This window comes from Odontesthes bonariensis, chromosome 2 (genome assembly GCF_027942865.1).
Source record: "Odontesthes bonariensis isolate fOdoBon6 chromosome 2, fOdoBon6.hap1, whole genome shotgun sequence".
Lineage (NCBI taxonomy): Eukaryota > Metazoa > Chordata > Actinopteri > Atheriniformes > Atherinopsidae > Odontesthes > Odontesthes bonariensis.
In genome coordinates this window covers 46,663,172-46,807,350 of record NC_134507.1, presented here as the reverse complement: position 1 = coordinate 46,807,350, position 144,179 = coordinate 46,663,172, and the positions used below count along the sequence as shown (strand labels likewise).

Below are 144,179 nucleotides of genomic sequence, written 5' to 3'. Positions count from 1 at the left end.
TGAACAGTCTGGTTGGGATTGGGTCTAAAACACAAGTTGATGGTTTAGAAGAGACTATTGCTGTTGTTAGCTCAGAGAGATCAACTGGGCAGAAGCTGTCTAAATACAAATCAGGTTCTAAAGATACTTCTAAAGCTGCTGTACTTGATGATACATCACTGATAATAGTGGGAAGGACTCCATCAATCTTCTCTCTGATAGAAACAATTTTATTAATAAAGAAGCTCATGAAATCATCACTGCTGAGAGTTAAAGGAATAACTGGCTCAGCAGAGCTCGGACTCTTAGTCATACTGGCTACAGCGCTGAAGAGAAACCTGGGATTATTCTTATTCTCTTCTATCAATGATGAGTAATAAGCAGTTCTAGCTTTACGAAGGGCTTTCTTATACATTGTTAAACTATCTTTCCAGACTAACTGAGACTCTTCTAAATTAGAGGAACGCCACTGTCTCTCCAGCTTTCTTGCAGTCTGCTTTAAAGCACGCAGCTGTGAATTATACCAAGGAGCCAACCTCTTCTGACTGATTACCTTCGTTTTCAGAGGGGCAACATTGTCCAGTGCTGTACGCATTGAAACTATAGTGCTGTCAACAAGAGAGTCAAGTGCTGCTGGAGTAAAGTTTAGGTAGTCGTCCTCTGTCATATCTGCACATGGCAGTGAAGAAAAGGATGATGGAATTAATTCTTTAAATCTGGTTACAGCATCCTCTGATAGACACCTTCTATATGTAAATTGCTTCTCAGAAACTGTATAGTCAAGCAATGTAAACTCAAAGGTTATCAGAAAATGGTCAGATAAGACAGGGTTATGAGGGAACACTGTTAACTGTTCACTCTCAATGCCATAAGTCAGCACAAGATCAAGGGTGTGATTAAGGCAGTGAGTCGGTCTGTGAACACTCTGAGAAAATCCAATAGAGTCTAATATAGAATTAAAGTTCATATTCAGGCTGTCATTTTCAACATCTACATGAATATTAAAGTCACCCACTACAATGACTTTATCTGTACTCAGCACTAACTGGGATAAAAACTCTGAGAATTCAGACAGAAACTCAGAATAAGGGCCAGGTGGACGATACACAACAACAAACACAAGAGGTTTCTGGGATTTCCACTTTGCGTGGGAAAAACTGAGAATCAGAGATTCAAAAGAGCTCAAACCAATCTTGGGTCTGGGACTGATTAGTAACCCTGATCTGAAGATAGCTGCCACTCCTCCTCCTCTGCCTTGTTTGCCTACGTTGTTTGCTGGACACCATCTAGACAACCAGCGATTGTAGGACGACATGCGGCTATACATGTCATCACTGGTCAGATTTGGCAGGGGTCCAGAGAAAACTACGGAGTCCCACATTGTTTTGGCAAAATTACACACCGGTGCAACATTAATTTTAGTGACCTCCGATTGGCGTAACTGGGTGTCATTAACGCCGACGTGAATAACTATTTTACCGTATTTACGTTTATCCTTAGCCAGCAGTTTTAAATAGGATTCTATGTCGCCCGCTCTGGCCCCTGGAATGCATTTGACTATGGCCGCTGGTGCCTCTAATGCCACGTTTCTGACTATAGAGCTGCCAGTTACCAGGGTTTTGTCCTCAGCGGGTGTGTCGCTGAGTGGGGAAAATCTGTTAGAAGCGTGGACAGGTCGATGGTGAACAACGGGCTTGACTTTAGAGCTATGCCTCTTCCTGACAGTCACCCAGCCATGTTGTAATCCTGGCTGCTCAGGTTCTGCTAGGGGGCGGCTAATTGAGCAAGCTACGCTAAGTGGCTCCACACTGGCTAAAGGGACCTGGCTCGCTATCGGTTGATTTTCAACAGTGCAGAGCCGAGCTTCCAATTCAGATAACCTCGCCTCCAAAACTACAAAAAGACTACATTTGTTACATGTACCATTATCACTAAAGGAGGCAGAGGAGTAACTAAACATCTGACACACGGAGCAGGTGAAAGCAGGAGAAGGAGGAAGAGAACCGGTAGCCATGCTACGCTAGAGAAGCAGACACACCGCTAAAAAGTGAGAATAAAGATTAAAGATCTGTAGGAGTGTGTTAGAACAGAACGGTAAGCTATAGAGTTTAACTATGCAAAATTGTGTAAGTTATAGAAATAAAGTGATTATCAGAAGTCCAAGAGGAGCAAGAAATTCCACAGTACACAAGCAAGGTAACAGGAAGTGATGCAATACGTCTTACCGCAAAGCAAAGCGTCACCTACTACAAGCAGCAGCAATTTGCATGCATTTATTTCCCATAAATAAGGATCTCACAGAATGCATTTATTTCCCATAAATAAGGATCTCACCGAATTCGGTGGAAGCTGCATCTCGCTCGTGAAGTTGGGCATCATCCCGCTGATTTACTGCGCTGCACAAACCTTTTACCTGAAATATGCTGCTGGGGCGATATTTTCAACCCCCCACAAGACCATAAAATTCTGCTACACTGATTGGCCAAATATTTATTAATTTGCCCTGGCAACAGTACACGATTGGCTGTTTGGCTGCACTGCTGGGGCGCTCTGAGCTGTATTTACTCTGTAGCTCTGAAGAGTCTGTCTGTGGAAATTCACTGGTGAATGAATGTCAGTAGGTGGGGATTAATATAGTGTATATCTTTGCATGTAGGCACACACTAATTTGGGCCCCTGCTTCCTGCTTCTGAAGAGTGCAGACGTGTCTCTGCTTCCTCCTGCTGCTTATTGCTTTATTTGCTTTTAAATCATTTTACTTCTTTCCACAAGTCTTGGATATAATTTTATTCTTTTTCTTTTAAGTGAACCAAGACTTTTTAAATAATTTTTATCACAAAGTCATCTGGAAACTTTCGTGTGGAAATTCCGTTGCAGCTTCCTGCTTTTGGAGGAGCTCAGCTAACTGAAGCTAATTAGCAGCAAGATGCCTCCCTTTTCCACTGACGATTACCACAAGCTACTCCAGAAGATAGCAATACTGGAAACAAAAATGAATCGGCTTGAAGTGAACGTGGAGATAAATGGACAATATGGGAATGAAACTACTCTGCCAGTATCCCAAAACACTGAAAGGGAGCAGGCTAACAGGAAGCTAACTGGCACCACCGAGACACGGCAGGAGCCTGGTGTAAATGGAAAATATTCAACCAGTCCTCCCTGGAACTCCCTTGGTGCTAAGCCAAAACACTACAAATCGCCTCCCTCAGATGTGGGAAGACGGTTATCAGGCAGAACCCAACACCTGGAGACCCACAATGACTCCGAGTGGCCTGCACTATCACACAGGAATGTCTCTACCCTGATACCAAAGAAAAAGCAACGATGGACCGAGACCACCACCAAAACCAGGAGCAAATTGCCACAAGACACAGGAATTCTGCTAGAGAACAGATTTGCTCCACTTTCTCAAAATCCTGACTCTCCAAAAGAACGCTCATCTCCCAAGACCAGAGAAAGGTATGAGGCTAAATTATATGCTAAAAGGCCACGGAAAGAGCTAACCACTGGGCCTCAAACTCTGATAGTGGGTGACGGAGCTGTGAATGAGATAAAACGTTTTTGCAGCAAGAAAAAGACCAAAATACTCTGTTTTAGTAACGACATGGTGTCTGATATCTCAAAGAAGATCCTGGACATTGTTGCTGAGCATCCGACACTGAAATCTCTCATCATACACACAGGAGCCCTTGATGTTGTGAAGCAACAATCGGAGGTATTAAAACAAGACTTTATGGACCTGGTAAACAAAGTTCGATGCACAAGTACAGAGGTGTTTTTCAGTGGACCTCTACCAACAGTTTGGAAAGGAGATGAGAGATTCAGCAGACTGATGATGCTAAACAGATGGCTCAAAGACATGTGTGCTGCTCATTCAATGAACTTTATTGACAATTTCAACATCTTTTGGGGACGCAGGCACCTCTTTAAGGCAGATGGATTTCACCTTAACAAGTCAGGAGTTCAGTTGCTAAGCTCCAACATTTTTTACTCTCTGCGTCACACACCAGCAGCCCCTATCAAGGACGAGACAGGACAAAATGATCCAAAACGACAGATAGGACAATGCTCTGGTGAGGGCGCTGAGACAAGGACTAACCATGGAGGACAGCAGATCCAGAAAGAACCTGCAACGTTATCATCCTCACCCCAAGATAAGGAGTCTGCAACGTCATCAGCCTCACCCCAAGATAAGGAGTCTTCACCAGCCCCGGCAGTCCAACAGGCGGAGTCTCCCCCAGCCCCAGTGGGAAACCCCCAGCCTTCGCCCCCCCGGACCCCACCCAGCCCCCAGATCTCTCCACTCAGTCTGGACTCCTCACTTCTGGATTTCCCGGACAGGATGAAGAGCTTTCTCAATATTGGAATACAATTGACACCACGCCAAAATCCCATATTCTTCCCCCCTAACATCCCACCTCATCCAGCCCCTCCCATTCCACCACGTCCATCACGTTGGAAACAACTCTCAAACAAAAGTCACCATCATTTATAGACCACCAAGATACCCAGGAACTTTCTTTGATGAGTTTGCTGAACTGCTGTCAGTTATCTGCACTGACTATAACTTTTTTATCATAACTGGGGATTTTAACACTCACATGGACAATAACATGGACACTAATGCCAAAGAACTCTGCTCTCTACTTGACACTTTTGGCCTCCTTCAACATGTGAATGGACCCACACATACTCGAGGCCACACACTGGATCTGGTTATCTCTAAAGGTGTTGACATTTCTTCTGTTGATATCAAGGACTTGGCGCTCTCTGATCATTTCTGTGTGTTCTCTGACTTACAGTTAACTCCAAACATTCAGTTAACCCGTGTGTCTGTTAGAAAAAGGTACATAAATGAGAATACCAGTGCTAAGTTTATGGAAGTTATAGCTATGTCATCAACTGCGAGTGCAGAGACAGTTGATGAACTCTTAGATAACTTTAACTTGAAAATCTCAAATGTCATGGATACTGTTGCACCTGTTAAAAATAAGATGATCTTGAGCAGAAAGCGAACACCATGGAGGAACACTATGATGGTAAAGGCCTTAAACAGAATGCAGGAAAGCAGAGCGTAAATGGCAAAAAACTAAACTTCAAATTCACCATGACCTCTACAAACAAAGTCTTTGTAATTTTAACCACGGGTTACTCCGGGCTAGACAGCAACACTTATCTGAAATGATTAATAAGAACATCAACAACACTCGTGCTCTGTTTGCTATGGTTGATAAGCTGACAACCCTCCCAAAACAGATAGTTTCAGAACTCTGTTCCACAGAAAAATGCAATGAATTTGCTTGTTTTTTCAATGAAAAAATCTAATCTATAAGGCTAAATATCAACATAAATGAGGAAAATAATAAAATGACGCAATCCTTAAAACCACCTAGGAATCAATCAACTATGATGTCAGAATTCAATACAGTTGACCAAAAAACCATAGAAGAAACAGTCCAGCATCTTAAACCATCGACATCCTGTCTTGACACAATGCCATCTGACTTCTTTAAAACTATTGTAAGCTCTGTCCAAACAGATTTGCAGCAAATAATAAACTGCTCACTTCAATCAGGCACGTTTCCTAAACCCTTAAAAGTAGCTGCCATCAAGCCACTCCTAAAAACATTGGATGCTTCCATTTAAACCAACTACAGACCCATCTCAAATCTTCCTTTTATAGCCAAGATTGTTGAGAAAGTGGTTTTTAATCAACTCAGTAACTTCTTGAACTCCAGTGGACTCCTTGACAAATTTCAGTCAGGCTTCCGACCTCACCACAGTACAGAAACGGCTCTTATTAGAGTGTTAAATGACATAAGGTTGAACACTGACTCAGGCAAGGTGTCAGTTCTGGTCCTGTTGGATCTCAGTGCTGCATTTGACACTGTGGATCACAGTATACTGCTGAACAGGTTGGAAACCTGGGCAGGACTCAGCGGGACAGTCCTAGAATGGTTCAGGTCCTACTTGGAGGAGCGGAGTTATTTTGTGACTATTGGAAGTAATCAATCTGATCGAGTGGCTATGACGTGGAGTTCCTCAGGGGTCAGTTCTTGGACCCCTTCTGTTCACTCTATACATGCTGCCTCTGGGTCAAATTCTGAAGAACTCTAAAGTCAACTACCACAGCTATGCAGATGACACACAGATATATCTGGCACTGTCTCCAGATGACTGCAGTCCTATAGAGTCATTGTGCGACTGCTTAGAGCAGGGGTATTCAATTAAAAGTCACTGAGGTCCAGTTATTAAATTTTGTCTAAGTAGAAGGTCCGAAGCGAAGTCCAGCTTGTGTCTTATAGCCTTCCCCTATGTCCACATTTTCATATGGTTTCAACAATATCTATGGTTAATTTCCAATGCAGGAAATTAACTGAGTGCACAACTATCTCTTTTACCATAAATAAAAGTGGTCCCAATCAAATAAATGCAAGGCCTTTATTTCAGATTAAAGAAAAAATATATAAAAAAGTGCAAACCAAGTGGAATAACTCATTTTTCTCTTAAATTAAAGAGGTCCCAACCTGAGGAATCAGAGGTCTACAATTCAAGTAAAAAAGTCAACTCAGAAAAAAACTAAAAAGTGCAAACAGAGCATTGACTTAACATTTTCTCTTCTTTGTTCTTAAAATAAGGAGGTAATGAGGGCATACTTTTCAAGAAAAAAAGTCCACATCTTCAGAAAACAAGTGGAAACAGAACATATTTCTTTGAACTTTTTTCTTTTAATTCTTCTTCTTTTACTTTTCTTAATGAGAAAAATGGGCATGTGGCTGACTTGCCAGTAATTTAAATCTTGGTTGGAATGGAGTCAGTGCCATTCTCATGCAGATATGTAGGTGTTCATTGTTGAGCCTAGAACGGTACTTGTTTTTGACAATGTTCATAGTGGAAAAAGCTGACTCACAGCTGTAAGTCGATTCAAACATAGTCAAGGTGTGCATTGCCACTTTGGTTAGACCAGGGAACACACTCTCAGAAACAGTCTGTAACCAGAAAGTAGCAGGGTTAGTTGCCTCAAAATGCTCTCTTAATGCAGCATTTCCTTTCAGATCAATGAGCTCAAGCTGTAGAGATCCTGCATGTGCCCACTCAGGCCCGCTGCTCCGCATACGCAGAGTACGCAGAGCGCGTAGAGCGCGTAGGGCCCCAAGGACCTGGCAGGGGGCCCCCAAAATTAAGGTTGTTAAAAAAATTTCATGATAGTTATTATATTATTACATTAAATAAATTATATAAATTAGTTATGAACAGGCCCAGCGTTGTTTTTCTTAATTGTGTGCCCTATTACTCGATTCGGGCAAATTAGATGTCTTTACCATATCTATACCCCCCCCCCCCCCCTTCCTGAAATGGTACAATGGTTCCTGAATGGTACAGTCTTCAAAGTTACCGCATCGGAGGTGGTGGAGCATCCTCCTACCTGACGTTTTCCGAGTTAAGTGAAGAAGATTTAGAATGTCAAGTAAAAGGCCACATGATTCTGGCGCTGACAAAAGAAAGAAAAGAAAACGGAGAGATGACGCTCGTGCATCCCTTGCTGGTAAGTTTGTGTTTTTGGTGTAATTGTTTTGCTAACCTAACGTTCAGTGATATTGCTGCCAGCTAACGTCAGCAACCTAGGCTTGGTTAGCGATTGGATTTGACGAAAAGTTTGGAGTTACGAACAAAATCTACGAATGCTGGCGACCATGTGTAGAGTTTGTGTAAAGTACAGCACTGTCACACGTTGAGTGGCGTAGCAGGCCGCCAACAGGTGTGACGGGAATGATTGACATCTACCCATCATTCCCCTAAAAAGCGAGAAAAGTTAACAAGACAAACGCAGTAATGGCATCGTAAAGAAGTTATATTTGTGGTGCGGAAAAATGGAGGAAGAAAAACGGCCTGAGGACAAAGGTAAGGCATGTGTTGGGTGATGTGGGCTGGATAGCTGGAGGTGGGACGTTTTTTGTGTTTATTTGTCCTGCGAGCTAGCCTCGGATAAATGTTATGTAGCTGGCTGGGATTTGTTCGTTATAAACTCGCCTTCAGTGTTTGTCTCATGAAAGTTTGCTTATATAAGATGAGTATGTCACACGTGAATGAACAGTCAGTCCTGCCACGGGAATGACTGACTGACTGCAGACCCGTTTATTCAGATTCTAGCAGGGAGGGAGGCATGTTGTTGTCCTGCTCTGTCATTGCTCAGTGGAAGTTGTCTCTCAGGTATTTGACACGATTTTGGCATTACTTAGGATTCAATTACTAAGTTTGGTGTGTTATTTATAGGCCTCTAATTAGAAGTGTTCTACTGTTAGTTTTTTAAGTGATATACAAATATTAGGCATCCTGTTGATTATTTTAGAATATTGTGGCAGTGCATCATTTTTCTTAGTTTTATTACTTTAACTAGTACAATGTGTAGATGAATGCAGAAACTTCTTAAAAGTGACAACTTCAAAAACTCTTTTGTTCCTCTGGCCATCAGGATGTACAACAGCTTTAAGTGATGGCGCTTCTGTATTTCACTGGTCACTTTATATTTCACTTTGGTCTTATTTCACTGGTCACTTTAGATTTTTAAACCGTTTTTTAAATAGTTTTTTAAATTCTTAGATTGTTTTTAAAGTGTTTATAATTGTATAAACATTTTTTATTGCTTTATGTCTTGCTACTGGATGCTTGAATTTCCTTCGGGATCAATAAAGTATCTATCTATTGTGGGAGAAGGATGTCATGACATGCTCATGACTTCTGGCCTAGTTACATCGTGTGCCTTGCTGACTGGTTCAGAATATTGTTGATAGTTAGAATGAGTTGTTTAACATTAGGCACCTCCAGAGAGTGCCACGTACGCTTGTTTTGATAAGGACCAGCATAAAGAGAGATCACAGAAGGAAGACGGTGGACATTTTGTACATTCTGTATGCATATTTGCTGTGACAGTTTGTTCAATAAACTCCCCAATGGACGGCTGACCAACGCGGGATTCGACTCTAATTTCTCCACAACATAATGGTGACCCCGAATTCGTGAGATTTTGCATCTGGATCCCGGCGGAGCGTGTCCTCCGTGCCCCGACAACCGACATCAGCTGTAACAAGCCGGCAGGTTGGATGTTTTTCCTACCATTACGCAGCTGATCTCTGTTAGTGGAGCACAGCTGACGGCTTCTTCCGGCTTCCCCAAATTTAAAAGAACACAGGAGAGAGTACGGATTCTGCATTCGGTAAGCACTTCCATTGTTTTCCTCTGCGCAGGGGGAGCTGCTGAATTTGTTTTGGGAAATTTTGGGCCAAGAGGTGCCGAATGTTTGAATTGAGATAAAAATTGGGTAAACAGCAGCTGATGTGAGTTGTAAAGCAGACAGCTGTGAGCAGTTGGTCTGGCTTGTGTTGTTGGATTTATTTTTTTGTGGTGATTAAGGAAGACTAGTCGCTCATGCTCGGGCAGGAAATAAATCGATGAGTTTAAACTGGAATAGTGGATACGCTTTTAGAGCGGGCAGGGTGGAAATCACCCGTTCATAGTGATGTCATAGAGCCAACGGCCGACCTTTAATGCATTGGGGGTAGGAATACCGTGGGACTATGGTTCGCATTAGTCATTAATATATGTGGAGATTATTCTCACTAGTCAAGGAGTAGACGAATGCTGGTAATTGATTGACTTGCGAACATAAAGGTTTGAAGGTGGAATCAAAAGGGCAGTTCAAGAAAACTCCGAAAAAGTCAATTCCAGTTCTATACGAGCACATTTTAAATATATATGTTTATATCATTTTATATCTGCTTAGAACTCGTTGGAGTTATCCGAGACCTCAGTATAAAGACATTTTGAGAAGAAAATTCAAGTTCGTTTATAAATTGGCCACAGGAGATTATTATAAGAGGTCATAGGGAAGCTGATAAGTACACGTCAGCATCTGTTGCTTTGGTCAAGAAACCATATCACAAGGCTTGTAGAGAAAACACATTTTGTATTCCATATATTGCCGACGCCAACATCTCCTGAAAATTAAAAGTCTAAATGAAAGAAATTGAGAATTTAAAACTGTGAAGATTCGAACGGTGACTGACACAAAAACTTTGATCGACTGACTTGGTGTGAGTGTGGGTGACCGGTCTTCGTTTGTCTGTCAATGTGTGTGAAATCTGATGTTTTATGTGAATCTAAAAAGAAGAAAAAGTTATTTTGTATGATGAATCAAGATTCTAACTCATCTCATCCCTTGACTTTTGAGTATTTTAGTCATTTTGAGTTAACACATAGAGTTAACACAACGTCTTACATATAATCTTAAGCTAAATAAAAAATTAAGTGAGTGCAGGGACACTCAGATTTGCTTCATTGTTATAATTGCCGCATTGATAGTTTGTTGAAATAAGGTGTTGTTACAGTGAAGAGCTGTGATTTTTAAACGCTGTGTGTTTATTTCTTTAAGATTCTGTATTTTCGTTGAGTGCATCTTGTTACTATTGAATTATTGAATACTGCTGTGATTGGTGTTAAGTTTCTAAAGTTCTATTTTCAACAGGCGAGTGAAGGCGTTTGGCTTTCAGGGGGACAGAGAGTGCTGCGCGTTCACGCGGCTGGTGTGAAGGCGCGTGGTTTGTCCTTGGCATTTTTTCTACTGCTGCAAATGTTCGTGTGTGACAGCATTTTCTTTCCTTGTCTCCCAGGGCAATTTATGGTTGAACTGTAATAATTATTAGTTTTCTTTAGGTAATGTGCTAATTGCGGAGTTGTTATCAGTCGAGTAATGAGGGTTTCACAAATCTTAGAGAAGAGTTTCTGTCTCTAAGGCATTGTTGACATTCCTGATAAAGAGAGTTTTCGCTTATGCATTGTTTCTGTATCTTTTGATCTGTAGTTTCCCTGTCCACAGTGTGTTAAATTGTATTTCTTTCTCTTTCTTAACAAACGCCATTTTGAGGTGAAGAATAGTGCAATTGTTATTTCTGTATTTTTTTGGTTGTATTTCTTCCTGTCCACGGCTGGACAGATTGTATTTCTTCCTCTTTCTTAACTTGTTACAAAAGTGTGACAAACGCCATTTTGAGTTGGGGTGTGGTTCAATTGTTATGTTTGGGAGGAGTTAATAACAGCCTGGGAAGTGGACTAAGTGGTGTGTTCATATTTGATTTGTTAGAATTCACGTGGTTCGTTGGAGGCGGGCTTAAAGGTGTGTTCATATTTTATTGGTTAGAAGTTACGTGTCTCAGACGTGTTTCATTGGAGATAGATTTAGAGGTGTGTTCAGATTTCATTGGTCAAAAAATATTTTCATGTCATTGGTCGGAATTGACGTAGCTGTGACGTGCATTGTATCATCTGGATTGGTGGAGGACATTGTGTGTGGATTGGATCGGAAACATCCGGATGTGAGCAAAGGTTGGGGCAACGCCTTTAGCCTGAGTCACTTCAAACAGAGGAAGCATTAACTGAGCTTTCGATTAGCAATAAATTAACATTGGGTAGCATTAGCAATAATTAGCATTGTTTAGCAGTGATTAGCATTGGTTAACAAGAAAGTTAGTATTGATTAGCAATAACTAGCATTGATTAGCATTGGTTAGCAATCACTAGCATTGATTAGCGATAATTAGCATTGAATAACATAATTAGCATTCGATTAGCATTGGTCAACAAGGAAGCTAGTATTGGTTAGCAATAAGTAACATTGATTAGCAATATATAGCATTTGTTAGCATTTCGTTAGCCATAAGTAGCATTGATCAGGAACACAATTAGCATTGATTAGCAATAGCAATAATGCAAATATTGGTATAAATCTTAATTAGCAATAAGTTAGCATTTATTAGCAACGGCTAGGAAGCTAACATCAATTGGCATTGGTTAGCGAACATTAGCATTAGCAATAAGCTAATAGTAACCTAACTCCAAACTAGAAGTCAAAATAGCAACAAGCTAAATTAGCCTAACATTGAATTAACATTGGTTTAATTTTAAAAAACCAACCTAGAGCATAAGCTTTCAAAGCTAACATAGGCTAACCTTAACATTAGCATTGACAATATCCAATCCAATAATTAGCAGCATCTAAGCTAAATTTAGCCGAGCATTAAATTAGCATTGATTAGAGTTAGTTCAATTTAAATTGACTTTCAAGAGTTGTTTAAAAAAAAAAAAAAAAGGGGGGGAATAATAATAATAATAGGAAAATTAGGGACAATAAATAAGTAAATAAAAAGAAAAAGTCAAAAGAAGGGAACTAACTAGGTGAAACAATGGATGTAACACCAACAATAATCATCAGCGCCAAACATCCTGAACATTCCAAAGATATTAAAAAGATATCTCTAAAATGGGAAAAACGAACAAAAAATAATGTCTCACCCTGGCCAAAAGGTGGCACTTTCAATGTAACGGCCTGTAAGATTATGGAACAAAGGAGCAGTAAACATACAAGGAGACTCGGAAATAAAAGATCACAAAATATCTCATGAACGTCCAGAACCACAAATAGCTACATCAAGCAGTCATGGAGCTCCTGAGCCAGACGCCGTCTGTAACTCAGATCAGGCAGGGGGACAGCTCCCACAATATCAAAAATCACCAGAACTGGCACCACCAGTTCAAAAGGCATCTTCTGAAGAACATAAGAGTCCATTAGCGTCAGCACCGAGTTTGATAGAAATGACGCAGGGACAGTATGTGTCGTGGCAGACGCTCGTCCTAGGGGGGGCTGGTTGCCAGACTGCCGGACATTCACACAGGTGCAAGTAGATGGATAAGAGCTTTTGAACAAGAAACTGTGCATAAACTGTTGTCTGTGGGACACATTAAGGCAGTGTGGGCACTGTGTTTTGGAACTTCTACCATGGAGGGCATTTTGAGACACAGTGAGAATGACTGGATGTTAAGCCACCGAGCTGATGGAACTGACTTTAATGCATATCGAGCTGCACTCTGGAGAGCGTTACGAGCTGAGTTTCCTGTGGGAGTGGACCTCGAAGCATTAAAGGGGGAGCCACTGTCAGAAACGGAGAGTTCAGCTGTGTACATTGCACAACAATTGAAGAAATGGAGACAAGAGTCTGAGGGAGAAATCGAGAAGAGCCCAGCTTGGGTGACATTGTTCAGAGTTTCCATCAAAGAGGCTCTGCCTGCCCCAGCTCAGGGGAGGCTGGAGGATGTGGTGGGGTTGAATTCAATGTCACATGGACAATTCCGCGACCACGTGGTGCATGCAGTAAACAAATACAGAAAAGAACTGAAACGGAAGGAGCAGGAGAAGGATATGCAAAGGGAACTTGTACGGTTGCAGTTAGAAGAACTGCAAGCGAAGCAAGAAGTACGAAATGAGGCCATAACAGCGGGGGCCGCTGAACAGCCATCACAGGGGCAAGTCCATCGTCGACCCTGTCGGAGGTCAAGAAGAGGTGCACCTGGAGGACGAAGGTCCTCGGGGGCATGTTGGGCCTGTGGTGAGAGGGGACACTTTGTTTACAGCTGTCCGAGAGCACCGAGAAACCCGAGTGTTCGGCAGGACCGTGGCCAGTCCCTGCGGGGCGGAGCAAGTGGCCCGGCAGGTCCAAGGCGTTCCTCTGGCAGAGGAATCCCAGTATTGGTTTACATTGACATAGAGAGGTAAGAAGTACACTTACATCAGACGTACTCAAAAGGGTTTAAAAACCGCCCTCAGGTGTGTCATTATTACAAAACAAAACAAATTTTTCTAAATTTAAAATATTTGTAAAATTTAAATGGAACAAAGTTTCTAATTTAAATTTTAGCATTGATACCCTAAATTAGAGTATCTATTTATCCCATAGGGAATTACTGATATCTCTCTGTAGTGATTAAAACAGGTTGAGTTTCCATATTTCCTTTGGTTCCATTATTCTTTAAACTTTTCCCATTTTGTTCACTTCCTTGACTGCAGAGAATGCAATGAACTTGACGCGTGAAAGGACGAGGATACAGTATTGTTTTTCCTTAATGATGAGTGGTTGGTTTAATAAACAAAAAGGGTAACATAAACTTGTAAATGTAAACTTGTAAATGTAACAAACAAAAAGCAGAGTTCAGTTCCATGCAATGGGGGTTGGCTTGGCTTGATGCAACCGGCCGCGTTCAGGCTGGCACAGTCGCGCGCGCACAGGCTCGTCCACGCTCACGGTCAATGACTGTTTGGCCTTGCACCCCTGCAGCCCCTGGGCCGCGTCACCACACCATCTTAAGTAGCAGTCCAGCTGCCACCTACAGGGAATAATTATGACACCACACTAACAAGGTGCAATTAGTGTCCAGCTTGAAACACAAAATTTGGTCCAACTTCAAATATAAATCTTAATCTAAATCTTAACATAAACATTTTCAGGAGCTCTTATATGAAAACAATAAATCAAAAGAATGGCTCTTACACACCGGCCCCTAATTGTGTCTACATCAATTACCAACAGAAATACTGAATACAGAGCCATGTTTACTTAAATATTTTACATCTACGTATACATTAAACAAAGTAGATGAGTGCTGCTAAATGTACACTTATCTTATTCCTTCAGCATACAGCTAAGAAGACCAGTCTTCAATCAACGTCCTCTGTTGCCTCAAGGAGGAGGCACAGCTTCGTCACTGGTCTGGTCAAAACTCCAGACTTGGTCTTCAGGGTCACGGCTCTCACAAGGCCCTTTGAGTCAGGATGGACCTTTTGAATTCTTCCAAGTGGCCAGGATCCACGTGGCGCTGTGTTGTCGACAACCATTACGACGTCACCTCTCTGGAATCCTCTTTTCTCTATGTGCCACTTTTGTCTTTCCTGCAGTAAGGGTAAATACTCGTGTCCATCTTTTCCAAAACAGGTCTGCTAGGTACTGAACCTGCTTCCAACGTCTTCTAATGTACAAGTCGGTTTTCTGAAACAGTCCTGGTGGGTATGCAGGATGAGCTTTCAGGAGGAGGATGTGGTTCGGAGTCAGCGCTTCCAGGTCTCTTTCATCCTCTGTCACAGTGGTGATGGGGCGGCTGTTCAAGATGGCTTCTACTTCACACAGCAATGTTTGTAGACCTTCATCGTCAAGATGTTGTTCTTTTAGGATGGAATAAAGAACCTGCCGTACCATGCGGATAAGACGCTCCCACACTCCACCATGATGTGAAGCGGCTGGCGGATTGAAACTCCACTGTACTCCTCTCTGTAGCATTTCCTTTTCAATCTTGCTGTGATTCCATTCAGACAGGGCCTTTTCCAGTTCCTTTTTAGCTCCTACCAGGTTTGTGCCATTGTCTGATCGGATGCGTCTGATCTGTCCTCTTCTGCACACGAACCTTCGCAGGGCATTTAGGCAGGAGTCGGTGTCCAATGAGTGAGCCATCTCTAGATGCAGAGCCCTGCTTGTCATACAGGTAAATATGACTCCATATCTTTTGACAAGACTCCTTCCTCTCTTCACTTCGAAGGGCCCGAAGTAGTCCACGCCAACATTACTGAATGGTGGCAGGTCTGCCTCGACTCTCTCCTTGGGGAGATCTGCCATTTTCTGCTCCCCCATCTTGCCTCTTGTGCGTTTGCACACAGTACACTTGGAAAGAATCTTGCGTGCAGCAGAGTTGGCATTGACTATCCAGTACCTTTTTCGCAGAGTGGAGAGGATGTGATTTCTCCCAGCATGCCCCAGATGTTCGTGGATGTGACGAAGCAGAAGAGTAGAGATGTGGTGGTCTTTTGGCAGAATTATCGGCCGCTTTGCTTCCTCTGGCATTGCTGATCTGCTTAGTCTCCCTCCGACTCGCAGAACTCCATCATCGAGCACTGGGTCAAGTTTGTAGATGTTGCTTTGCCTGCCTACTGCCTTTCTACTTCCAGATGTCTTTTCCAGTTGTGCCACCTCATCTGGATATCTTTGTCTCTGGCAGAACACAATGATGGCTTTTTCTGCTCTAGACAGATCATCCAGACTGAGGGAACAGGTAGGCTTTTTTGTCTTCACATCTTTAGTTTGTGTTTTTCTTTTTGCTCTAAGTATGTCTTTCAATTTGAGGTACCATGCTACTGCTCTTCTCAACTTGTGCCAACTTGAGAAATGCTCCAATAGCTGCTCAGTTGGGTTTTCCTCTTCCTTCTTGGTGATGACACTGAACACAGTGGTGTTTCTTTTCACCTCTGGATCATCTTCAGAGAGTGAGAGTGGTTCCATGGGGGTTTGAGGCCATTCCTCTTCCATCTTCCATAGAAAGTCTGGTCCCTGGATCCATTCTTTGCACTTGACGAATGTGCTTGCACTCACTCCTCTTGACGCCATGTCAGCTGGATTCAGCTTCGTTCTAATGTGCCTCCATTGTGACACATTTGTGTTGTCCCTAATGACAGCTATCCTATTTGCTACAAAAGTGTGAAACCTTGTCTGCTCATTAGCTATATACTTAAGAACTGACTGACTATCAGTCCAAAAGGTTGACTGTGACAGCTTCCACTCCATCTCCCTTTGCAGCATCTTGTCCACTTTAACTGCCAGCACTGCGGCTGCCAGTTCCAGGCGTGGGATGGTCATCTGTTTCATCGGCGCGACTCTTGCCTTACCATTCAGGAAGGAGACGTGTTTGTCACCATTGTCAGCAGTCATTCTGAGGTAACTCACAGTGCTGTATCCATGCTCGCTGGCATCAGCGAAGTGATGTAACTCAGCTTGTCTGACTGTTTCAAATCCATGTGGTTTCATGCAACGAGCCACTTCAAAACCCTCCAGCACACTCAGGTCTTCAATCCATCTTCTCCACTTTTCAGATGCAGCTTGAGGTATTCTGCCATCCCAGTCATGGTTGCTTCTGCATAGAGCCTGTAACAACAACTTTGCAGGTAGAGTGAGAGGGCATAGAAACCCGAGTGGGTCATAAATTGAGCTCACAATGGATAGCATGTTTCTTCGTGTGTGAGGCTTGTCCTTCACAATGATGTTGAACTTAAACATGTCATCTTCAACACTCCACAGCAAACCCAAGGCTCTTTCAATTGGCAAATTATCTCTGTCCAAGTCCAGTTCTCTGACCTCAGAGGCTCGGTCCTGTTTTGGGATGTGTCCCAGGACGGTCCGGCTGTTGCTCATCCATTTAGTCAGTCGGAATCCTCCCTTTTGACAGAGAGATGTTAGTTCTTTGACCAGCTGCACTGCTTCCTGTTCAGAGGGGAGACTTTTAAGACAATCATCGACATAAAAGTTATTGTCAACTGTGCTGATTATGTTTGGCTGGAACATGGTCTTGTTGTCCTTGGCAGTTTGTCTAAGTGCAAAATTAGCACAACTTGGGGACGACACTGCACCAAAAAGGTGCACTAACATGCGGTGTTCAACTGGAGGCTGACTAGTGTCACCATCAGGCCACCAGAGGAATCTGAGGTAGTCAATGTGCTCTTTTGACACTTGGACCTGGTGAAACATTGTCTGAATGTCAGTCATAACGGCAGCAGGCTCTTGTCGGAACCTAGTGAGAACACCAAAGAGAGAGCTTGTTAGGTCTGGACCCTGCAACAGTTCTGCATTCAAAGACGTGCCACGGAATGTAGCACCACAATCAAAGACCACCCTAATGGTGCCCTTCTTTGGGTGGTATACCCCGTGATGTGGGATGTAGGAAATTCGACCATCAGTTCTTTTCAGTTCATCTTGTGGAACAATTTCTGCATGTCCTTTGCTGATGACATCTGTGAGAAAGTTGGTATACTCAGTTTTGAACTGTTCATTCTTTTGGAACTTTTTCTTTAGACTGGCCAGACGCTGCTCTGCCACCTGGTGGTTATTTGGCATGACTACATTTTTCTTTCTGAAAGGTAAGTCCATTGTGTAATGTCCATTCCTGAGACAGACAGATGCCTCCATTATTTCCATGAATTTTTTGTCTTCCACAGACATTTCTGGTTTGTCTTCCTTGCTTTCGTTAAAGTCATGATTGTATTGTTGTATTAATGTGTCATTCAATTTTTTCACAGATATTCTATTTGCTGTTGCACTGAGAGTGCTAGAGCTGCCACTGTCATTAAGAGGGCCATTAATGATCCATCCAAGTTTGGTTCTGACTGCGTAAGGCCCATCTGCTTGGCTGTTGACCACTTCCCATGGCTCTAGTGCTTTTGGAACATTGCTGCCAATCAGCAGTTCTACATCAGCTTTGATTTTGGGAATGCTCACTTTACTGAGGTAAGTATATTTAGATAGGTCATCACTGTTGGGAATGTTATTTGTGTCAACTGGCATTCTGCTTTGACTGTACACATCTGGCAAGGTGATGAAGTGGGATTTATCAACTGCAGACACCTCCAGGCCTGTGATGATGTCTGCGCTCACTGACTTTTCCTGTGACATGGTTCGGAGCAGGATGTTGGTTTTTCTCCCTGTTAAGTTCAGCTTGTTGGCTAGACTTTTTGTACAGAAGGTTGAAGAGCTGCCAGGATCAAGAAAAGCGTAAGTATTTATCACCTCACTTCCTTTGCAGTGCTTCACCTTCACTGGAACAATAGACAGCATACATTCTCTACTGCCCTCTCTGTCACCGGCCCCAGAATGCTCTCCAGCTCTGAGTGACACCTGCCCACTGCTGATGGTAGGCTTCACTGAAGACTGATCTGTCCTAATGTGCAGCACACTTGGGTGTTTTTTCTTGCATACAGAGCAGCTTAGACGCACTGTGCAGTCTTTGCTTACATGCCCTGCTTTCACTAAACATCCAAAACAGACACCATTTTGTCTCAGAAATGTGATCTTATCTTTGTGCACTTTTTTCTCCAATTCATCACATGATTTCAGTTCATGGTCACCTTTACAGAACAGACATGGGCTATCTGGGCTTTTCTGTGCTTGATTTGGTTTCACATTCACATTAGTTGCAAAGCTTCCTTTTGGTTTGGGTTTTGACAGTGATTTGTTCTTTGTTTGGTCGTGGCTTTTGTCCTGTATATTGCCAAATATAGGATCTGACATGATTTTGGCTTGTTCTTCAACATAAGAAACTAGATTGGCCATTTTGACTCTGCCTTTGCGTTGCAGATCACATGCCTTTGCACGCCACTTCTCTCTCAACTTATATGGGAGTTTCTGAACAACACTCCTCATATTAGCGAATGTATCCAATTCAGTCATTAAGTCAATGACTTTGCTACGGACTTCGTTGTGGAATACTGGAGCACTTTGAAGAGGATTGTGAATCATGAAGGAAAAGGAAGGCCGACGCGCCAAACAATTCAAACAAAGGAAAGCCTGCGGAGGTATGTGCTTCTGAAACTCATTACTGGAATGAAACGCGGACTTTTGTGCATGTTATTGGACTGAGAAAAATAAGAACACTTCATGAACTTTATTTTAAATGAATGCATGCATTGATAGAAGAAAGAAAATTGATGAAAGGAACATTGAAGTTGTGCGCGTTTAAAGGAACACAGACGTCGCCAAATTAACCTGAAAAAGGACAACATAAATGTAGGCTACTGCAATGCTTTACGCCACATGCTGGAAATAATTTGTCAAAGTCAATGACTGTTTGGCCTTGCACCCCTGCAGCCCCTGGGCCGCGTCACCACACCATCTTAAGTAGCAGTCCAGCTGCCACCTACAGGGAATAATTATGACACCACACTAACAAGGTGCAATTAGTGTCCAGCTTGAAACACAAAATTTGGTCCAACTTCAAATATAAATCTTAATCTAAATCTTAACATAAACATTTTCAGGAGCTCTTATATGAAAACAATAAATCAAAAGAATGGCTCTTACACTCTCCATCCCACTTGGAGGGAGTAAGAAAAGCGCCATGTCCAAAATAAATAAATAAATAACAAATGAATAAATAAATAAAATTAAAATAAAACAAGTATGATCTTCTTTTGGGAAGATTGTGCAATAAAATTAGCTTCCTCTGAAAGGAATCATGAAGAATCCACAGTTCAAAGGTTGAAAGTACAACTGGAGAGGACAAACTTTGAAAGTTTGAAACAAAATTAGCAAAAGTCATCCAAAACGGGCAACATTAGTCTATGAGAAGCCATTTTTCTTATCTGTCTCCAATAGACACCATAAGATTTCAGAACTAATAAATCAGAGTAGGTATGTTGTGACTCAGGTAGGATGTTTGCAGGTTGTGCATCTTTTGACACGTCCAGATGTGAGAATACAGAAGTGTACTACATCGGGACCTGCAGATGTCATTCCACGTGAGTTTGAAGGAGAACCACATGAGCGTGTGTCAGAAGCTGTGAGATACATTAAACTGAGACCTGACTTAGAAGCAACTCCACTTGTGCAGGCTGACGTCACTTATGTTGTGTATGGATCATGTGTTGAGATCATTTGGGTAATCATGCAGGTTTTGCAGTTGTGAAACAGGAAGGTGGAAAACTTTGTGACGGTGGAAGCTGAGAAGGGTGAACAGCCATGTTCGGCAGAGTCGGCTGAACTGAAGGCATTAACGGAAGCATGTTGATTGGTGAAAGGTAAGGTTACGAATGTGTACACAGATTCTGCATATGCTCATGATATTTGCTATTTGTTTGAAGCAGTTTTGAAGCAGAGAGGGTTCAGGAGGTCAGACGGAAGTCCAGTGCGACAGGAGGTCCAAATGAAGGAGCGGATTGCAGTCATGAAAATTGAAAATTGGCAGTGATAAAGTGTCATATAATCGTAAAGGTAACAAAGTGGTCGGTAAAGGTAATAACGCGGCTGATGAAGCAGCGAAAGTAGCATCAAAGTGCCAGCTTGCTGTTTTGGCACCAATGGTGTTACTGGAGCCAGAGGTCGCGCCACCACAAGGATATTGGTCATACATATTGGATAAATAGTCGTAAATTTTTTTCGTAAGAGAATTGATTCATCTGTTTGTCATTCCATCAGAGATTAGCTCAAATAATGGTTGAGAGGTTGTTTAGAAAAGTGCAAGAGGCATTCTGCAGCAGCTGCGAGTCAAGCAGCGCTGTGGAGCCGTTTATCATCCACAGAGTCAAGGGATGGTTGAGAGGATCAATGGAACCTGGAAAGTGAAATTGAATTGAATCTGTGCTTCGACTAAACTAAACTAAATGCTTTGCCACTTGCACTAATGAGCTTTCGTATGCAGACTCATAGAGTCACGCACTAACACCGCATAAAATGCTAACGGGTCGACCCATGCCGGCACCTCAGTTGAGAGGTCCCTTTAAAGGGCCCTCACTTGAGCAGTTGCGAACACAGTGGACAGTCTATATGAAGCAATTAACTGCAATCCACAGAACAATCTATGTACAGGAGGAGTCCAGAGACTCAGGTCTCGTACAGCTGGTTGAGAGGCCAGTGGTGCCAGGCGATCAGGTGCACATCAAAGTGTTCCGGAGGAAGTGGCACGAGCCAAGACGAGAGGGACCGTACGCAGTGGTGCGAGCAACGTCAACAGCAGTTCGAATGGAAGGTAGCAACACATGGTACCATTTGAATCACTGCACTGAGGTTCGGTCTAAAGACACATTCGGAGTTGAGTCCGAGGCAAAGGATGAACAAAAGGAAGAGGTTGAGATTTCTGACACTTATGAGCATCCAGGTGTGGGGGTTGGCCGACAGCATGGGCTCAGGAGAACGAGGCCTGGAGATGTTGGACGGGATCCCGCAAACAGGAGAGGCTGGAAGGGTCCCGTGATGAAGCCACCCCGCAGGGAAGTAGCCAGCCTGGGTCAGATGAGTATGATGCAACAGTACACACCCACTCAGACCATGCCACGCCACAAACTTTGCCAGCAATACACACTAGAGCTAGTCGTGAAGAGGTATCTGTTAAGCTTGAATGTAAGTACGTAGGAATAAAGGTTGGTGGAAGTGTGAGGAAGTGTGAGGAAGTGTGGATCACGACAAGGGGCAATCTGGTAAGATCATGTCAGATCGGGTCAGAAGAAGTTGTTCACAATGGTTGTAAGAATAGAAAGATTTCTCGTGGAAGTCTAGGGGGATTTGATACCATTAGCACTACGGGACAGAATAATCATGTTAATCCAAGAACAGACGGAGTGTACATGCAGAGGTAGAGTCAGGGAAACAGTGTAACTGTGGAAGATGGGTTAAGGCAGCAGGGATATGTGGTATAGATGGGCATGGGACACTACGAGGGAACTGACAGCGACGGAGTGTCTCATATGTGCAGACGCTCCAGGAGCGTTGCCTGTTGTTGTTCCAGAGCCACACACCTTCAGGGACGGTGCAGTGGTCCGGCAGCGGGAATGCAGAGCAGGTAGGTTCACATCGGAAGAGGATAAATGGTTATTGTTTCCTATGTGTGGTATTAAGTGCAGATTGATGTTTGGGCCAAATAAATTACATAATTGTTTTCAAAATAAGGAAGGGCCACAAATTGGAGTCTTCTTGTGTTGAATTTAATCTTAGTACATCACAGGATGGGCCGCCGACTGATTATAGAGCAGATTACGATGGTGAGTTTGAGTGCTTTTGGAACTCACGTAGGTAATACTACTGTTAAATGCAATGTCGCATGGGTTTTATCTTGGTTTCCACACGCAAATATGAAACCAATATTTATTAGGATTTATTTATTTGGATCAGTTATGTGAAAATATAGAAATGATCATTTTAACTCTATATCTTTTTGGGGATCAGACACACCCAGTAGCTGAGAGTTACTGGATGTGTGGAGATGATGTTTTGTTAAATGTGCTACCCAACAGGTGGATAGGTCTTTGGGCACTGGTGAGAAGGAAGACATTGGTTGTGTTAATGTATGACAAGGTAAACGAGATGTGAGGTTTGGATGTGGAAAAAGGGAGAGTTAAAAGTTCTAGTGATGACTACATCAGGGATAAGCACGTTTACTTGGATGCAATAGGGCAGCCGGGAGGGATTCCTTTTGAGTTCAAAGCACGCAGTGAGATCGCAGCTGGATTTGAGTCTATTTTGCCGTGGATCACAATTAACAAAATGGGGAGTGGATTAATTACATATACTACAACCAACAGAGAATTCTTAACTACACGAGTGAAGGGTTTGCAGGCTTTGGAGAACAACTACATGAGACGAGTATGATGGCTTGGTAGAACAGGCAAGGTTTAGAATGGATATTAGAAGGGAAAATGGTGTGTGCCAGATGGTTGGGGAAAATGTTGTACATTTATACCCGGGAACACTGCAGCTGGTGGGACGTTTACAACGGCCGTGAAGAAGATCAGAGAACGGAGAGAGGAGCTGACGTGTGATGCTGGTGGAGGTGAACGGTGGTGGACTGGTCTGTTTGGGAGTTTGGGAGAAGGGGGAGCGATGACAGTTAAAGCGGGATTGTTGATAGTGAGGATGGTTTCCCTATTGGTGTGTTGCATTATACCCATTCTGAGAAGGTGTTTGCTGCAAGTGATGTTCAAACGAACAGTGGAACAAACCAGGAGGCAGATGACCATGTGAGACCGGGTCTGAGGACCAGCGCATGGGAGAGCGGGTCAACGAATGAAGGTTATCAACGGACGGTTCACAAGATTCTTTCCTCGAGGGTGGAACCAAGTATAGTCTGACAGGGAGAAGAGATGCTGAAGATCTCTTTGATTGGGAGTGACGTACTGGCGACCTCTCCTCCCAGAGTTAGCTTAGCAGTTCCAGACCCAGCCGGACGGATGTTCGGCCAGAAGCAGACGACATCAGAGTACGGGAGATGGGACGGGACTGGAAGAGCTGCATTACATTGCATTTTATTACTATTTGTTGTGTGATAATCCATAATTTTGTGTATTGGACTTGGTACAAAACGGTGACTAACTGATTTGATGGTGGTGTATTCAGTCTATGTGTATTATCAATCAGAACTGATCACTAAAGTGTCCATTGCCAGTTGTGTAAGTCAACTGTTCGGAGTGCGACCTTGGTAAAGTGGTCGGTCGCCAAGTGGGGTGGGGCCGTAGGTGAGTTTTCCCAAGATAAGAACATGAGTTACGAAAGTAGCAGCCGGTGGGTTTTTCGCACCTATGCACTGCGAACAGTGGACAGGTGTGATGGCAATGTTAAAATTTGTATTGTTGTTGAATTCAATATCGTTTAATTTAATTTAATCATAATGATTGATATTGTAGAATTATTAGAATAATTTGGTGTTGATTATGTAAATTAATTCTTAATTAACTATGTGGGATGATTTTCTTTCATTTTAGATTATTTCTTTGTTAAATCACTGATAAGTGATTTCAGGGGGGACTATGTGGGAGAAGGATGTCATGACATCCTCATGACTTCTGGCCTAGTTACATCGTGTGCCTTGCTGACTGGTTCAGAATATTGTTGATAGTTAGAATGAGTTGTTTAACATTAGGCACCTCCAGAGAGTGCCACGTACGCTTGTTTTGATAAGGACCAGCATAAAGAGAGTTCACAGAAGGAAGACGGCGGACATTTTGTACATTCTGTATGCATATTTGCTGTGACAGTTTGTTCAATAAACTCCCCAATGGACGGCTGACCGACGCGTGATTCGACTCTATTTTCTCCACAACACTATCAATCTACTTTGTAATTGGGTACAATCTTTAAAGGGACGCTGTACATTACAGTTTAATATTTAAAAAAAACTCAAAATCTTTTATTTATTATTATATATTCTTATTAGTTTAACTTGCCTGAGTGGTTCAACTTAAGATGTTTAATTTAAACTCCAGCCTGTTTTGCTCATAAAGTGTAATAGATCTTAGTGTTCCATCTAAATGGTTAGGAATCTCTTCATTGTAGTTTGACAAACTAGGGGGCCCCCAAACGGCATCTTGCTTAGGGCCCCCACAAAGCTAGAAATGGCCCTGTGCCCACTTGTATGTCTGAGTCGCCTCCTTGGAAAATCCTCTGACTTCTCTGATGAGGAAAGGATTCTGAATAAGCAGGAGGAGCTGCTGCCCAAGGTAGAAGCTGTTGTACCTGTTACTGAAATTTCTAATCAGCTTGTTAATGAAGTCAACATAGGGAGAAACATCTCACCCTGAATCTGTTCCTGTAGTTTTGGGAAGTGTTCACACTCTCCTTCAAGATCTTCTTTGAAAATGTCCAGCTTCCTCTGGAAAGGGCGAACAGCTGTCATCAAATCAGCAACTGAATTGTTTTGGCCCTGTAGCTTTAAATTGAGCTCATTAAGATGCGATGTAATGTCAACCAAAAAGGCCACCATCTCCATCTTGTGCTCATCTTGCAGAAAAATCCAAAACTGTGTTGCTCTCTGACTCTTGACCTGCTCTAAGAAAGCTGCTATTTCTTTTCGAACAGACCAGAAACGTCCCAGTGCATTGCCTTTACTCAGCCACCTCACATTGTTGTGCAGTAGCAGGTCATTAGCCTTTGACTCAACATCTTCCAGGAATTCTCTCAGGAGGCGATGCTGAAGGGATGAGGATGCCCTCAGGAAGTTGATGAGTTTCATCACCGTGTTCATTATTTCAGCAAATTGTTCTGATAGAGTGGCACACAGAACAGTCTGATGGATGAGACAGTGATAAGCAATAAGATCTGGGTTGTCCTCTTTCATCCGGGGCACAGCCCCCTTCTCTTTTCCACCATCTGTGGTGACCGAGACAACCCGCTTCATATCGATGCCCCTCTTTCTCAGCATCTCTTTTATTGCTGCATATATGTCCTCTCCTCTTGTGTGTTTCAAGGGGCATTAGACCCAGCAGGTCCTCACAGAGCTCCTTCTTATCTTTGTGAAAAAATCTCACATACACCAAAAGCTGGGCATTGTCAGTAACATCTGTAGACTCATCAATGGCCAAAGACAGGCATGGTGCACTCTGAATAGCTGCATCAAGCTGTGCCAGTACATCATCTGCTAATATTTTTGACTTTCTGGTTGCTGTTGTAGCTGACATCGGGATTTGTTTGATTTTTTCACACATCTCGTCTTTTTGTTTTCCCTCAAATAATGTCTCAGCAACGCCGTTTAAGCACTCTTTCACAATGGTCCCATCACTAAATGTTTTTTTATGTTGCCACGCTACTTTTAAGGAACTTTCGTTTGCACGTTGCTGGGCTGTAAATGTATGTGTGATGAGTCGGGTAGACCTGTCATACTGGGCTTGCAGTTCGGTTATTTTGCGTGCCCTCAGCTCGGACTTCAGGGGATAACTTTGCTCAAAAGAGCTGTGCTTTGTTTGGTAGTGGTGCTTCACGTTGCCGCTTTTAATTAATGCCACATTTTCGGAGCATATGAGGCACACTGGTTTTGAACTGTTCGCCGGAAGAACGAACATAAATTTCTCCGTCCAGTCATCTTTAAATCAACGATTTTCTTCGTCTACTTTCCGCCTTTTGGAGCAAGTCATGTTCAGACATCCCAAGTTCCAAAAACTCATTTCAGGGAGATTCTTATCGAACCCCCCCCCCCCCGCGCCTATTTAATTTTGGGGGTCTCTAATTTTGCCTATTTATCAACATATTAAATTGGGGATTTTTTAAAAGGCTTAGACAGGCTGGATTTAGATAGTTAGATACTGTAGCTGGCTAGTTAGATATAGGCCTACACAATTTAGTAACTAAATGTGTATTGATACTTTAAATAAGTATTTGATACGTTTTGCTTTATTTTATAACATTTTATAACATATATAGCATTTAACCTACAGTAATAAAATGCAGATGATGGCGCGTTCACTTACCTCCACATGTTTTACAGTCATTAAGTCCGCCGTGGGCAATACTGAAGTCACTGCTGCATACAGTGCACCCCGCCACGGTGTCATCATTCTTCACCTTCTCTACACATGGGTATACTTTAGTATATTCTGCTGTAAAATGAGTCTTATATTTTCGTTTTTTACTCGAGGATTCACCCTCTGCCATTTGGCAGGATGCACAGTTTTGAGTGGTAACTTAGGTGACTGTCAGAGAGTAAATCGAAGCCCTCCCACACTGAACGTTATTGGCTTATTTTGCTGACTAAACCAATCAGCGCGCCCTCTGACAAGCAGTCGCCCTGAGCGCTCGTTGAACAGAGCACCGCTTTGGACACATACGCACAGGTTTCACACCTCTCCCCACACCCCTCTCTCTCGTGCCTGCGCAGTCGAAACGCGCATGGTGCACGAGTTATTGTGTTGCCTGCATGCTCTCACTCGCATTGAAAAAAAAAAAAAAAAAAAAACTCCCTCGAATAGTCTAAAATCCGGGATATTTTATCCGACTCGCGGGCATCCGTGATTAACTATCAATATCAGGGAGACTCCCGGAGCTTCCGGGAGACTTGGGATGTCTGCATGTTACCTCGGTAGTGTCTCTTAACGTAACTCTTCTTCTCTGCTTCTTGTTCTACTGTGATGCACTGGTTAAACTGACGATTTTATTGGCTCAACTGAATGAAGCTATTGTCGTATTAACTGGAGTAGCAGCGCCCGCTGTCAATTAGCCACGACCGTCCAAAATAATGCGTCATGAAAATGACTTAATCTCGTGAATTTACCATTGGTCACGGGTCCGGACAGAACCATTACTCGGTCCGGATCCGGACCGCGGTCCGCCATTTGGTGATGCCTGGCTTAGAGCAAGTCAAAAAGTGGATGAACCAAAATTTCCTTCAATTACATCAAGAAAAAACTGAGGTCATTGTGTTTGGCAACAAAGAGAAGAGGTTTGCTGTCAGTAAACATCTTGAGTCACTGTCTCTAGAAACTAAAGACCAAGTCCGGAACCTCGGCGTGCTGATAGACTCAGATCTGACCTTCAACAATCATATCAAATCAGTCACCAAATCAGCCTTTTATCAACTTAAGGACATATCCAAAATAAAGGGTTTCATGTCCCAAACAGATCAGGAGAAGCTGATTCATGCTTTCATCTCCAGCAGACTTGACTACTGTAACGGTCTTCTGACTGGACTCCCCCAAAAGAGTCTCAAACAGCTGCAGCTCATTCAGAACGCTGCAGCCCGAGTTTTAACCAGAACAAAGAGATCACATCACATCACCCCAGTTCTCAAGTCTTTACATTGGCTCCCGGTCAGATACAGAATAGATTTTAAAGCTCTGCTACTCGTCTACAAATCACAGAATGGTTTAGGTCCAGAATACATGAATGACATGCTGGTAGAGTATAAACCCAGCAGAGCTCTGAGATCTGCTGACTCAGGTCAGATAGTGGAGCCCAGAGTTCAGACTGGACCCGGTGAAGCAGCTTTTAGCTGTTATGCTGCACACAACTGGAACAAACTACCAGCAGACCTGAAATCAGCCCCAACTGGAAGCACTTTTAAATCCAGGTTAAAAACATTTCTCTTTCGGTGTGCGTATGGTTGAGTTTATATCTTTCTTTTTCCCCTCTTCTTTGATTGCTTTTAACTGTGTTTTTCATTTTTATTTCTCTTTAAATTGCTGCATTATGCTGTTCTTTTAAATGTCTTGTCTTTATGTAAAGCACATTGAGTTGCCTGTGGTATGAAATGCGCTATATAAATAAAGATGCCTTGCCTTGCCTAATGTGTAAACCGACATTTTTAACTGAATTTGTAAAAATAATTTTTACTTTTCCCCTCCTCTTATCAGGGAGGGCGGTGCCCCAGCGCCGGTGTTATGGGTTAGGGTTATGGTGGGTTAGGGTTAGGTGTTATGGGTTAGGGTTATGGTGGGTTAGGGTTAGGTGTTATGGGTTAGGGTTATGGTGGGTTAGGGTTAGGTGTTATGCCGAGAGGTGAATCCCCATTCACTGGAGCGCGCGTAAACCGGTTCACGTGTGGATTATTGCATTTATCCGATAAAGTTACAGTGATAATATTGAGCTGACAATGTTATTTCACTGGTTCATCTTTTTTCTCATTTTTGTTCATGTAGATGAATAACACATGTACACTTATGATAATCCAACAATTGTACAGATTAGAGCATCTCTTTCACCTATTATTATATTATTGTACAAATATTTCAAAGTAAGGGCCGTGACTCACACTTTTCTAGTAAGACGGTTGGAGACATTTTCTATGAATATGTTTACTCAGTATAGCCCAGATGAAATAATATAAAAATAAACCTAAAAATATGAAATCTGATTATTTTAATTTTAGAGACAATTTTGGACTTGTTTAAATTCACATCCTTTTAATTCAATCAGATCAACAAATTTATGATGTAGTTATATCATTCCATTCCAGACTCTTTAAAGCAGGACCAGCAGGGGATGCATATTTTGGCAAAGGTCAAAATATGCATCCCCTGCTGGTCCCACGAATGGGGATGCATATTTCGGGCTTCTTCATTCTTGTAAATGAAGAATCTTCCTCACACACCAGAGTAAGTCATGGAGTTCCTCAGGGTTCTGTGCTTGGACCGATTCTTTTCACTTTATACATGCTTCCATTAGGTAACATTATTAGACAGCATGGCATAAATTTCCATTGCTATGCTGATGATACTCAGCAGTACTTATCTATAAAACCAGATGAACCCAATAGGTTGGTCAGACTACAAGCATGTCTTAAAGACATAAAGACCTGGATGACTCAGAACTGTCTGCTTCTAAATTCAGACAAAACTGAAGTCGTTACCTCTGGACCTGAGCGTTTCAGGGAGAAATTATCTACCTATATAGTTACTCTAGATGGTATTTCCTTGGCTTCGAGTTCTACAGTGAGGAACCTTGGAGTTATTTCTGACCAGAATCTGTCCTCTGACTCACATATAAAACAGGTTTCTAGGACTGCCTTCTTTCATCTTCGTAATATTGTTAAAATCAGGAACATCTTGTCTCAGAGTGATGCAGAAAAACTGCTCCATGCATTTGTTACTTCAGGATTGGACTGCTGTAATTCTTTATTATTGGGCTGTCCCACATATTCTCTGAAAAGCCTTCAGCTGATCCAAAATGCTGCAGCCAGAGTTTTGATGAGAACTAACAGCAGAGATCATATTTCTCCAGTTTTAGCTTCTCTTCATTGGCTCCCTGTTAAATTCAGAATAGAATTTAAGATTCTTCTCCTCACATATAAAGCTCTTAATGACCTAGCTCCATCATATGGGAGGCAGAGCCTTCAGTTATCAGGCCCCTCTCTGTGGAACCAGCTGCCAGTTTGGCTTCAGGAAGCAGACACCCTTTCCACTTTTAAGACCAGGCTTAAAACTTTCCTTTCTGATAAAGCTTATAGTTAGGGATGGCTCAGGTGATCCTGAAACATCCCATAGTTAAGCTGCTATAGGCCTAGCCTGCTGGGGGGCCTCATCTGTCCCACCTTTCCTCACTTTATTCTCTTTTTCCCTGTTTCATTTCTCAAATGATATTATGTACATGTGACATTATTGTGGTCATTAACTCGTGTTTCCCTGTTCCAACAGGTATCCTTTGAATGGTGTTACAGTGTTTGTTGTCCCCTCTTTTCTGTCTTCTCAAACCCCAGCTTGTCATGGTTCTGCAACTCTCTCTCCCAACTGGTAATTTTCCACTCTATCAGGCTCACCTGCTGCCACTTAACGAGCATTACTCTGCTGCCTATTGTCTTTAATTGACCGTCGTTAACAATCTGTGGCTATCATTGGCTGGCTCTTGTCACCTGCTGCCTTTCTCTGTCCATATAAACCTCAGTTCCCCCCAGTGCCTCGCTGTCAGATCGTCTGCAAGTAACACTGTTTGCTGGCTACTTCTCATCTGGCTCCGAACCTGAACCCGTGCCTGAACCCGTGCCTGAACCCGTGCCCTCGACTCGTCTACCGTCCCAGAAAACCTGACCTGTCTTCTGTCTGAAACCCACCCTGATCTCCAGCCACGGTAATTCTGACCTGCCTTCTGCCTTGCGACTAAGAATTTGGATTTACCTGAACTGTGCTGCTGCCCTGCCTGATCTTTCCTGTTGTGTGTGTGTTCCCCCCAGGACCCAGAGGGCTCGGACCCTCCACCACCGGCGCCACAGTACTCTTCTCAGCCACTGGGGAACGCACACACACAGGCCCCGGATTCAACCTCCCAACTTCCTCTCCCCCTGAACCCTAAAATAAACTGTGATAAGTGACGCATCTGGGTCTCTCGTCTGTCTTTCTGACACAGCTGGTGGAGGCGGATGGCCACCCTTCCTGGTTCTGATGGCCACCCTTCCTGGTTCTGATGGCCACCCTTCCTGGTTCTGATGGCCACCCTTCCTGGTTCTGATGGCCACCCTTCCTGGTTCTGATGGCCACCCTTCCTGGTTCTGGTTCTGCCAGAGGTTTCTTCCTGTTCAAAGAGAGTCGTTTCTCTCCACAGTCGCCTCAGGCACGCTCAGGACGGGAGATTGGACTGAAGACAAGTTTCAGTGCAATCTGTTGGTTTCCTTAGCTAGGAAATTGTTTTTGAATTTGCTCTATATGAATAAATTGGATTGTTTTTAAATTAATTATGATTACAATGAATTTAATTCCAATTGGGTTTAATTGGACTTTACTATTTAAGTGCCTCGAGATGACATTTGTTGTAATTTGGCGCTATATAAATAAAACTGAATTGAATTGAAGTAGAAATGAGTTTTATAGGTAGTGAAACTGGAGGGTTTGTTAATCTGTTTACTGTAGCAAACAGGACATGAGTTGTTACTGCAGTTTTTGATTATTTCAGAAAAATAACTCTCCCTCGTTCTACGCAAAGTCTGGTTGAACAGACATAGCTTTTCTTTGTAAGTCTCATAATGAACCTGGAGCTTTGACCTGCGCCGTTTCCGTTCGGCTCTCCGGCACTCCCTTTTTTGTGCCCTGACCGACTCTTCTTTCCTCCATGGCGCCCTTTGCCTACTTTGAACCCTTCTAACCTTGACAGGAGCAATGGTATCCAAAACATTTAAGAGACTTGATGTGTAAGAGTTCAACAGATCATCAACATCAGAACACGGGGTGTTCTCAAACCTAATCATTTCTACAAACTGTGTCCCTGTTCTGTCATTTATGAGTCTTCCCCGAACAATTGCAGACCCAGCTGGTGTTTTGGGTATAACAGACAAAAAGCAGTGCACACAATTGAAAGGAGTTTAGTAAAATCATCAATAAAACTATTCTGTGGTGGTTTGTAAATGGTGATATAAAGTATGGAAGATTGTTGTATCTCCATTTTGAATGACACATACTCAAATGATGAAAAAAAAACATGACAGCTTGTGGATGGGTATATTGTCCCTGAACATGGCACAAACACCCCCACCCCTCTGGTTTTCTCGTGTTTCAGACACAACATTGAAGTGAGGTGGACTAGACTCAATCAGGACTGCATTTGCTGTGTTTTTGTCGAGCCATGTCTCAGTTAAAAACATAAAATCAAGATTATGAGAGGAAATAAAACTATTTATCAGGAATGATTTGTTACTTAAAGATCTGACATTGAGTACTGCGTGTTTGAGATTAGTTATAGTTAAACTGGACGCTGTGTTCTTGCAAGGGATATGGATAAGATTTCTCTGATTGGACAGTCTGATTGTCCCTCTCTTCACTCCATCCTTGGACCTCTGGTTGAGATGGTGTTTACCAACACAGAGGCCCTTAGCGTCCTAGACAACAGCATTGACCAAGCTGGGGGGGCTTTGGTCGGTGGAGTAGGCTGGGGAGGGAGAGGGGCTCGATGCTTCTTTCAGGATAGAATTCTTGATCTTGCCATGTTTGGCGTGAGAGGAACCTTTTTTATCCCCGATTTCACCAAGCTTTCAAGGTGATCAGGAAATCTCCTGGGTGACGGTGGAGAAGAGAACGATGGTGAAACATCTTTGGAGGGTGTAGATGCAGCAGGTGGGTCCCAGGCCTGTGGTAAGGGGCGTGGTGAAGGCCCTCACCACAGGCCTGAGAATGCAGACGTGTCTCTGCTTCATCCTGCTGCTTACTGCTTTATTCGCTTTTAAATTATTTTTCTTTTAAGTGAACCAAGACTTTTTGAATCATTTTTATTCTTTTTCCAACTTATCTGATGAGCCATCAAGTACAATCCTCTCAACATGCCCGAAGGAGTAATCCAAACAAAGTCTCCCAGTGAAAGCTGTCGGATATATCAACAAGAAATTTGTGTGCTGCAAGAAAGGATTTTTGCCTTAGAAACTGAAATGGGACTTCATGAAACACTCCCAATGGAATCCAGTGGCAAGAAGTCCACATTTACCTCCAAAGGAAAGGGTGAAAAAACTGCTACCTCCAACTTAAAGCTAAATGATACTGTGTCTTTTCCAAGACTCTGTAAAGACACTTATAATCAGTATTGGTCAAGTTACTTTTAAAAAGTAATTAGTTATAGTTACTAGTTACTGCTCCCAAAAAGTAATTGAGTTAGTAACTCAGTTACCACATTGTAAAAGTAATTAGTTACTCAGCAAAGTAACTGTGCCGTTATTTTTTGTGTTCTATAACGCTGTTACGTTCTATAACATCTTTAACATCAAATATGTTTATATTAACTGATTGAATTCATTCAAGGTAAACACAAGAAACTTGTGCTAAAGGAAAAAAAAATGGACTCAGTGAATATTTCCCTATACTCCCTATATAGAAGATATAAAAACACTATATACAGTAATTTAGAACATTCGGTATTTATTTGAACTCAATAGATTGCAGCCTGCCATATGATGCATAGAAATAAATTAATTAATAAATTCTGACCAGAAAAATCGAGTGTTGTTTGTTTTCGAGTGGCTCCGCCTCCTTCCCTGGGGCTCACGCTAGCTGCATTTGGGCTTGGGGTTGGGTTAGCAGCTGCAGAAGCAACAAGTGCTTCATATTCGCATGTGTTGATGTAAGGTGCTTTATTAGATTTGAGTTACTTGAGGTAGACGTGGATAAAGTTTTTTTACCTGGGCAAGGGCGTAACTTTGGGTCTACCATTGGGGGGGTTAAACTCGCAGCATATTTATTTATTTATTTAGTTAATCATTTTCTTGCTCGCTAATTTGCCATTCCTGTGTTAGAAATACATTGTGATACTTTTACTGATTTAGGCTACTTAACGTAAATGCAGCTGTTCACTTCACTATTTATGCCATAACGACACAGTAGTTAAATTCAGTGTTTAAGCACTAGCCAACATTGGCAGATGACAAGATTAATCAATTTCATCACTGTATTGGCACCTACATGCAGCAAATGTATTATGCACAATGCAACTCTCGATACATCACACAATACAGGGTGGCACACTGGAGTGCAGCTTGCACCTTTATTCGGAACTGATTTCACATATTGCCCACTTACTATCACATTAAGATTGCTATAAATTAATAATAATATTATTAAAGGAGTCAGACCTGTTACTGATGGTGAACTTGTCTTTAATGTCGGGTGTGTTTCCAGAGCCACTAAAAACAGCTGTAATCAAACCCCTGCTGAAAAAGGACAATCTTGACAAGACACAAATGAACAACTACAAGCCTATCTCAAATCTCCCATTTTTAAGTAAGATCATTGAAAAAACGGTTTTTCAACCACTTAATTACTTTTTAAAACAAAACAACTGCTATGACACCTTCCAGTCAACTTTCAGACAGCACCACAGCACTGAGACTGCTCTGACAAAGAGTTTAACAACATATGTCTGAATACAGACGGTGGGAAAATGTCAGTCTTAGTTCTACTAGATCTCAGTGCTGCATTTGATACAGTTGACCACAATATATTACTGAAACGACTGGAAAACTGGGCAGGTTGAACAAATTTCACGGAAAAACATATGTTTTGACTGTTAAGCCCGGTGAAGATTTAACACATTAGCAGTCATTCCAGTTGTCAACGCCGCTTAAAAAGGTGATTTTCTTCTCTTCTAGCATTATCCTGACAGGAGAACCATGCCAACTTTGGATGCAGTTATCTTAGCGATAGCAATAGCCTCAATATACATATCGTTGGAAAGCTTAGTTTATGGCCGTTCATGTGAGCACAATAACTTAGTTTTGTAAATTTTACCAAAGCAACTGGTTTCGCCTTGCAGGATCACATATAAGGAACACATGAGGTGAACGTCTTGGTATGTGCAAGACAACATTCAAGATTTTTGCACTAGCTTTGTGAACTTTCTGAGCAGCCGTCACAGCCCTTTTCCATCAATTTAACTCTCGTTAATCCACCTCTTAGCACAACAAACCCCAAAAAAGTGTGACTGTTTTGGAGCAAACAGCAACTTAAGATACAGTTCAGTGACATTGGTTCCACACAGTGATCCCTGGCACCCTCTGGCACCACTCACCAGGTCCAGCGGCTGCGCATAAACAAACTTTCGGTAGAGAAATTGGGTTGGGTAATACCAAGTAGTCGGTTTGGGGGGGGGGGTTACATTACAGATTATTTAAAACATGATACTATCTTGAAATGAAATGAATGAATAAAGAAAACAAACAAAAGTTATTCATTCAGAATTTTATGATATTTTTTGATGATTTGATTTGATGATATTCCGGGGGTTATATTAGCTGGATCTGATTTTTGAGGGGGTCATGACCCCCGTAACCCCCGTGCAAATTACGCGCATGTACCTGGGCATAGCGTACATGTTACATTCACATTCTTGGCTTTTATCTCCACGGGTGAGAAGTAGTGCCAGTAAATACCGGAGCCGTACGGCTCTGGAAATTTTTCTGTCATTTTTTTTGATGAACGTAAAGTTGTGTTCATTGTACTACAGTATACAATATTAAATATAATACAAAATCAAAAGGAGTAAACATAATCAATGTGCTTCATCCTGTCTTTGGGCTGGGTCAGGCCAGAGCACCTCATCAACATCACAAGCAATCTTTTCCCTCCTGAGACAACGAGGGAAGAAGCCTCTTGTGTGCCGTATCCAGCCCTGACATGGTTCCTCACCTATATCACCACAGGCTAAATCGCTTGCAGTAGATTTACTCTGGTGTAGGGTTGTGTGTGTGTGTGTGTGTGTGTGTGTGTGTGTGTGTGTGTGTGTATATATATATATATATATATATATAAAAAGTATACAGACCATTTACTCTGGTCTGTATACTTGTTTCATTCGCACCCTGTTACGCTGGAGGACACGGTCAATTGTGGAAATGCTCACACTGTTGATTCCCTGGAAGTTTGTGTTGTCTTCTATTACTCGTTCCTGGATTTCTCTGAGTCATATTAGATTGTTTTGAAGGACCATGCCAACTATAATTTCCTCTTGTTCACGAGTGAGTATAGCTCTCCTTCCACCTGCATGTGGCAGCCTTGCAATTCTACAAAAATAGATGTGCAGTTACAAAACATGTTCATGCAATACAATACATAGTGATTAACTTTATGTTTATTGAAACACCTGCATGTAGTGTAGTGCAGTAAATTTGCAATTACAAAAATACAGTAGTATACTGTACCTGTTCTGGTCTCTGAATGTCCTTACTATGGTGGACACAGAAAATCTGCTTAAATTGGGTTGCACTCTAAGTCCTGCTTCCCTCATCGTCAGACCATGGACAAGAACATGGTCAATTATTGTTGCACGAATTTCATCCGATATTTCCACTCTTTGTTTTCCTCTTCCTCTTTCTTGCCCTCCTCCTCTTCCTCCTCGTTGCCCACCTCGCATACGCACTTGTCCTCGTCCTCTCACATTGTTTCGTCTCTCCATTCTAAGACTTTCTCCTTCCCACCTTCAATAGCCTGTTTGCTCTCTGACCTGGCTTATATTGGTTGTGTCACATCATTTGAAACAAGTGAAATCAGTTTTGAGTGGTTGTGTTTAATGAATGACATGTGTTCTCTATTTGCATTTGAATGTTGCCACTTGTGTTTACCAGTATGGATGAAATGTACATTAGAGTGCAGAATGTGTTTTGAGAATGAGAATGTGTTTAGAGTTCTGATAAAAAGTGTAAATGAGATCTGCAAATTGTGTTTTACCATGTGAAATGGTTTAAGGTATTGACAACAGACTGCACAATTAGCTAAATGAGTTCAGGCAACTGTGAACTTTGTTCAGCCAGTGGCTTTTAGTGTTTTAGCAATTGAGAAAAACTGTAAGTCTGAGAAAGTCTCAGGCTAAGAAAGTATCATTGAGAGAGATCAAGTTTTCCTATATTTTGGTGGTAAAATGATTATGGCATTAGGTTAAAGACATTTCTTTCTGAAGAATTTTATACTGTCTCCACTCTGTCAGTTAATTGCTCCACTGTAGTTCTGAGCACTCTGTTCTACAGAGATCCATCATAAACTCAGAATCAAACTGAATTTAAGTCTGAATATTAGTCCAACGTCTTCTGATGGTGTATCTAGCTGAAGGTATATGGAGAAAGACAGATTTTCACACTGAATGTGTTTGAGGAGGGTTTGAACATACCTTCAATTAATTTCAATTACACAAAGATGAATATGTTTTCAATAATGATAGTTTTTTCAAAATAGTTTTAATAATGTCCAGAAAGAATCAAGTCCAAAAAACATAGAGACAGAGATATTTTGAATATAATAATAATAATAATAATAATAACAATGGTGATAAAAATAAAACAGAAAAACAGGATCAGCATTCACACAATCAATATTAACAAAGAATTGTATGAACTGGTCAGTGCAGTGAGTTCAGTCACTGTTCAGACACAAACACACTCCCTGTAGTACCCAGTGGGAGATGTGCACAGTGGTGAACAGGTCTGCCTCAAAAACCAGCCCCACACTCATTGCATTCCTCCGCAAGGAAGTGGTGTACACTGGTGTTCTCAGTGTATCCTAAGGTACAAAACACAAGAAAAAACAATTAGGGGAAAATATCTAAATAGCAGATTATAATAAAGTACAGAGGTGCTCAGTGGCTGTTGTCCACACCTGTAACCTAAGGCGGCGCGTCTCAATAGGGATCACTTTGAGAATGGGCAGTTCAACAACCAAGTTTTTTGGTTTACTCCTCACCAGGCAGCCCTTCTCAATGTCCCACTCTGCTCCCTCCAGATACAGGCCAGACACAAAGCAGCCTGCGGGCAATAAAAACAATAGTCCTCAAACCTACTCACCAAACATACTGCAGCATATTGATGAATGCCATTTCATCACCTTGTTTGGGTTTGTCACTGACTTCCTCCTCACTGCGATACTGAGTCACTTCTGTGTAGAGTGTAGACAGATCCAGAGGCCAGCCATTCTTCCTGCATGCAGCTTGAACCATAGCAGTGAGGTAAGACTCTGGGATGTGCAGACCTGATAGCCACATAACTTTTGGCTCTCCCTTCTCCACCTGGTCCAAAGCACATGAAATACATCAGACATGCAGTTATATTCTCAATCATTTTTTAACTCTGTAGGTGCTTACCCAATCTCTATACTGTTCATAACGCCTTTTGAAATGGCTCATCCAGTTGGCGAGGGACTTCAGGGTGTCAGGTGCCAACTTCTTCCAAATGCCAGGAATGTGACCATTAAATAGGGCCTGAGCCACTTCATCCAACTCACTGCTCATACCCACCTCACCAGCCAAGGCCTGTGAGACATTATAGAGTGTCAACAAATCTAAACTGAAGTGAAGCACAAGAAAACCAAAACAGCTGTACGTTTTTGCCAATATCTGTTTTTTTTCCCTCTGCCCACGCCCCACCTCACCCTCTGCAACTCAGCCAAAGACAGCTGCATGCGAACCATGAGGTTGTTGAAGCGCTCTAGCTCTTGCAGCAGAACCACAGAGGTTGGAGAGATGTCTGTGCCAAACGTCTTACGGATCACATCCATGTCGAATAACTCGGGCAGCTTGTTCTGAATGTCTTGTGCCACCTGGCTGATGTGCTCATCACGACTAATACTTCCACCAGATTCACCTGAAGCAAGGAGCCAAGGAGGAGAAAGCACTTGGCAGTATTAAGACGAGAGAGTAAAGCAGGTATTCTACAAAATAAGAGAGCAGCCTGTAATTCTAAAGAGCAGAGGATATTAATTCTAGAGAGGTTTTCTGACTCAGAATCCAAAGAGGAAGTCAGAAAACAACTAAATATATTATTCGGCTTCTATCAGTTACAATTATTACAGTTTAAAGATGCCAAATCATACCTGTTTGTGGCTGAAGGTCTATTAAGTGAGTCCACATCTCTTTTGTTTCTTGAGTATAGTATCCTATCTCAGCATTGGCATGAAGTCCAAGTACCTCTGGTGTGTTTGCCAGTGGCATGCTGTCAATTTCATCTGGAACACATGTGAGGGGAAAGCTGTCAGTAAAGATGGAATATGAACTATTTTCTTTAACATGTATATGAGAGCTTAAGTAGTGAAAGCATTAACTGACCAACATATACATTCTTTGGACCAGATGAAGGGATTTTGTAATCTACGTCTTTGCTGATGAAGAAGTGGAACTGCCGGAAGGTGTGGAAGAGGAAGTCTCCAAGGTACTCATCCATGTAGACAGTCAGGATCCTGCGGTCAAAGCTATCTATTGCTCGTCCACCGTACATCACCTGATGACACATCACAGAATATATACGAAATTAACAGTTTTATCTAACATGATAATATAGCATATACAACAATACAACAATCTACAATATACAACGATCGATGTGAACTAACCTCTCCAATAAGGTATTTAAGACTTCCCCAGGGGATATTCCTGTTTCCTTGGTTGTGAGCTTTTGTTAAGTAGGTGTTCAGGATCTCCATACACACCTGTTAAGCACAGTTGCTATGTCAACTACTGAAGAGTGAAATGTGTCTGTAATCTTATCACCTAAACAGAACTTAACCACGTACAAAGAAGTCTGACTCGCTAAAGTCGTAGGGGACATTCCAGCCGATCTTTCCATACTTGCGCCTCTCTTGCACAACAGCATGGAAAAAGGCCAGCACATAGACCAGGCTGCCGAATACAGGGTGAGGGCATGCAGTCAACGTCCCATCTGAGATTTTAGAGTATGTCGCTCTCATGTTCAGCTTGAGACCATTGGGAGGCTCTGTCACTACCTGCACACAGAAGCAAAGTTCATGTAAATTAAATTCATTTCATTCTCTCTCTTAAGCTTTAGAACAATTCTTTGTCTTACAGAATGGGAAAATGTCGACAAACTGGCACAAGATTTCCTCAGTTGTCTTCTGATTTCACAAATGAATATCCACATTAAAACAATGACGGATTCCAGGAGACAACTATGCTAGTTTCCTTTTTGAATTTTTTTAAAACTCTTTATTTATAGTACAAAACATTGAACAATTACACATTCAAGGTCCGGGGGTGGTCAGTATTTTTGAAAGACAGAATATCATACACAACGCGTTAAAACAGTCTCACTCATTGGCCAAATAAGCATGCCATTTCTGCCATCGTTTTTCACCCAGATCTTTTTGGAGTCGGATTGAGTAAGTCATTTGCTCTAGGACATACAGTTGTTTTACAATATTAAAAAAAGTATCTGTAGTGGGGGCATTTTTCTGGAGCCAACATTTTGTGATGGCCTTTTTACTTGCTGCCAGCAAGACCCTAAGAAGATAATTGTCAGCTTTACTCAATCCATCCGCAATATTTCCAAGATAGAGAGTTATGAATGATACATTAATATTGAAACATAGAACCTTTGAAATGATTTGCCACTTCCCTCCAGAAAATCTGGATGGGGGGGGGGGGGGGCAAGACCAAAAAACATGGGCCTGATCAGCGAAGACCTCTCCACAGTCTCTCCAGCAGGCCAGTTGTGTGCCAGTCTGTTTGGACGTCTGCTTGGGAGTTATAAAGAAACGAATTAAGCTTCTCCAACCGAAGTCTCTCCAAGTCCAGGAGTTGGTGGAGGATGACCATTTCCCAGGCTTTCAGCCACATGTCCTCTGTTATTACTACGTTCAACTCTTTTTCCATCGATGTTTCATAGTCTGTATTGTCCTTATTCAGTGAGGTGATGCCGTGGTATAACTTGCTTATATGTCCTTTAATATTCCCAGAGTTGTATGCCTCCATAAATATATGAATAACCGCTGGTGGCTCTGCTGGGTTACCACTTTTCAGCTTTTTACTAAAATAATCACGAAACTATAAGTACCTGTAAAAGTTCCTCAGTTTTTCCTCGAGATAGCGCCAAGGAGCCGGGCTGGGCCACAGGCTCTGCAGGTGTGTTTTCCTTCACACCTGCAAATCATCTACCCTCATCAGAGTGAGGATAAGAGGAGGTGTCGGCCAGCAGTTCGATGCCAGAGTGTTTTACCGTCGTGGTAACTCTAGCCCGCTGTACCTGAACAGTCTATGTTTAATCTTCTTACTGAAGACTTTACTCCGTGTTCTCGTTCCCCGTTTCAGGTTTTCTCCTGTCGATGGTCAGTACTCGGTTCCAGCTAGTGATGGCAAAATGAGGCTTTTTGAAGCATTGAATAATTTTGAACCATTGTGTCATAAAGTGGTTCACTACCCGAAGCTTCATTCAATTCCCTTGGGTGACATCTACTGGCAGTAAGGATTGTTGCACCATTTGAAGCCCTGCGAATGTGATGCATATAATAACATGTATGTATGTGTGTTGTACATATGGGTTTGTAGAACCTCATTAAAGATAGAGTAATTTAACAAAGAAATAATAATTTGCCCTCTCCGGGTCGGGAATGAGATCCTTCCCCAAGTGGAGGAGTTCAAGTATCTCGGGGTCTTGTTCACGAGTGAGGGACGAATGGAGCAGGAGATTGACAGGCGGATCGGTGCGGCGTCTGCAGTGATGCGGGCTCTGCACCGGCCCGTCGTGGTGAAGAAGGGGAGCTGAGCCAGAAGGCCAAGCTCTCGATTTACCGGTCAATCTATGTTCCTACCCTCACCTATGGTCACGAGCTGTGGGTAGGGACCGAAAGAACGAGATCGCGAATACAAGCGGCCGAAATGAGTTTCCTCCGCAGGGTGTCTGGGCTCTCCCTTAGAGATAGGGTGAGAAGCTCGGTCATCCGGGAGGGGCTCGGAGTAGAACCGATGCTCCTCTGCATGGAGAGGAGTCAGATGAGGTGGCTCGGGCATCTGGTTAGGATGCCTCCTGGACGCCTCCCTGGTGAGGTGTTCCGGGCCCGTCCCACTGGGAGGAGGCCCCGGGGAAGACCCAGGACACGTTGGAGAGACTATGTTTCTCGGCTGGCCTGGGAACGCCTCGGGGTCCCCCCAGAAGAGCTGGAGGAAGTGGCCGGGGACAGGGACGTCTGGGTTTCTCTGCTCAAGCTGCTGCCCCCGCGACCCGACCCCCAGAGAAGCGGAAGATGATGGATGGATGGATGGATGTATGGATGGAATAATAATTTAAAAACAATGTGAAAATGTTTGGTTTGTCATTCATATTTTCTTTGGGAGTGTGCTTGGTGTAATAAAGAAGGTGCTTGTGTTACTTCAGTTTTTATTTAAGAAAAGTAGTTTTTGCACAGTAGAAGGACTCAAACGATTTCTTTTTTTTTTGAGTCAATTTCTCCAGCTTTGGAAAATACTCTGTCACAGGGAACAGAGGCTGGTGTGACAAGGAACTTTTTGGCTCGAAATATTCCCACACTTGGGAACGCTTCCTTGATGGTTACTCCATGACAGAATAATCCAAAACTCCGAATATCAAAAAACGAGAGCTGTTCGTGACGTATAATACGTGTAGAACGGGGACATGAACTGGGGCTTCAGCCATCTTGAATACACTGAATCGCGGCAAATGTTCAAAGCTCCGCACATCAACTCGAAGCAGTCAGCTGACTCGGTCTGAATGAAGCAGTGAAGTGGTTCAAACGTCATCAGTGACGTCACATGAAGCAAGCTCCGGCCCACTGCTTCACCATAACTACCCTGTCAAGTTTGAAGCGTGCTTCGGAGCTTCGGTGTTGGAGGTAACATCACTAGTTCCAGCTCTCTGGAAACCCTTATCACTTACCAGACTCTCTGTCCTCCTGGATAACTTCAACCATTGCTAGCAAGACTGGACTCCTCATACCTCACATTCACCTACAGAATCAGATTCGAACCTGATCCGCCCTCCAACGAGCTCCTTGGCCAGACCATCCTCCGTGACCATTTTCCTGGACTCCTCCTGGTACAGTTCACTCTTCATTTTCAACCATTCAGATCTCTCTCACCTCCAGCTGGCGGACAACAATCAATCTTCAAGTAAGCATCCATTTCAGTCCCTGTAACTGTTCTCCGATTTCCACTCACCTTTCAGAGCCTCCTACGCATACGTATCAGCCCTGGACTCTTGCCCCAGAGGATCTTCATCATTTGCACATTTCTTTATTATTGTAAATAAACCCTTTTGGCCAATTCTGTTCTTCCTGGAGAGTTTTTCTGCATGTGGGCCAGACAACTGCTCAAAACCATGACATATTCTCCATTCCCGCACAACCTAGCAGGGATTGTATAGGTGCATCTGTTAAAGATGGCTCCATAGTTTTCCATTTAGCTACATAAGAAGAATTACACCAATATACTAGAGATCTCAATTGGGCTGCCAAATGGTAATCCCTTAAAGATGGGAGGGTCTTGCTGCCCCTCTCCTCTGGAAGCTAAAGGCTGGAAAATTTAACCCTTGGTCTCTGTTTATTCCAAATGAATCGTGAAATGTATATTTTTTTCCATTCTCTAAATTGAGGGATTTCCACTGGTAACGATAGAAACAAATACAATATCCTAGGGAGTATATTCATCTTTATTGATCTAATACTGCTACCAAAGTCAAGAGGCAGCAGGCTCCACCCATCAAGGTCATCATATATTTTTTTTGTGAATACAGTTCTAATTATTATTGAATAATTGTGACATGTCTTTAGGCAAACTCACTCCCAGTTATTTAATATAGGATGAGTTCCAATTAAAACTATACATTGCATTGAGTTCTTCTGTCGGGGTGTAATTAAATATCGTAAACTGCTTTTTATGTATATTTAGGGCATATCCTGAATATTCCCCATAAGTTTCCAGCATTTTCATTAAGAGAGACAGGCCTGAATTAGAATCTTTTATTGTAAACAATACGTCGTCCGTGTACAGACTTACGGCACTAATTTTGTCTTTGTTAATCCGTTCGATGGCATGGAGGGCTCTTTTTATATTGTCTTGTGTTTGTCTATTCTTTATGAATCCTGTTTGGTCCTCATCTATTAACAAGGGCATTATAGGTTCCATTCTTTTTGCTAAAATGGTGGCATATAGTTTATAGTCTGAGTTCAAAACACTAATGGGTCTGTACCCTTTACAGTCCACTCTGTCCTTTCCTTCTTTGGGGATCACTGATATGAAGGCGTCTCTCCAAGAGGGAGGGAGAGAGCCTCCTTTTAGGATATAGTTAAATCTGGACTCCAACAAGGGGAGCAGGTGATCTTTCATTGACTTATACCATTCTGAAGGGAAGCCATCCGTGCCAGGTGATTTGTTGGTGTTCAAACTTGAGATGGCTTTACTTATTTCCTCCTTTTGTATTGGTGAGATGAGTTTATCATTAGCTTCTTTACCTAATGTGGAGAGATCTAAGGAGCTCAGAAATTCAGCAGTAGAGTGATTATTAACCTGTTCTGATTGAGAGTATAAAGATTTATAGTATCTTTCAAATGCTTTTTCTATACTATCCAAATTATTTGTAATTTTATTTGTTGTAGGGTCTCTAATCTTGTGGATCGTATTTTCTGCCTGTTGTTTTCTGAGCCTCCAAGCCAACATTTTTGCCGCTTTTGGGCCAGCCTCGTAATATCTTTGTTTCATGAACCTTATATTTTTCTCCACCTCAACTAATATTTGTTGTATAATAGGTGTATAAAGGTTCTTTATTTATTATATGTGTTTGTTCCAAATCTCTCTGTTTTTCCTGTAAACTAGTTAATTTTTGAGTTGCTGTCTTGGCTATAATCTTCCCCCTGAGAACAGCTTTAGCTGCGTCCCATAATATACTGGGGTTTACTTCTCCGTTATTATTGTCCTGCATGTATAATGCTAAGTCCTTTTCCATTGAACTTCTAAAGGTATGGTCCTTCAGCAAACCAGTATTAAGTCACCACAAAGTTTTTTGCTGACTCCCTTCTAACACCTCATCCTGACTGAACGCGAGCGATTGATAAAAAGTGATCAGAATGCGTACTTTTCAATCAGCCTGTCCTGACATGCCGCGAGCGATGCCGCTCCGTCCAGCGATGATGCCGACCCCTTACAAAATCGCCCGCACTGTCTCTATTTGGACGTCATTTCGCAGCGGCGTCCCGTTCTTATTGGTTGAAATGAACACGCTGCTTCTTGTTGACAAGCTAGTTAGCAACAGGTCAGCAGCACTCAGGGAATAATGGACTAGGAGAAGTTGATCTTTACCTTGGAACAGCACCCAATGGTTTATGACCCCAAACACCCCTACCACAAAGATCTGAACCGAAGGGAGGCCGTATGGGCGGCAATCACCAGAGAACTCGGTGTTTCAAGTGAGTACTTTCTGAACCAATAGAATCACTACCGACATAATCATCAAGCTGCATATCAGTACACCCTCGTGAAATTTCGTCGTCGTATCGCGTCAGTTTCGCTCACTCGCTTTCAGTCAGGATGAGGTGTTAGTGTAAAGTTAGAAAAATCCCTGAGTGGTCTGAAAGATCCCTCTGACCTATTCTGCAGTATTTCAGCCTATGCAGATCTTTGTTATACATGAAAAAATAGTCATTCCTTGAGTGGGCTGAGTGTCTTGCAGAATAAAAGGTATATCCTGGGGCTGATCCATTCAAAGCCCGCCATACATCAATAAGTCCCAGGTCTTTAAGTACTCTGTTAAAATCAATTTTCATGTTTCAATCAAATTCTTCCTTCTTATTCTATTGGTTGTATCTAAAGAAGGGTTCAGAAGTATATAAAAATCTCCTGTAATCAGATTCATCATGATGTAATCAGTTCAAACATCTTTTTGAAAAACGTTATATTGCTCCCAGGGGGGGCATAACAAATTAAGTAATGTTAGCTCTTTTTGGTCCATTTTCCCCTTTACCAAAACAAATCTGCCCCCTCTGTCATTAATTTGAGAGATTAATTCGAATTTAACAGCATTTGAAATCAATATAGCTACTCCCCTTCTTTTTCCTTTCTTATATGATGAGAAAAAAGTATTTCTAAAACCCATCTTTTTAAGTTTTCCATGTTCAACATCTGAAAGGTGTGTCTCCTGCCAAAAAGCCACATTTATCTTTTCCCTTTTTATTTTAGCTATCATTTTGCTTCTTTTGACCAGGTTATTCAGCCCTTTTACATTCAAAGATAGTATGTTATAGTGTTGGTAATGCATCTGTCTTACACTTGAAACATTTTTCTTGTAACACCCCGGACCAATGGTAATAAACAAAACAGTATAGAACAGATGAACATGAGGAACTCTGTAGAACAGTGAACTGAACTTCCATCAGGAAAGCTGTCATGTTGCTTTAGACAGTGAGGGGGTTGGCCACAAGGTGGGGCCCTCAGTAGTGGAAAAAAGGAGTTTGGTGGCTCTGCCTTTTGCCCGTGGGCATCAGCCTGTATTTTTACTACACATAATTATTATAAGATGATGGGGGAATTAAATATCTCACTCATCCCTTGCTGTGGCTCCTGATTCTGTTCTGCGATAGTCCTTCAGCTTCTCTCGGATCTGCTCCTGGAATCGGTGCTTTTCTCCCCCGGGTCGGGCCTCAGTTGTCTCCCAGGGTAGAAGCCCACCGTGTATCCTCCCCGCCGCAGGTCTTCTGCTGCTTGTGTGGCGCTGTTATACATTACAGGGCCCGTTTCGAAAAGAGCACGCAATCTTGTCAGTGGGGTCTGGAAACGTACGCCATTATCCCGTAGTGTTTTCTTGATGGGTATATATTCCTTCCTTTTGTTCTGCACCTCTGTTGCATAATCATGATCACAATACACCCGTTTGTTCTGGACACGGAGCTCTTTTTTCCGGGCGGCGTGAGGGATCTTTTCTTTCACAGAGAACTGGAGGAATCGAACTACCATAGAGCGTGGCGGGGCGCTCGGCTGTGGTTTCGGTGCCATTGAGCGGTGTGCGCGCTCAATCCCCGGGCCAAGGTCGAGGTCGTTCACCAGCTCTGTCTTGATGAAGTCTTCAATAAAAGTCACTGCAGACGTGCCCTCGGCGTTCTCGGGGATGCCATAAATCCTGATATTATTACGTCTGGAGCGCCCTTCCAGATCGGTCACCTTTTCTTGTAGCGCCCGCTGTTTAGGGAGCAGCTGGGTGAGGGTATCTTTGACTCCGATGTGCCATCTTTCCATGTAGATCACGTTTTCCTCCATCTTTCCTATACGTTTCACTGCCCCTTCAATTTGACCTGTTACATCTCGTATTTTCCGGTCTACTTCTGATACAAATTCGTCCCTTTGTTTTTTAGTATCTTCCCTGAAGCACGTGCGGAAGTCTGAGAGATCTTTTTTCAGTTCAGCCTGGAGCGTTGCCATCCCCGTAGTCATAACTCCACTCATCACTGTGTGGATTGAGTCCAAAGTTTCGATGTGGCCTCCATCTTGTTTTGGGGTTTCGCTAGCTTCAGCCTCCCTCTCGGGTTCTCTTTCAGGGTTATTAAGTAGTCTGTATCCTCCTTTCTTGCCTTTGTCCCCATCCATCTTCGAAGCGAAATGTATTTGTTTGTTTGTGTATAGTATTGATGAGTAAAGATGATTGAATTTAAGGCTGAGCTTTAAGGAGCTCAGTTACTATGCTGCCATGCCGTGTAGCGCGCCACCAGAAGCCCTATGCTAGTTTCCTTAAAAATGTTTTAAATGCAGCAATTTCATAACGCATACAATGCAGAAGATGAAGAGAAAGTGTGTTTCACCTTTAGAGACTTTTGCAGAATGCCAATGGGAAAATCCTTAATGGGGTTAGTAGTGATCCACAAGCGGAAGTTGGGGTTGGGTTTGGTGATTCTCTCCAAGGACTTTTCCAATTCCTTTAGCCACTTCACAAGCAGGTGACAGTTCTGTAGCATCAACCACTGACCACGAGACACTGCCTTCTCCAACAACTCTAGTGCCACCTTTATCACAAGTAGAAAACCATTACCTAAACTTTTTCAATTTCTTTGCTATTTAGTGTGATTACTTATCAAAATCTATGATAATTACACATACACTTCATAGTTGCAAAGTGGAAAGAAGCCTTACATACCTTCTCTTGGCCTTGGCCCATTGCAAGGAACTTGAACTTGCTGCCTCCAAAGCCTGACGACTCAGCCAGTTTCTGGAGGTCACTGGCCGGGTCAGAGCCAGCGCTCAGGATGAAGACAATGGGGGAGAAAGGAGTGCTTTGTTCATGAATTGCAGCAAAGCTTATCACTGGGGGCTGTACATATCTGAGCAAAAAAACAGGGAAAAACATGAAAAACTCAAAGTTTAATTAATTTTTGTTTGAATAATTATACACGTGTACACTGGATAAAGTTGTTGTGTTTAAACAAGTTAACCTCATCACTCAAGGACAGTATATTCAGAACTGTGCAAAGGATTTAAGCTGTTAGATTCTTATCCTTCACACATCACCATCTGAGAAAGTGTCCAAGTTATAGTCAGTCGGCAGTCTGTTAGTAACCTCAAACATACAGCCAAAGTGTTAAAGAGCTATGCTAAGGAACATGTTCGGTTGTGCAAAACATTAATTTAGTTCTAGTTCCATCACTACGCATTAAAACATAAAAAACGATAATTTCAATAAATGAAGCTGTATCAAGCTAAAACTGAAAATCATATAGAGTGTGAACATAAACACTGAACTGAAAATTAAACACTATCTTAATCCCAATTTTCCTATGGCTCCATTCCCATTTGGCAACCAAACACTTAATTACCTTTCAGTGTCTAAGGTCACGCTCCAAACAGTTTGCTCACACCAAAGGCAATGGACATATGTATGATTTGCTATGATTGGTATCTGGTAAACTTAAAATGATTAAGCAAAAATATCAACTGAAAGAGGAACAAAAGGCATTTTGGAAAATAAAGACATAAACAATCGACAATAAACAACCGAACAATACTCAGAACATTGAGGTCACAAAATCCACAAATGGATTAGACCAAAATGTTTAGAAAATGTCTAGTTGAGAACAACAAACCAGCCAAGTAACATGTGCACAAAACATAGTGTTGTTTCAAAGGTTGAGGGTGGCCACATTTCTGATCAGATTTATGTGTTATTTCTGTTTTATCAGCAAATTTGTACTAATAAATATAAATTTCTCAAAGAGCCAGAAAACCAAACCAAACATTTTCCACAAAATGCTGTTAGCATCGTGTCCTGCCTCCTGTGTAATGTAAACAAAATTTCTGCACCCTCTCCCTTGACTTCCACCTGTGAGAGCACAAAATTCCTGGCTATATAGCAGCATTCCTGTATATAGCAGCACCAACAGCCAAAAAAGTCTGGACTAAACTTTTCTTTAAAAATGTGTTACGGTAAGAAATTGGCTTTAAAGAAGGCAAGGAACGCTGTTTTGAAAGATTGTTTGGCAGCGCATCACAGCACAACAAGTTGACTTGTATAAAAGAACACATTTAAACTGTCTCACTTCTCGCCCATGGTTACAGTGACATAGTCGGTCACAGCTCTGAAGACTCTGTCAACACGGAAACAGCGCAGCAACAGTAGCTTCTGAAAGGCTGACAGGTTCTCCTTATATTTCAAGGGAAATGGAACCTGTTCTGGTGCATCCAAGTCACACCACTGAGAGGGAAAAAGGAGAGTTAAACTCAGTTGATCTGGTAACAATCTTGCAGTGGTTTCTGTCTGCGTTTTCTGTCACTTACAAATTTCCAGTCCGTTAAATTTTTTTCAATGTCGTCAGGCAGAGAGCCAAACTGATCAGGAAAGAGCTCAGCGAGTTTCACTATATCCTCCCAGCCCTGGTCAGGAAGCCAGTCACAAGGCTTTTTGCGTTGGCTTTTTTCCAGAGATAGATCACCTATATACACGTGAGGTGGGAAAACATGAAAAGTTACTTTGAGCATTGTTTATGTTCATATGTTTGAGCCCGCCTGTGATTATCGTTATGAACATGGATCATTCAAATGAGGTGAACTTTAGATATCTCACCCTTGATAAAGAACTCCAACTCCTCCTGAGGCACCCTCCCCTCTGCTTGCTCAATCTTAATGGTCATGTTGAAGGAGAAGAGCAACTTGTTTCTCTCAAACAGCCCTAAGGATATGCATTCAGAGTGATCAAACCTATAATCAAATTACATGGATTGCATTAAATTCAATTGCTCTACCCAAATTATTTTACCTGTGCAGCCATAGTTATACACGCTGTATGTGAGAGTGTTTATGATGTTCTCGAGTCTTTGGTGAAGGTCTGTGTCAGGCAGAGATTTTTGCAGAGAAAAATTAAACACTTCCAGGTATGAGGCGAGCGAGTACTGGTACATGCTGCTAACCAGAGCCATGTCTGTCAGTACAAAGAACAGAATAGCACCACGCTTGGCTGCAGGTCGGTAGCCATCTCTGAGTTTATCAATGTCCATTGATGTCTTCTGAGCCAACTTTAGTTTCTCAAATACCTGATAATCCCAACATCAGACAGAAAGAAATTGGTTTAGTTACCGCAGTAAAACTGCTACTCTGACATGAGCTAATTAATACTAGACTCAGCCAAACTTACCTCACTGGCTTTTGACTTTGTTTCTTCCAGAGTGTCAACAAGCTCTGTGTTATCCAGCATATTGCCTTTAAATGTGGCCATCTCTCTGAGCAATGAGTCTCCAAGATTTTTCAGCAGCTTCTTATTGTCACTTGTCTCTTGGATTAAACGCTCACGCTGTTCCTCCAGCTCCTTCTTCTCAAAGCCCATTATAACACTGAGAAGCTGGTCTTCCAGGCCCTTCAGGGTCACTGAATGTAATACAGAACCAATACTTAGACACAGGCAAACCATTCAGTATCCGTTGTTCACAAAATACAGACATAATCTATGGTTGCTATGCTTCAGGTCTTACCGGTATAGTTAATGACCATGGCTTTTCCAAACACTGATGGAGAATATTTGGGGTTCGCCAATTTAGTGTTGAGGTAGAGCTTAAAGCTGGGATCATAGTCCACCTCCTTGTCACCAAGCATGATGACCTGTCTGCCCTCTGCTCCTTTTACATTTTTCTCCAGAACATTGTCAATAACAGGGTCAATGTATTCGTCCACATCTTGAAAAAGGAATGGATAACCACATTTAATGGCCATCTCGAGTTGTTTCAGGAAGTCTGGATCATTGAAAGATGAGACCTGAAGGAAAAATGGTGATTACTCTTCAAAGAAACGCTCTTAACTTTGGAAAAAATGTGTAAACGACGTGCGTAAATGATGAATGCTACCGTATTTAAGTGCACGTGCACTAGGATGGTAAATTTGCATACTCCACGCACAAAATAATACCATATAAGGCTACGCTTCAATTTCAATTCAATTCAATTCATTTTTATTTATATAGCGCCAAATACAACAAATGTCATCTCAAGGCACTTAGATAGTAAGTCCAATTCAAGCCAATTGGAATTCAATTAATTAATAATAATCATAATTCATAAAATAATCCAATTTGTTCATATAGAGCCAATTCAAAAACAATTTCCTAGCTAAGAAAACCAACAGATTGCACTGAAAACTTTTTGTTTTTCGGTCCAATCTCCCGGCCTGAGCGTGCCTGAGGCGACTGTGGAGAGAAACGACTCCCTTTTAACAGGAAGAAACCTCTGGCAGAACCAGACTCAGGAAGGGTGGCCATCCACCTCGACCAGCTGGGGTTTGAGAAGACAGAAAGGGGGGGACAACAAACACTGTAACACCATTCAAAGGATATCTGTTGGAACAGGGAAACACGAGTTAATGACCACAATAATATCACATATACATAAAGAGAGTAAAGTGAGGAAAGGTGTGACAGATGAGGCCCCCCAGCAGTCTAGGCCTATAGCAGCTTAACTATGGGATGTTTCAGGATTACCTGAGCCATCCCTATTCAAGGTAAACACAAGAAACTTGTGCTAAAAAATAAATAATAAAATAAAGGACCAGACTCAGTGAGTAATTCCCTATACTCCCTATATAGATCTGCTCCTCACACCACAACAATCATCTTTTTACAGCCACAAGCTACCTCAGCCTCTCACCAACTGCACACCAGTCACAGCGGGGTGGGGATGCAAACCCTGGTTCGGGTAGGGGGAGAAATAAGAGGTAAGATAAGCGGGAATGGGATTCAAACCCTGGTTCGGGTAGGGGGTAATGAAAGTATAGAGGGTGCCAGAGGTGGAGGCAGGACAAGACACACTAGCAGACACACTATCAGATTCAACAGACCTAACTATAAGCTTTATAAAAAAGGAAAGTTTTAAGCCTGGTCTTAAAAGTGGAAAGGGTGTCTGCTTCCCGGACATTTACTGGCAGCTTATTCCACAAGAGAGGGGCCTGATAACTGAAGGCTCTGCCTCCCATTCTACTTTTAGAAACTCTGGGAACCTCAAGTAAACCTGCAGTTTGGGAACGAAGTGCTCTGTTAGGAAAATATCTTACAATGAGATCTTTAAGATATGATGGAGCTCGGTCATTAAGAGCTTTATATGTAAGGAGAAGAATCTTAAATTCTATTCTGAATTTAACAGGGAGCCAATGAAGAGAAGCTAAAATTGGAGAAATATGATCTCTGCTGTTAGTTCTCATCAAAACTCTGGCTGCAGCATTTTGGATCAACTGAAGGCTTTTCAGAGAATATGTGGGACAGCCCAATAATAAAGAATTACAGTAGTCCAATCTTGAAGTAACAAATGCATGAATTAGTTTTTCTGCATCACTCTGAGACAAGATGTTCCTGATTTTAACAATATTACGAAGGTGAAAGAAGGCAGTCCTAGAAACCTGTTTTATATGCGAGTCAAATGATAAGTTCTGGTCAAAAATAACTCCAAGGTTCCTCACTGTAGAACTAGAAGCCAAGGAAATACCATCTAGAGTAACTATATAGCTAGACAATTTCTCCCTGAAACGCTCAGGTCCAAAGATAACGACTTCAGTTTTGTCTGAATTTAGAAGCAGACAGTTCTGAGTCGTCCAGGTCTTTATGTCTTTAAGACATGCTTGTAGTCTGACCAACCTATTGGGTTCATCTGGTTTTATAGATAAGTACAGCTGAGTATCATCAGCATAGCAATGGAAATTTATGCCATGCTGTCTAATAATGTTACCTAATGGAAGCATGTATAAAGTGAAAAGAATCGGTCCAAGCACAGAACCCTGAGGAACTCCATGACTTACTCTGGTGTGTGAGGAAGATTCTTCATTTACAAGAACAAACTGAAATCTATCAGATAAATATGACTTAAACCAGCCTAATGCAGTTCCTTTAATCCCAATAACATGTTCAAGTCTGTGTAATAAGATACTGTGATCGACCGTATCAAATGCAGCACTGAGATCCAACAGGACAAGCACAGACACAAGTCCGCTATCAGAGGCTAAGAGGAGATCATTGGTAACTTTCAGCAGTGCAGTTTCTGTGCTATGATGCACTCTGAATCCTGACTGAAACTCTTCAAACAGATTATTTCTGTGTAAGTGATCACAAAGCTGAGCTGCAACTATTTTTTCAAGAACTTTAGACATAAAAGGAAGATTGGATATAGGTCTATAATGAGCCAACACTTCTGAATCAAGAGTAGGTTTTTTAAGTAAAGGTTTAATTACAGCAACCTTAAAAGTCTGAGGTACATATCCTGTCAACAAAGACAGATTGATCAAATCCAATATGGAAGTGTCAATTAATGGGAAAACCTCCTTGAACAGTCTGGTTGGGATTGGGTCTAAAACACAAGTTGATGGTTTAGAAGAGACTATTGCTGTTGTTAGCTCAGAGAGATCAACTGGGCAGAAGCCGTCTAAATACAAATCAGGTTCTAAAGATACTTCTAAAGCTGCTGTACTTGATGATACATCACTGATAATAGTGGGAAGGACTCCATCAATCTTCTCTCTGATAGAAACAATTTTATTAATAAAAAAGCTCATGAAATCATCACTGCTGAGAGTTAAAGGAATAACTGGCTCAGCAGAGCTCGGACTCTTAGTCAGACTGGCTACAGTGCTGAAAAGAAACCTGGGATTATTCTTATTCTCTTCTATCAATGATGAATAATAAGCAGTTCTAGCTTTACGAAGGGCTTTCTTATACATTGTTAAACTATCTTTCCAGACTAACTGAGACTCTTCTAAATTAGAGGAACGCCACTGTCTCTCCAGCTTTCTTGCAGTCTGCTTTAAAGCACGCAGCTGTGAATTATACCAAGGAGCCAACCTCTTCTGACTGATTACCTTCGTTTTCAGAGGGGCAACATTGTCCAGTGCTGTACGCATTGAAACTATAGTGCTGTCAACAAGAGAGTCAAGTGCTGCTGGAGTAAAGTTTAGGTAGTCGTCCTCTGTCATATCTGCACATGGCAGTGAAGAAAAGGATGATGGAATTAATTCTTTAAATCTGGTTACAGCATCCTCTGATAGACACCTTCTATATGTAAATTTCTTCTCAGAAACTGTATAGTCAAGTAATGTAAACTCAAAGGTTATCAGAAAATGGTCAGATAAGACAGGGTTCTGAGGGAACACTGTTAACTGTTCACTCTCAATGCCATAAGTCAGCACAAGATCAAGGGTGTGATTAAGGCAGTGAGTCGGTCCGTGAACACTCTGAGAAAATCCAATAGAGTCTAATATAGAATTAAAGTTCATATTCAGGCTGTCATTTTCAACATCTACATGAATATTAAAGTCACCCACTACAATGACTTTATCTGTACTCAGCACTAACTGGGATAAAAACTCTGAGAATTCAGACAGAAACTCAGAATAAGGGCCAGGTGGACGATACACAACAACAAACACAAGAGGTTTCTGGGATTTCCACTTTGCGTGGGAAAAACTGAGAATCAGAGATTCAAAAGAGCTAAAACTAATCTTGGGTCTGGGACTGATGAGTAACCCTGATCTGAAAATAGCTGCCACTCCTCCTCCTCTGCCTGTGGTTCGAGGAACGTGAACATTTAAACAGTCAGAGGGAGTTGCTTCATTAATGCTAACATGATCCTCCTGCTGCAGCCAGGTTTCTGTAAGACAAAATATATCAATATGATGATCACAAATCAACTCATTCACTAACAGAGACTTCGAAAGGAGAGATCTGATATTCAGCAGACCACATTTAATAGTTTGATGTTTTTGTTCAGTTAAAGTTTTTGTTTTAATAATTTCTTTTTGCACAAGAGGATTTGCTCCTTTTGTGTTAATTGATTGGGTGGGTAGCAGCAGGTGGGAAGCTGCAGAGAAGTGTGTAAGACTACAACTCTGCATCCTGGTCTGAACCCTGGGTTGTCATGTTTTAGGGTGGCAAATAAATTCATCCATATTTCTAGAAATGAGAGCTGCTCCTTCCAAAGTGGGATGGATGCCGTCTCTCCTCATCAGACCAGGTTTTCTCCAGAAAGATTGCCAATTATCTCTGTAGCCCACGTTGTTTGCTGGACACCATCTAGACAACCAGCGATTGTAGGACGACATGCGGCTAAACATGTCATCACTGGTCAGATTTGGCAGGGGTCCAGAGAAAACTACGGAGTCCGACATTGTTTTGGCAAAATTACACACCGATGCAACATTAATTTTAGTGACCTCCGATTGGCGTAGCCGGGTGTCATTAACGCCGACGTGAATAACTATTTTACCATATTTACGTTTATCCTTAGCCAGCAGTTTTAAATAGGATTCTATGTCGCCCGCTCTGGCCCCTGGAATGCATTTGACTATGGCCGCTGGTGTCTCTAATGCCACGTTTCTGACTATGGAGCTGCCAATTACCAGGGTTTTGTCCTCAGCGGGTGTGTCGCTGAGTGGGGAAAATCTGTTTGAAGCGTGGACAGGTCGATGGTGAACAACGGGCTTGACTTTAGAGCTATGCCTCTTCCTGACAGTCACCCAGCCACGTTGTAATCCTGGCTGCTCAGGTTCTGCTAGGGGGAGGCTAATTGAGCTAGCTACGCTAGGTGGCTCCACACTGGCTAAAGGGACCTGGCTCGCTATCGGTTGATTTTCAACAGTGCAGAGCCGAGCTTCCAATTCAGATAACCTCGCCTCCAAAACTACAAAAAGACTACATTTGTTACATGTACCATTATCACTAAAGGAGGCAGAGGAGTAACTAAACATCTGACACACGGAGCAGGTGAAAGCAGGAGAAGGAGGAAGAGAACCGGTAGCCATGCTACGCTAGAGAACCAGACACACCGTTAAAAAGTGAGAATAAAGATCTGTAGGAGTGTGTTAGAACAGAACGGTAAGCTATAGAGTTTAACTATGCAAAATTGTGTAAGTTATAGATCGAAATAAAGTGATTATCAGTACTCCAAGCGGAGCAAGAAATTCCACAGTGCACAAGCAAGGTAACAGGAAGTGATGCAACACGTCTTACCGCAAAGCAAAGCGTCACAGCGTCAGATCTGGGGACATCAGTTCCTTCTTCTGTTTGCTTCCTATCTCCTGTGCCAGGAAGTATTGAGTGTTAAGTGAAAACGGCATCAAGGCGCAAAAAGAACAACTTTAGGGGCTCTGAGACTGAAGTTCTGCTTTCAGAGATCCAGAAAGGAAAATCTGTCATTTTTAGCAGAGTCAGCAGTGGAATTACGGGACCTGCTAAAGCCAAGAAATTGGAAGCAATTACGAGTGCTGTTAATTCCGTGTCACCCGTAGTGTCAATGAAAAATAAATGGTTTGATATGAAAATGGCTTACAAAAAAACGTCTCGCCATGGCCAGGCGCTCGATGACTGCAACTAAAGCCGTGCAATCAGTTGTTGCCTCATCATGATGGCACTTTGATGGGGTGGTCCATGAGGGGGTCTTCTGGCACCACACCTTCTGGTCTGCCTGGGCTGGTTCAGGTAGTGGGAGACCCTCTTCATGGGAATATTGTGCAAAACGCAGCATGCCAGAATAATCTGGCATGCCTTCTCTGGGCTATAGAGCAGTTTGCCCCCCGCTGTATCCAGACACACCCACCTGGCCTTCAGCTCAGTGCGCTCCACAACAGCACGGGTGCTTTGATGCGTATATGTGTGCAGTCTATTGCTCCGATTATGTTTGGCAGTCCAGCCATGTCATGAAATGTAATTTGTACTTGTTCAACAGTATGGGAATTTGATGTATCATGGGTGATAAACTGATGAGAGTTTTGATCAAATCAAAATCAAATCAAACTTTATTTATAAAGCACTTTTCATACATTAAAAATGTAGTACAAAGTGCTATACATGTTTATAAGCAGCCCCCATCCCCACCCCACCCTGCCCCACCCTAGCATATACACACAAACAGACATATATATCTATATATATGTATATATAGATATATATACATATATCTAAATATACATACATACATACATACATACATACATATATACATAAATAAATAAAATAAAATAAACTTAGAAACGTGTGGCTGAATACAGAGGAGCCAGGTCAGGAAACACCATCACAGGAGGCCATCTGCACTGGGTGCTGATCACAACCCACGACCAGGACGCCTCCACCCGGGTGAACACCAAGCTAATAGGCCAGCAAGGGTCCCACAGCAGTGGAGCACTGCCACAGACCCCCCCACCTGGCCAAGCCGATGTTCACCACAAGTCAGAGACATCCCAGCCAGAGTCGATCACAGCCCCCAGCACAGACGGCCCCCACTGGGAATATGGAATAAGAACATAAAACTACAAAGGCTAAGAACATCAAATAAATAGATAGATAAAATAAAATAATAATAGGAAATAGCTAAAATGAACTCTGTCGTAAAAAGTAAAAATAATAAAATAATAAAAGGGCTAAAAATATAAATTGACTAAAATAATTAAATGAATGTATAAATGAGACATTAGTTAAAAGCCAAGTTAAATAGGTGGGTCTTGAGCCTGTTTTTAAAAATATCAACACTCTCTGCGGCCCTCAGGTCCTCCAGCAGGCTATTCCACAGACGGGGGCCATAGTGCTGAAAAGATGCCTCATCGTAAGTTTGTGTTCTAGCTTTGGGGATTATTAAAAGGCCAGTGCCGGAGGATCTCAGGGTGCGCGAGGCTTCATATGGTAAAAGCAATTCTGATAGATAAGAAGGTCCAAGACCCCTAAGACATTTATAAACCAATAAAAGAACCTTAAAATCAATCCTAAAACACACAGGGAGCCAATGCAGCGATTTTAAAACCGGTGTAATATGTGCCAGCTTTCTGGTCTTCGTCAGCACACGTGCTGCTGAGTTCTGTAAAAGTTGTAAACCTAAAATGTTTCTTTTTGGAAGACCAGAAAGCAGGGCGTTACAGTAGTCAATACGACTGGAAATAAAAGCATGCATTAGTGTCCCTGTGTTAGCGCGAGAGAGAAAGGGGCGGACTCTGGCTATGTTCTTTAAGTGATAAAATCCTGTTTTTGTTACCTGCTTAATATGTGGAATAAAGTTGAGCTCAGAGTCAAAGATAACGCACAGATTCTTTACCTGATTGGAAGGATTTAAAGACAGTGTTTGCAGTTTTGATAAAAGTTTCTCTCTCTGAGCCTTAGGATCGATAATTAAAACCTCAGTCTTGTCCTGGTTGAGCTGTAAGAAGTTTTCTGCCATCCAGGAATTGATGTCTAAAATACATTAAAAAGGGCATCAATTGGCCCTGTGTCATCAGGAGACATGGATATGTACAGCTGTGTGTCATCTGCATAGCTGTGGAAATTGATAACATGCCTCCTGATGACATTTCCGAGTGAGAGCATATACAAATTAAAAAGTACAGGGCTTAAAATTGAGCCTTGGGGCACACCACATTTCATTTCATGGATCCCTGAGGAGCATGTGTCCAAACTTACGAGGAATTTTGGATCTGTGAGATAGGAACTAAACCATTGGAGTGCAGTACCAGAGAGGCCAACCAGGTGTCTTAGTCTATTTAAAAGAATCAGGTGATCTACTGTATCAAAAGCAGCGCTTAGATCCAGTAGCACAAGGACTGTAAGCTTGTGTGAGTCCAAGTTACACCTAAGATCATTAACAATTTTCAGTAGCGCAGTCTCTGTACTGTGGTTCGTCCTAAATCCAGATTGAAATTTCGCAAAAACAGAGCGGTGATTTAAAAAAATCATTCAACTGAATAAAAACAAGTTTTTCTAAAATTTTACTTAAAAATGGTAAGTTGGACACTGGTCTGTAGTTATTAAGAACATTAGGATCCAAATTGTTCTTCTTCAGAAGGGGTCTCACTACTGCCGTTTTAAGGGCAGCAGGGAAAGTACCCGTCTGAAGGGAACAATTCACGATATTCAAAAGCTCATCTTCAAAGAATCCATAAAACGTTTTAAAAAGTGATGTGGGAATTGGGTCTAAAAGGCAGGTTGTTGGTTTTACTTGGGAGAAAAGTCTACCAAGCATCTCCGCATCAACCAGGGCAAAACTGTCCAGTGTTTCCTCAGGTAAAAACAAGCTTTCTAATGTATTAAAAACAGTATTTTGAGAAGATAAAATAGAAGATCTTATAAAATCAATTTTACCCCCGAAGTGGTCTGCAAAGTCTTCACAGAGGAAGTCTGAAGGAGAGTTTTGACATCTGTTAAAATCAGGGTTGATTAAAAGATCAATAGTATTAAAAAGGATTTTTGGGTTATTTTTATGATCTGTGATTATGTTCATAAAATAAGTAGTTCTTGCAATCCTGAGAGTATTATTGTATATTTTTAGTTTCTCACAGTATATTTGATGATTAACAATTAATTTAGTTTTCCTCCATTTCCGTTCAGCTACCCTGCAATTCCTTTTCAATTTTTTAATCTCCTCATTTCTCCACGGGGCTGTGCGCTGAGGCAATAAATTCTTTGTGGTTAGTGGAGCTACGAGATCAAGTGTTGAATTTAGTTTCTTGATAAAAAGTTCAACAATAAAATCACAGGATGTAGGTACAGTAGTTGGAGGATGCTTACCCAATATTTCAATAAAATTTGCAGCCACTTCAGAGGTAATATAGCGTTTCCTGACAATTCGCACCGAAGTCTCCCGCTGAATAAAACTGGTGATATTAAAAAACACACAGTAATGGTCCGACATCAAAAACAGAGGACACACTGGCTGACAGGCCATAGCTGAGGACAAGATCCAGTGTGTGTCCTCTGTTGTGAGTGGGCTGTGTGACATGTTGGGTAAAATCCAAGCAAATCAGTAAATTTAAAAACTCTTTGACCATAGAATCAGATGGATTGTCTATGTGTCGGTTAAAATCACCAGATATAATGATATAATTGTAAGTGGCATGAATTATTGATAAAAATTCAGAAAATTCCCTGATAAAAGCAGCATCATGCTTTGGTGGTCTGTAGACAGTGATGCAAATAATTATGGGACTGTTAAAAACAATTGCATGATGCTCAAAGGTGGTGTACTGATCAAATACGATTTGTTTGGTTTTTAATGAATTATTGGCTATTGATGCAGTACCACCACCTTTCCTGCCACTTCTCAAGGAGAATGTGAAATTAAAATTTGGTGGGGAGGCCTCAGTGAGAATAACTGGCGCGTCTGTACCCAGCCAAGTTTCAGTTAAAAATAAACAGTCAACCTTGTTATCTAAAATCAGGTCGTTGATAATAAAAATTTGTTTAAAAGGGAGCATACATTGAAAAGTGCCATGTTGATGGTGACAGGTGACTTACAGACTAGATGTGTGGATTTTTGATGTTTTGGGAGAGATCTGAGGTTATTTAAGTTCACAGAGTGAACATTGTGGGATCTGGTTTGGTGACGCTGAGTGATGATGACAGAAATTGGTGAGTTGTTAATGAAAACAGAAGGCCCAAGTCCAGTATTCTGTGTGTTATGGTCAGAGGTGGGACTAAAAACATAGGAACTAGGACCTGGGGGACATCAATCAGTGGCGGACCGGTCAATCAGTGTTGGTTTAGGGTGGTGAGAGGAGGGTGTGGTGTGTGCATGTCGAATACCAGAGTTTGTTAAAAAGTTCCATAAAATCCTGCTTTAAAATCTCAGACTGTTGTTTGGAGGTGTCGTTGGTATCCACATGAATAACGACCCTATTTACCTGCGGGTGAGAGCCCAGGATGCTTGGGATTTTCTCCGTTATATCCGCAACGGTGGCGCCGGGGAAGGACAGGGTGAACGCCCCCCTCAGACGGACGTTCCGGAGGATGAAGTCCCCGATGACGAGTGTCGTGGCCTGTTGTCCGGTGGAACTGGCCAATCCAGTGGCCTCATCGTCCCCGTTAAGCACCCGGGGGTGATGCCACTCACGGTGGGGAGGACGCTGGGAGTGCCATCGCACCGCATCCTTGAGGAGCCGCCTCCGCTGGGTTGAAGGCCGGGAAGACGGAGGCGAGCGGCCCGGTGTTGGACGACCATCCACTTGGGCACAGGCCGCCGCGAGTGGAGGGAAGGCCGTGGTGTCTGAGAGCAGGGGCACAGCATTCGTCAGAGGGGAGGCATCAGAGGTCCCCTGGTCAAGAGCCCGAACCAGCGGCTCCTCGCTCATAGGGAGAGCCGAATATTTGTTGGTGATGCTGAAGGAGGAGGGCGCCCCGCACGGAGCCCCGCCAGGAACCTCGGACCAAGGAGTCGCCTCGCTCGGAGTAGAGCAGGATGGCCGCTGACAGGTGGAAGAGGGAGGCTCCCAGACGACAGTGTCCTTCAGTGCAGCGGCAGCGTTATGCTGGTGTAGTTCACCGGTCTGCGTGGCCTCTAGCCAGCTGGACAGTGTCGGGAGCCGGGATTTGACGGTGGCCAACAGCGAGTCCTTCCACTGCAGCTCGTCTGATAGTCGTCCAATATCATCCAGGAGATCGGCGATCTTTTTCTGAGCTTTTTCAAGTTGCTTTTCCACCTCTGCAGGTAAGGACGTGTCCATAGCATCCATGGTTGCCATGTTTTTAGCAAGCTCTCCAGAGTTTCTCTGGAGTCTCTATGGAGTCTCTCTGGAGTCCAAATCAGGAGTTTTGATCGAAAAGTAAAAAATAAAAATAGATAATAAATAAAAGTAATCTCCTATCTGTTTTTCCTTGACCTTAATGGAAAGACGACCGTGTTGCAGGGAGACACACCCGCACGAAGCTGCAACGTGGCGAATGTGACATCACGTCACGTCTCTAAGCAGGACAGGGCTGTGTAACAGAGTGCCCAAGGTGATGACCAAGGGGAGCGCACAACTTCAATCTCCCGTGGCAAAATATCCAAGGGTGGTGAGGACCTGGACGTGTGGTGGAATTGGGTTTGATCGGCGTGTTTCTCTCTGGAGTTGTGGCTCTAGCAAGCTGCATATTTCCATCAGCACAGTCCTTGGCAATCTAAATCGCGATGTCAGCCATTCGTCTTTCTCCGCAAGGATATCTACACGGTCTCGGAACACACACTCTCTTCCAAGAGCCTGACGCGCTAAGGCATCCAAAAGTAGCAAGTCAGTCGCTGGTTACACTTCGCATTGACCTTGTTATATACAGAGTCAAATTAACCTTCAATTAGTGCATAATTTAAGTCAAACAGAATAATGTCAGCATCATTATGGGGTATAATGTACATATTTATTTATGTTTGCTTCAAAGTAATTAAATATACAATCCATTAGTCAAGCTAACTTGATTGGAATAACAGCAGACTATTTTCGGAAACTCCTACGACAGGTCTGGATCACTCGTAATTCTGTTCACAAATACGCATCAAAGCACCCGTGCTGTTGTGGAGCGCACTGAGCTGAAGGCCAGATGGGTGTGTCTCAATACAGCGGGGGGGCAAACTGCTCTATAGCCCAGAGAAGGAATGCCAGATTTGCACAATATTGCCATGAACGAGGGTCTCCTACTACCTGAACCAGCCCAGGCAGACCAGAAGGTGTGGTGCCAGAAGACCCCCCTCATGGACCGTCCCGTCAAAGTCCCATCATGATGAGGCAACAACTGATTGCACGGCTTTAGTTGCAGTCATCGAGTGCCTGGCCATGGCGAGACGTTTTTTTTTTTTTAAGCCATTTTCATATCAAACCATTTCTTTTTTATTCCGGTGACATTACAAACTACAGGTGACACACCTTATTAACAGCGCTCGTAATTTCTTAGCTTTAGCATGTTCCGTAATTCAGCTGACACTGCTAAAAATGACAGATTTCCCTTTCTGGATCTCTGAAAGCAGAACTTCAGTCTCAGAGCCCCTAAAGTTGTTCTCTTTGCACCTTGATGCCATTCTCATGACTCATCACTCAACACGTCCTGGCACAGGAGGGAGGAAGTGTTGCCTTATATGGTATTGTTTTGGGCGTGGAGTATGCAAATCTACTATCCTCGTGCACGTGCACTTAAATACGCACGGGTGGCATTCATCATTTACGCAGGTGGTTTACACACTTTTTCCGAAGTTAAGAGCGTTTGTTGAATCTGACGTGACGTGTTCGTACGAGACCTTCTTACGAAAAAAGTGAGAGAAATTTAGAATAAGTATATGAAAATGTTCTTGCATGAGGCCCAATGTGCTTATTCTGGGCCACTTAGCAGTCACTCTGAGACCTGTGTGAGCACAGAACTTTTTATACCTTGAGGTTATTGTTTTCTTCCTTCTTTTTAATCCAGTTGAGTGCTTGCTGTTGAGGGTCAATACACATAGGAAATCGGCTCCCTCTGGTTGTGAGGATTCCGTTCTGCACGGACAGCTCATCTGAGGGCAAACCCTCTGAGCACCACCTGTCCCACAGGGTTTATTAGCAACACACACTCCATAATCTGAGTTCAGCTAAACAAATTACCTTATTTGCTACAAATAGCACCTCACAACACCTAATTCCTTTCATTTCACAGGATAAATTGACGCAACAAGGTATGACGTCTTCTAATATGAAAAAAAGTTTCAACATACTGTGAGCATGTTATCCTCACCTGCTGATTTCTACCTCATCAGTTAGAAGAATTTCCACTTTGAAAGGCTGACTCAAGGGGATGCCTCTCTCCTGCACATCCTTAACCCATATCTGATATACCATTTCATTCCTGAAGTCCCCGCTGAAAGCCCCCTCGTAGCTCAAAAAAGCAGCAGAGATCAGAGAGTCACCAAGGAGACGCACACGCTGCTGCTTCAGTTCATCCAAATCTTTGGTCCATCTGAGTTGGGTAATTGATAAAAGGGAGTAAAATTGGAAGATGGCTGCACGAAGTGATGAAAATAATAAGATAAAAAAATAAAAGCAAGCAACTTTTAGTGGGGTGTTGCATCTATAACCTCACCGTTCATTTTCAGAGCTCAGGCCAGAGATGAGTTTGTCCGCAGCTTCAAGTCTCCTCTCCATGACGTCAGCCTCATCCTGTAGCAGCTGCTTCTCCACAGTAGCAGCTTCGTATTTCTCTTTAAGAGAATTGAACTCTCGCTCTATATCACTAAGCTCACTTTGAATGGACTCTAGTTCCCGCTTACTCTGAAAGAAGTCCTTCTCTAGTCGTCCCACCTAAAAATGAAATGGCAATACTTCTTTGTCATTAAGGTGTCTTGAAATGCAGGATTTTTATAAGCAATAACAAAACCTTTGATTACCTTCTCTCTCTTGGGTTTTATTTCCCGGGCAACATCACAGTAACCCATGATTGCTTCGACAAACTTGAGCATTCCTGAACCAGCCTTACTGATGGCTTGCATCTCCTCAAGGGTTGTTTGCAGGTTCTTTAAGAAGCCTAGCCAGAGGAAAATAAAAACATATATATTTACATATCTTTAGTCCCTTTGTTTATTTTGTTGAAAAAACATATAATGTTTCCCCATTTATTTAGTTGAATCTCGAAAACATGGCAAAGATAATGCAGTTTTACAAGTATAAAAAATGTTTTTACACCACCAAGATCCAAGATAATTCCCAAAGAGCTAAAAACATGGCATATTTCAGCATGGTATGCAGTGTTTTTGTAAATGAAGGCAAGAAATTACCTAAAGCATGCGTAAAATATTATCTAGAAGAGATTAACAGTATCGGAAAGTAATGTCCTGAAGATATGGGAAAAAAATCCAGCTAGACTTCAGGTGGGCACGTAGACAAGTTGGAAGGCTGACCTAACGCTCTCCCCAAATCACAGATTATTTCCCCAGATTCAAGTGCTTTAACAAGGTAATATAGTTGTTATGCTATGGAAGGGGACGAAACCAGAAAAGCTAAAAGCACACAAGATCTTGAATAGGTGATAAAGTATCTGCGGAGAGCAACGTTGACGCTAATGCTAGCACACCTAGCCCGGCCGGACTTGACCCGGCTGGTATTCACACTGAGATCAAGGCGATGCGCTCCGATGTAAAGAACGAGCTACACACATTCCGGTCTACGTTGAGAGAGGACATGAAGAAGGAGCTGACTGAACTCCGAGACAAGATTAATCAGGCCCTGGGAGATATCGGGGGGACTTGAAAAACACAAGAACGGAAGTCGAGGAAGCTTAACAGCATTTGGCCGAGCTGGAGGACCGCAACCTCGACCTTGAGGATTCGCTCCGACAAATGCAGCAGAAACAAGAATCTATGCAAACAAAAATGACAGACTTGGAGGCTCGGTCACAGCGAGACAATATCCGCAGCTATGGAATACCTGAAGGTGAGGAAGAAAGACATAAAAAATGGCACCTGTAGACAGCCGCGCCTGTTACGGTGTTTACTGCTCAGAACCAGGGGACTGCTCGGTCTGCACTTCGGTCTACATGGTCTACACAGCATGCAGTGATACGAAGGGAGAGAAAATAGCGCCAAGCGATTGTGAGGTCTGACTTTTTATTGACACATTTACTGACATATTGTTTTGAGAAGCAAAACGCTTTATTTTTGTGGCCCCAGTCAACTAGTCGGACTACTTTTGTCAACGCCAAAACGAGGCTGGAACTCAGCTCACAGAACGCAGTGGGGAGTAAGTCAAAGTTCATAAACGATATTGCTAGTATGGGATGTCATACAGCTTCATGTCAAAAGGGGCAAACTATCCCTTTAATACAATATTTTGTCACTCCTAAATTGAAATCTAAACAGCAGAGTTACCAGGGACAGGATAAATGCTGGAGACAATGTGGACAGACCATGGCTGACCACTTCCATATATGCCCCCTCATGCAACCATATTGGCAAGATGTTGCAGGGCAATTCAGACAATTGACCCTTCAGTTGATCCATCTACTGTTTACGGAAGCTTCAACAATGGTCTCCATGAAAGGGTGACAGTCAACTACCCATTGAAGAAGACAAACTGGATGCATGTGCTGTGCGAGTGTGTGTGGATGTGTTTTTTTTAAAATATTTTTATTTTTAAAAATTCTTTTTTTTCTTCCTTATATGATTTATGGGGTGACCGGGTCTGGGTCTGGGTCTGGGTCCTGCTGTCCTCTGGCCTGCTTGTGCTGTTCCTGATGGGGGGGGGCATTGCTTCTCCCCGCTGCTCGCGGCCTCACCCACCTGTGGGCACGTCTTGACTCCCGGGGCGCTTGTCCAGGGGCACTGGGGCACGCGCTGGCCCACTGCGGTTGGTTGTCTGGGGCGCCTGGCCCTCTCGGGTGTTGGGCGGGGCCCCTGCTGGGGGGTTTGGTGGCGCTCGGGCTCGCGGGGGCCGGTTCCGGCGCGCGGCCCATGTCTGGGTGGCGGGGGCCTGGCGGGGCTGGTAGGCTGCCGCCTCTGGTCGTCGGGGGGGCTCTGCCCGATGCTTGTGGGGGCTCTGTCCGGGGGCTTCCTCTGCTGTCTTCTGGGGGGATGCGTGGTTGTCCCTATGGTGGGCTTCCCGGGTTCTGTGCTCCTTGGGGGCTGTTGGTGGCCTGGGTCTGGGGGCCCTCTCGGCCTGCTTCTGATTGCTGGGGGGGTGGGGATTGTGGCCCTATACACTGATATTTAAGCATGGTTATTATGTGGGACCATCTATGTGTATTGCATGTTCATGCACACACACACACACTCACACTCACACACACACATTCATTAGCCCAGTAGCATGCTCACTAAGCAGTTGTTGTGCTGTCCTGTGGTTTAAGGTCACCTGTGTATTATATGAGATTGCTGCTGCTTGTGTTTTTTTTTTGTTTGTGTGTTTGTTCTCTGCTTGTCTGCTTACAGGTGCTCCTGGTGCTTCTAAGGCTGGATTCCCCACGAAAGCTGTGCATTGTCTTCAGTTTTGTTTTTACAGGTGTAGCAGCTGGTTGTCGGATTTTTCATTGTTTTTTATGTTTGTCTCTTCATGTTTCTGTTCCTTTTTTCTCTTCTTCACTCTCCCTCTCTCTCTGTCCCCCGGTCTGGTTCAGCACTATTATCACATCATGTTAAATATTGTAACAAAAATAAATAAATAAAAATGAGGAGTTGATAGGCATCAAGGGGAGCTTTACATTCATAAAGCTTCCCTTGGCATAGCAAATGTGTTTAGCATAAACGGTATTCAGATCACAATTCTGCTGCCATAATGCTGGACAGGACAAGGGTAAAAAAAAAAGAAAGAAAAAAAAAAAAAAAGAAGAAGACAAACTGGGAGCTAAGAATGAGATATGCCCAATTACACAAGAACTGGACTGAAAATCAGTGGCAACGGGTCTTATGGAGTGACGAAACCTCCTAAGAGCCCGGACAATATCAAAGCAGTGTGGGATCATCTAGACAGAGAACACAGCCAAATGCAACCTCCATCCAAAGAGGAGCTCTGAGATGTCCTTGGAGAAGACTTGAGAAATATTCCTTATGGCAATTTAAATCAATTACAAGAAAGCTTGCCTGGGAAGACTCAGGAGGTCATACCTCAGGTTCTTTAGAATTATACAAACTGTTACTTTCACTGTTTTGATGCACTACAGCATTTACGGTAGTTTTCCACTGATCGTGGGTTCAACCTACCTTTGACCATCCTGACCTGGTTATTACTTATGGAATCATAGTCCATCTCCATCAGAGAGCGCAGGAAGTTAGCCTCTGACATCATCCCCTTTGCTGACTGCCAACTGATTTCTTTGTAGCCACGCAACACCAGGATGCACTCGCAGACCACCTGCACCTGTTTGGGTGGCTTAGCAAAAGACCTGCAGGACGAACCAGAAGGAAGAGGCCGATAGTTGGAAAGGATTAACCGATAACTTAAGTTTAATTTTTCTATCAAGAATTTCAAATATTAATTACTGGTCAGTTTTCTATTTACATCCTAAAAAAAAACAAAAAAACCTTTCTATTGAGTATATTTTGGGTTAACATCTGCTTTCTTTACAGAAGTTTTGTAGTGGTATTTGGTTATCAGATTAAGTTCTTTATCAATTTGTTCAGCAAGATTCATTTGACCATCATTGCCAATTATTTCAACAGCATGATTTGATCTTATTCTGGAGGAGTTTACCGAATCTCCGTGACATCAGATTTTTCCAGGTCTTGCAGGGCATTTCTTGCAGCCTCTAATGCTGGCAGAGCTTCAGTCAGGGCACTTTCAGCTTCTGTCTTTTCAACAGCTATGACTTTATTCTGCTCTTCAATCTCTGTGGCTTTATCTTCTGCAAGAGTCTTTTTCTCCTTGGCTAAAAGAAAAAGTTACAAGTAAGTGTTTGAAATAGCTGTGTGTAACTAAATTTATTATCATGACCATGTGTTAAAGGATACAGGCACTCACTGACCTATTTTTGTGTTTCTGGCAATCTCTTCCAGAAGGGTTTCACAAGCTGTGGTCTTTTCAGCAAGGACCACCTTCTGATCTGCTAGCTTGACATTCAGCTCAGCTAGCTGCTCACTGGCTTCCTTAAGTTTATCTAAACCTCCCTCTAAATGTTTGCATTGAGCTAAAACACAAAAAAAGATTGGCTGAAATCATCACAAACATACTAATGAGTATTTAAAGTATTTATGTTGCACCAGACCAACCCTTACAAAACAGAGGCACAAGATTTATAATATGGTCCATCCTCTTACCCAGGATGTATTGGTCCTTTTCCTCCAACAGGTTGGAATAGCTGTTGATAAAGTCCAAGTAGTTCTTTGGAGTAACAAAGTTACACCGTCTAAGTTTTTGCAGGAAAAGCTTACTGTAGTCACCCACAGAGGTATGAACCATGCATACATGATCTATAACCGCTGCAGAGTGTGCCTCAGGAATCATTGGACTTTCACCTGTGGAAGCAAAAAAAAAACTTTGTTAATTGTCAAGATTTAAGGATTAAGTTGTTCCAACCATCCGTCTGAAAATTTAGCTCCACAACAAATTAAAGGAAGTCCAAAATTTCTGCATTTTTTACAAGAACAAATTTGTGAGTTTTCTTTTCTTTTCTTTTTTTGTTACAACCCACCAAGGAAGGACTCAGCAACTGCATACAACGCCTGTGGCGGCCATGCCAAAAACCAATCTATCACAGTATTGTTCATCAGTCCTGAAAAAAACACAGCACTCACATAAAACAATAGAAAGTACAATACAGTAAATGATGTGAAATCAAATGAAGCCCAAACGCATAATTTACCTGGGAAGTTCCTGCAGCGTGTTCTCAGGGTGTCTCCCACTGGAGACATGCCTAAAACAATGTGTAGATTGTTGGCGCTCTTGTTAACAAAGTACTGCCACACGCTCTCTTTTGAGGGACCTGCTCCCATCTTAAGAGCCTCATCACGAAGCTGGTTAAGAATTGATTCCTTCTCATCATCAGGAAACAGTGCTGGAACTATGCCTATACAGAGAATGAATGATCAGAGTACTACAGCTGTAGCTTTTAAATCAAGCCTGAGCTCGAGTGATATCCAACCTGAGGTCAGCATGTTGTTAATGAGCTCCAGGAAGCCTTCCTCAGCAACATGAGCATCAGTAAAGAGGAACACCGTCTTCTTATTTTCAATGCCAAGCTTCAAGTACAATGTTTTCAGATCTTCCCGGAGGTTGGACTCATTGTATCCTCTGCTCAGTGTGATCTCAAACACCTGACACAAGCAGTATCAATTACCAGATGTTGAAAGCACATTTGTTTATACAGCTTAATGCTGCTTAACCTAACCTTCATTTTCTAGCTCTTCTTGAAGAGAGTTAGACCAGGAGATGAACATACAAGTAAAGCCTAACTGATGAGCACAAACTGTAATTTCAGTATTTATGACTTTTTTGTTATAAATGTAGGAAATAATAAATAAAACTATTAATGTTTATGTTAGCTTCCTTTCATCACATCAGTTGAATGTCTTTTACAACCTCACAGCCGGCAGAGAACGCAGCAAGCTTGGTAAGGGATTGCTTGCCAGAGCCCCCCACTCCAACAAGCAGGGCATGACCACGATCGATGCGGATGATGCGGTGGACCCGGGTCAGATGCTCCAGTGCGTCATCAAACAGTACTAGATTCATTCTAGACTTGGTCTCGTTATATTCCTCGAGAATTTCCTGCAGAATGAAAAAACACAATGGTCGGAAAATGGCAGGAAATCTTTGTACGAAACAAAAAAAAATGATGTTGCATTTAAATATCAAATTTCAGAAAAGGCTTTTAGAATGAGGCCACCATTGTTAATGTAACACTAATAGTATTTTACCTGAAACAAAGCTTTTGAAGCGTCATAGCCTTGGATGTCCTCATAGACTCTTGGTTCCGATTCACTGAGGGCTGTTTTGTAGTCTCCAAAAAGAATCGGGTCCTTCATCACTGCCTCCATATCTGACTTGAAATGCTCTTCAGTCAGATTCTTTATGTAACCTTGAACCTGGAGGCAAAAAAAGGTGCATTTGAAAACTGCCAGAGAAAAACAAAAGCAAAAGGTAGGTTTCTGTCAACTAGTTTTTTTATATGTTTATGTTTTGGCAGATATGTATTACCAAAGTCTTGTCAGTTTCATCAATGAGTCTGTCATGGAAGACTCTCAGGCACTCATTTCTCCAGACACGTACAAATTGGGTGACAGTCAAAAATCTGTGAGAGAAAAAATTGGAAGGAGGCGTTTCAAAAGAGATCTTTTATCAATCGACTATAAGGAGAGTGAATGTGTTGGCTCAGACCTGTCTGGTTGGGTGAGAATCAGTCCATTATAGACTCTTGACAGGTCCCTCAGGTTGAAGATGTAGTGGAACTTGGAGGGCGTGGGTGGTAGATCTTTGATAATGATGTTGTACAGTTCCAGTGTGCAGAAGGTGACTTTGTCACAAACCTTCTGTATGGAATCCTCAAATGGCTACAAAATGGAATTTTGTTAAGTTTATTAGTTTATTAAATCTGAGTAATATCGAAGATCAAGACTCTGTGTGGGAAAACAGACACTTACTCTGGCGTGGCCTTTGATAATGGAAGCATAGATAAGGTGGAGAGATTCCACAGTTGGAAACGGAATGCTAAAGACGCTGAAGAGCGAGGTGAAGCGTGGATCCACCTCATTCCTCCCACCTCCTGCCTTTCCCATGGCAGCAATAAAGCCAAGGTCCTTGAGGAGTTTGTAGTTGAGCTCTTTTCCTCTGTCATACAGGCCTCCTCTGTCCAACAGAAGCTTCAGAAGAGCAATAGGCTGCTGTGTACCATAAGTATCCACCTGAAAATGCATTACAAAAAATTCAAATATATAAGCTCTATCACCACAGTAAAGGAAATAACAGACTTAATAGAGAGCTTGAAACAGGTACTTTTGGCATGTTCATGTCATCTATATAGACCAGTAGTCTCTTCCCCATCGGGGGACCATAAGTATCTTTGGTTCTTTTTTCCACATTAGCCTCCAAGTTTCTCTGCAGGTCTAACGAAGTCGTTCTGGATGAGAAGTTGATGATGAGAGGAATCTAGAAAAAGATATTTGAACAGGGTAATCTTGAGATTTTTTATTATTTTACAATTTCCTGAGGGTCTGAATGAAATGTCTTTTAGAGATCTGTGGTACAGCTTCGAGCTAACATCCAAACATAAATTACATTTAATAATCCCAGAAGCACATTATTACCGTATGAGGTAGCATAAAATACCGAGCCTAAGAGCTCGAACTAGCACACAGTGCTAACCAAGCTCACACAAGTAAATACCAAATTGACACAAAAATATTTGATTGATAGTTTTTCTTTTTCTGAAATCACGTATAGTTCAGTCACTGATGGTTGCTACTAATCCCTCTTGTAGGCACAAGTACACCTATCAACTATAACATTGAACAGGTTGATAAGCCACTATGCCACAGGTCGAAATGCTAATGAAAGATAATGGCCAGCCCAAAGATGCTAGACAAGTCAAAGCCACACAGTAATAAAAACTCTGGGCTTCTACGTCAGTCTTTTTCTCTGTGTTTTAAGTTTAAGTAGCTAAAGTAAAAACTATATACATATATATTTATAGGCAATGTTTTCTAAAGCACAAAAAAAGATATATATTTGACATAGCATGTCCCCTTCAATATTACCTTTGTATCTGCATTAACATTCTTCAGGAAGTTATGGATGGTGGCAGTCTTAGAAGTGCCAGACTCTCCAACCAGTAGCACTGGCCTCTTTATCTTCACCATCTGTTCCACGATCCAGCTGGCTCTTGTGGTGTCAACAGTTGGCACTGAAGCATAGGCAGAGCATAAATAAGTCAAGGCCAAAAGTTTAGATGCTTGTGCATGTATTTACACTTAATTAGTGCTTGCTGTTCTGCTCACAGAAAGAACAGTTACCTAAGATATCAGCAAACTTCATTTCAGGGTTGTGAATATATTTGGCAACCAAGGACCTCCAGGGAACCCACTTCTCCTGTGTTCCATCAAAATGGAAATCATACAGAGTAGGGAGGTATCCTGTATGGAGGTAGTCATTTTGCAATTAATGACTGACATGTAAAACACATATGCACACATAATGTACTCTTTTGGAGAGTATACGGTGATAAGGTTCCTTCTACACCAAATTGTATACCATCATTTATTATATTTCTACAACACAATATGGAACACAACACAACTTCAAATCAAATGTAGGATACAAAAAAAGCATAATGCTGACACTGAAGGGTGGTTTCATAATTGTTTAAGGACAAATCCCTGCTTTTTACCTGGGATCTCACCAGGCCCAGCCCCGGCTTTCTCATCATGCACCGTGGCTAAGCAGGAAACCTTTTTGATTAACTCGTCAAACCTGATTCTACCACTCTCCATCAACGTGGCCCCCAGTGAGCAGTACAGAGCTTCCAGGAAGTAACACTCAAGGACATCAGCGCTGCTGCTCTCACTCTCAAGCAAAGCGTCCAGTGTCAAGCATAACTGAGTGACCTGAACACAAGATCAAAACATACACAATTAATTTAAGTATTTTAAACATGGGACTATAACAAACTTCACTTCGTATTTTCTGCTTAAATACAACAATCCAAGTGCTGAAACTTATTTGTAGTGGGTGAATGACCTACCATGTTCAGATCAGTCTGAGGGACGACAGTCTCCAGTTTCTGATCCTGTTTACCATCAACAATACCATCTACAATCATGTCAATACTGCTGTGCACATATTTCTCAAACAGTCTGTCAAGATCCTCTTGTTCCTAAAAAAAAGACAGACATTGTTGAGATATTATCAAATTAGAGACAAGATTAACTGTCACATTGTGTATGTATTTTCTGATACCTTTTCAGGTCTGCTGTTCACCCATCTTTGCCAGTATGGAGTGTATCGCAAGTTTTTGGGGTCAACATAAACCATCCCACATCGAGACACAGTAGCAGGGGAAGCATACTGCAGATCTCCAACCTGTGGTGGCACAGTTACATTACAAGATCTACAATGAGTGGTTTACCAAAAGTGCAAGGAAACGTATTATTTTAATAGCAATTTCAAACTGAAGACAAAACCTCAAATAGCAGCGCACAGTGACTCTGTAAACGGATCCGTTCCCCATTGGCTAAGGTGAGGAGCTTGTTGTCATCCATCACTGAGTTCATATTCTCTACCCACAGGGCATCCACGTCCCCATCAAACAGGATGTACCTGTGAGTCAAGAGGATGTCTTATTGTGATATTTTACAGAATGTCCTCTCATAATGTGTTAGTGGCACATGTCTCCTTTAATGTTTCACTTTCTACCTTCTCTCTTTTTTGTCAGTAGGCTTGTTCATTTCACGGAAGATGTTGGATAAAATCCCATCAGTCCAGTCTCGAGTGTCAGGGTCAAGAACTCCATAAAGTTCAATGACACTCATGGCTTTAGGGTTCAGGGGATATAACTTGGTATGCAGTCCCAATCTGAAAAGATAAAATGAAGATCACGGTCGTCCACACATAAGATCGAGAAGGTGGAAAAGAAGTGATGTAAACAGAAACACTCACTTGGTCTGAGCTTGACATAATGTGCTGATCACGACTGATTTTCCTCCACCTGTTGGGCCCACAATCATAGTAGTGTGCCTGGTCATCATCGTCTCATACAACTGCACCACTTTATCCAACTACCAGAGACAGTATAACAAACAATCGACATTTCAACATACCTATGATTTTTCATGATTTAATTCTTTGAGAGTAAAACTAACATGTCGTTAAATTGTATAAGAAACCCTTTGTCTCAAAGGCACAAATCTAAGTTGCAGATGAAACACCTGGATGGGCAGGATGAGATATTTTTTTTCTTGCAGGGTCTGCTCCACAGCACCATGGAAGTTGGGATAATGCACACGAGGGCAATCCAGTCCAGGGAACAGGTCTGAGATCAGCCCAAGAAACAAAGGAACGTCCTCAAACACGAACTTCGGCAGATTCATATCTCTGAGGGCACGCATCAATACCACATCCTGTTGAGACGAAAGAGGTATATAGTGGTCAAGTCATTAAAAAGAAAGAATAAAAGAAAATGAAAAGGAAACAATATGTAGATTTTCACAAATAGGAAATATTGCAAGGCCAAAAGTATTTTATACCAAATCAACCTTTACTGTTTCAAGCAAAAAAAATTCTGTCGATACGTACACTGTTACATACTTGTATTTTTTTTCCCTACAATATCTTTATTGGTTTTTCCTTTTTTAACATAACAACCCCAGGACAATGCATAAAGATATATCATGTCAGCCCATCCCTTCCTCCCAAACCTACCCCTACAGGTTCGACCATCCATTCCTACAGAGTGTGTACCAGTCCAGATAAGTAAGAACAAATGCAAACCCATTTGTCCCATTCCTCTTCTTCAAAAGTACACTCCAGGTCTTCTTCCCATTTGCTTTTCACTCTTAGCTCCTCCCAACCTATAATTTGAGAAATTCCTGAAAAGTAGGATATTAACCCCCTCACTCCCTGTTTACTATTCACCAGTTTATCTAGAGTTTTCCCTTCAACGGTAAAAGATGGCCACCTTGTTTGGAGATAACAAAGTGCCTAAACTGGAGGTATTTGAAAAAAAATAGTATGGGGTAACCCATACTGAGATGAGAGCTCTTCAAAAGTCTGAAGGGTTGTAATACTTATTGTAAACCATATGTTTGTAATACCATCTCTAAGGGCTTTAGGTTGTAAAAATTGGCTTTGTTCTTAGACATTATGAATGAAATAATTCTCAGTACTTTTCCATTATGACCTAAAGTGATCCAGGAGTAGAAAGACAAAACAATTGGGAAAGCCAGGGAGGGCAAGGGCAGATTCACACACACACACATTGTTTTGGCTGATCCAGAGAATATGACGAAGCATGTTGAACCTACCCATGTCCAATCATGCTCGGTCGAGTGTGAGTCCAACCTATGAGGCTATAAATACAAATGATACCCGGAAATTGAGGTGCAGTCTGACAGACTTCCTGCGGGGATTCTTTCCCACTGAGCCCAGCGCTGATATGCTTTGACGTGTGACTACAACCCGTAGTGAACCCGTGGTTGGCAAGCTCAGAGACCACCATGCCGTGCGACCCCCGTGCGAGGGAGGACGGCTCGAGGTGATTGGAGGGACGACTTTTTTGAGACAATTTGAGGCGCCAGAAAAAAGGTGAGCGGAACACCACTTAATGACTAAATATGAAATTTCTGCATATTGAATAACCTAAATGAAGTTGTCTGAATTGAGTTGTCCTCTGATCATGGTAAATCCAAGTGTTAATGTACTGTCTGATGTTTGCATTGAATGGTAACAGTCAAGTATAAACATATAGCCTCACACAGGGAAAGTGAATAAGTGTCCTGACAAGTGAATTCGAACAAATAAAAGATAAATTCGTTTTATAAATGAATATCCCATTCGGGGAACTTGTCTTCAAAAAATTTTTCCGTGCACTAATAGCTAAGTGTGGCGACGTAGTTTATAAAAGCCCAAACTGAGTGGGTCAACTAAATAAATAAATTTAGAAGAATTCCGACACGGAAGGTTTCTCCTCTGACGAGAGTTGGGATGAAGGATTGAGACTTCCGGGGTGCGAAGCAGTCTATAATCCCGAAACTTCGTCGGGTTGACAGAATCAATTTATACTGTAGGACACAGGGTCAGAATTTTTAATTTTCATGCAACTGTGGGGGGGGGATTCACCGCTCGAAGATATTTGACTGCTCCAGCAGATCTCGAGTGGTTTCTGTTCAATATTGGGGTTTGGCATAGATAAAAAGGGGGGTAACAGTATATTTATGGTGTGAACATGTCACAAAAATTGAATGAAAGATGGAAGAAAATGGTCCCGAGGTGAGAAGAAAAACGAGGGACAGATAAATTGGACTGGAGAAATGCAGAAAAAGAGTGTGCGGGTTTGCTCCACTGAGGCTGAGTATGTGTGTTCAAAATGTTTTCAAAACAAACGAGAGAGTAAGAATCAAGCACATGCAGGGTACAGAAGGAAAGAGTTGATATATGATATATTTGATCCCAAAGTTTATTGACAAAAGTTAATAATTTTTTTTTAGCATCAACGCACTAATAAGAGACCTGTAAGGAAAAAATTAACAGATTTGAAGGCGAGGCCTGAGGTTTTTAACTAAAGATCAGCTGTGCAGCAGCATTACAGGAAATAATGAATAATGAATAATGAAAAGCCTCAAACGCTTTTTGAGCCATAATGTTCCCAATTTAATTTTATAGTTGTTCTCTTTGTCATAAATGCGCACACCCTAAGATTGTCTTTTCTCAACCCTGTTTTTTCTCTCATTCAGCCCTGAGAGTGAGAACAATCCAAACAGACTCTGAGTGATCATTGGCCTGAGTTTATAATGATATAATGATTATAATGGGGGTTTAGTTTTGTACTAGAGCAATTAGTATTAATTCATCCATCTATTTAAACATGCATATGATTGGGAGAGACACCAAAGTATGTAGATAAACTGAAAACAGCTTTACAATGAAAAAAATCGCAGAGATGAGATAAGAAAAATAAATCCAGGAAGAACAGTGTTTGAGACATTCATACAAATTGTTGCTGAAATAAAATTTAACAGCTCTCTTAAAGAGCTAAAGTCAAATACACAAGCAGAGTGATTAGGAGATTTGCTCCTTTAATTAAAATACAATCTTAAAAAATATTCTACATAGTGAAACTTTATGATTTCACCTGAAGCAGAACTGAGATCAGACAGTCAGACCATATGACATAGATTAAACTACCAGGATTCAGGATTTAATATCACGGCCAGACAGTCAGATGTCAAACAATTTGATATCATCTTAAAGTTATTAAAGCTTAGCCTTTATTGTTATTAGGAGATATTAACTTGACTTTAAAATTTTAGCTGCTCTAAATTTCCTCTGCCTCAGGTCACCAATTCAATAGTCAATAGTTATCACCAATATTTAGATTCAAACTAAAACATTTAACTATTTAACTGCAGCAGATCTAAGGAACAATTAATATGCTCTCTTAACAAAGAAGCAAAGAGATTTAAATAAAGTAGGCCATTAGGAGAATAACAGAAGGACAGCTGCAGCAAAGACTGAGCCATAACAAGACAAGTCAAGGTTTGTTTTTATGGCACATTTAAAAACAGTGAGCAGAGACCAGCTTGGTGAGCCAAAACAAAATCTATGCAGACAGAGACTAACTTTGGCTAAAGCAATTCCCTATTATGCATTATTTAACCTAATATTTTATATGATATATAGTATATGCCCTATATATGAATGTTTTCAGGTTGTCCCACATGAGGCCTGGACGGGGAGAAAATACCCTGTCCATACCCTTTTTTGGGACAGTATGAGGACTTGTGTGAATGTGTGAAACAAGGTTTGGTTGCCAAGCGATGGTCATTGTGAGTGGGGGCTGAGGAGATCCCAAAGGGGGAGATCCCAAAGGGGGCACTAACGGCTTGGGGGACAAGGGCTACCTGAGGGGGGAGGAGAAGGACGCCAATAGGTGGCGTGATGGAAGTTCGAACTGTGCTCAGTCATTGCCTGTGGTTGAAAGAAAAAGGTTATGAATGGGATGAATGAAATGTTCTGTAATTAGGTGTTTTGGTTCATCGGAAGACGTTCCATTAGAGATGACCAGAAAGTTTTTAATCTAGTGCACTAAATCGATCAATCAATCAGACGTTATTTATATAGCACTTCTCATCCAAGAAAATGTGGAACAAAGAGCTTTCAGATAAAACAAAGCAGTGAAACCCAAGGCCACATACAGACACATGCACACTCACATATAAAGCCACGCACACACACACACACGCCACACATACTGGAAGGGAAATCAGGAGGACAGGGCCACAACGTGATCCTCAAAGAAAAATAAAGGATGAATTAGGATAAATAAAGAAATAAAATTAACCTATGTTTTTAATATCTGTATGGAAACATGTTCTGGTATCATGTGATGTTAGAAACAGCTCTGATGTCAGACCGTTAATATCACAGGAGGTGTTTCTGATTCAATTAGAACCGGAAAAAAACTTAATGCTGATCCTGAACTGTCTGTGTACGGCTCAGCATCAAAAAACACAGCCACTGGTAAGAATTAAACAACATTATTACTAACTAACAAGTAAGAATAAAGCAGATTATGCTGAAATTTTATTTTTAACGCTCTGACCTGAATTAAGAGAGGATAGTGTAGCAGTCACAGTGCCGTGTTGGCCTTGCAGCCTCTGAAGATACCAACATTCCTGTGGGGGGATGTATCTGGATAAAAACCAGATCTTCATTTTTTTTCCACAAAGGAGAGAGAGACAGAAAACTGCCTAAGTTACAACGACCTTCGGCCCTTTGAAAGCTTTTGGGGAGTGGAACTAGCAACGGACACTCGCCATAAATTGGAATAAGCTCAAATTAACAAAGAACCCTTCTTTTGGAAAAGTGTCTTATCTGGACCAATAAATCGAGGTTGACACTCTAACCCCATTCACCCAGATAAGGAATCATATGGCTAAACACGAACTGAAAAGACCTTACTAAAGACTCACTCTTAGTCGAATCTTAAAACTGTATTAAATGTGTTTGATAACCTTATACAAGTTCTTTCAGGTTTCCAGCTTGATCACAAGATGCCTATAGAGACAATTTGTACGATTCTGGCTTAAATATTGACGGAGAAACAATCTTATTGGAAAATGACCAACCCGCCTATGGAACCACATTGCCCCCTAGTGGTCTGTAGTGTTGAATAGTTGAACACATGGACTCAGTAAAATGGACAAGATATATGCAACAATACAACTTCTAACGATGTCCCTTCGGTATCTATTTGTCATTGTTTGGTATCTCCATTGTTAACACAGAAAAATTAACATTGTGTGGTTCGCTATTCATATGTCATAACTTTACAGATATTCATCTGAATTGTGAGTATCGGAATCATCGTCTATGTTGTGTGTTATTTGATGTCCTTATATCATAAGTATGTTATATCTTTAATCTGCATATCTTAACAAGTTGTGGTGTTTTCAGAATCACGAGACAAATGTTCTATGAGACGGAATTAATGGAGAAATAAGAGTTTCTTTGTTATATTTAGAAGTCTCTTTAAAGACGCTGAACAGATCACCTCACACACACACACCCAGGCAGACGTCACCACAGTTCAGGCATATCATTGGCTGAAAGAGTAGTGTAAGCCTACGTCATGCCCCGCCTCCGCGAGTCAAACGGCGGACCACGCGAACCCAAACTCAGATTTGGATTTGATTTTCAGTTGTTCAGTTTTCCAGATTTGGAGAGATTTGAAGAAAGCGGAAAGATGAGAGGATGAGCTGTGCAGAAGACGACAGGAGGGAGGAAGAAGATGGCAGAAGGACCCAAGGAAAGACGAGAAAGAAAGACCCGAACAAAGAAACAGAATGAAGTAGTCTGAAGATACACGCTTTCTGTGTTTTGTTCATCCATCGTCATCCATGTCCTTTTTACGTCGCACGTTCTAACCTCCGCCGTTGCACGCCATCACAGTTTTTCCTACCAAGAAAGCCAACTCCAAGCAACCTTTTATTAATCTTCTGTGAACTTAAGTTCACTTCATCAGAGAAAGCAGCAACGGACCAACTCTGACACTCGGACGAGTTTAATCATCCTGCACAGTGAAGTCGACACCAGCGTTCCCGTCCAGGCAGCTGCTGAGAAGTCCGCTGAAATCAACCACAACCAGGCCCTAAGAGCGGAATCCAGAAGAAACCCACTCGGGCTGCGGGGCTACTACCTGCTGTGTTCCGATCTGACAAAAAGGGACTTCAGTATAGTAAGGCCGACCCGTTTTACACCTTAAAGTGGTTTGATGGATGTTTCGAGACTTATTAGAATGATAAATTAATCCAAGATGTCAGTCTTTAGCGTCAAATAGTAAGCCAACCTAAACTATTTGAATAAATCCAGTATCTCTCCATTCCCATAATTTTATTTTCCATTCACTAAGTGTCGTATATAATCACCCATATTCAATGCATCTCCTGTTTGTTTAAGGTTCATGTCTTTGATCATATCATTTTAATAAATAGTTCATATATCTATATATATGTTATAATCACAGATTGTGTCGTATGCTTTCTTTACGTAATGTCTGTCCAACCAAACGAGAACTTTCACGAAAGTAGCGAGATATGAGACTGATTATTAATTGAAACATTAATTTAACATACCAGGATCGTAAGATTTTGTGTTTTTCCTTCATTCGAAGGTGGTGCCCTACATTCGAGGTTTAAGGTTTATTGAGACAGTGAGTACGTCTTATAAATCCTTATATTTGATACATATAAATGCCCAATATCGCTACAATAGACAATATTTATCCTAAACAAGTTAATCAGTTAGTCACTGAAAAGAAATGTCTGCTTTCTTGATGCTGTGCTGCTCCCAAGATGAGATCTAACCACAAATATTTCTGTCCTGCAGCAAAGAACAACACAGGAGGATAAACTGCAGTGGATCAGTTCGGCAATTAATTAACAATTAATCATGGTTTACTAAAACTTCTAAAATTTTCCCAAAAATTCTGTGTGTGTTTGTGTCTTCTTTTGCATTAAGACTTCCCGGACCTGGAAGAGGAAGACATGGAATCAAACTCAGAATATGAAGACCACTGTTTGTTTACTTAGGCCCCAATGAAAACATGAGGTTTGCTTGAGCAAACCCAGAAATGCGATATATGTTTGTGCGCTGATATGCTTTGACGTGTGACTACAAATAAAGACTTCATTTTCACTTGAATTACTCCGGTCCGTTCTTGAGCCTCCAACTAAAAGAACCGAATCTAACAAGGTAAAGAGGGATTCAAGTGGAAAGAGGATTTGTTATAGATAGGCTGTTAGGTCCAATTTTTTCCAAGGTTCCAAGGAATGGAGAAACACTGGGACTCGGCTGGGATCAAACGCGCACTCCTTTTGTTGTAGAAAATAATTTATTGCGTCCAGGATGATAACAAGTGATGAATGAAAGTGTAGTCAAAATAAGTTAACAGTCCAAACTAAACGAAAAGATGATGAAAATGTAACAACATAAAGTATGTACGCGTTTGATCCCAGCCGAGTCCCAGTGTTTCTCCATTCCTTGGAACCTTGGAAAAAATTGGACCTAACAAAGTCGAAAATAGTTAAGGATCTGGAAAACTGGAACTGTGGATTAAACTACTTCGACACCTGAAACCCGATGAAGCTCATCAACCGTGAGTAGTGCGCTTTTAAAGCAACTTCGGCCGCCGTGCCAATTGTCTACGCGGAAGCAAACAAACAAAGTGTTGGATGGTGCGTAAAGTAATGCTGGAAGCTTGTAGTGCGTGGCACTGAGCTTGTAAAGTGCAAAAATGGATGAACAAAATGTGGACGATTTACAAGAAACTGTTGAGCAAGAAAAGCAATTATACCAGTTGATTAAAAGTCGGCGTGGAAAGTTGAGCATGTGAACCAGGAAGCGCAACAAAATAAATGCACTAATTGAAGCCGGTGATACCACAGATTAGGTTAACCAAGTACTTTCCAGTTTTGTTGCTTTTTTGGATGACTTTGGTCAAGTGCATAAACAAGTGCAATCTTTATTGAGTGAAGATGAAAGAGACAATGATCACAATGACTGGTATCAACCCAAAGTAACGAGCTTCTCAGATTTTGTTAAAGGAGTGGAAATGTGGTTGAACAACGACGAAGTGGAAGAAACTGATGATGTGGGGGAAAAAATGAATGTTCGTGAATCAGAACAGCAATCTGGCGTAGCTCATGAACACGACACCTCGGTCTCCCCATGAAATGACAGCGTCTCTCAAGTGGCAATAAAAAAGTCGCCAAGCGAAGCCTCTAGTCGGGGCAGTAATGTTTCCAAAGCGCTCTCTGACACTCGTGTAGAACGCGCTCAATTAAGGCGTCAGACTGATGCACTTGACAAAGAGCTTGAGCTGGAAATGCAAGAACTAAAAATAAAATCTGCAAAAAAGAAGCACCAGCTAGAAACTAAAATGGCACAGGCCGACGCAAAAATACAAGTCCTTCAGGAATACGAAATGCCCGCTGCTCATTTCACAACTCCGTCTGGTACCTCATCCGAATACATAATTCCCACAATCAAAGGAAAAGTTAAAGCACAACAATTTCCCTTTCACGGCACCACAAGCAAAGTCAAACTCAGGCTACGGCTACACGGAAACGAAACGAGGTTTTTTTTTAAAACGGGTACGAAAATTCTTGCAACCACATGGCAACGCTGCTGTAAAGACTCAGGTCCAGACGAAAACGGATGAAAAAGATGAAACGATGCAGTACACACGCCACTGTGTCACGCCACGCTGTGAGACAATAGAGAAGTCTCACAGCGTCAACGTTTGACTGACGCAAAAACGTTTTCGCTGTAACAATGGAAACGAAACGACCTCGTTTTCAAATCTTCCCACTCTGGAACCCGTTCTCAAAAACTATCGTTTTGGGGTAGTGGGAACGCCGGCTCCGTGTGGCCGCGACAGCGAAACGATAAGAAAAAGTATCGTTTACAGTGAAAAACGTTTTCGTGTAGCCGCAGCCTTAGTTTTAGTCCAACAGTTAAAGCAGGACAAAGCTCAACATCATTAAATGCCACAAAACAAATGCCTGCCCACAAGGCGCAAAATAAATCACCAAGGGACACCAACTTTCTCGAGGTGATGGAAAAACAAAATGAAATAACAGAAATGCTTGCAAAACAAAACATGTTAGCACAGTTACCACAACAAGAAATTCCTGTCTTCCGTGGCGACCCACTTCAGTACAAAACATTTATAAAATCATTTGAGCAAACCATTGAAACCAAAACTGACAATATGCAACAAAGGCTTTACTACTTGGAACAGTACACATCTGCAGAGGCAAGGAACCTGGTAAGGAGCTGCTACCACTTACCACCGGACCAAGGCTATCAGGAGGCCAAAGAACAACTGCAATGGCATTTCGGAAATGAAATAAAAATTTCATCTGCTTTCCTGGATAAGGCATTGGCCTGGCCTAACATCAAGGCAGAGGATGCATCAGCTCTGAAGTCATATGCAATCTTCCTCAAAACGTGCCACAATACCATGCAAGAAATGAATTTCACCATGGACCTGGAAACACCATCCAATTTAAAAATTATTGTCTCCAAGCTACCATTCAAGCTCAGAGAGAGATGGCGCACTGTTGTCAGTAGTATTTACAACAGACATAAACAAAGAGTATCCTTCAAAGATTTACTGGCATATATTGACAAACAGGCATGCATTATGCTGGATCCAGTTTTCGGAGAGCTACAAACCACACCTGACTCAAAACAAAGGAAAGTGCCTGCAAAAACAAACAAAACAAGCAGTTTCGCTACAGCTGCTACACCAACACCTGGACAAACAAGAGGGCATCCACCAAGTAAACAAAAAAACCCAAATGCACTCACAAAACCATGTCTGTTCTGCAACAAAGCCCACCTCATGACTATGTGCGAAAGTTTCAAAACAAAACCAAATAACGAAAAAGTACAGTTCATGAAAGATAATGGATTATGCTTTGGATGTGTGCAAAAGGGACATCTAAGTAAGGATTGTCAGCATCGCCTGCAATGTGAAACTTGTAACCGAATGCATCCAACCATCTTGCACATAACAATCAAAGGAAATCAAAGTGAACCTCAAAAAGGAAGAAAATGTCTTGTCAATGGCAACAGGGAGCAATACTGGGGCCGGAAAGTGTGCTCTTGCAATTGTGCCTGTTAAAGTTAAGATGGAACATGGAACAAAGTGTGTGGAGACATATGCTTTTTTGGATCCAGGGAGCTCTGCAACCTTTTGCACAGAGGATCTTGCCAAGCAACTTGCTGCCCCTGGAAAAGAACAGAAATTATTTTAAGAACAATCGGCCAAGAAAAAACATTGTCTACATTCAAAATCACTGGCATGGAAGTAGCAGCACTGGACAGCAACACTTACCTGAGACTCCCTGATGTTTTTACACAAAATCAAATCCCTGTAACACATGATGATATTCCAAAACAAAACGACATAAGGAAATGGTCGTATCTGGAGGAGGTTGACATCAAGTCTATTGACGCCAGCATTGGGCTGCTCATAGGTGTCAATGCTCCAAAAGCATTAGAACCATGGGAAATTATCAACAGCGTTGGCAGTGGCCCCTACGGTGTAAGAACACAACTAGGCTGGGTTATGAATGGCCCACTCGGTTCTGATGGTAGCCCAAACAGTTCCTACACAACCAATAGGATATCTGTGGAAGGCCTGGAAAATCTTTTGATGAAGCATTACAATGAAGATTTCATAGAACATCAATATGAAAAGAATGAGCTGTCAAGAGAGGAAAAACAGTTTTTGGAAATTGCTAATGAGTCTGCTGAACTCAAAAGTGGTTACTACCATCTCAAGCAGCCATTTCGCAACACAAATGTGAACATGCCCAACAATAGGCAGATAGCACATCAAAGGGCTCAGTATTTGGCAAAAAAAGGACAGGGTGAAATTGTCCCTGCAAGTGAGCTGCAGACTGCAACTGGCAAGGTGTGGTACCTGCCACACCATGGCGTATATCACCCACGCAAACACAAACTGCGTGTAGTTTTTGACTGTGCAGCATCCTATAGTGGAACCTCTTTGAATAAGGAGCTCCTACAAGGCCCCGATATGACCAACACCCTCCTTGGTGCGTTGCTCTGCTTTCGCCTAGGCCCTGTAGCCTTCATGACGGACATTGAGGGAATGTTCCACCAGGTGCGTGTAGCAAAGGAGCATGTCAACTTCCTACGTTTCCTCTGGTGGCCTGATGGAGACTTATCCAAAGATCTTGTGGAGCATAGGATGTTGGTGCATATTTTTGGTGCTGTGTCGTCACCTAGCTGTGCAACATACGCCCTGCAGAAAACTCCAAATGATCACCGGCTTGAATATGCAGAGGAAGTCACAGGCACAGTAATGCACAACTTTTATGTGGACGACTGCCTCAAAGCAGTCAACGGCACAGAGCAGGCACTGACTCTTCTGCACCAGCTGCGTGAATTATGCGCAAAAGGAGGCTTCTACCTCAATAAGTGGGTTAGTAATGACCGAAAAGTTCTGGCTGCAATCCCTGAAAGGGACCGAGCAAAAGAAGTGCAGACATTGGATCTGAGCAGCAAGGAACAACTCCCAGTGGAAAGAGCACTCGGAACCCAATGGAACGTGGAAAGCGATCAATTTACATTTAGCATAGCCATCAAATCGCATCAGCTGACCAGAAGGGGACTTCTTTCTGTTGTCTGCTCCATCTAGGACCCCCTCGGCTTCCTAGCTCCCGTTACACTCGTGGCAAAGCAGATCCTTCAAAGCTTATGCAAACTGAAGCTGAGCTGGGATGAGAGAATCCCAAAAGAAACTGCACTTGAATGGGAAAGTTGGCATAGTGCGCTTCACCTTTTAGGCAATCTGGGTGTTGGCAGAAGCTTTATTCCTTTAGGCTTTGGCAAAATTACATCAGCACAGCTACACCACTTTTGTGATGCTAGTGAGGTGGGATATGGCGCCGTATCCTACCTTAAGGTCACAAATGATGCTGGTGACGTCCATGTGTCCTTTGCCTTCGGGAAAGCCAGAGTGGCACCTATGAAGCCCACAACTATCCCCAGAATGGAGCTGGCGGCAGCAGTCCTGGCTGCACGTCTGGACCGTATGCTGAGAACTGAGCTGCACTTGTCACTATCAGATTCAGTCCTTTGGACAGATAGTATGACTGTTTTGCAGTACATCGCCAATAGTACAAAACGGTTCAAGACATACGTGGCAAATCGCGTATCTCAAATTCACTCTCTGACAAAAGTGGAACAATGGAGGCACATCTCTTCAAAGGAGAATCCGGCTGATGTAGCTTCACGTGGCTTGTCAGCCAAAGCCTTTCTCCAGTGCCAAATGTGGTTGACTGGACCACGCTTTCTTCGAACCCCCACACAATGGCCTGAAATGATTGGAAACATACATACCATCTCAGAGAACGATCCTGAAGTAAAGGAGGAAGCTTCTGTTTACGCCACAGCAGTCTCATCCATGGAATCATGCCCAACTACTAAACTGCTTTCGTATTTCTCGAGGTGGTCTGACCTAAAACGTGCAGTTACATGGATTTTGAAGATTAAAGACACACTTAGGCAAAGGTGTGATGAAAAGAAAAAGGCCAATGAAAACAAACCAGCTGGTCACAAAAGGAAAATGGAAAAAACAACTTACCTGCTAACAGTGGATGACTTTGAAAAGGCTGAGCAAGCCATAGTCAGTTATGTACAAAGGCAACACTTCTCTGAGGAGATGTCACTCTTGAGCGATGGAAAAGCTATCAAAAAAGCAAGCACTTTGTACAAACTGGATCCTGTGATGGAGGACGGCATCCTTAGAGTTGGTGGTGGACTAAGTAAGTCTGCGCTACCCGAAGAGGCAAAACATCCTGCCATCTTGCCTAAGAACAGTTACATCTCTAAGCTCATTCTTCGCTGCATTCATGAGAGGGTGGGGCACAGTGGGAGGAACCATATGCTCTCCACTCTGCGCAGGCAGTTTTGGATCCCTCACGCCAATGCACTGGCGAGGAAGATCATTTGAGAATGTGTGACATGCCATCGCTCACGCCAAAGTCCCGGCCAACAAAAAATGGCCGACCTACCACCCGATCGCCTAGTCATGGACCTCCCTCCATTCACTCATATAGGCATGGATTACTTCGGACCCATTGAGGTCAAAAGAGGAAGGAGCACTGTAAAAAGATATGGAGCGATCTTCACATGTTTAACATCCCGTGCTGTTCATCTTGAAGTGGCCCACACACTTGATACTGATTCCTGCATTAATGCCATAAGAAGGCTCATTTGTAGGAGGGGGCAGGTCAAAGCCATTAGATCTGACAATGGAACTAACTTCATAAGTGCACAGCGTGAATTGAGACAAGCAATAAAAAACTTGAATCAAGATAAAATCCTTACCACACTCGCACACGAAGGAATACAGTGGAGCTTTAACCCGCCTCATGGAGCACACCACGGCGGAGTATGGGAGCGTTTGGTGCAGCAAGCTAAAAGGATCCTTTGTTCCATCACCAAGCAGCAAATGATTGATGATGAAACCCTCCAAACAGTATTCTGTGAGGTTGAAGCAATGTTAAATGACAGGCCAATTACACCCTCTAGCGATGATCCAAATGATCTTGAAGCACTCACACCCAATCACCTCTTACTTTTGAAAGGAAAACCCATCATCCCTCCTGGTTTGTTTAGCAAACATGACTCCTATGGAAAAAGACGCTGGAAACAAGTTCAGTATCTCAGTGACCTCTTTTGGAAGAGATGGATAAAAGAATATCTCCCCCACTTGCAAAAGCGCCAGAAATGGAACAGGCCCCGTAGAAACTTCTCTGTAGGAGATTTAGTTCTCTTGGTAGAAGAGTGTGCCCCAAGAAATACATGGCCCCTAGGGCGCATCACTGAAACAATAAAGGATGCCAAAGGCTTTGTGCGCAAAGTACGGGTTAGAACCCAAAGCAATGAATTGGAAAGGCCCATCACTAAGTTGTGCCTTTTACTGGAATCTGATTGAACCAAGAAGCTTCTCTCTCTCTCTCTCTCTTTTTTTTTATTTCTTTGTTTTCCTGGAAATGGGTTATTTACTTAATGAAAAGTATGTAATATTGAAATGGGATGAATTTACCTTTTCTGAGTATACTTAAAGGTCTTATGACTGGTTTGCTACAAATTATTATTAGATGGTTTTTATGTTTTGGCCTACTAAGGTAACATTTGGGTTATGTATGACATCCTATGGATATGATGTCTTCTTATCGGCAACGACAACTTATTTATTCAAGGGAGAAGCTGCTTGCACTCCAAACAATGGGACGAGCCGGCATTGTTCACCCCATACCTGAGGAGCTGAGGAGGAGGCGTTGATGCCGCATAGCCGGTGCGAAGGTGAAGGCTAGGCTTGCGGCTAAGTGGTGGAAATACAAGCCTTCGGTTCCCTCGTTTATCATGGGAAATGTTAACTGTGTGACTAACAAGACGGACGAGCTGGCTGCCCTTGTGAGGACTAGAAGGACATTCAGAGAGAGCAGTTTACTGTGTCTCTCTGAAACCTGGCTCACCCAGAACACACCATACGCTAATGTGGATGTACCTGGATTCACGACGGTGAGAGCAGACAGGGACAGACGCAGTGGCAAACGCAAAGGTGGGGGTCTCTCACCGTTTCTTAACAACAGATGGTACAACCCGGGGCATGTTACGGTAAAGGAAACTGAGTGCAACAGAGACATCGAGTTGCTGGCGGTAGGACTCAGACCGCATTAGAGAGTTTTCCCACGCCATTGTTATTTGTGTTTACGTCCCTCCGCGTGTGACGTCATCCACTCCACCGTATCGAGGCTGCAAACACAACACCCAGACGCATTCATAACCATCTCTGGGGATTTTAACCACATTACACTGGACGCCATACTACCAGACTTTCACCAGTTTGTAAGCTGCCCCACCAGGAAGAACAGGACTTTAGACCTCCTGTACGCCAACATGAAGGAAGCTTACACGGCCACTTCTCTGCCCCCATTGGGTAAGTCTGATCATAACCTGGTCCTGCTCACACCACACTACAAGCCAAAGATCAAGAGACAGTCCACAATCACAAGCTCCTTCAGGAAATGGTCTCCTGGGGCAGTGTTGGCTCTGAGGGACTGCTTCGAATCTACTGACTGGAACGTCCTGCAGGACGCACATGGTGAGGACATTGAGGGGGTCAGCCACTGCACTACTGACAACCTGAACTTCTACATGGATATTGTGGTTCCCATTAAAACAGCACCCTGCTTCCCTAACAACAAGCCCTGGATCACCAGTGATGTCAAGGACATCCTTAACAGGAAGAAGAGGGCATTCAAGGACGGTGACAGAGACGAGCTGAAGTGAGTACAGGGGGAACTCAAGGTCCGGCTGAGAGAAGCAAAGGGAGGACAGAAGCTGCAGCGGAACAACATGAGGGAGGTCTGAGATGGCATGAAAATCATCACAGGCTGCAAGAAGAAGGGCAGCAGCACAGAAGAGGGGGATACTGGGAGAGCAAACCATCTAAACCTGTTTTTTAACAGGTTTGATACTCCAGCTCCCACAGCCAGTGACTGCCCACTTCCCACCCTTCACATCCCCATCACGCCCATCATCACCTCAGACGGCAGAGCACCCCCACCCGCCACACCCATGGACAGTTCAACCCCCCTCCCCACCACCATTGACATTTCAACCCCCCTACTCACCACCACCAAACAAGTTTTGTTTTTGGAAATATCTGCATCCGGGTCCTACGTTCTCCACGCCACAGACACCCATCCAAAACGTGACAGTTAGGGTTTGCAGAGTTTTGATTTGTCTTTAAAAAAAGGTCCTTGCCAAGTACTCACAAGAAGTGACTGTATCTTAGATGAGGGAATCAAATATAAATCTATTATGGACCGGAGAATAAAATGAGTATTGAGTTTCATTATTTAATTCAATTCAAATTCAATTAAAAATTTATTTATTAGCACATTAAAACAACCTCAGCTGACCAAAGTGCTTCACAATAGCAACTGCATCACATCTTAAGAGAATCATCAATAAAATAGCAATAAGAATAACTTCATCACAGATAAAAATAAAATTTGAGATAAAATTAGAAATAAATGTAGTGCTCTGGTAAGAATGTTCATTACCGCTGTTGTGAAATGAGTTACCATTAATGTGGAGAAATGTATATGTGGTATTTTATTTAGGCAGATACTGTGATTTCCTATGTTCTTAATTGTTTTGAACGTTCCATGTCGTTTCCTCTGTTTATTTGGGTAAATAGGTGTCAATCTTTTATTTGTGAATCAGTGCCAATCAGAGACAAGCGTCAACTACCTACCGGATTCTGAGAAGGGGGTGGGACGAGAGAAAAAGAGGGAAAGACGAGAGGCTCAGGCTAATGGCGACAGGAAAGTAAAAACGACAACGTAAAAGCTAGTTGTAAGAGTTTGAAAATGTTTTGAGTTGTTTCTGAAGTGAAACTAAAAAGCTGTGTGGTATCGGGTACAAAAGCAGGAAGAGTAAGCCGTTATTGGAGCTGTTTAAGGCCGGAATTGTACTAAAGACCGCAGACACCATTTTCAGTGGTTAATCAGTGCTAGTTACCCTCGTCCCTGCTCGCCAGGAGAAGAAGGAGACTGAGTGAGTGAGAATATTTTGCGCCAAGATTTCTGAGTGAGTATGGACATTATGTGAACTGGTAACAATACGAACGTTTATGGTAATTAATAGTAGAGTTCACTGGTATTGTGAATTTTTGCATAGTGTGCCTACATGCCTGCCCGCATTGAGTCTACACACTGCTGCTTTAGAGCAGCGGTCCCCAACCACCGGGTCAGACATCTCAGACATTCCAAACCGGGCCGTGAGATTGGGGGGGAATGGAAAAAAAAAAAAAAAAAAAAAAAAAAAAATGACATGGAAATCGGGAATTCTTTCATTTCACTCGCTAGATTCTATACTTGGAAACTGCATAGATTGCATTATAGGAGGCCGATTGTGCACGTTTATTTTTTTCAATGATGACTGTTTGTTTGTCATCATATCCTAATTATCCTAATTTGTAAGCGTCTGCTAAATGTAATGTAAAAGAAGTGAATGCATTATGCATATAGAAATACCCCCCACCCTCAGTGTCTGTTGAACGTAAAGTACAAAAAAAGTAACCCCCCCCCACCCCCCCGACCGGGCCGCAGGAACAAATTGCAGAACCAAACCGGTCCTTGGTGCTGAAAAGGTTGGGGACCCCTGATATTCCAAGGATCTGTAAGTACTTCTCCTGAGGATTCAAATTAACTCCAACATGCGCGCCAACACCATGGTACCATAACTGAGTTTTACAAACCCCGGGTATTATTTTATTTTTGTGACTCAAAGGGTTGCCAGGAAAATTAAGAGTCAATGTCCATTTTTTCTATGTGTTAATAAACATTTCATGTATTGCAATTGGAGTTTAAATGTTTATCTGTTAAATGTGGTTATGGTAGGGCTATGGTGTGTTAAATGTATGCATGGGAGTTTGTAAGCTCATACAACAAGATATCTATAAAATCAGCTAACCAGGCCTCTCTGCACCCTAGGCAGCGTTGTATCTTTTAGGTAAGACACGTAGCAAATTTCATATTTTAGTAGACTCCCTTCAACTCACCTCCCATGCTTAAAGTGTAACAGGTGTAAAGGGGTATTTCATGACAACTCTCACAAATTAGAGTTGACTGGGAGGGCTACATAAAATAACAATAAAAGTGACAATAAAACTAGCAAGCCAAGGTAAACTCTGAGGTCAGCTGGTCAGCCCTATATACAAAGAATTACAGTAATCCAAACGTGATGTTATAAATGCGTGGATTGCTCTTTCAAAGTCAGCCCGAGGAAGATAAGATTGAATCTTCGCAAGAGTCCTCAGTTGGAAAAAGCTGGCCTTGATGACAGCGCTGATGTGCTTATCAAATTTAAACAGAGAGTCAACCATCACACCCAGATTCCTAACAAAAGGACGGCAGTAGGAGGACAGAGGACCAATCACACTGTCATGTCCATGCAGGGGATTACTTTTTCCGAACACCAGAATCTCAGTTTTATCTTTATTTAGGTTCAAAAAGTTCAATTTCAACCATGCCTGTACCTCCCCAAGACAATCCTGCAGCATTTTTACGGCGGACTGGCTTTCGTTGGTGGTTACTGGCAGATAAATTTGAACGTCGTCTGCAAAGCAATGAAAAAGGACTTTGTGCTTTTTAAAAATGGAACCCAGGGGGAGCATGTACAGGGCAAAAAGAACAGGTGCTAATATAGACCCTTGGGGTACACCATAGTTCAAAGGAGATATACAGGAGGAGTACTGTCCAAGATTTACAGAAAAACTCCTATTAGAGAGACAGGACCGAAACCAATTGAGTGCTGTACCTTTAATGCCAACAAGTGTCTCCAGGCAGGTCAGAAGGATACTGTGATCCACAGTATCAAAAGCTGCGGACAAGTCTAAAAGCAAAAGGACTGCTGATTTCGCCATGTCAACAGTTAAAAGAAGGTCATTAAAAACTTTTAAAAGGGCTGTTTCAGTGCTCTAATTTTCACCGAGACATGGCTGCAAGAGAACATCTCGGACTCTGCCGTTCAGCTGGAAACACATTCATTATTCCGAGGGGACAGGACAGCGGACTCTGGTAAGAACACTGGAGGAGGTGTGTGTGTGTACATAAACAACTCTTGGTGCAGAAACGCACGGGCTGTACAGAAACACTGCTCACCCGATCTGGAGTTTCTACTTCTGGAATGTTGCCCCTTTTATCTGTAACCCGTTGCTCACATTTTCCCCTATGAACAAGATGGGAAAGGCCTACAATGCATTGTATTTAAAGAAATGTATAAGGTGAGTAAGAAAAAAAAAGGAGGTTATATATAACCTAGGGGGTTACATATCTACCAAGGGAGTTTACGTGTGTATTTTTAGCTGCTGTTTACATCCACCCGAGCGCTAATTACATAACAGCACTCGGTAAACTGCATGACGTCATCAGCGCGACAGAGACTGTTCACCCCGACGTTGTTTGCATAATCGCTGGAGATTTTAATAAGGGCAACCTAAAGACTGTACTCCCCAAATACTACCAGCATGTGGACATTCCCACTAGGGGTAAAAACACATTGGACCACGCACACAGCAACATCCGGGGGGCTCTGAGGGCGGCACCTCGCCCCCCATTTGGCAGCTCAGATCACATCTCTTTGTTCCTGTATCCGGCCTACAGACAGAGACTCAAACAATCGAACCCGGTTACCAGACAGGTTCAGCTATGGTCACCAGAGGCTGAGAGCACTCTGCAGGACTGTTTTGCTACAACAGACTGGGATGTGTTCAGAGCCGCGGCCACCCGGGAGGACTCTGTCAGCGTTGAGGAGTATGCTGAGTATGTGTCTGGGTATATCAGCACTTGTGTTGAGAACATCATACCCACCATACAAGTCAAGAAGTTCCCCAATCAGAAGCCCTGGGTTAACAGCGAGGTACTGTCCTTACTGCGTGCTCGCACCGCTGCATTTAAATCTGGCAACGAGGCTGAGCGCAAAGCTGCACAGTACAGACTGGAGAAGGCCATAAGAGTGGCCAAGAGGCAGCACAGAGAGAAGACAGAGGACTTCTACTTCAACGCTGACGCCAGGAGGATGTGGCAAGCTCTGGACCACATCACAGACTTCAGAACCGGCTCCAGAACCACCACCATCAGCTCTTCAGACAGCCTGCCGGACGACCTCAACGTGTTCTACACTCGCTTCGAGAGCTCCACCCCCACCACCTCTACAGAACACACACACACACCTCGGCTACTCATCCCCCCTCCCCCCCGCCAGTCATCACATCAGCCCAGGTACACAGAGCACTGAGGAGCATCCAGCCCCGACAACATATCCGGACGTGCCCTTAGAGCGTGTGCCGACGAGCTGGCTGACGTTCTCACTTCCATCTTCAACCTCTCCCTCAGCCAATGTACTGTCCCCACCTGCTACAAGACCACCACCGCCGTCCCCCTTCCCAAGAAGAACCCCCCCATCCTGCCTGAATGACTATAGGCCAATAGCACTCACTTCAATCATCATGAAGTGCTTTGAGAGAGTGGTACTGTCCCACATTCAGAGCTGCATACCGGACACTACAGACCCTCTGCAGTACGCCTACAGGCACAACAGGTCCACCTCTGACGCCATCGCCGATTGGGAATAGGACTTCAGCTAGCATCACCACCAGCATCGGTACCCCTCAGGGCTGCGTCCTCAGCCCCATCCTCTACACCCTGTTCATCCACGACTGTGCCGCCTCTCACCCCGACAACATCATCCTTAAGTTTGCTGACGACACTGCTGTGATTGGACGCATCACTGGCGGAAACGAGGCAGCTCACAGGAGGGAGGTGGACAGCCTGGGGACATGGTGTGGAGACAACAACCTCACCCTAAACACAGACAAGACCAAGGAAATGATAGTGGACATGAGGACGGAGAGGAGACCTCATCAGCCACTGTCTATCCAAGGCCTGGAGGTGGAGAGGGTGAGCAGCTTTAAATATCTGGGGGTCCACCTCAGTAACGACCTCACCTGGACATTCAACACCACACAGGTGGTAAAGAAGGCTCAGCAGTGGCTGTACTTCCTGAGGAGGCTGAGAAAATTTGGCATGTCACCCAAGATTCTCAGCAACTTCTACAGGTGCGTCATCGAATCCATCCTAACCACCTCGATCACTGTATGGTACGGCAGCTCCACCGTGAAAGACCGCAAACACCTGCAGAGAGTGGTAAAGACTGCATCTAAAATCACAAGGACACCACAACCATCTCTGCAGAGCATCTACCAACGGAGAGTCCACAGACGAGCTGCCTCCATCATCAAAGACCCCACACACCCCCAGCACTGACTGTTCTCACTTCTGCCCTCAGGACGGAGGTTCAGGAGTGTGAAATGCAAAACTACCCGATCTTTTTCCCACTGCCATCAGATCACTGAATTCTGCCAAAGACTGAACGGACCCCCTTGGGGTCACCTACTGCAACTGTATCTTTTACTCACCGTGACTACCTGAATGTACTTTCAATTTTGCACAACCACCTTACTGCTGACTACTGCACAAAGACAGCTAATGTAGCGCACTACTGCACATTATGTACACAGGCTAGATTTCTATATTTTTATTTCTATATTTCTATTTTATTTAAGCATCCTGTTGTAATATTGTTGTTGCATGCTTATTTTATCTTATCTTTTATTATTATATTTGGACATCCAGTGCGGGCAACAAAGCAAAGAATTTCATTGTACAGGGAAACACGTTTCTAACTGCACATATGACAATAAACCTTTGAACCAGTGCTGTGATGCAAGTTAAAACCAGACTGAAACTTCACCAATTTCATTTAGATCTAGATAAGTCTGCAGTTGGACATAGGCAACTTTCTCTAAGACTTTAGACACAAACGACAGTTTAGAGATAGGTCTAAAGTTAGACAGCACATTTGAATCAAGGTTGCTCTTTTTGATGAGAGGATGGACCACAGCATGCTTCAGAGCAGTAGGAAAACAGCCAGACATCAGAGAAGCATTCACCATTTGCACAATGCAGGGACCAATACAATCAAAAACATCTATAAACAAACGACTAGGAATAATGTCTGATGGGCACGAAGAAGGCTTTAACTGTTTAACAATTTTAGTCAGTTCACTTAGAGACACAGTCCCCCACAAACAAAGGCCACCCATGGAGACATCGGAGGCGGCGCAACAGGAAGCGGCGGCGCGACAGGAAGCAGAGGCGCGGCTGCTGGGGAGGACTTATGGCCAAACTTAAAGCTAACCCGTACAGATCGCCACTTCCTTCAATATTGCTCGCCAACGTACGCTCCCTGGAAAATAAAATGGACTATCTCAAGCTGGAATTACACTCCAAACTGGAGACAAGAAACTGCTGTGCCATTGTTCTCACTGAAACGTGGCTCAGTGAATTGGTCCCCGAGAGCGCAGTTAGCCTGGACGGGCTAACAACATTCCGAGCCGACAGGAGCTGCGCGCTCACAGGTAAAACCCGAGGGGGGGGTGTCTGCATCTACACTAAAAACAACTGGTGTAACAACGCGACCCGGGTCTACAGTCATTGCTCTGAGGACATTGAACTTTTTTTTTTTATAATTAAAGTTTTTATTTTGTTTTATGAACATGTAACAAAAACAACAAACAAAAACAAAACCAGTGAGGTACATAAATCTTGATGATTGTAAGGTTGCACTCTCATTCTTCACACATTGTCCTGGTTCCCACCCAATTAAATACAGACTGGACACCTAATTAAGTCCCGCTTAACTTGACCAGTCCTGGTATTGCCCAGGTTCAGTTCAGAATTTGGTGCCCTTAAATTTAATATGTCTATGTGTAAATGCGAATGCAACCTAGATGTTATTTCAAGTTATCACTGTTGCAATGTAGTAGAAACATAGGCACTAAAACTGTCCCATTCTTCTGTTACAGCCTCAGAGTAGTTGTTCAGTCTTCCAAGCATTTTCTCACAGACTGCATTTTCAGTCATTCTCTTTCTCCATGTTTTGAAAGCTGGAGTCTGTGGCATCTTCCATAGAGACAAAATGAGACGGGCACAGGTAATAAATCCAGTGTTCAGAACTCTGAAAGCTGCTTTATGGACACTTGGGACCACACCTCTGTCCCCCAACAGGCACAATCTTGGTGAAATAGGTAGTTTACTTATTAACCATCCCTCCATGTATTTTATAACACTATTCCATATTGGAGAGATCAGCGGACATTCCCATAAGGCATGCAGCAATGTACCTCTTGCTCTTTGGCATTTCCAGCATAAGTCATCTTTGCTAATACCCATCTTATGCAGTCTTAATGGTGTAAGATAATACCTGTTCAAAATTTTATATTGAGTAAATTTCCCTTTGGCCTCTCTTACATAACGCCCGTTTTTAGAAACAATAGAGTCCCATGTTTTATCTTCAAAAGTGCAGCCCAAATCTCTTTCCCATACTATTTTAAGACTTTTACTTGTATTGTTTTTAACCCAAGGACATACGTTATATCATTTCGATGCTTTACCAAGTAAAGGTGGAAGTTGTAAAAAACTCTCTATCGAATTTTTCTCCAAGTGAAATTTTGTTTTGTCCTTCAAACAGTCTCTAATTTGTAAGTATTTCCAAAAGTGGCCTTGTCCCTCTAACTTAAACTTTTCTTTCAGATCATTATATGACATAAATGTGTCTTCCACAAATAAATCACCAATTATCCGTACACCTTTCTTTAACCAATGTGACCAATAAATTGACTGCTTGCCGATTCTGATCTTAGGATTGTGCCACAGGGACGCATACCTCTGGGTACATGGAGAGAGCGCAAGTTTTTTGTGGACCGTTTGCCACACCATTTTTGAGAATTTTAATATGGGGTTATCTATTTTATTCTGTTTATTATCTATCTTTTGAGTCAATACCTCGACAGGGGTGAACGGAGAGGAAAGTTCCCGCTCTATCAAAACCCAGTCTAAATCTGATTTAGTTTCTGGCCAATGTTTGCACATCTTGGACATTTCAAATGAAATGCTATAATATTCTATGTTAGGTAAAGCCAGCCCCCCTTCTTTTTTGGGTTGACATAGTTTGCCAATATTGATTCTAGGTTTACCACCGTCCCACAGAAAATGTTTAATCATATTATTATAATTTAGAAGAATTTGAGCTGGGATACAGATCGGTATCATTCCAATATAATAATTTATCATAGGAGCTATAACCATCTTTATTGTATTTATCTTACCCCCTAATGTTAAATGTAACTTGCTCCAGTTGTCCAAGTTTGATTTAATTCTAGTAAGCAGTTTTTCTATATTTTCTACCATGATTTTATTAATATCTGGATTAAGTGTTATTCCCAGATATTTCATGCCTTTTTGTAACCACTTGAAATTGAAAGTGGATACTAAGTTTATAGTGCAGGCTTTTGATACAGGCATTGCCTCTGATTTATGCCAATTGATTTTATAACCTGATAATTTAGAAAAGTCATCTATCACCTCTAACAATGTTTTAATGGACTTAGCAGGTTCCTGACATAATACCAAAATATCATCGGCATACATAAATAATTTGTGTTCCCTCCCCCCTCCGCTCACCCCAACGATTCCAGCATCTTCCCTGATTTTAATACCCAATGGCTCTAGGAAAATAGTGAACAGAAGTGGACTAAGGCTGCAGCCCTGACGAGTGGATCTGGAGATACGAAAATATTTGGACAATATTCCATTGGTAAAAACAGCGGCCTTTGGGCCCGAATACAAAGTGCTAACCCACCTGCAAAAATTTTCACCCAGTCCAAACTTCGACAGAGCAGTGAACAAAAATCTCCACTCCACCCTGTCGAAGGCCTTTTGGGCATCGAGTGATATTGCCACTACAGGGTTTTTGTTGTCCTTATTTCCCCATAAAAGATGCAGAAGTCTTCGCATATTATCAGCTGAAGAACGATGCTTAATAAAGCCCACCTGGTCTTTGTGAATAATCTGTGGTAACACAGTCTCTAATCTCGTGGCTACAATTTTTGACAGTATTTTGCAATCAACATTTATCAAATTTATGGGACGGTAATTGACTGGGTCTGTAAGATCTTTATCCCCCTTTGGTATAAGAGTAATTATAGCCTGATTGAAACTTTCAGGAAGTGAACCACATTCAAACGCTTCTCTATAAACATCAGTTAAAATTGGTGCAAGTATATCTACAAATTTATGATAGTATTCGACTGTAATGCCATCTACGCCAGGTGATTTCATTTTCTTCATTCCAGCAATTGCTTTTCTTACTTCGGCCTCATCTATGGGTGCTTCCAAACTATCTTTAACATTGAACTTTTGACTGTAAAATGCCAACCCTTTTACCAACGTCACCATTGTTGCTGTCTACATCCCACCCAGCGCCAACACATAACAACTCAGACATAATTTTTTTAGGAATAGAGTTTTCCTCTGTATTATGAAATGAGTACATACAAAGTACTAATATGGTCAATTAAAAAATAATTATTTTTGTGTAGTTGTATATTGCAATAATAACGTATGGTTGTCACAAAATCCCACGGCACACCAGGACTTGGACACCCTATGATCGCGGTCTTCATGCAATAAATTGGTATCGGTTCATGGTATCGGTTAACTTTAACGAGTACAAGTACGAGTATATTAGAATAGTATCGGCCCGATACCCGATACCAGTATCGGTATCGGTGCATCCCTACTTATTACAGTTCATGTAAAAATAGTAGAAAGAGAGGGGTTGTGATAATGATATCTAATTCATTCAACTTTAACCTGATTAAGGAAAAAAGAGATGATGACGGTAGATATATAATAATCAAGGGCAGGATGACCCTAACCCCAAACAGGAGCTGGACTGTACAAGGTATTCGAAAATAACTCAGAACTGTTTTACCTCTGAGACAAGGGTCATACAATTCTTACAACTGGTTTGAAAAGTAGCATGTCTTTGTTTCACAAAAACAGGTCCACCACGTGATACTTTGGCCTTCTTGCCAATTCCAAAGCTGCTTAAAACAAAGAATCCCTTTGTTCAACATAACAGATCCGCCATTTATTGCCGCGGCTTTCCTGCCAATTCTGCCACCATTTTGAACAAAGGCAGTCCTTTGTTTCCAAACAACAAAGACACACCAGTGTCACCCACGCAGCTTAAACAGAAACTTAACAGAAGAAAACCAGATTCAGGGCAAGCTAGAAGATAAACTTTTTTATCACCAAATCACCAAAACATTGGACACTGGACTAACCCTGGGCTTGATCACCTAAGGGGCTTCCACAAGTGAGAGCGTATGGTGATAAACAGCTGAAACGCTCACCGATCTTGTGGTACACCACTGATGAATTAGTCCTGAAATTGTTTAAGAAAAACTAGATCAGCTTCCTGACAGTGTGGAAATACGAAATGCTTATAATGTTCTTAATGCAACTTGCTGCTTTGTTCCATGTCTTTATGGTACAGGATGACTCCACAGAGACATCCTCAACTGGCTGTTCTGCCACAGTATAATGTGAATAAAGGTTACTCTGTTTGACTGAAGTAAAACTGTGTTTGAAATGGAGGAATTAAGTTGAATAAAATCACTCTGATTCTCTGATCTGATTCATTACAGCACACACCAGCAGGAATCTGGACAATTGTCTACACTACCTTTGAACATTTGTAAGATAGCAACTCTATAACCAAAGTGTATAGGTTGTAGACTTAAACATGGCTTTCGTCCTTAACAACGGAGAGACTTTTTTAGTACTGAGCTACCATTTATTTCAGATAACTGATGAGACTCAGAAATTTTCAGAACATTCAGTTATTACTGTGATACCACTTGTCCACGTTTCATAAGGTCTTATAATCTCAGTTACTATATAAGAACTAGCAGACTGTGACTGTCGTTAACTGACACACAGTCCCACACAAGCCAGACAAAATACTTTATGAAACATCAATTATTGTCTAATAAACTGTACTTAATACTAACGAACCCATAGCCCTTCACGAGTCACAGAACACTGCAGGAGACATTAGTTATAGTCTAACAAACTGTATTGATCGTTAACTGACATACAGTCCTATACAAGTCAGACAAAATTGTTTATTAAACATTAATTATTGTCTGATAAACTGTACTGAATGCTAACGAATCCATAGCCTTCACTAGTCAGAATTCTTTATGACACATTAGGAATGGGCTAAAAACTCTACTGATCGGGAACTGACATACAGTCCTACACAACTCAGACAAAAAACTTTTATGAAAAATGATGGCAACTTAGACCACTTTTCCATTTTGACACAGGGTCTCATAGTTTTCCAGTTTCTCGTACATTTTGACTTACATAAGGACTGAAAGAATAACTAAGCTCTCTGAACAATCCTGTACCTTCTTCAGTATCTCTGATACACTCCTTAATGACCGGTCAGTGTATTTTGAGTGTGGATAATTAACTTTTACAGGGTTATGATTACTTTGTACACTGGTGAATTAACTGAGTTAGTTCACTAGAGATTATACTATTGGGATAATACTGTTCCATTTTTCACAGGAGGTGAGTATTGGTATACTACTTTTCCATTGTTCACAGGGTCTCATGAATTTTCACTTTTTTTCATAAGGTTTTTTTACTTGCACTATAGTTTAAAGAATTTATCCTACATTGAGGTATTCTTCTATATACCTTTCCCTTCCACTTGGTCACAGGACCATATCCCTAACCGTAAGTCTGGCCTTCCATGACATAATTTGGAAAATTAATTTTAATAATTTTTCCCAAAAACTTTCTTACCTTACATTAGACCCCCATCTCTTCCTCTGTTGTTTATGCCTTCCCCTTCCACATACCCTTAAGGGTCACAGCCACAACCATAAGTTCCCCCCTCCAGGCCAATAAATTTTAATAACTTTGTACGGCCCTCATCTCAACACCCCCCCCTTTTGCAGCACCTAACATACACATATATGGACCCTGTGTCTATCACACCCACTTGTAACACACCTCAAATCCCACAAAGTTTCCCATGGCCCCCTGAGTTACTTCAAAAGAGCTAATACATGACCAGCCAGATCTTGAGTTGAGTGTGCACCCCCCTGGTCTCTACACCAAACTCCACGGCAGCTATTGAGTGGGGGAGGGAGACCACTGAATAAATACTCCAAACCTAACCCCTGAGAGTGAGGGGATCCTTGTCTGTTCGGGAGATTGGAATACAATTTTGAACCACCAACTAGACACAACAAGCACGAGCAGACGTGGATCCACAAAATCAAAAGACCTAAACATTCTGATTAGAGAGGCAGGCTTATTTGATGTGTGGAGAAGTGTCCATACAAGGAATCGGGAATTCACCCATTACTCAGCTACATACAAAGTCCACTCAAGGTTGGATTTTTTTCAGATGAATACCATAGATGGACACAGGGTACATGAGCGCACAATCAGAACAGCAGACCACAGCATTCTTTATTTAAATATCCATTTTAACAGCAAGCCAAGGAATACGCTATGGAGGCTGAATATTTGACATTTAAACAATAAATTAGCAGTGAAAGAAATTAAAAAAGAAATTAGTGAATGTATAAATGACAGATCAAAATCAAAGATCAAAATATCATCGTTTAAAGAAGGAATTGAAAAAACTAGAGAGACAATGACCCAAAAATGACAATAAAAGACACAATAGGGAATCAGATTAAAGATATAAGGAAACAAATAGAGAACTTAATTATCGATGAAACAGAAAATAAGCTGAGATTCATAAAGCAACCCAGATAGCAGTGGACTCCGGGGCGGATCCCCCCTCAAGCCGGGCAGGTCCGCCATCCTGATCAACCGCTCGCCCCGCCTCCACACAGCAGTGGCGGTCCGACACTGATTTACGCCCCGGGCGAAACCCGGTGCTAATAATAATAAAAGTTAATAATAAATAAAGGTTCTGGACCAAATGAGTCCACCTCCATTATAAGTATCATACATGGATCCGGGCCGGATGATGAGTTCTATGAACGGATCCAAAACGGATCCAGGCCGGATGTGGCACTTAATGTGTGGATCTGGATAGGGTCCGGGGCGGATCCGACCCGGATCCGTTCCGGTGTGCAAGTGGACTCCGATCCGGGTCCGTTTTGCAGATCCGTTCCTGAGCCTACCCTAAATCCGGAACGGATCCAGTCCGGAGTCCGTTTGCTATCTGCCTGGATCAGGGCGCTGGGGGCGCGGCTCTGCTGCTGACCCTGTGTCTCACCTGTCTGTGTGTTCTCGGCGTTTTTATGTATTTAGTCCGTTTTTGTTGTGTTTTAGTGCACTTGAGTGTGTAAGTGAATGTCCCGAAGTCCTCTCATATACACATCTTATCGCAAGGATGTACTTTTCCGCCCTATATATCGTTATATTAACTCTCCTGACATCTCTACCTGAGGCAAACGCGGCCAACAATGGGCCTAATAACCACGGGATTGCCCTTCCCCGCATCGTTTATTCCAGGGATTTTCTTCTCTCCTGTCGGCCGATTGCAAGACATTTGAGTGCTGGATATATTCCATATGGATTACAATCATTGAGGATTAATAAACCAAAGAAGAAACGCGGATCCAGAGGAGGTGTTCGGAATCGTTTGAGGAGACGCGGAAGTCGGCATCCCTTGCCAGTGGTAACCCTTTCAAATGTAAGATCGATTAACAACAAGTTGGATGAGATAACACTTCGTATTAAAAACGAGGAGGACTTTCGATGTAGCAACCTCATTTGTTTTACGGAAACATGGCTGAAGCCGGACTGTCATTTTAGCATTGACGGCTACACTATAATAAGATCCGACAGAGATAAGGCCATGTCTCAAAAATCTCTTGGAGGTGGACTTTGTATACTTGTGGATAATAAGTGGGCGACGCAGTTCACTATTTTAGAAAAGATTTGCACAAGAGACTATGAGATCTTAATGGTATCATTCAGACCTTTTTACCTGCCCAGAGAATTTGGGCAGCTGACTGTCATCCTGGTTTATGTGCCTGCCCAATAACAAAGAAGCAGCAGAGCGCATATTGAACTGCTACAACTGCGCGCTCTCTCGCTCAGCTGACCAGCCTGTTAGTGGAGGAAGTCAGACATTGCCTCTCAAAAACAAATCCACATAAAGCGCCTGGACCTGATGGCCTCCATGGAAGGGCACTGAAGGCATGCGCGAATGAACTAGCACCAGTTTTTACTTATTTATTTCAACTTTTACTGTCCACCTGTACTGTTCCGAATATGTGGAAGTCGTCAGTCATCAAACCACTCCCAAAGAAGCCGGGGTCAAAATAACTTCATGACTTTCGCCCGGTTGCCTTGACCCCCATTCTGGCAAAATGCATGGAGAGGGTTGTAATCAAACACCTCACTGCATCCTTGAACCAACACCTCGATCCCATGCAGTTTGCATATAAGCCTCATAGAGGGACTGAAGATGCCACCCTCATTCTGACTAATATGCTCACCAAACACCTGCAAAATGCCAAGGCTTATGCACGGATTTTATTTATTGATTTTACTGCGGCTTTTAACACAATGCAAATCCACATATTACTCCAAAGGTTCCTAGACCTAGGGGCTGATGGAGGATTGGTGCACTGGATCAAGGACTTTTTAACTGACCGCCCACAGCGAGTATGCACCAGAGACTTAGTCTCAGATGAACTGGTCCTCAACACGGGGGCACCACAAGGATGCTGTCTGTCCCCTGTGTTGTTCTCTGTGTATACAAATGAAATGTCACTGCACCACAATGATTTTAATTTAGTGAAATATGCTGATGATATGGCTCTAGTGGGACTCTTTTATCAGGATGACAGCAAAGCTGACTATGTGGATCATGTTTTTAAACTAGAGCAGTGGTTTAAGACTAGCTCACTTTTACTTAATGTATCTAAAACCAAGGAGCTAATTCTTAACTATACTGGTGTTCCTTCACCACTTTTAATGTCTAACCAAAATGTTGAAATTGTCAACTGTTTTAAGTATTTAGGCACATATATTGATTGCAAGCTTAACTTCACAGATAATGTTGATGCCATATGTAAAAAGGCCAATCAAAGGTTGTTTTTAATCAGGAAACTGAAAGGCTTTGGAGTAAGCTGCAACATCTTGGAGAGGACTTATGTAAGCCTAATAGAGAGTGTCCTTACCTATAACATATCTGTTTGGTATGGCCACCTCACCCTACTGAACAAGAACAGGCTGTCCAGAGTGGTGAAAATGGCAGGAAAGATTATAGGACAACCCCAAAAACCACTGGACAATCTATACAGGACTGCAGTTGACAGGAAAACTATGAACATTTTAGATGATTCTACCCATCCTCTTCACTCTGAATTTGAACTGCTGCCCTCAGGGAGGCGCTACAGATCACTCATTGCAAGGAAAAACATCTACAAACACTCTTTTATACCAAATGCAATTTCCATGGTCAACAAGCAATGGAAAAGCTAGAGGTGTATAGGTCTGGAACTACTGCCTGACTTGTATATGATGTGTATGCTGGGAGGGGTGGTTGGAGGGGGGTGTGGATGCAACGATCTGTATATGTGTTTTTGTCTATTTGTGTTTTTATTCAGTGAGACCAAAGGCAATTTTCATGCTGACATGACAATAAAGTCTATTCTATTCTATTCTATCTGGGAAACCTTTTATGAATTGGGCCCAAGGGCGACACGAATATTAGCGAAGTGTCTTCGGATGCAAAAAATAATGAATTCAATCCAAAAAATCAGGGACCCTTTATCAAATACATTAAAATATGATCCAGAAGAAATTCATAGAATCTTTAAAAACCACTATGAGACTTTATATTCACAGCCAGAGAAGGTTGACGAAGATAAAATAATACAATTCCTGATTTCACTGGACCTCCCCTCAATAGGCTCAGGGCAAAATAGACATTTGACCGCTCCCATTACAAAAGACGAATTAGATAAAGCCATAGACAGAGTGTCGACTAATAACAGTCATGGGAGCGCTATAGCCCCACCATCCTGGAGGGACGCTGTCATAAAGGTCATTCCCAAAGAGGGGAAAAATAAAGAATACTGCGAGTCATATCACCCAATATCGATTCTGAATGTAGATTATAAACTATTCACATCCATTATCACTAAAAGACTGGAGTGTTTTCTGCCTGACCTGATACACAAAGACCAGACAGGCTTTGTAAAAGGACGTCAAACACAGGATAACATCAGTCGCACCCTTCATATTATAGACCATGTCAATAAACACCATACAAGCGCTGCCCTGATCAGCGTAGATGCTGAAAAAACGTTTGATAGCGTCAGCTGGGATTTTTTGTATAAAGTACAAGAGAGGATGGGATTCAATGATAAATTTATTAAATGCATAAAGGAACTGAATGCTGACCCATCAGCCAGAGGTAAAATTAATAGGCACCTGACAGACACTTTCAAACTTAGAGTACCAGATTCATAATTCTCAGCATGGGACAAGCTAATCTCCAGCTTCATCTGGGCAGGAGCCAGGCCTAGGATAAGATTCAAGACTCTTCAGCTAGACAAAGAAAATGTAGGATTGGCTTTGCCAAACTTAAGAGAATACTACTATGCTGCACAGTTAAGATACATAGTATATTTGTGCTCTCCGAGTTATCAAGCCAGATGGAAGGGCATTGAGATGAGCCTGGGCCGGGCCCCTCCACAGTTAAGTGGAAAAGAACATATGGATCTTAAGGGTGAGAACTTGATTATGAGAGAAGCATTTGAAATATGGTATGATGTGGTTAAAAAATACAAGTTAACAGAGGACTGTAAGCTGTTGATTTGGCTTTCTCACACCTCTAGGTTCAGACCAGGGATGTTTGACAAGACCTTTGAGGGGCGGAGAGACAAATGAATAACAGCTACATGCACACTTGTAGATAAGCGACATTTTAAATAATTTAGACAACTTAAAAATTAGTTTGGACAGGAAAATTGAGATTTATACAGATATCTTCAATTAAGACACTTTTACGAGTCAGAAATTAAAGGGGAAGGCTCACTGGAAGGGAATAATGTGATTGAGGTGTTGACAGGTGCATACAAGCAAACTCCTTGAAGAATTGTCTCTGTACTGTACAAGGGTTTATTGAAGCAACAGGGAAGAGATACAATGTATATCAAAGTGAAATGGGAAAAATAATTTAATATTGAGTTGTCTGGGAGTGATTGGCAGTCCATATTTAAGACCCAACATACATCAACAAACTCTAAAAGATGGAGGGAGTTTGGTTAGAAAAATGTAACGTTTTTTTTTATTACACCAAAAATTAAAAATAAATAATTAGGTCAACAACAATACTGTTGGAGACAATGTGGGCAACTGAATGCCAACCACTCTCATATTTTGGACATGTATGAAAATACGGTCATTTTGGGAGGGGATTCGGAGAGCCATGGGTGAAATCTTTGGATATAATATTCCTGATGATCCCCTGTATATATATCTAGGACTGACACTAGATGATGTACTAGGTAAAGAAGATATACCTGTTCAAGATCCTATGTCTGGCAGCTAAGAAAGACATTACAAGAAGTTGGCTGAGAACTGACCCACCTGGACTGAGCCACTGGAAGAAATTCGATCAATGGATCAAATGACCCAGCTTATGAATTAAAACAGACCTATATGCTGTAAGATGGTCAAAATGGCACATTTGTGCAGAGGTTGCGCTAGACTTTTTCGTTGTCTGTCATTTTGACTGACAGGATCATAAAAATCCCGTCAATCTATTTTTACCCTTCACTTTAATTTTAAAAATTATAATTATGACGTATGTTCAGTAGCATTTAATTTTCATTCCTTTTTAATTAACATTCAGTCCAAACAAGCTGAACAGAGAATCCACACCTCGCCATCACACATCAAGCAGATGTATAGCCTACATGTAACTTTTTCTCCACAGTGACAAAACCACTGACTATGGCCCCAGTAGCTACATATGAACAATGAAATTAAACAATTGCACTTAAAATATGAACAGTTCACCTGCTGTGACCTGAATGCACAGTCTCACACCTTCCTCCTGGTCCGCATGGACTTGAATTGTGTGCCCTTCATCTTCCACTGCACCAGTCCCTCTTTTTTCACCTCTTTCGTCAACACCATCGTCGTTATTGGGCTTTTTAAAGATACTTCGGAAACCACTCAGCTGCCGTGACATTTAACGAGGTCATGCATCAAGAGATAATATGCTCACTCGCTGCCAAATGGTCAGGGTGTGAATTGCAATCTGTCAAAATGACAGATGGCCTTAGATTTTTTCCGTCACCGTTTTAAAAAACGGTCAACGACGGACAATATTCGGTTAACACGACCCCTGCCTCTATGTGACAAAGAAGTGTTTACCCCCCCTTGTATTTCTGTGTTTTTGTATTGACTGGAAAAAATAAAGTTTAAAAAAAAACAAAACATAAACGTTCCCATCTGAGTTTGTTTCAGGTGAGTCTGCTTTTCAATCAACATTGAAAGGTCTACAAGCTGTAGTTTACTTACTCACTGATGTTTCGTCCCTCCTGTATCAAAGCAAGATCAGGCGGTAAAACGGTGAGAAGAGGGAAGAGGATGACAATGCGGGGCTCTGTTTGTACGTTTTCCTTTGGCAGTATTCCCTCTCTGCCGCATCTAGAAAATCAAACGCTCTTGTCGCCCCGCTGCAAGGTTGCAGGATAAAACATCCCGTACTTCACGTTGCCCTGGCAGAGCTGGTTTTTGAGTGCGCTGAAAGCCATCCGCTTCTTGTGTAAGGTTGGAGATAGATCAGGGAATTATTTACCATTATTTTGGAGTTTAATGACGAAAGCTTGTGGTGATCCGTTATCCTGTAGCCTCCTCCAGAGCGTGCGGTGCACTCTCTCTCCGCAACTCCGGTGTGTCAGGGAGACCTAGTATCGAAGTTAGCCTTTTCTCTAGGAAGGCAACGGCATCGCTACCTTCAACTCCCTCCGTGAACCCTGCGATCCTCAAATTTTTCCTTCTCTGTCGGTTCTCTTGGTCGTAGTGTTGTGCCCTGAGATCAGCATCAGCCCGGGAGCGTTTTTTGGCCAGCGCGTCATGGTCTTGTTGTAGGCTGGACCGCTCGAGCTCGAGCTCGGTGCACTTTTGCTCCAGTTGGGCTATCATCTCTGTGTTAGCTTGTTGTGTTCCCTCCAGCTTCTCAATAGATGTGTCCACTTGGTTGAGGTGGGCTGCAAATGTGCACTGAATCAAGTTCGACATGTTCTCCATCGGTCTCAGAAACCAGGGTGGAGGCTGCATGTCCAAGAAGCAGTTGAGCACCAGCCGCAGCAGCCTTCTTCAGTCCACTATTTTTCTTTTTGTCGAGTTTTTTAGGTGGCATTTGGCACTTTGGTCGATGTCAGTGTCTTGGGCGTTCGACAATATTTTAGGCTAGTGACAATGGCCCTAAAATGTTGAGATACCCCTACCGGAGGTCGAACCAAACCCAACAATGTTTTTCCTCATCTCAAAGGTCTCCCATACATGAAATTGATTCTTGGCCAAAATGATTTTACTGCTAAGGCTGAAATATTGACACATTTTCATATGCACCCCCAAACAAAAAAAACACCAAAAATGTGACCTCTTCGTATGGGAGTAAAGACATAAAAAGTCATGCAGAAAATTAACGGAAGCTTTGAGAGCTTTGACAGTTGGCATGGTTGTCCCCAGGGGTCCACTATATGTACTAAAAAAGGTTAGATGTGGATATCTTGATGTATGAAGTAGATATAGGCCTATAATCACACACCTAAAATAGGCGGAAAATGATAAAAAATTATTTCTATACAGAATGTCATCATTTACTTTGAAATGGCTTTGTCAGGGAGTGTCAAGTGCAGACATATGATAGCTTGATTGAAAGGTGGGGTTGTGCTGAATCTAGCAATACCAAATATGTATATATATTGTGAAGATTGAAGATGGTATATCACCAAATGAATGAAGTGTCCACAATGAAAGAAAACTAAAATGTGACCTCTCCGTATGGGTGTTAAGACCTAAAAAGTCATGCAGAAAATTAACAGAAGCCCTGAGAGCTTTGGGACTTTGCACAGTTGTGGCCAGGGAGTCACTGCAGCTTTTGGATGTTGATATCTTGATGTATGAAGAAGATGTAGACCAATAAACACATGCCTAAAATAGGCGGACAATGAGGAAAAAATATGTCTATGGAGAATGTTATCATTTCCTTTATGGTTGCTTTGCTCATGATGATCATAGCAACACATATCATAGCTCAAATGAAAGGTGAGGTTGTGCTGAATCTGGCAATACCAAATATGTATGATATATGATATGAGTATTGAAGATGTTATTTTACCAAAAGAAGGAGGTGTGCTAAATGAAGCAAAATGAATCAGTGACAGCCTCCAGTCCTTTATCCAGTGATATAATGAATTCTAGAATGCGCTGCTGAGGGTGGCAGCACGTTGGAGTAGCTCTGTACCTCACATTGAGATTTTTCTTTTTTCTAAATTTCATTCCTTTTATTTCTTGGAAGAAATTGCATTTTTTGGACAACTGTTCCTTCCTGCCTTGGATGCTGTGCAGCTGGATTAATTTTTCCCAATACTTTTGTATATTTTACTCTTTTGTTATGATGCATAACCATAGCAACAAGGTGGTTTACAACAGGGAGCAGCTGATTAACATTGGAAAAGCAGAAATAATTCGACAACTGAAGCCAGAAATCCCACTGGAATTGAAAAGGAGGCGTCGTGGATGCAGAGCAGGAGCAAAGAGGAGAGAAAGAAAGAAGAAGTTCAAACCATCTCTGCCATCCGTCATCATGGGCAATGTAAGATCATTAGCTAACAAGTTGGATGAACTTCTAGCCTTGACAAGGACTCAGCAAGAATATCGGGAATGTAGCATTATGTGTTTTACTGAGACATGGCTACAGGATCATATCCCCGACTCCAGCGTCTCTCTGCCGGGCTTCCTGACTGTACGAGCAGATCGAGATTTAAAGAGTAGCAGGAAAAGGAAAGGGGGTGGATTGGCAGTGCTTGTCAACGACAGATGGTGTCACCCAGGACATGTTACTGTGAAGAGTCGTCTCTGCAGTCCTGACATTGAACTATTGGCAGTAAGTTTTCGTCCATATTATTTGCCAAGAGAGTTCACCAGTGTTGTTTTGGTGGCTGTTTACATTCCACCCTCAGCTGTTGCCGACACTGCATGTGATGTCATCAGTTCCGTTGTTGCTAAGATACAGACACAACATCCCAATTCTTTTATGGCAATATCTGGTGATTTTAATCATGCCTCACTCTCTGCTACACTGCCAACTTTTCAACAGTTTGTCAGCTGCTCTACCAGAGAAAACAAGACATTGGATTTGTTTTACACAAATGTCAAGGATTCATACATTTCGAAATCAAGACCTCCCCTGGGTAAATCAGATCACAACCTTGTTTTTCTCTGTTCAGCATATAAACCCCTTGTCCAGAGACTACCTGTCACAAAAAAGACTGTTAGAAAGTGGTCACATGAAGCTGAAGAAGCCTTACAGGGTTGTTTTGATGCAACCGATTGGATTTCTCTTTGTAAGCCACATGGAGAGGACATTAATGCCATGACTGAGTGTGTGACTGACTATATAAACTTCTGTGTGGACAACATCATCCCCACCAGAACAGTGAGATGCTTCCCTAATAACAAACCCTGGATCACCAGTGAGCTAAAGGAACTATTGAACAAGAAAAAAAGAGCCTTTAGGGAGCGAGACAGGGAGTTACTGAGGAGTATACAGAAGCACCTCAAAGTCAAGATCAGAGAGAGCAAGGAGGTGTATAGAAAGAAGCTTGAGAGTAAACTGCAGAGGAACAATATCAGAGATGTGTGGTCAGGAATGAAGAAGATCACAGGCCTCAAGCAGAGGGAGGATCGGATGGATGGAAGTCTGGACAGAGCAAATGAGCTGAACACATTCTTCAATAGGTTCAGTTCAGGAACAAGCTCACCATCCTCCCCTCCTGTTCCCAGCCAAAGAGACATCCCACCCTCCTCTGACCCACAGCTTTCCTGTAACATCTCCACCTCCACCTCAGACATGGATTCTTCTGCTTCCACTAGTTTGTCTTCAACCCAATCAGGAGATGCTGCTGTCCCCTTTGCCTCCCCCTCCCACTTTTCTGTTTCTAGAAGTCAGGTGAGGAGGCAGTTGGAGAGACTGAACCGGAACAAGGCTGCAGGTCCAGATGGTGTCAGCCCCCGAGTCCTGAAGGCCTGTGCAGAGCAGCTCTGTGGGATTCTGCAACACCTTTTCAACCTTAGCTTGACCCAAGAGAAGGTACCACTGTTGTGGAAGACATCCTGTCTGGTTCCGGTACCAAAGAAAACTCACCCTTCAGACATCAATGACTACAGACCTGTTGCCCTGACATCCCACATCATGAAGGTCCTGGAGAGACTCCTGTTGACCCACCTGTGTAAGCAAACCAGCACATATCAGGACCCCCTGCAGTTTGCTTATCGCCATGGAGTTGGAGTTGAAGACGCTATCATACACCTGCTTCAACAAACCCACTGTCATCTGGACAAAGCAGGCAGCACTGTGAGGATCATGTTCTTTGATTTCTCCAGTGCATTTAACACAATCCAGCCTGATCTGCTTCGTCTGAAACTCCAGAAGACTCAGGTGGAGGCCTCAACAATCACCTGGATTAATGACTACCTGACAAACAGACCACAGTTTGTCAGACTGAAGAATTGTGTGTCTAACCAGGTGATCAGCAGCACAGGAGCACCACAGGGGACTGTACTCTCACCATTCCTTTTCACTCTGTACACTTCAGACTTCCAGTACAAGTCAGACTCCTGTCATCTACAGAAATATTCAGATGACTCTGCAGTTGTCGGGTGTATCAGAGATGGACAAGAAGCTGAGTACAGAGAGCTGGTGGACCGCTTTGTGGCATGGTGTGGGAACAATCATCTCATATTGAATGTTAACAAAACAAAGGAGATGATTGTAGATTTCAGGAGAAACAGGGTCAGATCAAACCCTGTTTCCATCATGGGAGAAGAAGTGGAGGTGGTTGAGGAATATAAATACCTCGGTGTTCATGTGGACAACAGACTGGACTGGAGACACAACAGTGAAGCAATCTACAAGAAAGGACAGAGCAGACTGTACTTCTTGAGGAAGCTAAGGTCCTTCAAGGTTTGCAACAAGATGTTGCAGATCTTCTACAAGTCTGTTGTTGAGAGCGTCATTTCCTCTTGCGTCATCTGTTGGGGCAGCAGCATCAGAACCAGGGACCTAAAAAGACTCAACAACCTGATAAGGAAGGCTGGTTCTGTTCTGGGGACGACTGTGGAACCTCTGGAGACAATAATGCAAAGAAGGATTTTGCATAAAATCAAGAGAATTATGGACAACCCTGAACATCCTCTCCATGAGACTGTTATCGGAAAACAGAGTCTCTTCAGTCAAAGGCTTCTTCAGTTTGGATGCAAAACGGACCGCTACAGGAAATCATTCCTGCCCACAGCCATCAGCATCTATAATAACTCCTTGATTTAATTGAGCTACATCAACATTTAATTTCCCTCTGGGATAAATAAAGTATTTTTGAATTTGAATTTAATTTGAATAAAAGACCAAAGCTCTGCAAGCTCTGGTACCCTTTAGATATTTAATAATGTAAGGAGTTAATACTGTATAGCAACACACTGTAATAGAATTAATAGTGAAACAAAGTTAGATTTTGAACAATGAGGTGTTTTTTTTAAACGAGATTGAGGAGGCGGGACTGCAATTTGGCATTGACGAACGTTTTAATAAGAACTTAGATGAACTTACAGAACAAGTTAGGTAAATCTACTCATCCACATCATCTTCTGTGTTAAAGTGGGTCACATTTTGACAGTCAGGGAAGCATGAGCAAAAGTCAGTGCATGTTAGTCCCACTGCGAAGCATTGACATTTGGTGCCATCATCGCATTTGCATTTGCCTTTACAGTAAAGATGGGTAATGTCCCTGACTTCCTTCGGTGCAGCGTCCTTCTTGAACATGACCGGTTCAACTGACCCATCTTCTCTGAGTCTCCATCCCCTACCTACTGGGTCCCAGAGCTTCGGCAGGTCTGGTATAATGCTCTCTCTACATGTTGTTCAAAGGCATCCTCTGTCGGAGGCAGATTTGATGAACAAACGTCTGTGGTAGAAGCCAGGGTGTACCTCAGCTCATCCAGATTGGTGCAAGGCTGACCATCGACCCTCTTCTTTTGGCCATACAGGAGGAGGGCATATCGTCTTGCCACAGGCAAAGCTTCCTGCAGGCTTCCAGAAAGTCCAAACTGGGTCATTTCCTTCAATTCACTTAGATGGGACTTCAGTCTGGTGAAGGCAGTGGTCTTCCCGATTCTGTATAAGCTGCTGGTGGTGTCACAGCCTGTAAGGGCATGGCATGCTGGCAAACAGTCACAAAAATCTGGGCCAAGCTTCTCACAGATTGAACTGACTGGGATGAATCTTTCCTTCAGGCCATGTCCAGAGTGCATGTACACTTCAGAGGATCCAAACATTCCTCTGCTTGTATAGTAGATAAGCAGCACCAGCACATCTGTATCATCTGATTTGACTATTAGACAAGAATGTGACTGTGCAAGTTGTATTGCATGTAACACCATTCTTGTATCGGCTTCCTCCTGGTCACTGAAAAACTCTGTCAAGCAGTCAATGCCTGACTTCCTGACTCTCTTAACCTCTTCACCATTATCAAAGCCACCTGCCAAGATTATAGTTTTCTCTGAAGAGAGTCTCATTGGTCCAGTGTTGGTGATGTAGCCACTTACAAAGCTGCATAGAGCAGCTTTGTTTCCACTGCTCTTGAGATATTTCCTAAAGTTCGGCACACTGGCTTGTCCTGTGATTATATGTGTCCTAGTAGTTTGAATGGCACCCCGTCTTTGCCGCTCAAAATCTTTTACTGAGTGTTGCTGGTCATACCTGTCAAACACTAAAGCAACACAACGGACTCCTTCCTTTCCCATTAACATGCTTATCCTCTTCCAGACACACTCTGCCAGCTCGTTAAATGTCTGGAAGGCTGCATCATGGAGACTTTGTAGAACAGCCATGCCATCAATGATGTACGCTGATGGAGCATCACCATTTGGGTGTTGTGGCTTTTTTTTTTTTTTTTTTAAAGACATGGAAATCGGGAATTCTTTCATTTCACTCGTTAGATTGGGGACCCCTGGCCTAAAGCACTTTGACCAACTGTTGAACTGAAGATCTCTGGTGTCTCCTGGGCGACTGGTGGACTGGTGAGTTTGAAGATCAGAGAGCTGCAGGTATCACACACTTTAACAGCATGTACAAACCTACATTTTGCATTTTCTGCAGTCTAGTTTAATTCATAAATTGTATTTAGGCTATAAGCTATTGTAATGAATACAGTAGAGTAGAGTAGAGATACTTTATTGATATGCTAGATATAGAAGATATTTTTATTATAAATATAGTTTCACTCTAATCTGAAATATAACTACACAGATCAAAATCTGTTTTATGGTTTTGGGTGATCAACAAATAAGGTCCACTTGACTACACTAGATATAGAAGATATTTTTATTATAAATATAGTTTCACTCTAATCTGAAATATATAATCTAAATATATAGTCTAAAGATATTTTCACTCTAATCTGATTCTTAATAAAATATGATCTAGAACATCACTTACCAATTACAAGTGTATTTGAAGTAATATACTGGAGTAGAAAGTATGAGCAATCCTCTCACCACTAAAGTGCATTGAAATAGGGGCTGTCTCTCCTTTTAGTTTTCTTTCATTGTGGACACTTCATTCATTTGGTGATATACCATCTTCAATCTTCACAATATATATACATATTTGGTATTGCTAGATTCAGCACAACCCCACCTTTCAATCAAGCTATCATATGTCTGCACTTGACACTCCCTGACAAAGCCATTTCAAAGTAAATGATGACATTCTGTATAGAAATAATTTTTTATCATTTTCCGCCTATTTTAGGTGTGTGATTATAGGCCTATATCTACTTCATACATCAAGATATCCACATCTAACCTTTTCTAGTACATATAGTGGACCCCTGGGGACAACCATGCCAACTGTCAAAGCTCTCAAAGCTTCCGTTAATTTTCTGCATGACTTTTTATGTCTTTACTCCCATACGGAGAGGTCACATTTTTGGTGTTTTTTTTGTTTGGGGGTGCATATGAAAATGTGTCAATATTTCAGCCTTAGCAGTAAAATCATTTTGGCCAAGAATCAATTTCATGTATGGGAGACCTTTGAGATGAGGAAAAACATTGTTGGGTTTGGTTCTACCTCCGGTAGGGGTATCTCGAAAACGAAGGCCCTTTTGGAGCCATTGTCACTAGCCTATTTAGAGTCAAAAACGAAAATAAAACACAGCTGTAAAGCACAACTGGTTACGTGATAATCGTGAAATATCAGGAGAGCTCAAGAGCGTGCTGCCGTTCACTCTGCCGCCATAACCGGAACCTGTAGTTTTCTTTTTAATGGGGCTCATCAGAGACAGCTTTTTGGCCGATGCAGCAGCCCCGTCTTTAGCTAAAATAATGAATGGGAAGTCAAAGCTACAACAAAGAATAGTTATACCAAATTTGTGTTTCTTTTATGTATTCTATATGGCATTTTTCAAAAAGAAATAATGTAAGATTCAAGATCTGCCTGCGATTGATGTCAAAGCAACCTTCAGACGGACCTCAGTCTTTGACTTAAAACCGCTAAGTATTTCATTAAGATTTTAAAATATCCTTAAAATGATCATAACAGCAATAAATCCTCAGTCTAGACCTGGAAGATCATAAATGACATGCTAATCTGTACCTCACTGAGGTCTGGTGAGCCTCTCTTCAACTCTCCTGCCATCACTAGCACAGACTTCAGAGCACGTAGGCCAAAGTCATAATGAGACTGCTTGGACAGCTGCTCACGGGCCAACTTATACAGTACTGTCATCTTCTTTGCAAGCACCTAAAATTAACAATTGCAAAGAAACAAACATTAAACCATTAGCTGACACTGCTGACATTCAAATGTTCAAGGTAAATTATCATAAATCTTTTCAAATTTTTGAACAACAGAATAAATCATTGGTACTACAGCCACTATAAGCCATCAGTTATGCATAGTTCATATTATTTTACTCAGGATAAAACATCAAATAAAAAGTCCAAATAAAAACAGCTTTTTGTGTGTTTGTTTATTACCTTGGCCAATAGGAAACCCTCAGAAAAGAGCATTATCTCACAAATCTGCTGCAGATCAGGCACAATGACCACCACAGGCCTGAAGAGGGCTTTGACTGATTCTGGCAGCTCTGTACGTCCCGCATAACCAGGGTTCATAGTGATGAAAATCCCCATGCGGTCATCTAGACTGATCTCTTGCCCTTCAAACTGTGCAAAATGAGAAAGATGCTGTCACACAAAAGTAAACGACTCTTCTACGCACAGGCGGAAACGTGTAATCCCAGGTGATATCAATCTCAATTTTTGCGACTTGTCCTTGAATGTAGATGGAAAGTGGGTTAGCATTCAATACTTTCATTACTGGCCATGTATAACCACTGCACAACAAAATTACCTGAAACCTTTTCAGGTGTAAAATGAGAGCGTTGCGAATAGTCTGGATTTGGGAGGAGATAACTGATAATACAGAGGCATCGATGCGATTAAACTCATCAAAGCAGCCCCAAGCTCCACACTGGGCAAGGCCAGAGAAAATCTTCCCCACAGCCTGGCCACAACGAGAAAAGGGGTGGAAGTAAAAAACAGGTAAGATATGACAATGCTCAAAAATATTTGAGAACACACATTTTTCAGTGTTTTTCAGGTGTAACTTCTTACCATGCAGTCCATCCCTTCACCACAGTTTGTCACCATACAGAGAAGACCCAAAGCTTTTGCCAAATCTTTGGTGGACTCTGTCTTTCCTGTACCAGCTGGCCCAGCAGGAGCTCCACCCAAATACATAGAGAGGGCCTGAATCACCAATAAAGATATCTTGCTTAGAAAACAATTAGACAGAATAATCTATACATTTTTCTTTATGAGTAACAAGGTAATAAAGACTCATAAACCTGCGTAAGGGTGAGGTAGATTCGGTCTGTCAATGGGGTTATAACCAATCGACCATTCAACCCCATGTATTCATAGCCATAAGAGAAGGAGGCACTGCACTGACGCACAAACAGGTCATCATTTTTCTTGACCCAGTAGAATCTTAGCTGGCTTTCCCACTCAAATTCCCGGGCATCCATTATACTGCAGAAAGATTGAAATATTTATTCTATTCTGGAATTCATTTTTAAGTTGACCATTAAAACAGTCATATACAACAGATAAAAGTTCAAATCTGTAAAGATTCATTTTACCTGTTGTTCCGTAAATTGTCTACAATGTCTCTCGTATGGACATCAATGATAAGCACAGTGTTGATCTTTCGCCTGTCATTTTTACTCATAGGTTGAGTAATGCGTGTAACGAGCTCCTCGATCTGCCGCTGCATCTTCTCAGCATAGCTTCTCAGCGCATGCTTTGCTCCCTTCTTTACTCTTTGAAAGACATCTTCTACCTCCCAGGTCCACCATACTTGATTTGCAGCCAACACAACCATGCCCTGGTACAAAAACATCCAATCCACCCTGAAAAACATGGAAATGACAAATTCATTGTGTTCATTTGCACACACGGCTACCTGCAAAACCACTGAGTTCCTCTCTTTGTATTTACACGCACCTACTCCTGTCTTCACAATAGCGGAAGATGGCTTCCTTAGTAATAAGTCTGTTAGTCCTTCTCATCTCCAGTAGTACTTCCATCATCCACTCTTCCACTCTTCCCTCCACTGTGACAGGCTTTCTCATCTCCATCACTTCACCCTCAGCAGACACCATGGCTCCAACTACCATCTCCCCACTGCTTTCCATGTCAAGTCTTAGAGATGCTATGTTGTCATACATCTAATGCAACAGCAAAGACAGAGTTTCACAAAAATGGTAAGCAGTCATCCTCCTCGTCTCTACATTTAAAAGTAAAGATTCATATCTGTTCAATATTTTCTCTGTCCTGGTGCAATACCTTGATCATGTGTTCCTGGACACAGGCAGGGTTGCTACTCCCCAGAATGCTGAGGAGTTCATCATCAGAGATGAAGAAGAAGCGTGGAAATGCATTTCGCTTGGAATCCAGGTAATGATTAAGACTCTTCTGGCACTTCTCCAGACCATTACTCAGGGTCTGCAGATCTGTTAGCCGCATAGGAACCAGGCAGCACCGCTTAATGTTTGGGTCCCTCACTGTGCCATTCATTATCTATGCAAAAATGAGATGATATTCTTTTGAACAGTTTAGGGGCAGTATATTTTGCTTCCATCAGCCTCATACAATCACATAACTCACTTCTTTAAACTTCTTGTTAATGTTATCAAACTTCTTTGCTTCCTCAGGCAACTGCGAACGTATGTCTCCACCACTGAATATGCTCTCCAGGTACATCCATTTTCGTTGCACCAGCAGCCATACCTGTGCAAATACAATTTTGTCGGTAAGTACTTTTTTGGATTAACTAGTTTGGTGGAAAATGTTGTGTCTTTCACTGACCTCGATACTTTCACTAATGAGAGACAATTCTTTTTCCAACTGCTGTATGGTGCCAAGGAAAGGCCCAACAAAACGGCTGCCACCCATGCTCTGTAAGTTCATGACGTCATTGTCCACATTCAGCAGGACCTCATCCATTGCTCCCAGAATAGAAATACGTTCCTGTGTGCTTCTAAAATAAGGCTGCACACTGAACTTAATGTTTTCCCAGGTCTCTATCACCCCCTTTACTCCCTGAAATCACATGTGTACAAATGAGCAAACATGAATAACATGTTTTCAAAGTAATGTGTAATTTCACTGCTAAACTGACACAGTTGATACCTAACTTCTAGTCGATAATAGATAATATTTAATCAGTAAACATGGAAGCTTACCTTTTCAATACTTAGCTCTTTTACAGCAGAGGTGACAATGTCACCAATGACATTTGCATATTTGTACAGCTCAATGGAAAACATGTTCTCCAGGGTAAAGCTATCAGGGTCCACTTCAAAGCTCGTGCCTGTCCTTTCCATCAGCTCCTTCCAGTGCCTGAAATATAGAGATGTATTTCATCTGATTGGTTGTACAGAGGTCGGATCTACATAATCTATTCTGTATAAAGTTGAAATATCAAAATAAATGAAGACAATTGATACTTTTGATGATTATCAAAAAGGAAAAAAGAAAATATCAAACTTGGCACTTTGTTTTCAATGTATGATTTACTTTTGTTAGGTTTGATATCAACCTTCAGACTAACCTGTCTCGGAGGGCCTCATTCTTCAGGTCGAGCAGCAGAGGCAAAGATTCTCTGAACTCTTTCATGCGTCCATCTAGAAAGAAGGCCACAGGCAAGGCCCGAACATCTTTGGGCAGTTGTCTCAAGCTTTTGATGAAACCATCTATACCCTCCTGAAGCAGCTGGACATCTAAATCCACCCACAAAGTCTGAGACCACTTTGCTTTTGCATCCTGAAAGATGTTAAAGACAAGCACATTAAATACTGGAGAAGCTTTGACATTAAAAAATGTGGGTAATATATCCTGGCAATTTCAACTTGTGACTGAGAGCCATCACATCCCACCTTCTGAGCTTTATATACATCATATATCCGCCTCAAGCCCCCCATGTCTTTCTGAATCTGGATAATCTCTGGGTACACGGCGACTGGAAAGTCCAACAGCTTCTCAGCATTAGTGAGCTCCTGCCCTTCTGCCAATATCTTGGCAAGGTCTGTCTCATATCTTCCCATACGGTTCAGTCCTGAAAAGAACAATAAAAACACATTTAACACATAAACTTACATTACTGTCACTGAAACAACAACTACAGGCAGGATCCATGCACCTTTCTCCAAGTCATCTCCCACAGCTCCAGGACCATGCATGTTGAAGCTTTCAGCGAAGATGGACAAATCTTGCTTAAACAGTTCAATCTTCTCCTGTGTAATCTTTATGAATAATGACAAGAGAAAAGGAAGTTTGGGGCCTGTAAATGCACACTTCTCTTTACATCGATTGTGCAGGACTTCCATGTCTTACCACACTAAATGATTTCTTGACATTTTTAAGACTTCGATCCACTTGTCTTGATTCTGTAAACAGGTCACTCCACATCTGGGCAATATTAGCCACCAGCTCCAATTCATCCTCTCTGACCTAGAGTGTAAAAAGCACAAGAAGCTTAACATGGGAAACAATATGATTTTCCTGGAGACTAAAATGAACATTTAACACAGTACCTCCACTTTGTACATGGCAAGTGTTCTGTATCTTTCTTGGATGTCAGTGAATCTCATCTCCACGTCCAAAGACATGTCCCTGATGTCTGAGATGGTGCCAAGGACAGATTTCAGTTCTTCAAAAGAGTCAGGGCTTTGCTTTAGCTTCTTAGAGAGCTGCTGTTGTTTAAGAAAATGATAAACATAAATTACATACAAAACCCAAAGGATATTTACTATAAAAGCATTTGACAAACTGTTGTATGATTCAGTACCATGAGTTCCCCTGTCAAGTTAAAGAGATCCTCTTTAGCAGGTTTGATGAGTGAGCTACCCAGTGAACTGATCCAGGACTCAACCATCTCCTTTATTGTTTGGGCCAAGGGCTCTAGGTTTAGATGGATAATGTGCTGAGTCTTAGAGAGAGGCTCCCGCATCACCTGTTCTTTAGCATTTGAAATGATCTGCAGCTCTTTGTCACACATGACACAAGATGGGCTCATTGCTGCAAACTTCTCAACAACAGTGGTTTTATCGTTTTTCCAAAGAGGCTGATAACGCTGCCAGTGGTGTAGGTACTCATGCACAGAGCGTAGCAGCAGCTGGATGTTCTGGGACACTGTTGAGACACTCTCAACTAACTGTGGATTGTGCCGCACATCACTGAGGAAGGTAAATGTCACCAACTCATCTTCAGCTTCCGCTTGCAAAGGTGGGCACTCAATACAGGTCCCACGCATCCAACGTGGAAATTGCTTATGGTTAAAAAATAGATTGTAGATTTAGTCTTATATTACAAAATATTTTCAAAATGTCACAATACAAGAAATAACTGTGATAATCTCACCTCAGTGCTCTCAATACAGTCTCTAACACACTGCATGAGTAGCCCATATATCTTTTCTCTTTGGGGCTGCAACACAATCTTAGGGGCAGACAGGAACCCATCAATTTGGAAAAGAACAGTATTTCCCATCAGCGCCATGTTGAAGGCCTTGATGTTGCTTTATGTGAAAGCCAACGTGAGATATGTTACAATTCCTCAGTAATCATATTACTAAAATTCAGTGATTGTTACAACTCACAAAATAGATGGCAGCAAAAACATAATTATCATGTGATTACCTAAGCAGCATCTTTATAAGGGAGTCTAGCACCTTCCGTTCCCAGTACATGTAGTAACTCGCCATACATGGTGCTTTGCCACTGCTGGTTTCCATCATCAGATGTTCTGTCTTAGTGATGAGTAAACCAATGTCAGTATACTTTCTGCTCAGCAAAGCCACAGTCTTGATCCGCTCTCGCTCAATGTGTTCACAAAACTCCTTCACACCTTGACAAAAACAACAAATTGAATCAATGATGATGTTCTTGAATCCTTATTAAAAAAAAAAACATCCTTACATCTCATAAATAATATCTTTGTAATGATTCTACCTGGCAGACCACTGGATTTATCTGCTACTTGAAATTTAATTAAATTGGCCATCATCATTGACTGCAACTTGGATTCAATATCACTCTCATTGTTGTGAATCTGATTGACCACGGACTCAAACTTAGAGACAGCCTGGATACCTCGGCTGATGAAGTCAGATATCCCTGAAACCAAACACGGGATTCAGTTTTACAGACAACATTAATTGAATCAGAGCACAAGTCTGCATATATCATGTCACACAGATAATTCAGCTTCTGTGGCCAATGTACCCAAAGAGCACCAGTTGAGTCTATTGCATCCAAAATTCATCTGTTTTTTGACCGGTTCTATTTGTGGCGCCAGCATAGAGAGATGTTCCCCACTCAGGCTATCCATCACAGAGTGATAGCGGTTGAGGAGTTTGTTCAAGTCGCAAACATACCTAAAAGCAAAGATGATGCATGTGAAAGGAGAAATAACATCAGTCAGTGGTTTTAACATTTAGTATAAAACTCTGTATTGGTGAGTGCCATCACCTGAGGAATGTGTCCTCTTGTAGAGCCACATTTTGAGGCAGATCAGGCACAACGTAGTCAAGCCTCACAAGGCACTTTGTCTCAGAAATGACCTCCATGAGTTCTGGAGCTAAGTTCACATTGTATCGCAAATGTCTTTTGGGGCTTTCAGTTGGTGGAACATCCTTAATATGAAAAAATATATATATCAGAAGTATTTGAATAGATACGAATAGTAAGTTTATCTGTTGTAAAATACTGCAAAGGTAACAGCTTTAAGTGAATACAAAGTGAGTAATCTGTACCGTATCTTGGTTTTCAATGGTAATCAATAGGGTTTTTTTCATTAGCAATGGCAAGTTGCGTTCTGTCTTTTCCAGCCAACACTTATAATTCTGCAGCTGATATTCCTTGATCTGCACAGCAATTTTTAGGTACTTGTCTTTGGCCTGAGCAAAATGCAGAAGAAGAGGAAGTCATGAAATTACCTCCAACATTATTTTGAGTACAGTTCCATATTCATACTCACCTATACAGCAGTGCAACAGTGACCTCACTCACCGCTTTGATTTGTTCACTCTCAAGCATCTCTGGGACTTTCAGGAAGGGAAGGATAGTTTGTTTGATGTGGTGCAAAATAACCCCAGCCCATCTGATGGCTCCTGTTACTGGAGGCTCACCCCTACTCTGTGGGGGTTCATCCTTCTCTGCTTTAAAGACTTCCAAAATGCTGTCAACCTACAACAAGAACAAAAAAATCTTGTGCTTGTTGTGATCTTCCTTACAATAAAGTGAAGCTACGTGGAATGACCAAAACATATTACTCTTTAGGTTTACATTTACATTTAGTAAATGAACATGTAGTAGAACACTGTTCCATTAAATAACATCCAGGTTTAATATGGACCATCCATCCATCTTCTATACCCGCCGAATCCATCAGTCGGGTCGCGGGGGGGCTGGAGCCTATCCCAGCGGTCATTGGGCGAGAGGCGGGGTACACCCTGGACAGGCCGCCAGTCCATCACAGGGCCACACAGAGACAAACAACCACACACACGCTCACACTCACTCCTAAGGACAATTTTAACCTAACATGCATGTTTTTGGACAGTGGGAGGAAGCCGGAGTACCCGGAGAGAACCCACACATACACGGGGAGAACATGCAGACTCCACACAGGAAGGCCCCAGCCGGGTGTTGAACCTGGAACCTTCTTGCTGTGAGGTGACGGTGCTGACCACCACACCACCGTGCAGCCTAATATGGACCAATGGGCTCTAATTATTTCATTTAATTTGTAGGATTTTAACATTGGCTAAAGGTATGTTATTTTGGATTAAAGTGGCATCACAAAACACTTGAATGCATTTAACATTCCTCAGCTGCCGCTTTGACATCCAAAATCAAACATTTCACATCACAGTACCTCTTTGCAGTACTGGGTCAGGATGTCATCAAACTTTCTCATCAAATGGTTGTTGATGGCCTCTCTGGAGCGACTTTGTTTAAATTTTAGCAGCATCTCAAAGGAATTAGCTGAAGAGTGCTGTGTCTGAAAAGACAGATCGAGGCAACTGATGGCCTCTCTCTCAATAGCCTAAGCAAACACAAACACAAAAAAATGATCAGCTTGACAAAAAATACAACATCCATACAATTATGCAATTATATTGAAGCAAAATTACATTTAACCGTGATAGTGGACTTATAAAAACAGTTTAAATGTCCTAAACCCACCTTAACTGCAGTGTCAAAGTCTTGTATAATCATTTTCCAGCTGCTCATCTTAGAGATGCTGAAAGGGTTGAAACTGACCTCCTCAAAGGGCAAAACTAAACAATCCACTCTGCTCAGCACTTCATCGACGCATTTGAAACCTTTAAGCTCTGGGATAGAGATGTTGTGGAACTCCTCCAAAACCTGCACAACACAGATCTCTGTTTGTCTCACTTGTTCTTTCAAACAAGTGGGATTTATTCTATTGATGTACAAGTTCACACAATAACTGAATAGAATAGAATAAAATAAAGTATTTTCTATTCTATTCTATTCTATTCTATTCAGTTATTGTGTGAGCTGCACAATGCATACGTACACTTACCTGAAAAACACTGCATATGTCCTGGCAGACAGAGGCCATATAATCCGTCCTTTCAAACAGTCTCTTATGATCAAATTCCCAGCGTGGAGCTCTGTTTACTTTTTCAATTTCAGCACGGTTCTCTAAAAAGGATAACTTCCACTGTTCCAGAACCTGCTTAGCCCCATGGACCTTGGAATTGACCACTTCCCTCTTCTCTCTGTTTAAGGCACAACATTGTGTCACTTACATTCAAACTATCAAACAACCCGTTTGAATAAAGCATTCCGATTAACTACTGATTGTTATTAGCCTAACATACTCTTAGTGAATTACAATTCTAAATTAAGCGTTGAATATCCACCATAAACTTCAAACATATCAACACATACTTAAAAAGAGTGTGGATATCAATTCCAAGAACCACACGCTGACACAGCTGCCAGGCAATACGCTCCATTAGGGGGAACATGCGTTCTTTTGTGTTATAGTGGTGAGAGATTATCCAAATAATCTGCAAGCTCTCCATCAGAGGAGGAATGTTGTCCAGGATCACAGCAAAACTTTCTCCAGTAGCCAGATTCTACAACAGACAATGGTAACTTTGATAGAAGTGATGAAGAGAATATCATTTAATAATGTGTTTTGATGCAAATACCATATGTTGGTGGTCAATCTGTGACAGAGACTAAACAAAAGGGCAGCTCACCATGAAGTGTCTTTCCAGTGCCTTGAGGAGACGAATATTACCTTCTGACTCCAAACGGTATTTGGTTAGTTTAGCAATCGTTCTTTCAAGGGTAGAAACAATGCCAGAATTTGTTTTGGTCAGCACCTTCAAGATCTTCTCCACCACAGGCTGCTTAAGCTGCTCACTCAGAGCACTGAGGACAGAACCATGCTCCTGCCACAGCGCCAGCTCAGCCAAAGGCCCAGGTGCCTGAGGGGAAATGATCAAAAATTAAAGTGAATGTTCTACAATGATCAAGAATGTTCTACAATGCTAAATACATGTCAGAATATATATATTTACATATATTAATAGAGAGAGAGATATATATATATATATATATAGAGAGAGGGGACCCAAACCTGTGGCTGTTTGTTTTGCTGCTCCTCAATAACAATAGTAATCTGAGTTTGCCAGTTCCTCACACACTGCTCCAGCTTCTCTACCATCTCTGGGTTACAAATCAGCACATCCACTTCTGGCTCCATGTCTAGCTCAGGGATGTGAAGTACAGTCTCATCTAGAGCAAAGAGCCTGAATTCAGACTGAGGTCCATAAAATTTGAAAATAACCATGGAAAAATTGATTTTTGCTCTAATGACAAATCCAAGACTACAATCTTAGCAAAACACCATGGTTCTCTCATGGCAGCAGCGGCTCAAAATGTGCTTGAAACATCAGAGAAATTTCAAATGCAAAGTTGTTGCAGACTACTTTGCAGAGGTCACTAAATTCCCCAGTTTCCTAAGCAAAACAAACCTTTTTGAAGCTGTTGGAGAGCTGTGTTGACCTGTGCCAAAAACTTATGTGTCCTGTTGAGCAACTCATCGCGAATCAAGAATTGCCCACTTGGCTTCACTGGAACATCCTCTTCACTGGTTTCCTCCTGAGGGAAAACTTCCTTGTTTTGACCACTTGTCCCAGCTGTTGCCATCTGGCGTGCAGTGAACATGGGTATATAAACCTGATGAGAGAAACAAAGAAAAGGGAATTTCTCTTTTTCAAAAGGTTAATGTTTCCAGTGTTTGCTCTGCTGTTAGTCAGTGATTGCTATTGATTTAACTAATTTAACTCACATGGACAAGGCGGTTCTGCAGCACTTGAAGAGGATGTCCACTATACATGCCAAAGTCAAGTAGCCTGGGCATGACGGCAATGGCTTCTTCCATGTCCAGAGGTTTAACAATTATCTCTGTTCAAAACATCAAGAATAATATCTTAATTCACCTTTTTTTTTGTGCAATACAGGACAAAGCATGTGTAATGTAATTATACTGAAAAGTCATCTCACCCGGTGTATCTCTGATAAAGTAGAAGGTACGAGATTTCAAAAATCTCTCTTGATGCTCATTCACTGCTACATGTAGCTCAATGTGATAGACCACTTTAACCTCTGTCTTCTGAAAACACCAAACCAGAAATGAGTTTTAAACTTGACCATTTCTAACTTCTTCGCCAACATTGAATTTAGGAGAAAAAAAAATTCAAACAAGGTCACTTTGTTCTTACGTAGCTGAGGATTTCCACATTCATGTCGCCCGAGTTAGAGGCGATCTCTGCCTCACTTAGTGTCGAGGACTTTTGGTCAGGATCTGAAGAGTCTCCACCTTTCTTCTCTGAAGTAGAAGATACTTTTATTATTCAATGTACTAATGCTGTATTCAAATATATATACAAGTGTTCAATCAGTGTTCAAACCTGGCTGTGTCGATGAGTCTGTGTAGGTGCTTGTTCTATGTGTACTTATGTGTCTCTGGATGTAGGGCTGGGCGATATGGGAAAAAGTCATATCACGATATATTTTTTTACATCAGTCAATATCGATATATATCACGATATAAAACAAATCCCTATTTTGTGAATTTTAAATGTTCCCTGTTACTCTTAATTGAGATTTGATGATATCAGAAAATTCATTTTTAATGAAATATTTATTTTCTGTCAAAGTTGAACATGACATGTGACACTATACAACTGTTTCCGATAAATACAGAACAGGTGTTTGAAATGAAAATCCTGTATCTGACGGCTCAGCTGTTTGCTCTCCAGCAGCGGTGGTCTCTCTTGCTGTTCGGGGGCTCTCAGCTGATGAACACATCCCTCACACACGCAGTAAACTCACTCAGTTGCTTGTATCAGAAACACAGGAAACATGTTGCTCTGCACTCGCTTCAGTGAGGAGGGGCCGCTCTCTTTATTAAACATTGACCGGGGTTATGCCGAGAAGTGCATCCACATTCGCGGGACCAGCAGGGGATGCATACAATATGCATAATGCATATTGTATGCATCCCCTGCTGGTCCTGCTTTAAAGAGAGTCTGGAATGGAATGATATAACTACATCATAAATTTGTTAATCTGATTGAATTAACAGATGCAAATTTCAACGAGTCCAAAATTGTCTCTAAAATTAAAATAATCAAATTTCATAGTTTTAGGTTCATTATATTATTTCATACTGAGTAAAGATTGACCGTCTTACTAGAAAAGTGTGAGTCACGGCCCTTTGGAATATTTGTACAATAATATAATGATAGGTGAAAGAGATGCTCTAATCTGTACAATTGTCGGATTATCATAAGTGTACATGTGTTATTCATCTACATGAAGAAATGAGAAAAAAGATGAACTAATGAAATAACATTGTCAGCTGAATATTAGCGAATGGGGATGCACTTCTCGGCATAACACCGGTTATCACCACAATGCTCCCTGGAGCTTTGGTCCAGAGTACCGTGGCGTTCCAAAACTGAAGTCGTTATCTTTGGACCTGAGCGCTTCAGGGAGAAATTGTCTACCTATATAGTTACTCTAGATGGTATTTCCTTGGCTTCTAGTTCTACAGTGAGGAACCTTGGAGTTATTTTTTACCAGAACTTATCATTTGACTCACATATAAAACAGGTTTCTAGGACTGCCTTCTTTCATCTTCGTAATATTGTTAAAATCAGGAACATCCTGTCTCAGAGTGATGCAGAAAAACTAGTCCATGCATTTGTTACTTCAAGATTGGACTACTGTAATTCTTTATTATTGGGCTGTCCCACATATTCTCTGAAAAGCCTTCAGCTGATCCAAAATGCTGCAGCCAGAGTTTTGATGAGAACTAACAGGAGAGATCATATTTCTCCAGTTTTAGCTTCTCTTCATTGGCTCCCTGTTAAATTCAGAATAGAATTTAAGATTCTTCTCCTCACATATAAAGCTCTTAATGACCGAGCTCCATCATATCTTAAAGATCTCATTGTAAGATATTTTCCTAACAGAGCACTTCGTTCCCAAACTGCAGGTTTACTTGAGGTTCCCAGAGTTTCTAAAAGTAGAATGGGAGGCAGAGCCTTCAGTTATCAGGCCCCTCTCTGTGGAACCAGCTGCCAGTTTGGGAGGCAGAGCCCTCAGTTATCAGGCCCCTCTCTGTGGAACCAGCTGCCAGTTTGGGAGGCAGAGCCCTCAGTTATCAGGCCCCTCTCTGTGGAACCAGCTGCCAGTTTGGGAGGCAGAGCCTTCAGTTATCAGGCCCCTCTCTGTGGAACCAGCTGTTAGTTTGGCTTCAGGAAGCAGACACCCTTTCCACTTTTAAGACCAGGCTTAAAACTTTCCTTTTTGATAAAGCTTATAGTTAGGGATGGCTCAGGTGATCCTGTAGTTAAGCTGCTATAGGCCCAGCCTGCTGGGGGGCTTCATCTGTCACACCTTTCCTCACTTTACTCTCTTTATGTATATGTGACATTATTGTGGTCATTAACTCGTGTTTCCCTGTTCCAACAGATATCCTTTGAATGGTGTTACAGTGCGGTGGAGGCGGATGGCCACCCTTCCTGGTTCTGGTTCTGCCAGAGGTTTCTTCCTGTTCAAAGGGAGTCGTTTCTCTCCACAGTCGCCTCAGGCACGCTCAGGCCGGGAGATTGGACCGAAAAACAAAAAGTTTTCAGTGCAATCTGTTGGTTTCCTTAGCTAGGAAATTGTTTTTGAATTGGCTCTACATGAACGAATTGGATTATTTTATGAATAATTATGATTACAATTAATTGAATTCCAATTGGCTTGAATTATTATCTAAGTGCCTTGAGATGACATTTGTTGTATTTGGCGCTATATAAATAAAAATGAATTGAATTTAATTGAATTCCTCAGTCATGTTCACATATGGTTTCTTCTGTGCCCGACAGAGCCTTAACCTGCTTTTTAACCTGCTTTCACCTCCACATCCAGCTCTCTTACTAAAGTATGAGGAGTGCATGATGAAATGGGTTTTCAGTGCTGTTGGTGTTAATGACCGATTAATGGCCGAAATCAAAAAGATACTAAACTGATTTTGGTAGTCTCCCTTGCTCACAAACATGTCTCACAATTCAAGAAATCTTTGGATTATATTATGTAGTGGAGATGATGGCTTATTCAGTCTTATTATTCTGAAATTCCTCCACAGTTTGTACAGCTTTTTGTAGATTGCTGAACCTCTATGAAGTGCTCATTTTATTCCCAATCATGCCTCTAACTTGCTGCCAATTAACCTGATAACTTTCAAGAAATCCCACCAGCTGTTTTGGGCCCCCTTACTTCCCCTGCCTTTTCTTGCGCCATACCATCTTTTTTGCACTTGGGGTTGTTTGTATGGTAGAAACGATAAAACACACACATGTAAATGAGCTGTAAATGATCACATATAACCCTCACCGCGCCACACTTACCAAGAGGAACTTTAACTTCAATTTCTTCCTCTGTAACGCTTTTGAAAAACAGAATATATGATGGCGATTCTTCAGGTACAACGTCCAGGAACTGGATAATTTTGCGTTCTTCTTCTCCATCCTCACGGCTCAGGAGTTCATCGAAGCACTCGGGGCACTTGGACAAATTGAAGCCAGCGGATACCCTCCTTCGGATCCACTCCAGCCGTAAATCGTGGTGTAGCATGTCTACCCTAACCCTAACCCCACCTTATATTCATAGGTTCCTATCTGGATAGCTAAATAGTGTAGAACTTCTCTTTGGTTGGCATAACTCGGTTGGAAACTTTAAAGCTAACAAAGCTATGGTTGGAGCTTGGTTAACGGCTTCTCGTTTCCGTGGCAACAGACAACGAACGTCACGCGTCCGAAGAAAGAAGGGGCTGGCCCAGAGTGGTATAAAAAGATTATTACTCTATAGCTCTGGGCTGGCCCCAACAGACGTTTCTGACGACACGTTGGACTTTTAAATTCAAAAATAGAAAATAAAATAAGAGAATAAATCAAATATACCACCCTGCCAACTGAACAATTCTTAAAGATCTGCTTACACGAGCTAATGTTTAGGTTCTGGATGTCTTTAAAGTTCAATCTTGTGTTGCATAGATATCGAAACTGCTACTTATGCCCATTAAAGGTGGGGTCTGAGATCTTGGAAAAACGGTTCCTGCAAGCTATATTTTTGAAAATACACAACCTTGCCTCTCCCTTCAGCCCACCCCTCAAAACCACGCCCTCAAAACACATGAACGAGTCACGAGTCTGTGAACGCGCAGGGGGGAGGGGGGAGGGGGGCTGACGGTTGATTGGCGTGTCAGAATCCAATAGAAGTAACTCTCATCATTACTTCTATTGGTCAGACATTTCCTCTTGCTAGACCCTCTACAATGGACTAAAAGATTTAGTTTTTTTCCCAAACATTCTATTTTAGTGGGTGCAATGGGGTCGTGAGGAGGTTTTCAGACAATATGATAAAAAATGCTCCAGAAAACATCACAGACCCAACCTTTAATATAACGGTTTATCAACATTAGAGATGCCTAAATACAAGTGTGACTGATTAAGACAACTGGGGTGTAAAGAATACTGTAAATAAATCAAAACTAACAATAGAAAATGACCCTTTTGTTCGTGCAATCTCCAGTGTATGAATAAAAACTTTTACACATTTCATTGTTTGTGTCAACAATTTGTGACAGGTTGTCCCCTCCCTGCCCACCTGCAGCACTGCCCTAACCCTATGATCCTAACACTGTCCCATAGACATAAGACACACTGTCCCATAGACATAAGACACTGTCCCATAGACATAAAACACTGTCCCATAGACATAAGAAACTGTCCCATAGACATAAGACACTGTCCCATAGACATAATTCAATTCAATTCAATTAAATTCATTTTTATTTATATAGCGCCAAATACAACAAATTTCATCTCAAGGCACTTAGATAGTAAGTCCAATTCAAGCCAATTGGTATTCAGTTAATTAATAATAATCATAATTCATAAAATAATCCAATTCGTTCATATGGAGCCAATTCAAAAACAATTTCCTAGCTAAGAAAACCAACAGATTGCACTGAAAACTTTTTGTTTTTCGGTCCAATCTCCCGGCCTGAGCGTGCCTGAGGCGACTGTGGAGAGAAACGACTCCCTTTTAACAGGAAGAAACCTCTGGCAGAACCAGACTCAGGAAGGGTGGCCATCCGCCTCCACCAGCTGGGGTTTGAGAAGACAGAAAGGGGGGGGGGGCACTGTAACACCATTCAAAGAATATCTGTTGGAACAGGGAAACACGAGTTAATGACCACAATAATATCACATATACATAAAGAGAGTAAAGTGAGGAAAGGTGGGACAGATGAGGCCCCCCAGCAGTCTAGGCCTATAGCAGCTTAACTATGGGATGTTTCAGGATTACCTGAGCCATCCCTATTCAAGGTAAACACAAGAAACTTGTGCTAACGAAAAAATAAATAAATAAATAAATAAATAAAGGACCAGACTCAGTGAGTAATTCCCTATACTCCCTATATAGATCTGCTCCTCACACCGCAACAACCATCTTTTTACAGCCACAAGCTACCTCAGCCTCTCACCAACTGCACACCAGTCACAGCGGGGTGGGGATGCAAACCCTGGTTCGGGTAGGGGGAGAAATAAAAGAGGTAAGATAAGCGGGAATGGGATTCAAACCCTGGTTCGGGTAGGGGGTAATGAAAGTATAGAGGGTGCCAGAGGTGGAGGCAGGACAAGACACACTAGCAGACACACTATCAGATTCAACAGACCTAACTATAAGCTTTATAAAAAAGGAAAGTTTTAAGCCTGGTCTTAAAAGTGGAAAGGGTGTCTGCTTCCCGGACATTTACTGGCAGCTTATTCCACAAGAGAGGGGCCTGATAACTGAAGGCTCTGCCTCCCATTCTACTTTTAGAAACTCTGGGAACCTCAAGTAAACCTGCAGTTTGGGAATGAAGTGCTCTGTTAGGAAAATATCTTACAATGAGATCTTTAAGATATGATGGAGCTCGGTCATTAAGAGCTTTATATGTAAGGAGAAGAATCTTAAATTCTATTCTGAATTTAACAGGGAGCCAATGAAGAGAAGCTAAAACTGGAGAAATATGATCTCTCCTGTTAGTTCTCATCAAAACTCTGGCTGCAGCATTTTGGATCAACTGAAGGCTTTTCAGAGAATATGTGGGACAGCCCAATAATAAAGAATTACAGTAGTCCAATCTTGAAGTAACAAATGCATGAATTAGTTTTTCTGCATCACTCTGAGACAGGATGTTCCTGATTTTAACAATATTACGAAGGTGAAAGAAGGCAGTCCTAGAAACCTGTTTTATATGCGAGTCAAATGATAAGTTCTGGTCAAAAATAACTCCAAGGTTCCTCACTGTAGAACTAGAAGCCAAGGAAATACCATCTAGAGTAACTATATAGCTAGACAGTTTCTCCCTGAAGCGCTCAGGTCCAAAGATAACGACTTCAGTTTATCTGAATTTAGAAGCAGACAGTTCTGAGTCATCCAGGTGTTTATGTCTTTAAGACATGCTTGTAGTCTGACCAACCTATTGGGTTCATCTGGTTTTATAGATAAGTACAGCTGAGTATCATCAGCATAGCAATGGAAATTTATGCCATGCTGTCTAATAATGTTACCTAATGGAAGCATGTATAAAGTGAAAAGAATCGGTCCAAGCACAGAACCCTGGGGAACTCCATGACTTACTCCGGTGTGTGAGGAAGATTCTTCATTTACAAGAACAAACTGAAATCTATCAGATAAATATGACTTAAACCAGCCTAATGCAGTTCCTTTCATCCCAATAACATGTTCAAGTCTCTGTAATAAGATACTGTGATCGACCGTGTCAAATGCAGCACTGAGATCCAACAGGACAAGCACAGACACAAGTCCGCTATCAGAGGCTAAGAGGAGATCATCGGTAACTTTCAGCAGTGCAGTTTCTGTGCTATGATGCACTCTGAATCCTAAAGACATATAAGACACTGTCCCATAGACATAAGACACACTGTCCCATAGACATAAAACACTGTCCCATAGACATAAGACACTGTCCCATAGACATAAAACACTGTCCCATAGACATAAAACACTGTCCCATAGACATAAGACACTGTCCCATAGACATAAAACACTGTCCCATAGACATAAGACACTGTCCCATAGACATAAAACACTGTCGCATAGACATGACACTGTCCCATAGACATAAGACACACTGTCACATAGACATAAAACACTGTCCCATAGACATAAGACACTGTTCCATAGACATAAAACACTGTCCCATAGACATAAGACACTGTCCCATAGAAATAAAACACTGTCCCATAGATGTAAAACACTGTCCCATAGACATAAGACACACTGTCCCATAGACATAAAACACTGTCCCATAGACATAAGACACTGTCCCATAGACATAAGACACACTGTCCCATACACATAAGACACTGTCCCATAGACATAAAACACTGTCCCATAGACATAAGACACTGTCCCATAGACATAAAACACTGTCCCATAGACATAAGACACTGTCCCATAGACATAAAACACTGTCGCATAGACATGACACTGTCCCATAGACATAAGACACACTGTCACATAGACATAAAACACTGTCCCATAGACATAAGACACTGTTCCATAGACATAAAACACTGTCCCATAGACATAAGACACTGTCCCATAGAAATAAAACACTGTCCCATAGATGTAAAACACTGTCCCATAGACATAAGAAACTGTCCCATAGACATAAAACACTATCCCATAGACATAAGACACTGTCCCATAGACATAAAACACTGTCCCATTAACATACGATACTGTCCCATAGACATAAGACACTGTCCCATAGACATATGACACTGTCCCATTGACATAAAACACTGTCCCATAGACATACGGCACTGTCCCATAGACATAAAAAACTGTCCAAAAGACATAAGACACTGTCCCATAGACATAAGACACTGTCCCATAGACATACGACACTGTCCCATAGACATAAGAAACTGTCCAATAGACATAAAACACTGTCCCATAGACATGACACTGTCCCAAAGACATAAGACACTGTCCCATAGACATAAAAGACTGTCCCATAGACATAAGACACTGTTCCATAGACATAAAACACTGTCTCATAGACATAAGACACTAACCCATAGACATAAAACACTGTCCCATAGACATAAAACACTGTCCCATAGACATAAGAAACTGTCCCATAGACATAAAACACTGTCCCATAGACATGACACTGTCCCATTAACATACGATACTATCCCATAGACATAAGACACTGTCCCATAAACATAAGACACTGTCCCATTGACATAAAACACTGTCCCATAGACATACGGCACTATCCCATAGACATAAGACACTGTCCCATAGACATAAAACACTGTCCCAAAGACATAAGACACTGTCCCATAGACATAAAACACTGTCCCATAGACATAAGACACTGTCCCATAGACATACGACACTGTCCCATAGACATAAAACACTGTCGCATAGACATGACACTGTCCCATAGACATAAGACACACTGTCACATAGACATAAAACACTGTCCCATAGACATAAGACACTGTTCCATAGACATAAAACACTGTCCCATAGACATAAGACACTGTCCCATAGAAATAAAACACTGTCCCATAGACATAAAACACTGTCCCATAGACATAAGAAACTGTCCCATAGACATAAAACACTATCCCATAGACATAAGACACTGTCCCATAGACATAAAACACTGTCGCATAGACATGACACTGTCCCATAGACATAAGACACACTGTCACATAGACATAAAACACTGTCCCATAGACATAAGACACTGTTCCATAGACATAAAACACTGTCCCATAGACATAAGACACTGTCCCATAGAAATAAAACACTGTCCCATAGATGTAAAACACTGTCCCATAGACATAAGAAACTGTCCCATAGACATAAAACACTATCCCATAGACATAAGACACTGTCCCATAGACATAAAACACTGTCCCATTAACATACGATACTGTCCCATAGACATAAGACACTGTCCCATAGACATATGACACTGTCCCATTGACATAAAACACTGTCCCATAGACATACGGCACTGTCCCATAGACATAAAAAACTGTCCAAAAGACATAAGACACTGTCCCATAGACATAAGACACTGTCCCATAGACATACGACACTGTCCCATAGACATAAGAAACTGTCCAATAGACATAAAACACTGTCCCATAGACATGACACTGTCCCAAAGACATAAGACACTGTCCCATAGACATAAAAGACTGTCCCATAGACATAAGACACTGTTCCATAGACATAAAACACTGTCTCATAGACATAAGACACTAACCCATAGACATAAAACACTGTCCCATAGACATAAAACACTGTCCCATAGACATAAGAAACTGTCCCATAGACATAAAACACTGTCCCATAGACATGACACTGTCCCATTAACATACGATACTATCCCATAGACATAAGACACTGTCCCATAAACATAAGACACTGTCCCATTGACATAAAACACTGTCCCATAGACATACGGCACTATCCCATAGACATAAGACACTGTCCCATAGACATAAAACACTGTCCCAAAGACATAAGACACTGTCCCATAGACATAAAACACTGTCCCATAGACATAAGACACTGTCCCATAGACATACGACACTGTCCCATAGACATAAAACACTGTCGCATAGACATGACACTGTCCCATAGACATAAGACACACTGTCACATAGACATAAAACACTGTCCCATAGACATAAGACACTGTTCCATAGACATAAAACACTGTCCCATAGACATAAGACACTGTCCCATAGAAATAAAACACTGTCCCATAGACATAAAACACTGTCCCATAGACATAAGAAACTGTCCCATAGACATAAAACACTATCCCATAGACATAAGATACTGTCCCATAGACATAAAACACTGTCCCATTAACATACGATACTGTCCCATAGACATAAGACACTGTCCCATAGACATAAGACAAGGTCCCATTGACATAAAACACTGTCCCATAGACATACGGCACTGTCCCATAGACATAAAAAACTGTCCAAAAGACATAAGACACTGTCCCATAGACATAAGACACTGTCCCATAGACATACAACACTGTCCCATAGACATAAGAAACTGTCCAATAGACATAAAACACTGTCCCATAGACATGACACTGTCCCAAAGACATAAGACACTGTCCCATAGACATAAAAGACTGTCCCATAGACATAAGACACTGTTCCATAGACATAAAACACTGTCTCATGGACATAAGACACTAACCCATAGACATAAAACACTGTCCCATAGACATAAAACACTGTCCCATAGACATAAGAAACTGTCCCATAGACATAAAACACTGTCCCATAGACATGACACTGTCCCATTAACATACGATACTATCCCATAGACATAAGACACTGTCCCATAAACATAAGACACTGTCCCATTGACATAAAACACTGTCCCAGAGACATACGGCACTATCCCATAGACATAAGACACTGTCCCATAGACATAAAACACTGTCCCAAAGACATAAGACACTGTCCCATAGACATAAAACACTGTCCCATAGACATAAGACACTGTCCCATAGACATACGACACTGTCCCATAGACATAAAACACTGTCCCATAGACATAAGACACACTGCCCCATAGACATAAGACACTGTCCCATAGATATAAGAAACTGTCTCATAGACATACGACACTGTCCCATAGACATAAGACCCTGTCCCATAGACATAAGACACTGTCTCAGAGACATACGACACTGTCCCATAGACATACAACACTGTCCCATGGACATGACACTGTCCCATAGACATACAACACTGTCCCAGAGACATAAAACACTGTCCCATAGACATAAGACACTGTCCCATAGACATACGACACTGTCCCATAGACATAAGACCTTGTCCCTTAGATATAAGACACTGTCCCATAGACTTAAGACACTGTCCCATAGACATAAAACACTGTCCCGTAGACATAAGACACACTGTCCCGTAGACATAAAACACTGTCCCATAGACATAAAACATTGTCCCATAGACATAAGACACACTGCCCCATAGACATAAGACACTGTCCCATAGACATAAGACCCTGTCCCATAGACATAAGATACTGTCCCATAGACATAAGACCCTGTCCCATAGACATAAGATACTGTCCCATAGACATAAGACACTGTCCCATAGACATAAGATACTGTCCCATAGACATAAGACACTGTCCCATAGACATAAGACACTTTCCCATAGACATAAAACCAAATCCCATAGACATAAGACACTGTCCCATAGACATAAAACACTGTCCCATAGACAAAAAACACTGTCCCATAGACATAAGACACTGTCTCATAGATATAAAACACTGTCCCATAGACATAAAACACTGTCCCATAGACATAAAACACTGTCCCATAGACATAAGACATTGTCCCATAGACATAAAACACTGTCCCATAGACATAAAACACTGTCGCATAGACATGACACTGTCCCATAGACATAAAACACTGTCCCATAGACATGACACTGTCCCATAGACATAAGACACTGTCCCATAGACATTAAACACTGTCCCATAGACAATAAACACTGTCCCATAGACATAAAACACTGTCCCATAGACATAAAACACTGTCGCATAGACATGACACTGTCCAATAGACATAAGACACACTGTCAAATAGACATAAAACACTGTCCCATGGACATAAGACACTGTTCCATAGACATAAAACACTGTCCCATAGACATAAGACACTGTCCCATAGAAATAAAACACTGTCCCATAGACATAAAACACTGTCCCATAGACATAATAAACTGTCCCATAGACATAAAACACTATACCATAGACATAAGACACTGTCCCATAGACATAAAACACTGTCCCATTAACATACGATACTGTCCCATAGACATAAGACACTGTCCCATAGACATATGACACTGTCCCATTGACATAAAACACTGTCCCATAGACATACGGCACTGTCCCATAGACATAAAAAACTGTCCAAAAGACATAAGACACTGTCCAATAGACATACGACACTGTCCCATAGACATAAAAAACTGTCCCATAGACATAAAACACTGTCCCATAGACATGACACTGTCCCATAGACATAAGACACTGTCCCAGAGACATAAAACACTGTCCCATAGACATAAGACACTGTTCCATAGACATAAAACACTGTCTCATAGACATAAGACACTGTCCCATAGACATAAAACACTGTCCCATAGACATAAAACACTGTCCAATAGACATAAGAAACTGTCCCATAGACATAAAACACTGTCCCATAGACATAAAACACTGTCGCATAGACATGACACTGTCCCATAGACATAAGACACACTGTCACATAGACATAAAACACTGTCCCATAGACATAAGACACTGTTCCATAGACATAAAACACTGTCCCATAGACATAAGACACTGTCCCATAGAAATAAAACACTGTCCCATAGATGTAAAACACTGTCCCATAGACATAAGACACACTGTCCCATAGACATAAAACACTGTCCCATAGACATAAGACACTGTCCCATAGACATAAGACACACTGTCCCATACACATAAGACACTGTCCCATAGACATAAAACACTGTCCCATAGACATAAGACACTGTCCCATAGACATAAAACACTGTCCCATAGACATAAGACACTGTCCCATAGACATAAAACACTGTCGCATAGACATGACACTGTCCCATAGACATAAGACACACTGTCACATAGACATAAAACACTGTCCCATAGACATAAGACACTGTTCCATAGACATAAAACACTGTCCCATAGACATAAGACACTGTCCCATAGAAATAAAACACTGTCCCATAGATGTAAAACACTGTCCCATAGACATAAGAAACTGTCCCATAGACATAAAACACTATCCCATAGACATAAGACACTGTCCCATAGACATAAAACACTGTCCCATTAACATACGATACTGTCCCATAGACATAAGACACTGTCCCATAGACATATGACACTGTCCCATTGACATAAAACACTGTCCCATAGACATACGGCACTGTCCCATAGACATAAAAAACTGTCCAAAAGACATAAGACACTGTCCCATAGACATAAGACACTGTCCCATAGACATACGACACTGTCCCATAGACATAAGAAACTGTCCAATAGACATAAAACACTGTCCCATAGACATGACACTGTCCCAAAGACATAAGACACTGTCCCATAGACATAAAAGACTGTCCCATAGACATAAGACACTGTTCCATAGACATAAAACACTGTCTCATAGACATAAGACACTAACCCATAGACATAAAACACTGTCCCATAGACATAAAACACTGTCCCATAGACATAAGAAACTGTCCCATAGACATAAAACACTGTCCCATAGACATGACACTGTCCCATTAACATACGATACTATCCCATAGACATAAGACACTGTCCCATAAACATAAGACACTGTCCCATTGACATAAAACACTGTCCCATAGACATACGGCACTATCCCATAGACATAAGACACTGTCCCATAGACATAAAACACTGTCCCAAAGACATAAGACACTGTCCCATAGACATAAAACACTGTCCCATAGACATAAGACACTGTCCCATAGACATACGACACTGTCCCATAGACATAAAACACTGTCGCATAGACATGACACTGTCCCATAGACATAAGACACACTGTCACATAGACATAAAACACTGTCCCATAGACATAAGACACTGTTCCATAGACATAAAACACTGTCCCATAGACATAAGACACTGTCCCATAGAAATAAAACACTGTCCCATAGACATAAAACACTGTCCCATAGACATAAGAAACTGTCCCATAGACATAAAACACTATCCCATAGACATAAGACACTGTCCCATAGACATAAAACACTGTCGCATAGACATGACACTGTCCCATAGACATAAGACACACTGTCACATAGACATAAAACACTGTCCCATAGACATAAGACACTGTTCCATAGACATAAAACACTGTCCCATAGACATAAGACACTGTCCCATAGAAATAAAACACTGTCCCATAGATGTAAAACACTGTCCCATAGACATAAGAAACTGTCCCATAGACATAAAACACTATCCCATAGACATAAGACACTGTCCCATAGACATAAAACACTGTCCCATTAACATACGATACTGTCCCATAGACATAAGACACTGTCCCATAGACATATGACACTGTCCCATTGACATAAAACACTGTCCCATAGACATACGGCACTGTCCCATAGACATAAAAAACTGTCCAAAAGACATAAGACACTGTCCCATAGACATAAGACACTGTCCCATAGACATACGACACTGTCCCATAGACATAAGAAACTGTCCAATAGACATAAAACACTGTCCCATAGACATGACACTGTCCCAAAGACATAAGACACTGTCCCATAGACATAAAAGACTGTCCCATAGACATAAGACACTGTTCCATAGACATAAAACACTGTCTCATAGACATAAGACACTAACCCATAGACATAAAACACTGTCCCATAGACATAAAACACTGTCCCATAGACATAAGAAACTGTCCCATAGACATAAAACACTGTCCCATAGACATGACACTGTCCCATTAACATACGATACTATCCCATAGACATAAGACACTGTCCCATAAACATAAGACACTGTCCCATTGACATAAAACACTGTCCCATAGACATACGGCACTATCCCATAGACATAAGACACTGTCCCATAGACATAAAACACTGTCCCAAAGACATAAGACACTGTCCCATAGACATAAAACACTGTCCCATAGACATAAGACACTGTCCCATAGACATACGACACTGTCCCATAGACATAAAACACTGTCGCATAGACATGACACTGTCCCATAGACATAAGACACACTGTCACATAGACATAAAACACTGTCCCATAGACATAAGACACTGTTCCATAGACATAAAACACTGTCCCATAGACATAAGACACTGTCCCATAGAAATAAAACACTGTCCCATAGACATAAAACACTGTCCCATAGACATAAGAAACTGTCCCATAGACATAAAACACTATCCCATAGACATAAGATACTGTCCCATAGACATAAAACACTGTCCCATTAACATACGATACTGTCCCATAGACATAAGACACTGTCCCATAGACATAAGACAAGGTCCCATTGACATAAAACACTGTCCCATAGACATACGGCACTGTCCCATAGACATAAAAAACTGTCCAAAAGACATAAGACACTGTCCCATAGACATAAGACACTGTCCCATAGACATACAACACTGTCCCATAGACATAAGAAACTGTCCAATAGACATAAAACACTGTCCCATAGACATGACACTGTCCCAAAGACATAAGACACTGTCCCATAGACATAAAAGACTGTCCCATAGACATAAGACACTGTTCCATAGACATAAAACACTGTCTCATGGACATAAGACACTAACCCATAGACATAAAACACTGTCCCATAGACATAAAACACTGTCCCATAGACATAAGAAACTGTCCCATAGACATAAAACACTGTCCCATAGACATGACACTGTCCCATTAACATACGATACTATCCCATAGACATAAGACACTGTCCCATAAACATAAGACACTGTCCCATTGACATAAAACACTGTCCCAGAGACATACGGCACTATCCCATAGACATAAGACACTGTCCCATAGACATAAAACACTGTCCCAAAGACATAAGACACTGTCCCATAGACATAAAACACTGTCCCATAGACATAAGACACTGTCCCATAGACATACGACACTGTCCCATAGACATAAAACACTGTCCCATAGACATAAGACACACTGCCCCATAGACATAAGACACTGTCCCATAGATATAAGAAACTGTCTCATAGACATACGACACTGTCCCATAGACATAAGACCCTGTCCCATAGACATAAGACACTGTCTCAGAGACATACGACACTGTCCCATAGACATACAACACTGTCCCATGGACATGACACTGTCCCATAGACATACAACACTGTCCCAGAGACATAAAACACTGTCCCATAGACATAAGACACTGTCCCATAGACATACGACACTGTCCCATAGACATAAGACCTTGTCCCTTAGATATAAGACACTGTCCCATAGACTTAAGACACTGTCCCATAGACATAAAACACTGTCCCGTAGACATAAGACACACTGTCCCGTAGACATAAAACACTGTCCCATAGACATAAAACATTGTCCCATAGACATAAGACACACTGCCCCATAGACATAAGACACTGTCCCATAGACATAAGACCCTGTCCCATAGACATAAGATACTGTCCCATAGACATAAGACCCTGTCCCATAGACATAAGATACTGTCCCATAGACATAAGACACTGTCCCATAGACATAAGATACTGTCCCATAGACATAAGACACTGTCCCATAGACATAAGACACTTTCCCATAGACATAAAACCAAATCCCATAGACATAAGACACTGTCCCATAGACATAAAACACTGTCCCATAGACAAAAAACACTGTCCCATAGACATAAGACACTGTCTCATAGATATAAAACACTGTCCCATAGACATAAAACACTGTCCCATAGACATAAAACACTGTCCCATAGACATAAGACATTGTCCCATAGACATAAAACACTGTCCCATAGACATAAAACACTGTCGCATAGACATGACACTGTCCCATAGACATAAAACACTGTCCCATAGACATGACACTGTCCCATAGACATAAGACACTGTCCCATAGACATTAAACACTGTCCCATAGACAATAAACACTGTCCCATAGACATAAAACACTGTCCCATAGACATAAAACACTGTCGCATAGACATGACACTGTCCAATAGACATAAGACACACTGTCAAATAGACATAAAACACTGTCCCATGGACATAAGACACTGTTCCATAGACATAAAACACTGTCCCATAGACATAAGACAC

General features: G+C 42.0%; 1 protein-coding gene across 1 annotated transcript; it reads right to left on the bottom strand.

The window, feature by feature from the left end:
- Positions 1-37,233: 37,233 nt before the first annotated feature.
- Positions 37,234-130,734, bottom strand: dnah10 (dynein axonemal heavy chain 10). Its single transcript, XM_075473144.1, has 78 exons — positions 130,509-130,734; positions 127,326-127,432; positions 127,108-127,216; positions 126,893-127,008; positions 126,576-126,780; positions 126,179-126,336; positions 125,796-126,026; positions 125,479-125,669; positions 125,108-125,306; positions 124,744-124,926; positions 124,433-124,603; positions 123,565-123,741; positions 123,309-123,452; positions 123,025-123,188; positions 122,779-122,930; positions 122,506-122,670; positions 122,194-122,401; positions 121,916-122,072; positions 121,344-121,823; positions 121,090-121,248; positions 120,890-121,006; positions 120,696-120,798; positions 120,433-120,611; positions 120,108-120,319; positions 119,740-119,896; positions 119,363-119,596; positions 119,162-119,284; positions 118,841-119,074; positions 118,499-118,722; positions 118,135-118,404; positions 117,841-118,024; positions 117,608-117,742; positions 117,345-117,497; positions 116,969-117,157; positions 116,586-116,732; positions 74,300-74,491; positions 74,031-74,149; positions 73,788-73,946; positions 73,556-73,691; positions 73,332-73,454; positions 73,117-73,248; positions 72,763-72,979; positions 72,389-72,508; positions 72,134-72,279; positions 71,373-71,525; positions 71,021-71,281; positions 70,758-70,930; positions 70,578-70,671; positions 70,298-70,465; positions 69,960-70,148; positions 69,523-69,694; positions 69,244-69,447; positions 69,073-69,153; positions 68,699-68,896; positions 68,407-68,568; positions 68,136-68,310; positions 67,646-67,827; positions 64,343-64,479; positions 64,039-64,256; positions 63,694-63,915; positions 63,354-63,501; positions 50,711-50,990; positions 50,377-50,606; positions 50,002-50,275; positions 49,810-49,914; positions 49,524-49,678; positions 49,286-49,440; positions 47,890-48,073; positions 47,558-47,758; positions 39,539-39,748; positions 39,359-39,454; positions 39,075-39,246; positions 38,843-38,974; positions 38,402-38,613; positions 38,115-38,282; positions 37,859-38,039; positions 37,634-37,779; positions 37,234-37,537 (listed from the first exon to the last, which is right to left on the bottom strand). The coding sequence occupies exons 1-78, from the start codon at positions 130,732-130,734 to the stop codon at positions 37,391-37,393; spliced, it is 13,692 nt and encodes a 4,563-aa protein (XP_075329259.1). The 3' UTR covers positions 37,234-37,390.
- Between the last annotated feature and the right edge of the window lie 13,445 nt (positions 130,735-144,179).

Excerpts from the sequence above, each read along its gene's own strand:
- dnah10 (XM_075473144.1), bottom strand. The coding sequence starts at position 130,734 with ATGCTACACCACGATTTACGGCTGGAGTGGATCCGAAGGAGGGTATCC. Across the intron at positions 118,723-118,840 it reads TCCAGGAACACATGATCAAG|ATGTATGACAACATAGCATC; the intron begins GTATTGCACCAG and ends CTGTTGCATTAG. Across the intron at positions 49,679-49,809 it reads GTTGGAGTTCTTTATCAAGG|GTGATCTATCTCTGGAAAAA; the intron begins GTGAGATATCTA and ends ACGTGTATATAG.